Raw genomic sequence first — 144,179 nt, 5'->3', positions numbered from 1 at the left:
TTTGGAGTTTGTTGATAATGGGATGAAGATATGTCCCTGATGACACCCCATCAACACTGGCCACGGGTAAGCGGAGGTAGAGACAGGTTATGAAAGGCAGCCTGGGACCCAGAGGTCCCAGTCAATAGATGCTCCCTTCCCTGGTCCTTCCTGAACTCCTTGAAAACCCCTTTTTCTTCTTGCCCCTGGCCAACCTTCTTGCTACCGTGATTTCTGGTTCCCAAAGAAGGCAGTGGAGAATAATCAATGCTGTTGTGGGTTACAAAACACAGTCTTCTCAATTCTGGCTCCGGTGGCTCTCCCAGCCCCACGGAGATGCCAGCAGCTGGATTCTTTCTTCCAGCAGTAGTTCAGTGATAGGGTTACAGGCCACACCGCTGTCACTACCTTAAGGGCAGTATTTTCAATTAAAAACAAAAACAAACAAACAAATAGTTAAGCCTTTTACAAATAGCTTTGTTTCCATTTAATAAATGTATATAGTACTTTCCCAGGGCAAGGGAGATATGCTTCCACACAATTACATGATTTGAGGAGCAAATGTCAATAGATGAGAGAACACTGGGCTAGAGGCAGAGAGAGCAGATGAGTGTGGGAAGACAAAGACTGACACGTCACCAGAGGATGTTTCTGTGCCCGCTGACTTCTCCTGTTTCCCAGGCCTGTCCCTCTGTAAAGCACTGGCACAGTATCTCACCCAATCCTTTCCCAGTAACTCCCAGGAGTTTGCAATGATGTCCTTGGCTCTTGCCATGTAGGTCAGAGTATTGTGGGAAAATGTCCACTTAGCATTCCTCTGTAGGCAAAGAGGAATTGCCCCAGACAGTGCAATCAGCCCAGTCTTTAGGCAGAGGGAATTTAAGCATTCATATTTAAGAAGTTTTATCTCCACGGTAAATCAATTTGCTTGATATTATGACACTGTGACTAGTGCAGCCAGGTTTCTGCAAGGCTGGGTTACTGTCCCTGAGCCATCTTTATTACCTGGTCCTTCGCCTACTTTGCACCCCATCCCTACCTCTAGGTTCTTCACATCCACTATTGAATATCTGAATACCCACCTGTCTGGATCTTTGCCAGATATCTCTGCAGAGACGGGGTCTCTGTAAACCCCATAATAACTACCTGCTTCAAGTGACACACGAGATTCACTCTAACTTTGTTTGGTACATACGCTAACTTTCCTTGGTGTCATCTCCCAATTTCACATTCCCTTTCTATAGTCACATTCTGTCCTCCCAAGGCTAGATCAATAATGTGGTTACAATTCTATTTTAGAAGCCCTCAGGTTCTAACCTTCTTTGGGTCAGCTCCACACCCAAGTATAACAGGTGTCATATAAGTAATAAAAAAGCATTAAGGATAATAGTAATTTTTATTTGTTGAATACTTACAAAGTACTAGATCCTGTGTTTTCAAGCACTATTTTAATAGTTACAATCACCTTTTAATTTACACAAGGCTGATGGTCTTCTGAAAGGCCTACGGATATAGCCTTCCCAATTTTGAACACACTGTAACATTTTCTCAAGGGTTAGTACATAGCAACTGCCTGTCTTCCAAGCGCCCTTGCCTGACTCCGCAGCTACTCAGGCTCTCTGGCCACCACCTCCCCATGATCCGGCAATTAGAAGGTTGATGTCCAGCACAGAGCCCTGGCCAGTGGTGATACTGACTGGTTGCTGCCATCCCATTCTTGCTGTCAAATATTTTGAGTACCAGCCCCTGACTATGAGTATTATCCCTAAACTACAGATTAGACAAGTGAGGCTCAGAGATGTTTACTTGCCCAAGACCACATCATCAGTAAGTGACAAAACAGGGACTCAAGCCCAAGTCTGCGTGTCTTCTCAGACCATTCTCTTCCCCCTATACCAGTAGCTCATAGACACAGAGAGGTGTTTCCCAAACTTCTCTGATTACTAAGAGTGAGCTTCTGTCAAAAGTAAAGATTCCTGGGCCTCACCCCTTGCAGATTTTGATCTAAATTATTCTAATTTCAGACTAGAATCTGCACATGTATTTTCAAGAAAATGATGCTTATGGTTACTCAAATTTCAGCAACACCATACTAAGGCAGTTTTTCCAGAGCATAATTTGAGACTGACTAAAATTATTATGAGGTAGCGCCATGTTTTAAATGAGCAAGTAAAGACGTTAACGCAATTCCTGAATTGCAGAAAACATTTTTGAAGAGAACAGGATTGTGTTTCAGGCAGGGGCCTACTTGCTGGTTTTCTTAGGTGCGGTGGTGCAATTGAAAAGGAGAATCATTCTTTGATATCTCTGCAAATATCATTCGAGACAGCCAATAATTAGAATGAAGCAAAATTACAGTTTACGAATAGGTCAAATGAAAAGGACATAGAATGAGAGCTAAAACAAAAATGATTCCGTAAAACCTAGAAAGGGGGCACTGAGTTTACTCAGTTAAATGTTATGGTTCTAAAAACTATCAATTTACCCAAATAGCATTCCAGAATATGCTTTGCAGAAGCATAACCATGACTAAAGAACTTAAAGGAAATTAAATGTATGTTGTTATCTGCGGTGCTCCCCCCCAGTGCGCTGCCACCATTCTGCAGCCGTGTTTTTTCTGGTAATGTTTGACAATATGGTTTGTCACATAAAGCCGTTTCGATAGCTTCTCTCTCAACATTCTCTCTCCCATTTCTGCTGTTAGCAAAAGCTAATCATGCAACATAAAAAGGTGTCCAGAAAAAGGCAAGTATCACATATTAATTGCACACAGCAGGTTTATGATGCAATTCTCTTTCTCAGGAAAGTGCTTAGAAAGAAGCAGGAAGAAAAAGAGCAAAACAGATGAGCAATTGTCTCCAGCCTGGTCTTATAATGGGAATTGATTCATTAAATATTTCTGAGAATGGCAGAGTCATCTAAGTCAACAGGACTTCCTAGATGCCTTTCCTGACATGTAAATCATCGATGAGCAAAGAAACCTACAGTGGAGCTGAAATTTACCAGCATAGGACCTGGCCCAAACTGGGTTGGTTCTCTTCCAAGTGATAAACCCTGCCAAACGCTTAAACACCTGCTTCAGTTATCAGTACACATATTCCCTAAGACAACTGAGAAACCACTCCTCGGATAAACCAATAAGTAAAACCACATGCCAAATGTCCCCTCAGCAGAGACTGATAAAATAAAACATTTAAATAAATTTAACTGAATACTTCCAAATGGTACACCTGACAATGAAAGAATGCACAGCAGTCGAAGCCATATAGAGAAAAGCAATATTGAGCAATTTTTCTATAATTCTCAAAGCCAAACCTATATCTAACCTCGCCCTCATCATCTACAGATAATATGACTTCCTACATTGAAGTGAAGAAAAATAAAACAATAGCAACAACAACAAGAATAAACCTCACAATTATACGGTACAAGGAACTAGAAATAAGGAACACTGACTGTCCTCCCTTATTTATTTAGGTGCAAAATGCGGCTTGTTTCGTTTACTTGTTATTTTCTTTTTTTCCCTTCAGTACATATTTAACACCTGTATGAAAGTCCTGACTTAAGAGGTAGGGCTTAGCTAATGAGGTGTGTCAACACAATTGGAAACCCATTTCTAAATGAAAATTGCTCTGTGCTGTGAGCACAAACCCTCCAGGTTGAAGAGAGCATTTATAAAGCAGCAGGGGTGGTAGCTGGTGCTTTCTCTGTGAGAAGGGCCTGTAGGGTTACCACAGATGGGGGAGAGAAAGGCTGACCTAGAGTGATGGGCTAACATGGTAATTCTCCCCCAAATTAGTCATAGTTCTCCAGGTTACCTTGGTAGTGAGTAAAGGCAGATATAATCCCTCTCCTAATTGTAAACCAGCACCAGCCTAATTATATTCCCATTTACCCCAGATACTCTAAAATCATAGGGCTTTCTGTTTGCTAATTCCTCTTATTCATGGTTTTATGACTCCAGAGGAGGCTTCGGGGAGTATGAATTGAAAAACAGTGTGGTGAGTTAGTTCCACATAGACATTAACTATGAAAAAGTAATGGAATGGAGCAGAAAAGGGGATAGGAGGGAAAAAAGCCTCATATTTAGTTTAGACTGATTTTAATCAAGGCTGAAAAAGGATTTAAGGCCTTGCAACATAAGCCTGGGGGTCAAGGTCATAGATACAAGAGGTCAAAGCAGAGTTATAACCATCACACCTGTCATCCTTATCTACTAGAGACATTTGTGATAAATTCTGCTCCCTTTGCCTTAGAATGTGTTTTATCTTTATCCTACGTGATATTTAAGATCTGTGTAATTGTATTTTTGTGTCAACTTATTGACATTAGCCTTGGGAGGAACTCACGCACCCAAGCTCCTGGGGTGATGCTGAGAAGTCTAACATGTTAGGAGCCGACAAGTAGGACAAAGGGAGAAGGTCGCAGTGGTAAATAAATTCATTCAAATCTTTCAAGATAATGTTATCTCCGTGTTCTTTTCCGAAATCTTCAACCCACATGGTATGTGTGGTTCTAGCCTGCGTTAGGGGAATGATAAAAATCAGATTATGTAACTGTATGCTAGAAGAAGGCAGTGTATGTGTGTGTGCGCATGGGTGTGTGCGCACACATGAAGGAGAGAGAGAGATCAAGGCACATAATTCTTGATTGAAAATGAACACTTTTAAAACAGGCTTTATTCTTCCGTGGCTTTCTGATGCAGGTTAAAACAGCAAAAGGCTTTTCAAGCTCTTGCGAAGATCACACAATCTTTGTCTCTTAAGTTTTCAAAAAAGGAGCTAATGGCCCGAATATTATGGTGCCACAATCATGAAAGACCAGGTATTATCTTAGTCTTTAGTTGCGGAAATGTTCATTGCTGCTTCCCCAGGTCAGTACCAGTTCATAGGGTAGAGAAGGTGCAGGAATTAAGGTTGAACAGGACCAAGGGAGCAAATTCTCTAAAAGGGAAAATTTATGTATCTCCTGGAAAATGGGGGTGTTTAAGGTGGAGACATATTACTCCTAGGCAATATGGTTCCAGTAGTTGATCCTCCACTGGTACAGGTCAAGGAATTTAATGGTCAGCAACCGCAAATGATAAGGCTCATTTTGATACCAAAAACATAATCTGGCCCTCACAGCTTTGTCAGTATGCTGAGAACAGGGATGATGTTCCATCCCACAGCCTGGAAGAATTCCTTGTATAGAGTAAGGGCTCAACAGCATTTTTTGAATTGATAAAAGAGAAAATTCAATAGTTTTCCATGAAAATTCTGCTTTAAAGTAGACAGGTTGTTTGTGTTTTTGGTTTTTTGTTTCTTGGTGCTTTCTTAGCCGGGTCAGAAAACACTGAGAAATTGGATTTAAATTCTAAGGTTGCTTGGTAAATGTGGAGTCAGAGAAATGGAAATTGCATGGCCTCAAGAGATGATATTTTCATCAAGCTATGAAGACTAGTGAGTCATTGCTCTCCACTGAAGAGTTATGTTTGCCAATCTAATCATATATCTGTGTTCCCTAGTCATCTTACCCTCTCTTTTGAATGCCACGCTTTCCCTGCAGACACATTCATTTTTACCCTTTTTTTTTTCCAGATTTTATTAGAACGTTATTGTTTGTATTTATTCTCACATGTTCCCCAATTTTATTTAGTCATCATTTTTTTCCTGTCTCTGGGATGTTCTCCCAATTAACTTGTTGATTTTTAACATCTAGCTTAGTACCTTTCTTTCCTCACCTACCCCGCTGACATTTCCAGGGGCTTCAATATCTGATTCAATTTGATACAAGAGCACCACAGGTAAGGCAATGGATTAAGTGCCGAGTGAACATAAATATTGATAAGATATGGTTCTTGATTTCATCATCTAGTATCAAATTCACATTGATGAGCCTGTTAGGCTGCTGTGAGACCACAGAGTGGAGTGGCCATGTGCACGGGCCCTGGGAGTAGACTGCTTGGATTCACACTCTGCCTTGACGTTTCCTAACTGTGTGATCTTTAGTATCACATTGCTTCATCTACAAAAATAAGACAATTAAAAACAGCTTCTATTTTGTGGGGTCATAGTGCGAGTTAAATGAGTTAAGATAGTTAAATTTCTTGGAACAATCCCTGGCAAGCAAACAAACAAAAACAATGTGCTTGTTATTATCACACACTGCTTTCTCAGCTGTTAAAAGCTTCATACTTACTTCTTTTTATCTACTCATAGGCACAGAGACACTTTGCATATTATCATCATGTGGTGGCCTTTTTGTCAGCTCATTTTCTGACTCTGTTAGTCATGGAGACATGAATGGGCAATAATACCTCCTTATGTTCATTCACTAAACAAATATTTATTGAGGACCTACACTATGTAAGGCTCTTTTAACATTGGAGATGCAAAGAGAAACAAGATAGGAATAAGGTGTCTGGCCTCACGAAGCTCTTAGAAAAGAGGCTTATACAAATGAAATAAGAAAGAAACAAGATGATTACAAGAAATTGTGATATAAGAGCTATGAAGAAAATGAAAGGGGTGTTGTGACTGCAAATCACAGTAGGGAGGTCATTGGTGAACACAAATTTGTGACACATCATGAGCTGGGAGAGATATTTCAGGCCAATGAGACTAGTGAAAAGGCCCAAGAAAGAAAGCAACAAAGACAGAAGCAAAAAAAGATTTGATGTTTTGAGAAATAAAATGAAATTTTATTTGTGGCTGTTACAGACTGAGGTGGGAGATATGATAGGAATCTATGAACGGGAGGCCTTGGAGGCCACCGTTAGAAGTTTGAATTTTACTCTAATCAAAACAGGAATCAATGAAGGGTTCTAAATATGGTCTGTGTTTTGAAAGAAGAACATTGTAGGGGGACAAAAATGAAAGTTAGAGTCCTATCAGGAAGTCACTTGGCCTTTGCCAAGGCCATGTAGATGATGAAAGGTGGATAATTTAAGGTATATTTTATAAGTAAAGCAGACAGTACACCTTCCAAGTAAATGTTGGTGAGTAACATAAAATGAGAAGCTGTCTTCTCAGTGAGCCAAAAAGTGAGGCAGATTGATGAGATTTCCATGGGGATGGGGGAGTAGGGTGCTTGGAACCAATCTGTTTATTTAAATTATAAAGTAAATGACTTAAGAGAAAAAAAATTGGATCCCAAATCTAAATTTACTTAGAAATGATTATACATGATCTAAATGGCCTTTTCCAGACAAAATTATACAGTAGGTAATGTTTTTCTTTGGCATCACAATCCACACTTTAAAAAATATTATTAATAATTTTTGAGAGCTTACTATAAACTAACTACCCTTCATCCATTTTCTCATTTAATTCACACAACAACTCTACAAGCATTTACCATAATTATGCCCAATCTTACAGATGCGGTGAAATTGGATCTCAGTGAAGTAATTTTTCCAAGGTGATAGAGCCAGGGAACACAGATAGGATCGAACACAGGTGACAGACACAAGAGCCTGAGCTCTTAACCACTAAACAGAACCACTATTTTACACCACTGAGGGCATGGCATCCCCTAGTACTCTCTCCCTCCCTCCCACCTCAATCTCTCTTACACACACACACACACACACACACACACACACCTTTCTTTACAATAAAAAAATCTACCCTCAGGGAGAATCTATTACTCTCAGTCTCTCCAAACCCACTAATGACCTACTGAGTTTTGATGAATTACATCTTTCATTTCAATAGTAGAACCACTAATTCTGAAAATCAAGCTTGAGCAAGGCAGTACAAGAGATACCTCCTAAGACAGAGCCACCTTACTGATACCTCTGAATGCACATCAGAGCCAGCCCTGTGGATAAATGTGGCCTTAGCCAGAAAAGGATAAATGATAGATGATTTGGAAGAAATAAATGACAGGAGTGTTAAAATGTTTTAGGGCAAGGGACATTCAAATAAATGCTATTGGATGATTTATTTTCCAAAAGGTATTATATTCACTGCTGAAACACACCTACATGTCTGCCAGAAATGTGACCATAAAAAATCTATGTGTATAAAAATTTCACACTGTAGCAAGCTGACCTCAACCTTTTATTTATGAAAGCCACCATCTTAACTCCAACTCCCTCCTAGGCTTCAACACCTGGAGGTCCCACAGCATCTCAAGCAGAATGTATTAAAAATTCAGTTCATTACCTTCTATCCAAACATTTAATATTTGAAATCTCAGTTAATGCATCATTTCAGCAGTTGTCAATGCTATAATCTTCCAAGTTTTCATAATTGCCTTCCTTATCCTTACTCAGGTCTCCAATTCCAATCCAGTGCAATAGCAAATATGGAAATTCCGTCCCCCTAATTATTAACATCTTGCACATCTACCCCTCTTTACCATCTGCAATGTGACTCATGTAGTTCAGGTCTCCAACATGTCTCAAGTACAATATCTTAGCCCAGGCTTTCTAAAATCAGAGTATAAGGCAAAGCATAAGTGTTAACATTTGAGTGAGGGGAATGGAAAAGTAAGAAAAGAAGAAAAAGCAAATATAGATGATCTGTTATTGACTTACCACAGCTTCTCAAAGAAATCCACCCAATTCCTCAGTTCCACAAGGCACTACTAGGAAGAATCTAACCCTTGGAGTTTTAACTCCCCCACACTTCCACCTGGTTGCTGGGTCCCTCTGGATAGCCACTGGAGAAGGTGGATTTGGTACCTCCAGGTACCAAATCAATATCTGTATATCATGTACCAGAGGCTATGTTGATCTGCTGCAGGAAAGAATCTACATATGGCTTAGCTGTTGCATTGGGGTTCCAAGTTGATGGTGATCTTGTCATAATCTATCAAGTTATTGCACAGGCCAGGCAGGTGAACTGAGCAAGGATATAATGGAAACCAATATCCTTGCATTCTTCACCTATTTAATGAAAGTTCTCATCTCTGCAATCTTTCCTGAATCAAAATGCAATATTGCTTTTGATTCACTATGTTGTTCAAAGGGTGGAGGCAGTTACAGGGACTTCCACTTGGCCCTTCTATCATAATGGACCTTCTACAGGTCAGAGAACCAACGAGAGGATTCTGCTAGCAGCTAACCATATCTATCCCAATTACACCTTAAGGGAATAGGGAAATAACCACAGGTTGGATCCATGGACTCACAGGACCTACCCTGAAGCCAGCAATCCATTTATCATCTGCCTTCCATAAGCCCCTATTCTAACTAAAGGACTACAAGGCAACTTCACATCAGATCACAAACTTAATATCCTTGAAAAAGTTTTGTTCTCTGGTAAATGGGCACGTGACCTTTGCTGAAGGTTCAGAGAAATATTTATTGGATACCTGTGGTGGTGTTGTGGGGTCTTTCCTCACAGGGATTCTGCCTCCCTTTCAATCAGTGTGACCTATGTCTGCGAACTGACTTAGAGCTGGAAACTGAATGAGGGGCTCCAATTTTCCATTATAGCAACTACCTTTTACTTACCAGCTCTATTTTCATTTTTTTTAATTACATAAATTGAACAATACCATAGTTAGCTGTTCCTATATCTCACTCTCAGGAATACCACGATTTATTGGTCTTTGTCACAGATTCCCGCAGGTAAATAAACCCTAATTGTCATAGATGATTTGCTACTTTTACTTCCTATTCTGTAATTAAATCCATCTTATCTCTGATGGTTAAGTGCTGTCACCTGGTCCTGACATTCTGGAATCTCAACATCATGACAGAAAATAGGGAGTTTAATTCCCTGGCATATTTGACTGTCAACCCCAGCCTGCAGAAAACAGCCGCCAGGAAGTTTCTCTAAGATTTTGGTGTCCTCCTCTTCAGTGAATTCCTTATTGCCTCAGCGAAGAAAGATCCTCTTACTTGTAGCATAGGCCCTTCCAGGGTCCATAATCAAATAGTGAGTCATACTTAACAAAAGCAGTCCCACCTCCCTGAGCCTTCTCTCACTTTACTCACAATGCCAGGGGAGTTCTGGAACCTTTACCTAATCTATCCACTTACCCTAATCTTTTTTTTTTTTGTCCTAACCTACTGTCCTTCCCCTTTCCTATATTTAAGCGAAAGATATATTGTTCCTTCTACCTGGAATTCCTTCCCCTCACCAATCTGTCTATGTCTGATAGACTCTAACTCTTTGAGCAAGGCCCCTAACAAGTGATAGCTTCTCAATAAAAACTTCTAGGACACCCAGTCAGAAGTCATTTCTTCTTCCTTAGAACTTTGCATAAACAACACAGACTTTAGACCCAAGTTGAAATGACAGGTACTCCAAAAATGCAGCTGTGATGTGCAAAGAGCACAGACCTGAGTGCTCTTGTTGGCATCTGAATTCGTCAACTGGGTGCTTGAAAAACAGAAATTTATTGTCTCACAGTTCTGGAAACCAGAAGTTCCAAATCAAGATGTCGGCAAAGTTGGTTCCTTTTGAATACGGTAAGGAAGAACCTGTGCCGTGCCTCTCCCCTTGCTTCTGGTGGTTTGCTTCCAATCTTTGGAATCCTTTGGCCTGTAGAAGCATCATTCTGCATTCTGCCTTTATCCTCACATGTTCTCCTTGTGTGTGTGTGTCTGTCTCTACATTTCCAGTCATGTTGGATCAGGGGGCCATCCCACTCTAGTATCAACTTCTCTCATCTTAACTAATTACATCTGCAACAACCTTATTTCCAAATAAGGTGATCATCTGAAGTACTAAGAGTTAGAACTGCAGCATATTAATTTGGGGGTGTGGGTGGGGGAGGCACACACATTTCAACCTGTAATCTCAGAATCCCAGTAACTTTGGGGAAGTCTCATAAATTTTCTGGGCCTCATTCTTACCAGAAAAACGGGAATAATAATACAGATATAAGGCCAATGTTAACGGAAGATCAATAGCAATATTTTAAAGCTGCAAGATGGAATAGCAAAGAAAGAAAAGGGATCAAAACAAAAAGAAGTTTGTCTATTAAATGAGAGTGTCTGCATCTGAACAAATCACTATTTTAGAGTAGAATCTGAGTTTAAAGGTGGCCATAGAATAGATTAGAGCAAGAGTGTGAAATATATGAAGAGAACAGAGTAATGAGTTCTTCATTCATGAGGAGTTTTTCTTTAAATGGTGAGGAGAGAGAGAGAAAGCAAAAGCTAATGCCAGAAAGAAAATTAGAGCATTTTATATGATCATTCTAGACCTCCTTTTCCACATCAGAAAAAATGTTCACCTCTTACAGGTATGAGAACTCCCTGAGTGGTAAACCAGCTATATCTGGAAACATGTTAGCAAACGTAGATTAGCATCATTTATTTGAATGTATGTGCTGTTCTATTTCATATGCATGTTTCTTTTTATTTGTTCATACTTATGTTTCATTATACAAGTATCTAATTCAGATTTTCTACCTATATCCACAAATATTCTGCTCCACTCCTAAATAATGTTCTTTAAAAAAATATAGCATTTCTTTTAAAAACAATTTTATGCAAGTAGGGGACAAAAATCTTTATGGTCAAATTGTTATCAGAAATTGTTGGCATTGAGAATACTTTGTATTCATCCATTGAAACTGTTGGGAAAAAAATATGCATTGGAATCTCAACAGAGGCATTTTGCATTATTCAAAATGTTTAAATGAGGCTGTCAATCTCATTATAAAATAAATAAAGAGGATATAATGGTTTTGTATAGTCATAGTTATTAATACTTTTAGCAGAGACTTCCTAATCTTGATTTAAATATTTAGGACACACACACACACACACACACACACACACACAAAACAGAGAAAATAAGAGAGTGAGAGAGAGAGATTCTTCAATCAGTCCTCCAGAAGATCACAACTCAACATCTCTCCTACACTTTACTTCTGCCTTGGATTTTTCAAGTTTCTCACTATCAATTCCAAAAAGCATTCAATTTTCTTCTTTGTGGCTGTTGTTTATGACCTTACATTATGCTAGTTGCTGTACGAGTAGTGAAATGAAAGGCAAAAAATTGAATGTAATAGGAATCTCTTGTAATCAAGGAGGTTGAAAATATATATGTACATAAATAATTATGAGACAGAAGACACCATAGAGAGAAGTAAATTACAGTGTATATTGAGGTGAGAAAGAAATCCCGCTGTGGATTTCTTTCTGGGCGTTGGGCGGTGAAGGAGAACCAGGAAGACCTTCCTAAAAGACCAGTATTAGAAAAGGGCTTTTAGCAATGAGCAGCATTTTTGAAAAAGACAGAGAGACAATAAAGGAATCAGGTTTGACTAAAGCTGAATGTATTTGTGGAGCAGAGAGATGAAGTTATGTGTTTGAAACATACAAAAATGCCATTTTCGTAGGTTAAAATTGTATGTTGGGGCTAACTAGTGTAAGATCTCAAAAGTCACAATAAGGAGTCTAGGCTTATTTTCTTTAAAAATTGGAGACCTTTGAGAGGAGGGCATAAAAGGCTACATTTTGAAGAAGATTGACTTGATATTTATGAGTTCAAGCTGAAAACAGGAAGAGCCATTGGGAAGCTCTTGCAAAACTGGGTACCAACCAAATCCCCAAAGCTCTACCAGACTTTATACCATTCAACAGCTCTCCTCTGCCCTGCTCCCGTACGTTTCTATTTATTCACCCCCCTTGACCAATTCCTTTGGCCTCATCTGCTATCCCTGTCTAGTCATGGGATTCTTGCCTTTCCACCTGCATAGGCAAAGCCCAGCTCAGCAGGGAGATGGGGTCAGTCAGTCTAAACTTGTAATAACTGCTTTTGTGGTGCTTACTCCCTTTTACTGTAATGTTTGTTTGCATGTCTCCCTCTTTCCCGTCTGACCATGCTCTTTTAAAGGGCAGTAATAACACTTGATATGTGCCTTGGGCCTAGCAGGGCACCTGGCACATACCAGATGCTTGATAAGTATTAGTTCAGTGAGTAAAACTCCCACCATATCAACTCAGGAATAAAAATACAGTGTGATTGTTCTGTTAAAATTTTCCCTGACCTCCTCCTACTCAACATTCAGAATATCATGCAGTTAGGAAGCCTATGGCTCAGGATTTCTGGGAAACCAATCTAAGCTGGTTTATAATTATCTAAAATAAATTTAAAAATCTAATCCCTATGATATTGTTTCATAGAGTCATATACAGTGCATCTTTGGAATTTTCCTTTGGGCCTGTCATGCACAATTCTCGTCACATATAGGTGCTCACTAAATGTTTATTGATTGATTAGATAAGTATTTCAGAAATATTAATTACCAGTCACTCAGAAACATAATATTAATCTAACATGTAGTCATTGGACACCTACCATATGTGACACTGTACTAGGTGCCAAGGAAGCCTTGGATGGTCTGTAGAGTGTGCCAGAATCCTAAAAGAAATTCCTATTGCATCAGCCTATTCATACCACTAGCCAAATAAAACTTGAAAATTGACCTAATGAGGTGAGCTAAAAGTCTCTTACGGCTCATAATTTTCCAAGGCTCATTATACAATTTCACATTAGCGTTTTCAACTCTTCAGATCAAAAAGTGATAGACCCAAAACAAACTAAGAATATAAGCAATATTTAGACCACTGTAGGAAGACTCACCCACCTCAGCTAACTGAACCAGAAAGTCTAATTAGTGCTACAATCACTTCATACTGGAAAGCATTCACTGTACATTAGAATAATCTAAGTTAATCAACATTGTACATTAAACCTAGATTGTGTTCACTAGGAAGAAAATCATTTTTAATGGAAAGAATTCGGTTTTAATGTTTCATAATGGGTCATTTATTAGTATACAAGAGGGTAAGAACTAATTAGAGACTATTTGAGCAAGTGTAAGTAACATGGTTTTCCCAGGTTGCCAATTGGAACTGCAAATCCCAGAGCAGAATACTTAGATGCAGATAGAGTATCAGATTTTACATGCTTGTGGGATTATGTGAATGCCCCAAAGCTCAATTTAAATGCCAAGTTGCGAAAATTTGCTTCAGTAAAGCAAGTTTAAGTCACATTCATCCTTTTGATTTTTATGGGATCTGAGCAGCTAAAAGCCCGCTTAGTTTTTAAAAAATTAGCTCCATGGCATTCTTTTTTTTTTTTTTTTCCATTTTATGTACTTCAGTGTAAACATTAAAAAGCAAAATCTTTTCCCTTTTTCACAAGGTCCAGCATTCATGACAGTAATTACCTGAATTGCTTAATTCCCGCTATCTTCCTGTTTGCATGTAAGGCACTTTACCCAAATTCCTCAATGTGAGATTTCCTAACAGTTTCTTTTTTCAGCAGTTGTGAGGAAAGCTGTCTGAGGAGAGGGAGTAATTTTGGAATTTGATAGCAAGGCCCCTGAGGATATGAAAACTCCCTCAAAATGCATTGTACAACTGCCGTAGGCAAGTAAGGTATACCCAAGCTATGAACATCTGGCTTGCAACTGTTATTTACATAATGAACTCATTCTTTCCCACCCTCAGTATTTACCAGAGAGTCCTCTGCTCACTCCCTGGGGGAGTGCTCCAGAATTCAGCAGAGCCATCCTAAGACAATCTAGGCCAGGCAATAGCCACCATGGCCTTCACTTCCTTGTTTCCCTCTGTAAGATCAGGCACACACTTTGCTCCTCACACTTATCTTTTATGACTTGTACTTTCATTGTTTCCATCTAAGATTTTATTGTTCTTTTCTGAATGTATGAATTTATCCTGTAAGCAACAACAAAAGTCTCTTCTTCTTTTTTCTTTTTTTACAATTACTTACCAATTACCTCTTTACTTTCTCTGTTTAATTTTTGAACAGAAATTACAGCCCATATTGAAAAAAAAAGTATAAAGATCAGGCTTATGATAAACTTATACAGAAGAAATGTGTTTAAGTAAACTTCAAACACAAATAAAGAACTAAAGCCAGAAATTCTCCCCCAGATTAATCTATAAAAACAATGGAATCTGCAAATAACATGGTAGAACATGACAATCTGATTCTGCAGGTAAGATAAATGAGCAAATAACAGGACTATCCAAGGTAATCTTCCATAAGACGAATAGGAGATTTGCCCTATCTGACACCAACATTTTTATTAAAACTATAATAGGACAGTGTGGCATTCGCATGGGGTTAGATTAACAGACTAATGAAAAAGATAGAAACTTAAAAATGATCTCACACAAATAATATGGAGCAGGAATTAGAGATCACTGGGTGGTGGGAGGGGGGAGAGGGAAATAAGTTATTCAATCACTGGGACTGGGACAATTGGTTATCTATAAGGAAATTAATTAAATTTAATTCTTAAGCCATATCACATCCAAACATCAGTTACTACTTGTAGATTTAAGACAATATGAAAGGTAAAACTATAGGATTTCTTAAACAATAATAAAACCTGTACACCATAAAGTAAAAAATAGTATTATCACTACATTAAAACTAAAATCTTGCATTCATCAAAAGACATAAGGAGTTAAAAAGACAAATTACAGAGTGGCAGGTTTTTACTATACATATTTTTAACAAAAGATTTATATGTAGAATCCATAAGAAAAAGAAAACTCAACAGAAAAATGAGCAAGAACGTGAATGGGCATTTCAGAGCAAAGGCAACACAAATAGCCTTAAGCATATAAAAAGATGCCTATCCTCATTGGTAATCAGAAAAATGCAAACTAAAACCACAGTGAGATATGAATAATTAACTTTGTGACAATTAAAATGATGATAAACGAAAAATTAAAATTCAACCAAAAACAAGGTAAGAGTGTCTAACACATTGCTAGTGATAATTCAAATTGTTACAGCTACTTGGAAAAAAAGTATATCCTGACAATTCTGAGGAAAATTAAAAACTAAAATAAATTTTGAAAAACTATATATGGAGGTTTGATTAAGTTCTTGACCAAGGCCTTCTGTTTCTCCAGCCTGTATTTGTTGTTAATTGTGGAAGCTTTTTTTAGGGGCGAGGTGCAGATTTGAAAGGGAGTGGTCATGTTTCCAGTGGCAAACATGAGGGTATCTGTATGTGACATCCTCCTTTGTGTGTGTATGTCTGAAAACTTTCTCTGCATGTCTCCTCTAAGCATGAATCAGCACTGATTGGTTTAAATACCTTTGTGTGTTTCAGCCACTTGCATGCTTTGAACTTTGGGCTTGAATAGGGTTGACAGAGGTAGCACTAATTAATTAATGCTACTTTATTTGCATACCTGAAGTAGGGTTTCTTTGATATTAATGCAGATTTATGTAAAAATAACCAAATTAACACTGCTCTGATGCTTCTTTAATGGGACCACAGCTGAGTTCTAGAAAGAAACAAGTTACAGTAAACATCGCCTTTAGAAATTATTTTTCTTCAACCAGGGTTGATTTTGATGTCTCACAGAGTTATCTTTTTTAAAAATTAGAAACCTCTTAAAATAAAATGTGTGATTTAAATGCTAAGGCAACAAAATTAATTTGTTGTTGTTTTTTGGAACAAATCAGAGAGCAAAAAAAAGTTGAGGTCTTTTCACTGAATCATAACTTAGCTTGAAATACAACCTAGAAATCTTTGTTGCCATCAATTTTTTTATAGCTAATTTGCTGAAGACTACAATCCGCAAAGCAGTTCACCCTCCTCTAGGTTTCCTAAAGGACTTTGATCAAGCTGTCTTCTTGTAGGTAGCAAGAAATCTATCAGGTGGTGTGAGGCTGGGACCCTCCTCCTCAACCCCCATACCACACCCACATCCTAAATCCAAATATTTCACTGCTTTTTATTACTTAGGCAACAAAGTAGGATATACAGTAATACAAAACAAATATGAAAGCTTCAAGGACCTCAAAAACAAGCCTGGAGGATCATGAAAGCTTGGGAGGCTGGATCCTGTCGAATGGCATAATGTCTCTTTCAGTTTTTGGCTCAACACTCCTTCCTACCCCTAATACACACACACACACACACACACACACACACACACACACACGCATGCACACATACACACACACTTTGCTTACTCTGAGAACTTAACTAATATTATTGACCAATTAATTTTAAAAAAGAGGTGAAAAAAAGGCTTCCAGAACATATAACTTTTTGGTATGATACATTTACATACTATTGACATGAACAGGCAAGATTGAGGTGCCCCAAATAATACTGAGTATAGAGAGATGCATTGGAAAAAACATTTAAAGGGCTTTATAGGTCAAGAGGGAGCTATTAAAGGAATGTGACTGATCATGAGTGCATAATAATACCAGCAGTAGCAGTAGTATCTTGAATTTATGTGGAACATTCTATTTAATGTCATTTGTGGTAATTTATTAATAATTGAATATAAAGTGTACCTTGATTTCCTATCTCTATAAAATACATATTGAATTCATCCCTGATGTTCATCTACATTTTCCAACACAACTTCATTGATTTGTGTAGAATAGTCTTCTTAGCAAAAGGGACAGGATAAAGAAATCAAAATTTAATTGTCACCATTTTCCAAAACACATTATATATGTTATTTCATTTAATCCCCACTATAATCACATGAGTATTATATTACTAATCCCAATTTATAAATGGGAAATCAGAGATTTAGAAAGGCAAATCACCTGTTTAATGTTTCACAGCTAAAAGGTGGGAGAATCAGTATTTGAATGGATGTCCATCCAGTTTCAAATCCCAGCAAGCTTTCTTTGCCCTGTGTTAAAATCCTCCCTAATGAATGTCGTAGGTAACTGTGAAGAGGTAGAATGGGAAAAAGTTCCTCTATGTCCACAATCTAATTTCAAGGATTACCTTAATGAAGAAAGCTAACATCAAGCCTCATAGCAAAGCCTGCTAGTACCCTGTTTCCCCGAAAATAAGACCTAGCTAGACCATCAACTGTAATGCATCTTTTGGAGCAGAAATTAATATAAGACCCGGTATTATATTATTTATATTATATTATATTATACCTGGTCTTATAGTAAAATAAGACTGGGCCTTATATTAATTTTTGCTCCAAAAGATGCATTAGAGCTGATGGTCCGGCTAGGTCTTATTTTCGGGGAAACACAGTAGTGAAAGCCTTTTGGGAAACTTCTTGGAATACCAATCCCTTTAGGTAGTTAGGCAACATGGCCTTGCCTCCTACTACTAAATCATGCACAGGCTAAGCCTTTCACTAAAATGCTGCTGATTGCAAGTGACTTCCGAAGCCAAACAAGCATTTTAGGTCTATTTAATAGATCAATACGGTAATTCGCTGCTGGGCCCCTGAAATCATTTGTTTGGACCTGATGTCTTTATAGTCAGAACGAGGTGTACACATTAGCATGTGCAGTGAATTACACAAATAACTTGCATTGAAAGATGTTAAACCAATTTAGATTGTGTGAAGGAGGTAGTATTTAACTCATTTCCAAGTGACTGGGATTAAATGGGTCATTATAAAGGCAATGCCTTCAAGGACCATCACAAAGGAAAATAAACCAAAAGGCCAAAGGATATACTCTCTCATGTGTAGATGCTTCGAAATTCAACTGAGCAGAGGCTAGAAAGTAAACCTAATATAAGTTGTAGTGTTTTTCTTCTTCTTCTTCTTTTTAATCACTTCTATTTGACAGTGAAAGAATCTCCCAAAGGAAATAGTAGAGAACCTGTTGCTCAATTCACTCAAACTCAGTGGACAAAACACCAGAGGGGAACAATTTTGCCTTAACTCCCCAGAGGAACAGGGTCTATGTGGAACTAATAATAATTTTCCATCTCTAATTTTGATGACACGAAAACCAGAGTTATGTGCTTATTTGATCCAGTGTTGAATTGGTTTCTAGCAGCAACATTTCATACCAACTGAAGACTGTTAATTATGTGTGCTGGGACACCAGCCAAAAGACCATGACAATAGTCTGAAGGGAATAAAATAAAAAGTTTTAACACGGATCCTTCCATCAGAAACAGAGAATTGGCAGAAGGAAAATTTCATTACAGCTGAGGTGTGACTCATTTGTCAGGTGTGGAATAAAAGAAGATTCTCCATCAGAGAAACAAAAGAGAAAGTTTTAAAAAAAAGAGTTAATGGAAGTCCTTTGCTGACCAATGAATGACTTACATGTGCCCATCAGCGTGACGCTGATAACAGTGAAGTCATATAAACATTCATTCATGTATTCAATCATTCAACAAACAGTTGTTTTTGTAACCAAGTACTTTGCCAGATGCTGTCAATTTGAAGAGGAGTAAGACTCCATCCATGTCTGCAAGATGGAAGGGCAAACTGGGGAAAAGAGATATAAATGGTAATTATAATGTAATGCCTCGAAGCACAGTGTTATAGAAGCATGGACAAAGAACACATCAACTATCATGGACTACAGCATGGGGACATCTTCCGAGAGGACAGGAAACCTGAAATAAATCTTGAAATATGAATAAAAGCCGACGAGAAAGAATAGTATTCATGAAATAGACAGCACGGGCTAAGGAAAAGAAACTAAGGCCAGAGTTGTGCTGGGAACTACAAGTAGTGCAGTGCTGAAGCAGAGCAAGTGCTGAAGGATGAAAACCAGGGGGAGGCCAGTTTATGAGAGCAATGTTAGCCTTCTCAAGGAGCTAGAGCTTCCTTTCAGAGAGTAACATGGTACATAGAGGACAATGGCGGCTGAATGGAGAAAGGATTGTAATGTCAACAAAGTGAAGACAGGGTCATCAGTAGGAAGTCTATACAATTAATTATGGCAAGGGATGATGAGGGCCTGAACGAGGAACACCAGGGTAAAAAAGAGAAGACAATCTGAAAAAATATCTAAAGACAAAATGGGTCTAGCCTGATGAGTGTCTGGATGTGGAGGACAGTGAAAGAAAATAAGTAGCTGAAACCTCAGAAGTTTAAATGAGAAAGGAGGAGGGAGATAATAAAAGGTAACAACACTGATCCATGGGGCCAGGGCATAAGCTAAAAGAAAACATGATAAAGACATGTAGACAGAGAGACTGAGTAACCCTGGTAAATCATCTCATTTCCCTCGGTTAATGTCCTCATTTTTACTTGGAGTACTAGGTTTGAGGCCATCTAATAACATATCCAGGTCTATTATATTTGTCTTCTGGTTTATTGTTTTTTGTGTTTGTGTTTTTTTTACTAGAAAATATATATCTGTACGCTACATATAAAAGTGCTTAAGCACATTTTGGTTGATTGAACGTGACTCTAAATCTGCTAGTACTTACTGTGCCAGGCCTTCTTTAAAGTCCAATGCCAAGCTAGTTCTGTAATGCTCTCTTAGGCCCATCATTTCCTTCTCTTTTCTTTATTTTTCTATCAGTATCTCCAAAAGATGGAGACACAGCTGAAAGTTTCTATCAAATCTGATCATCCTGCAGCACAATTCTGATATGAATCAGCATTTTCATTACATAAATCTCAATTTTCAGTTCAAACTACCAGTGTATAAGGCATTACATTTCTTGCCATTTAGAATCTCTGATTCATCCAGAGCTGACCTGTATGTATGAATTAGGAAATGATAAAAATCAAAACATAATTTTGGTAGCTATTTGGACAGACGGAACATCAACATGGCCTTTCTATTCTAATTTTTACTAATCTGCCCTGACATATAATTTTTTTATTCATTTAACAAGTATTCATTGAACATTATTTTGAGGCCTCTGGATGTTCCTGTCAGAGGAAAAAACAGCAAAAATTCTTGCTGTTATGGAACTTAATTCAACAAAAGGGAAATGTTTAATTAAGAGTGTGTGTGTGTGTGTGTGTGTGTGTGTGTGTGTGTGTATGGATAGATGGATAGGTAGGTAGGTAGGTAGGTAGATAGATAGATAGATAGATAGATAGATAGATAGATAGATAGATAGATAGATAGATAGATATAGAATAAAAACAAAATAGAGTAAGGGTTATTGGACTGAGAAAGTTCCTGGGATGTGGGACTTGCAGTGTTAAAACCAGGGAAGTCCCAGGCAAGCCAGGATGAGTTGGTCACCCTAGAGTATGGACTGAGGACACAGTAAAACATTTTAAAGAAGTTCAGTGTAAGTCTAATTGAGAAGATCTGAGCAAAGTCTTGATGGAGGTGGAGAAGCTGGACATGAGGATGTCTGGGGGAAAAGCATTCTAGACAGAGGAAAGAGCGTAGGAAAAGTGCCTACAGTGGGGACATGTTTGGTATGTATGGACGAAGTGAAAATAAATATCACAGATAGACTACGCCTATAAGGCAACAAAATTGAAAGAGTGAGGTTTGAGTCAAAAGAGCAGTGTTCAAATCCAGGATCTTCTACTTCTTAATACTCTGATACTGGACCTCTCCAAACTCTCCAGGGGAATAACTGTACATTATGAGATACATAAAAACAGTAGGTTTAAATGGTTAGTGAATGGATAAAATTGTATTATTTGTGCTGAATCAGCAAACCAGAACTTGGACCCCAAATTCATTGTAGCTGTTCTTTAATATCCCTTGAGTCATTTACACTTTGTCGATATAAATAAACCCAACATAAATCCAACATGAAATCAGTCAATATAATTTTTCTTCTACATATTTCTGCTTTTTGCCATAACAATAAAATGAGTGAGGGAATCATAAAACATTTCATAAATATCTGGCATGACCAGATTAACCCCAGCTTTACATAATCTGTACCAAAACCAAGTCAGCACTTCACACAAACACACACACACACACACACACACACCCCAGAAACTTGCATTTTCTCATTATTTTAGTTCTTGTTGACAGCTTATCTGAATAATTCAGTGAAAAAAAAATCTTTAGCTGCAGAGGGCTTTATATGAATTAGTTAGAACTATTGTTTCAGCAAACCATGCAATTATATTAAATTTCATTCTCATTTTGCCTATTGTGAGCAGCATTTACCTGTTCAGTTAGAGTGAATACTTCTAATAAAACCTTATTTACAGAGCTCCAAATCTTTCCTCCCTGGTCATTTTCTACTCAAGGATATATTTTGGCCTAACATGGACCAAATCACAACAGAAGTCCCTTTCTTTTCATTTTTACCACATCCTAAGCAATTTCTCCAAGGACTTCCTCCAAGTTATCTGCAGATGGGAAAGGCAATTCACAATGCAATAAAATTTATAGCTCATAAAATTATGAATAAGCCAAACGTTAAAAAAGAAAAGTAAAATGATTTTTATAATATCAACCACATGAGTTGACACAGAAAATGAATTGCAAATGTAAGGGAATGCAACAACTAAATGCTCTGTGCTCTCTGGGTGTTAAATGGAGACTGTCAGCACAGCACAAAAAAGATTCAGGAAATAGTCATTGATTTCTCTCGGTAGAGGTGGCCAAAGTAAGGCCCGAAGTAGATTTTTTTTTTTTTAAAGCAGATTAACTGGGTATGACTATAAGTACACAAGCCAAAAAAAGGAGGTGTTTGGAAATTACATGATAAAATGAGTCAACCCAAATCTTCAGTGTTTTTGTTTGTTTGTTTTTTGTTAAAAAGAATAAATATACAAGCAAATAATGAATTAAATAATCCAAAGTTTACTTTCTCTCAGTAGCAGAAGTTTTTGTTTGTTTGTTTTTGTTTGTTTTTTAAGGAAAATATTAGAATCCTTAGCAATATTAGAATAACCTCAATTGTCCACTTCACTTACCTACTTACCATGGATACCCCTTGGAGACAATGACTTCAGAATCTAGAAAGGTGATTGGTGAAAACAGACATTATAAATATCTAATCCAGAATTCTCGAGTCCCCCGCAGAGTTGTGCTTTTGGTGATCTCCTTTTCTTACTATACACACTTTCCCTGAATGACCTCATCCATTTTATTGGCTCTAGTGATTATACATTGATGATTCCCAATCAACATCATTATGGCTCATATTCTTGTTCCCCAGGCCTATATTTCTATCAATATCTGAATGTTTCCCAGTCACTTCAGTCATATGCCTAAATTCAAGCTAAATATCTGACCCCAATCTGTTTTTTCTTCTGTAATCTCCATCCCAGTTAAACATCATTCATGAGAATGTGCGTGGGTACCTGGGGGAAGGGGAATGAAGTAACCTTTTATATATCCTTCTGGAGCCAATATCCTTGGCCCATTCCAACCAAATCAGCATATTACGGCATCAATACCTACGACATGTCTACTGAATTTATCTCCTTCTGTCCATTTCCAGTATTACTTTCTCTCAGGTCCATTCCCACCCTTCTGTTTACTTTGTTCTATATAACTGGAGACTGACTTCTGGAAACTCTGTTTCTGAAACTCCCTTACCAAATGGCTTTTACCTCAATTTGATTTATGGGGCAGTGGAGTGAGAGAACATGTTAAATTGGAGGCTTGGAGTGGGGAGGGGGTTGGTTCTTTCCAGCCACACAGGAACTCAAATATTCCATGTTTATCAGTCTGCAAGGTTTTTCTCATACTGTTTATCTAAATAGAATTCACTTTTTCAAATTTGCAAAAACAAGGCAAATTCCCACTTTCTTTAGGGCCTGCTCAAGTATCATCTGAATGTCCTCCTCACCTCAGGGGAAATAATCCCTCCCTCTCATACAGATATCAAGTAGCATGTTCTGAGTACTATCAAGACATCTTTAGTATAGCACTTAATGTGCTAATGAAATTGGTCCCTCATCAAAAATATCAATATCTTGTTTTTTATTAAAACACATGGACACATTTTATTTCATCACATAGATACATTTTATTTCTTATCTAACTTGACATTTGAATGTTCAGTTCTTCCTAAATCTACCAGGCAATTCCACCCCCACCGCCACTCCCATTTTCTTCCTACATTCTCAAATAAGCAACTCTTTCTCTATCTGAAATATTGAAATCCTACCAGATGTCTTGTTTTGCCTTTGTGTTACTCTCCCCACCCTCCTTGAATGGCTTCAATTACTCTTATGATTTCATATAGTATCAGTAAACCTATAACTCTTAATCTATAGCTCTGGTATAGGTTTATCTCGTCAACTTCAGATATGAATATTCTGGACATCTCTTTCTGTATGTCCCACAGCCTTCTCAAAAGCAATATATCAAAACTTAGTTCATTCTCTCTGTTACCCTCATCAAGTTCCTCACTACCAACACCCTCTACTAACATGGGTCCCAGGCAATAAATAGTGCTGTGAAATTTCTCCAGCCAGAAACCTGGGAGTCAAGATTGATTTGCCCTTCTCTATCACAGATATTTAAATCAGCCAGAAATTTTTGTAAACTTCCCTCTGTAATGACCCTCTAATCTGTACTGCTTTGTATCCTCATTAAGACACCCATAAACAGATTCTTATCACTTATCACCCAGATTACTTCTATACTAGCCAGTTTCTATGGCCTCCTGTCCATTTTCCCCATTGCTGCTAGAAAAATCCTCCTCATTGCTCTCTAAAATATAGTTCTGACTCCATCAGTCCACAGGTGGAAACTTTTGATGGCTTTCTACTGAGTTCAGAATAAAATCTAAACTATCATGACACAAGACTCTCCACAATTTTGCCCCATCTAACCCATCTCTCTCACCACTCCTTCTCTTTACACTGTGTTCTAGTACTAACAAAATATCTGCAGTTCTCAGCTCTGTATTTTGTTTCACAAATCATTGCCTGTGGCCTACTTCTCCCTTTTCCCAGAATGCACCTTCTTTCCTTCGTGGCCTGGATAATCCTTTGCTCCTCATCAAGATTTCACTCAGGCATTACCTCCTCCAGAAAGTCTTTTCTGTACAATCTCATTAAGGTGCACTGTTGTCTCATAGTGCCTGTGTGTGCTTCTATGGGTACAAACGTCACTGTTTTCTAATTGTATATTTATTTCAGTCTCTATTATCAGACCATGAATTCCTTGAAATCCAAAATCTGTGTCTTTTTTTCTGGGCCCTCCCTATTTATCACAGTTTTCTAGCACACAACAAACAAATACTTCTTGAATGAATGCAGTAATCTTACAGTTTAGGTGTATATATGGCATATCTAAAATACATAATATATTTAATGAATGAAAGTTAAAGATCAGACCTTATTCACCTTTGAATCTCTTGTATCAAGCAGAGCGCCTGTCATACAACAAGTGCTCAATAAGTGTTGAATTTTTATTGGTCTCAAATAGTCTAGATTGAGTTGATTTGGTGTCTGAGTTCTGGAAAACCATGTCAGCCCTCTGTTCTCTCGTTCTATGCCAAAATGTCGAGTACGCTCATCTGTCATTTGAGGACCTATATTGGGCAGAGCACTGTGAAAAGCTTAGAAAGATTGGTCTTTGTTCGCTTACAATTTTACCATCTAAATATATAACATACATAGAGACACACACATAAATGTAACATCAGATTCCATCACATGGACAAGAGAGACAGGATCTTACTAGCCCTATAAATACTCCCCCTGCCTTCCATGGATTCAGAGATAACATTGTCCCCATCTTATTATGCTGTTTTACAATACAAAAATGTTCTAAAATCCAAGTCAAGAACCAGGAAATGAGTCAGAAAAAGATAGCTCGCTCTCTGATAACTCACTCTAATTTCCTCATTAGTGAGAACGACATCATCATAAAGAATATCTGCCAACAATCTGATATAAAAATGTACATGCATCATGAAAAATAATTGCTGTTCAATTACTACTGAATCATAAAGCCTTCGTACAGGTGCAATAATGCAAGAAGAGCCTTGAAAGTATGAAAAACTGCTTAGCTTAGGTAATTACATGTGTTTGAATGAAGTCCCCAGAATAAAATTTGCAGAGTTTGAAGAAACAGTGAAATCAAAACCAAAGTGCTATTTATAACTATATATTTTTTAAATTTTGTGTTTCTCCTCCAATATAAATTTTGAAAGGCCAGGGATAATTTTTTAACTCTGGGGTCCAAAGAGAGAGAACACAGTATCTCTTCCTCTGCTTTCTACCTTCCCCACCTCTCAAATTGGATCCGCAGGGACAGTACTGCAAAGATAGAAATCTAGCCATAACCGTGGTAATTGCATCTTTTAAAATAGTTCAATCTTACTTACACTGTCTGCATAGTTTACATATATGAAAAGCAGAATTCATAGGAAGACAATTCTATTACTACTGTGAAAAGGATATAATTCTTGTAAATTTCCAGGGTCTTTAGCAAGGGAAATTAGAAGCAGAGAACCAGAAAGAGCCTTAAATGTCATCTAATGCAAAGCCCTTAGTTACTGTATAAGAAACCTGAGGTCCTAAATATTTATTAAGTTCATTGTACAAATTTGTGTAGATAATAGAAGAACCAGGTCTAAAAGCACTTCTACAATATTATGGATTTGACTAAGCATAATAAGCTCTGTTGGTCCAGGTGAACTTCTAATTTTCAAGACACTCAAACATAAAAGTTCTAAGACAGATTTTTACCCAGCTACAATGTTATAGAAATAAAACTGGGCTGGCAGCAAAGGGGCATAAATATTATTGCAGCACAAGCTATTAACTAGTTAAGTTAGCTTAGACCAGTCACTTCAACTCTCAGACCTTCAGTTGCAAAGCACTGTAAACCAAGGAGTATGGCCAAAATGCCTTCTTTCAGATCTAAAATTGTATCATTTTGAAATTAATAGATAGTTGGTCTAAAATTATGAATTTTTTAAATCAAGTGCCACCGTTCTACCTGTGTATCCACCATCTTCAATGCTCTCTCCCTTTATGGTAAGATGCCGTCCTTAAGGAAGCCATCATTCCTTCAAAACCTGTCTGTTAACTTATGGTCAAGCTCATATTCTAAGTAAATAATTGGTTTAAAAGTGGGGCCTCAATGTTCATCGATATTTTAAGTGTTTAAGGCTAGTGCTATACAGGTTAATTATTTCCACCTATGCATCTTCCCTAAAACTTGTGCAGGCAAAACCCAAATCTGAAATGAATGACAAGGAATTAGTTTTACCTTCACATTAGCATAGAACATGTTCCAACCGCTTGCATTTTCCCTTTATGAAAATATAATCCAGTGTTAAAATCACAGCCAAACTGTTTAGTCTACTCTACGAAATAAAAGTTCAAATTAAAATTGAAGTAGATTAGTATTTTGTAATTAATTTTAAAATAACTAAAATATCCATTTTGCTGTTTTAATAAAAACTCTAACTTTTTCTCAAAAAAAAAAAAAAAGTTTATTGTTCCACAGTTTATGTTTAGCATTCGCTATAGTCTCCTATAGCTGTGCATAGGAACAGCATGGAGTCCCCATAAATTCTCATGGAATCCGAATGGTATTCAGCAGAGGTGATTAAATGGTAATGTTCTAAGCTGCCTTTGCCTTGATAATCCTTCCCGTTATTACACACAGTGTCATTGGAGGTTATGCTTCACCTCCACTCAAAGAAAGAAGTCACTCTTCCCCCATACACACAAAAGGGATTCTGATTCCCCTCTTTCATCACCTGTTGGATATGCCATAGGTGTCTCAAACTCAGTATGTCAAATAGTCATCTTCCTTTATCCCAGATCTGTTCCTTTGTACTGAATAGCACAACTATCCACTGAGATGTCTATGCTAGAAACATGCACGTCATCCTTGAAGCCCTCCCTCACTTCCTCATGCCACACATCCAATTAGTCCTAAAAATTCTGTGTCCAATTTTCTACCAAATCCTGGTACTTTTTTCCACAAATTTTTGCATAGATTATTATACTAGTACTCTAGGTGATGGTGGCAGTAAAATAAGTGGCTAAGGATTATTGAGTCTTGTCAAAAGCTCTTAACTGGTGCTCATACTTCTGATCTTGACTATTAAAAAAAATAACTTGTTAGGAAATATTTTAGGCCTTTATACCCTGCTCTATTGTAGAAATTCATTCTATGTGGACAGGTCCAGCATATAAAGAGGAATGACTTCAAGAAGCAATCAAAATTCTGCCTTATGGAGTCATTTGTGATCTGGTTTATTTTTTTCTATTCAGCTTCATCACTCATTTCTCCCCACACCCATGAAGCTCCCTGATCTTGGCCTTCTAAATCTGCTCCTTGAACCAGTAAAAACAACTTGTTTAGGTGCTTCAAGAATAAAATGTTCTGTATTTTGGAGAGCATGCTCTCTGTTAAGTACAGCCTGTGTGTTCCAAAAACAACATGGGCTTTCCAATTAAAAAATAAAACTGTGTGAAGTTTGTATTCTAATTTGACATTATATATTAAGACACCTGAAATCTTTCCCACACTTTAACCCAGTGATGCATTTCTGAAAAACTAGCCTAAGAATATAGTGTGAGCATGGGGGAAACTTTATGCACAAATATTCATTCTTGCATTGTTAATAAAGGTGTTTATTTTTTCTTTTAAATGTGGGTTCATGGTCAAAAGCTAAAGAAAGATTGCTTATAAAGGATTTGAGACTAATGTAACCAAAAGTGGAGGAATAATTAAGTGAATGATGTGTCTATTAATGTAACCATAAAAATTTATGTTTACAAAGAGTTCATAATGGCATGTTAACGTACTTATAACATTACCTACCAAAGGGGTAAAAAATGTATTATACAGTAATTGTATACAACTATACTATTTAAATATTTAAAACCTACTAATAAAAAAGTAATGGACAGAAAACTATCAAAAGAAATGCTCCCCAAAATTTCACTATTTATTTTTCTCTTTTATATCTATTTTTAGATGTTCTAAATAGTTTCTAATGTACATACATCGCTTCTATAATGGAGGAGCATTATTCGACATTATTGAGGGGTGTAGAGCAGGAAGGGAGAGGGACAGAGAATAAGTCTAGGGGTGAGGAGAGTTGTACAAATCTAAAGTATGTGTAAGTTCCCACTCAAGTTCAAACTTGTTGATAAAGAGGATGATATTTAATGTTCCCTGCCAGTGTTATCTTCAAGTGGAGCTGGTATTTGTCCTTCAAGCTCACTCTGAGTTTGGTATTGAGAAACACCAGTAAGAAAAAGGTGTCTACCCTATTGTTTCAACTCTACTTAGCAAATCCTGTTATTCTCCCTAACTCAGCTACTCCCAAACCACAGGTTCCCACCCAGGTGGCCTGTTCTTGGGCAAAAGAGCCAAAGAATTCACAAGTGAGCCAAAGAGTTCAAACATAACCATCATCAGGCCCTAGGAGGGTTCACACTCCCTTTATTGTGAAATAACACTCTAGGAGTTCTTTGTTAGGCGCTGGAGAAAGACTGTCCCTTGCATCTGGGTCAAACACCTAGGATTTCTGTAAGCCACAGAAACCAAATGAGGTTAACTTAATCAAATCAAGGTTGACTGGAAATTGAGTCCTTTACTGAAGGAAAAACGAATCCTATCATGTCAGACAACAACCAAGGAGTCACTGAGTTTTCCATCAGTCTCAGGGGCAATCCCTTTTTGGGTACTGCCATCTGAATGACTCAGCTTCCACTGTGTCCATTCTTGAGTCTTGCACTCATGATTAAAATTCCTGGGCAGAAAAACTAAAAGGACTGTCTTTGACCATGTGCTGATCTCTGTGATCAGAAGAAAAGAGATACCCTGATTAACAGCCCCACCAGGGCCTCATGTAATAGATGGGAGTCTTTCCCCAAAGGCAGGACGACCACATGTTGGGGTTTGCCCTAGACAGTCCCAATTTATAATTGTTTTTCAGGAATAACTATAAATAGCATCACTTTCACTCACAAAAGTGTCCAAGTTTGGATAATAAATTGCATTATCACTCTACACAAAGGAAAAATAGGGCATTGTTACCAAAGAGGGGGGAAGTGATGCTGAGCAGATGAAAATAGCTACCAGGACAATGAGACTATTAGCAGGGGTCAAAACAAAGTGTTTTGCTCCCAATCTTTCAGGTCAAAAGATAAGAATCAGAGTCAAAAGCCCTTATCAAGTCTTTTGCTTCTGACTCCAACATGAAAACAACATTCCTATCCTCACTCTCTATGTGTTGAATTATGACTTTGACCCAATAGTTCCATTCCCTTGTCTTTGTATGTCCTTGCAGCTAAACCCCCAAATGTTAAAGTGTTCTCTTTTACTGCTGCTTTTTTAGCTTAATTGGTGCCCTCCTGCTTTCCAAAATAGAATGCTAACATCCATTCACCCAGCTGAAGGGTCAGGGTGAGACCAGATCCAATATTCCCCAAAGCATGTGTAGGATGGTTGCTATACCCCTGCTGCTGACGAGCAATACAGAGTCAAATGGCGCCTTTTGATTCTGATTTCCTCCGAGAGGCTGCTCTACAAGCTTGGGGTCAACTTAAAGGAAGAGGGTTTTTGTTTAATATGTTTGCCTTTCATTAGTGCACTTAAATTACTTTCTTGCAAACTCTGCTTCTTACCTAAATGTACTAGCACTTTTGTTACTTAATTAGCTTTCTTATCAGAATTCCAACCAAAAATAACAAGAAATGTAATAATGATAAGGTATCCTGCCCCCTGAAAACAGATTTCCTTTCACGCTTTATCTCTCGGTACTGTTCTGGCTTGTTTAATTAAAGTATCAGAAAATATTAGACTCAAATTATTTCTTGATCTAGTGCTCAAATTCTCCTGTAAAACTGCTTCTTGTGCCTCAGTATTTAAACCTTTATCAGTGTGAGGCAGATGAGTGTCTACACGCATGCAAGTGGATTCATGTAATTCAATATAATTTTGGAGGAAGAGCCTAATTTAGCCTCTAAGTAATTAGACAAATCAGATTTGGCTACTCTGGGCTACCATGAACATTTAAATACTCATGTCTTCTCTCCTGTGCTCCTCTATCATCAAAATGAACAACATTAATGTGCAAAAAACCTTATGAAACTTCAGCATGGAATTGTGAAATTTAAAGCAAAGATCTTTTTTTTTTTTTTTTCATTAGAGGGGTGGGGGTGAAAAAAGAATCACCAAGTTCAAACCACTAACATAAGTTGTATTCAAAGAGGGTAGTCATGTCTATTATAGATTTTAAAATAACTGAGGAGGAAGTATCCTTGCATCACAGCATCAAGAAGGAAAAAACTAAGACATACTGGTTACTTCAATTCATCATACTCTGTGAAAAAAATTCGGGTTGGAATCTGGTGGAGCTGTGTGAGAAGTTCACTTTCTTTGAAGTTGTCTGCAATATGATCCCCTTTTCCACTGTCAGGCTTGGCTACTGCAATTACCAGGCAGCCATTCTGAACTTGTGTTTTATCGGAACTTCAATACTTACCCCTGTGTTTGCGGGATGGTTTGCTGATGTCTGTCTAGGAAGAAACAAACTGGTATACATTTGCTTATTTCTACATTTACTAGGTGAGTGTCCTCCTCTGACTGGACTGTTTTGCAAAGATTTTTGTTAGAATTTTTAGTTTATTATTACTTCTACCTTATTCTTAGCATAAAATGCAATAAATGAAATAAGGATGTTTTTTCAATTTATTTCATCTTCTGTATTATTTGAGGGATGCTAGTAAATGTGTGTGTGTGTTAGACTATGCTTTGAAATCTAGATTTTTGCACTGATTATATTTTAGAATACTTTACATTTCTGTTTTCTGTACTCCTTAGAATGTCTTCCTTTCCCCCTTCCTACCCCAAGACCAAATTCATGACAAATGCTATGCGAAACATGAAATTCATTTGCTTCACAACTAAGATGAAATGTGCTAAAAAGGTTTTAGAAGTTCATGTAGAATAATTGAGGAATGTTTTCATCAAATAGTGGTCTTTTAATGTCATAATAATTAAAATTGCTTATGAAGACATTCTTTCTATATTGTGACCTATGACTATATGCTAAAAAAATCAGTGAATTCAAACACTACACTGTGCTCCTTTACATAGAGAATAATTAATATATCTAGAAAAGTTTGGGAATGAAGAGATTACAAGAAATGTTGGGGAAATACCAAGATTGATAAGGTAAGCAAGTCGATTAACAGTCCAGTATTTTAGACCAAAAAGTTCAAGTTGTTTTTCTAGACAACAAAGAGTCACTGAAGATATGAAAATATTTGGGAAATACTTTTCTTCAATAAACAGGATGGGCAATCACAGTGAGAGGTTAAATACAGAGCAGAAACTCTCAGGATGATGGTCTCGGCAATGGAGAAGTGTCAATCCAGGAGAGAACATATGAAAAACCATAAAAATTAGGCAACTAAATAAGGACACAAATATGACGGAGGAACAAAAATCAGCTCCAAGCTTCTGAGCTGAGGAACTCAGGAAAGTAGTGTGCTGTTCATCAATATGGAGAAGTACAAGAAAAATGCAGGTCTGGGGGAATAGACAGGGAGATACATGAGGAAGGGATGGGTATCAGGTATTCAACATATTCTGCAATTTCAGGCAGATGGTCAATTACCACTCACTGAATTGATTAGAGTGTAATACAAACTTGTAAGCTTCTTCACTCCTTCAATTCTTTGAAATAAAAACCAAGTCATTGCATGGCAAATATTCATTGAACATTCAACAAATATTTCTCATTGACTACTCTGTCCCAGGCATTGTTCTAGGATCTGGGAATGCAACAGAGAAGAAAGTCCAAAGTGGACTTTCTGGTGTTGAGAGAAAATAAGTAAATAGATACTATGTCAGGTGTTAATGAGCATCATGATGAAGAATATGCTGGGTAAGGGGACAGGACGGACTAGGGAGTGACATGGTTGCTGTTCTGTATCAGGGGATGTTTTCTCATAAGGAGACATTTAAGAAAGGGCCTGAGTGATTTACTCTTTTTAACTTGGTAACAAGGCATATCAGTAGCACTTGGTAACTTCTTAACATGGTAATTTCTATTAGTCTAAAATCCTGTGTGAATCATCAGACTAGGACTGAAGTACAAATTTTGTAATTTGGCAAGCAAAACACCTAAGTCAAACTCCATGTCCATTCTTTTTTTTTTCTTTTTTTTTTTTAAATAAAAGTTATTTCCTTGTGACTTCCACGCACAGCTGCCATCAATTTCCAACCAGTCACTACGTATCAGAGGTTCTATCAAAAAATGTGTCTCTGTCTGAATTGTTAAAACCTTAGCTCAAAAAGGCTTCTTAACCATCATATGGCCTATTTACTGAGCTCAGCCATCAGGGTGACTCTAGTCCATACACCTTTCTACCAACAACACTGACTTCCTGAAAGACTAAATCTATATATACTGGCTCTCTTATTTAAAAAATAGAATCCAATTTCGTACATAAGAACCTTTACAATCTGTCCCAAATTTACCTCTCCAGACTTCTGTCTCAATACACAACTTCAACCACAGAACACTTCTTGTCTATTTCCCTACTTTTCTAATCTCATATGTGCTCTTTTCTGTGCATGAAATTGTTCACCTGCCTTTATCCTTCCACCCCATACCCAAGATTTGAAAACTCCTGTTTTTCCTTCAAGCACCATGTAGTGTTTACTGCTCACTTCTCTGTGCTCAACAACACACTGATCATACCTCTATGACTGTATTCACATCAAAATATAACTGTCCACCGGCACATCTGCCCTCTTGGCCTCATTAGCTCCTGGAGAGAAGAGCCAGCAGACTCCCACCACCTAATAGGGGATATGGCACATCCTCGTGCTTTACACAGGGCTAGCAAGTCCGAGGGTGCTGATTATGCACTGCACAATAGCACATATCAAAAAGACACTTTTAAAATCAGAGATGTTCTTGATTTGTATTTTTATCACATCAATTTTATAGCAGATAGAAATAAAGTTTTGATCTAATGAAATCAGTATATTATGACATGTTCTCAAAAGATGGAAGTGAAGTGCCTTTGTAACTTACACATGGTACCACTAAAAGTGTTGTCTTTAAATAAACGGTTGCTGCAAGAACTAACTCCTCTGCCCATCCTCTTTGGATAACCTTAGCTTGCCGGGTGTCACCCTTCCAGAGATGAGCAGTGAGTAGCAGAGACAGTAGTGTGTTTTATGTCTGGCTAACCCCAATAGGGAACACTACAAACTCAATAATTTAAAGGGCCTATCCTCATGATAAATCAATCTGTTACCAAATAACTATTGCGTGTGAAAGCCACTGTAAGGGAGACAGACACATTAGATAAATATTTTGCCTTTAAGGAGCTTGTAGTCTAATTGAGAAAACTAATCATATAAAAATTTATAACAAAAATATGAATGTTAAATTAATAAAATGGAGGACAAAAACTAACATGGAGAAGCCATTTTCTCTAATTAAACTGACCAAAAAAATGGATGATTTGACCACTTGACAGGAATTCCAAGAAAAGGGAGATTATATCTGAATTACCCAGTAACACAGGGCAAATCACTTAACCTTACTGAACCTGTTTCTTTTTTTTCTATTTTGTTCTCTCTTTCTTTCCTTTTTGGCAAAATCAGAATAAGAAAATCTATCCTTTGACATCACAAGTTTTTCCAAAAGGAAACAATCTAATACAGACTATAAAGAGCTTAGCAAAAGTGTGGAATTGAATCATAATTTCTATTAGACAAGGGAAGTCTCCAGGTGTGGTCCCTGCAGGGAATGCTCAGTCCTCCATTATCACGACCTGTCCTCCCCTCCTTCAGCTGTGGATTCACCCAGCTCACACCCCTCTCTCCAGCTTTCTTACCTTGGTGTGAAGCAAAGAAGGCTCCACCCCACTGCTTGAGAAATGGAGAAATAAGAAGGGCATTAAAAGGAGAAGAGAAGTAGAAAAGGCTAAGAGAGGCTATGTTCTCCTCTAAGTACAATAATATTATTCTTAAAACATTTTATTGAACAGGCTTCTGAGATGTCTGAGATCATCACATTTTCTATCACTTGACTGATGAAAAAAAAATAACCCTTGTCAGCAGTGGTTTTCTCTGGGGGGGTGGGATTATAGGCATATTTAGTTTCTTACATGACATATTTCTGAATTGTTTTAATTTTCTTAAAATGGGCATGATTTTCTTATGCATTCCAAGAAAAAAGGACAGTTCAGGCTTGAAGGGGAGGGAACTAGAACTCTGGATTAGTTAAAATACATACTGAAGAAAATTTTCAGGTTTAGAAAAATTATGCTACCTCCAGAATGTCAGTGATTAACAAACATTTTAATAAGACAATCACAGAGTGATGCTACTTTCTGAGGGAAACCCTTTTGTGTGATGTAATTTGGTGATTCAATTGGATTATGCCATATTTATTCCCCTTTTTTCTTTGTCTACAGGCACTGCTTTGTTATCTATGGCTGCTTTTCCCTTGGAAGATTTCTATATAGGTACTCACCATATGGTTAATAGAATACCAAAGAAGGAGCAGAACAGGCTGTTTTACGTAGCACTGTTGGCCATCTGCCTTGGCACGGGAGGAATAAGAGCCATCGTTTGCCCACTGGGTGCTTACAGCCTTCAGGAGTATGGATCACGGAATTGAATGTGTTTTTTTAACTGCTAAGTAGCACTGGTTGGGAGAGAAACAAGGTTGATGACATTCCTCTCCCTTTTGGGATTTCTCATTGTTTGCTCTCTGGCCCCATTTTGATGGTAGTAGTTCAGTCTTCTTTATTGATTGGGATGGGTAATGGACAACACGACAATGCCTGTGACAATGATTCAGTCAGTAACCGTGGGAGCCTATGAGTCAGGTAAAGACCAACACAACTTATCAGCACCTTCTCGAAATACATTGATAAATTTATCCTCCAAGTAAATAAGTGTGAAATGGCTTGTCATATTGAATAGAATGTGGCTTTGGAGCCAAATGGGCCTGGGTGGAAATCTCAACTCTACTTAACACATTTTTTGTGGGAAAGGAGTAAACTCGTCATATCGCCTCTAGTTGGAACCGGCAAAAATTTTGCAAAGTAAATAAATAGAGACCTCTTTTTAAACTAAAACACTGAAAGTTTCATAGAAAAATATCAAATAGATCGAAAGATATGAATATTTTACGGAAAGTCTAATTTTGGCGAGAAAATGTCAAAAAAGCCCCGTGTTACAACACGATTTGGCGGGAAAATGCCCGCTTACAAAGTGTTAACATAAGCTACCTGACCTTGATCAAGTCATTTATTCTCTATAAGCCTCAGTGTGATTATTTCTGAAAGGTTATAATAATGCCTCTTCTTGGAATTTATTACAGACAATCAGATCTATATTGCTGGCAGAGAACCTGGCACATAGTAGGCGATCAGTAAGTGGTAACTAGTATTGGTAGTTATTATATTGGAGTAGATTAATTTGGCAGGGATTATACAATCACAGGGCAATGCAAAGAGAAGATGAAAAGAATAGAAGAAGTGTTTTACAGTTTGTTAAAAGATCAACCAGCACCTGTTTCACATCCACTTTGGCCCCACCATCTGAAAGTTTGTATTCCCTGAAAACCAAAGAACCTTTCTGTGAATCTTTGCCTCTCCCAATGAGTTCTTATACAGTTCTATGTGTTTTTAAGGAATCAATTTTTATTATCAAATACAAATTTTTAAAAAATTGAAATTTTGATCTTAAGGTAGAGTATTTCAGCATTTAATAGAGAATTTTGTTGTTTTTATTGTTATTCATCAGTGATGTCAAACAGATCTGCAACACATTGTCTTTTGTTCCCTTTCCTGTGAAGTGGGTTGCCAATATTTTTCTAAAATATTCTTTCCAACATTAGTAATGGATAATGGAGCAACAGATAACAGCAATGCACAGAGAGCATCAGAGAAAATGTTTAAAGAAAACTTATATTAAAATTATTAAATAAAAAAGTTTTAGAATAAATGTTATCTAGGTATATGCAGCTATCCAAGACAGTTCCTTTTTCTCTTTCCTTCCCTCTTTTTCTTCCTCCCACCCCCACCCCTTCTCTGATTATATTAATATTACAAAGCACTCAGGCCTATTTTGGATTAAGTCCAAATGTCAGAGAATAATGCAGTTTCACCAAAGGTGGAAAGGACTCTACTTCTTTATAGCAAATTCTGCCTCCTTGACCTGCCCAAAGGAGAAAGAAAAATCCTTCTTTTTTATTCTATTCGGAAGTTTTAATCCTTAATTAGCAACATCATTTTGATTAAATAAGACTCTGGAGGATTAAGACTGGAGAGCAATCAGTTGTTCTGAAAGATAGCTCTGGAGAATTTATTGTACTGTGGTCTTAGTCATTCAGAGTTGTGTTTAATCAAAGTGACATTTCTCAGTGTTGATTACAAAGGAGACATTATATGAATGAAATATTTCCTTTGGGCAATGCAGGGGACTCCCAATGGGTTTGTGCTTTAGGACTTTGTAGAGGGGGCAGAGGAGAGAAGTGAAAATGAATTTCTACAGCTGTGAGGAGCCAGACCAAATTTAGGATAAACACATTTCGATTTGGTTACCTATTATTTCCTAACTTCATTAAAATCTTCAATAATAAGAACCATGCAGTATTTTTCAAACCTAAAGTGAAAGCACCTAGAAATGTGTATGAAGAATCAGGGTGTTATTCTTTAATGTGGAAAAGGATTATTTGAATGGTAAGCTCCTTAAAGGCTGAATCTGATTGCTTCCTCTTTTCTTAGGAAAATATTCAGTATAAACTGTAAACTGCATGAAAACTTCTATGAACAGCTGCTTGTAGCAGTTTATAGAAATGAATGGTAACTCTATTCCTGTCCATACTGCACGGGTTGGTGGCAAGACTGTAAGAGACCCCACTGTGCAGCCAGACAGCTGGCAGGATCCTGGCTCTGTCACCTAGCAGTTTTATGGTCTTCAGCAAGTGCCTTAACCTCTCAGAGCCTCAGTTCTTTCATCTACAAAATGGGAAGATCTTGGAGGGCTGTTGTATGGCCTATACATAAAGTATCTTAGCACATTACAGATACTCAAATTAGGATAGCTATTACTACTATTATTAAATGACAAATAAGTCATCAGTTAAAATTATTGTCTAAATTCTGGAAAAGATGGTACCTATTTAACAGGAGGCTATCTTTAAAATAGGCAGCCCAATCACTTATAATCTATTTCTTCAAGTGAAAAATGCCTCTAGAAATTACAAACTTGGCTAATATAAGGAATTTCAGTAGGGTCTTTAAAAAACAACATACCTCTTGAAGGCCGCATCCAGTTCTATTTTCAGCACAGATGTCAGATGTTCAGTTACAGGACCTTTAATGAGATGTGTCATTGTATCTACTTAGATAATTAGATAAAGCTCCCCAATGATCATGTGAAATGCTGTAGACTGGAAGTTTCAGGCATTGAAAGCACCACTTCAAAGTAGAGCTGCCAAATGTCGGTGAGAAAACCACTCCCAGCCAACATTACCATCTGGTACTGGATCTTCCTCAACGATGTACCTCATTGAAAGACTAAAGCTAAACTCCCAGAAATCAAGAGGTATAATAATCTGCCAACATTCTCACTCCATTAGCCAGATCAGAACCTGGCTCTTTCAGCATTTTCCAAAATCTGAGGTATACAATTAAGATTCACCACACTAGAGATCATCTAGGTAAATACACCTGTGCAGAATCTTTTCTGGAAGCCAAAATAAGGTGGATACTTAAAGTCTGTTCATGACCATAATTTTAAACTCTACCACAATTAACCTCAAACCTTTCTTCCACATTTCTCTACTTAATTCACCTGATAATTTACATCATATCTGCATATCATAGTCTGTTACTAACTAGTTACCAGAGTTAATTGTATATGATTTAAGCGTTGAATAGAATATTGGTAAAGTACTTGAAAAAGTCTGGAGACTTATTCCATTCCAGAAATTTTGACTATCTAGTACTCAATTGACCTTACAAGATATCTGTTTTATATTAAAATGTTCTGATTTTAATATTTATTTACTCAAATTGAATGTCTTTTATCTTAGTGAAATAGTTGAGATAAAAATTTATTATCCCACAGCATTTTTCCAAAAGCTGTTTTAATATTCACCTGAGCATTGATTGACAGTCTCACTCCCAACCTTTTAGTTCAGAATTTCCTGGGAACATTGCTAGGGAATGTATATTTTTAGCAACTGCTTCGGAATTTAGAAAACAGTTCCAGAGACAGAAAGAAAGGGGATTCCAAAAGTAATCTAGAGATTACCTTTGAAACAAATGGAACTAAATGATCATTGAAAATCTTTGATGACTCAGCAACTTTCCACCACACTTCAAAATCTACTTGATTAAGAAATTCTACATAATCTTTGAGGAAAGAAACAAAATATGAATCTACATGCATTCTGCAACAGTGAAGTTATAATTTATAAGGTACATTTCAGCCAACAAAATCAATGCAGTTCATGGATTAATCTTATTAATACTCATTAATACTCAAAATATCCTCTGAGTTGCATAACGAGGAACAGCTTTTAAATAGCCTTTTTTTAAAAATCACTAGGCCTTCCAAAATTCTATTTGCATGGGTTTGAGCCAAATTTAATAAATGCTTCCCATTCACCCTAATTGCAAGAGGCACCTCCTACTTCACCGCTGCCAAAATTGTAAGCCCTCAGGAAATACACTCAGAATTTCTCTCCAACATCTAAGTAGAAAACAAAGAATAATTAGGGTTAAGAAAAGACAAATTCCTTTTATTTCTTACTGCTCTTGCTGCCTCCTCTTTTTTCTTAAGCTCTGCTTGGTAGCTTTTAAGTTTGGTAGGTGAATGAGTAGGGACTTATTTTCATCAGTAAACATGAGCTGGCTCAAAGCTCTTCAACTCAGAAAGGAGAGAATGATATACATAAACACCAGTTGAAACTGGTACGTTGGCAAAAGAATGGGGGACAGAGAGAAAGGGAATGAGAGCAAGTTAAAAGTATAAGAAAGGCAGGGAGACCAAGAGAAGGAGAGCGAAACATTCTCCCAAATTTCTTAATTGAAAATATACCTTTTACTTTAATCATGCTGTCTATTCACCAAAATCAATGATCTTCTTTTATTAAACTGCCTTTTATTTAACAACATTATTGAAAAAAAATTATAGATAAAAAGTAAGAACTGTAAAATTTTCATTTGCTCCTTCTTTCTCCAAATTCATGGCTGCCAGAGTATTTTTTGAGGTACTTCAATGGGCCAGTGCTTACACTAAAAGAAGCAATGATTGATAACAGCCATTCACCCAAGTGTTTCACTAACTCTTCTAAACAGCTCAATTTTATCCCACTGAAGAGCTGCAAATCCCCTGATGAATTATCTAAGTCCTGTTCAATGCAGAATAAAACATTCACTCTGAACTCTTCAAATTGCCCACTAGTGCTATGAAGACCTGAAAGTTTGCCTCCTTTCTCTGATACTTTTCAGGTTAGGAAAGACCATTTTAAACCATTTCTCCTAAAATAAGTCTAAAACATGTCAAAATTGTTTGGACTAGGGAATGACAAAATATTTGAGTGAGTTTAAAAATTATAACTAAATAAATTAAGGTAAATATTTAAAATAAATAACATCAAAAATATTGCTGAGTTTTGCAACAACAGGTTTTTTTTTCCTTATTTGTATTCAACACCATAGAATCATGAAGACAAAAAAAAAATTTCCACTTATATATACTCCTAGTTATTTGCAGTTCCCAGTCTGTATTTAAAAGTAGACTAAAGAAACATAGTTTTACTGCTGCTTTCAATTTTCCTTAATCACTGGTATTTGTTTTGCTTTAGTGCTTTGCTCCCTGACTTTCTGTGTGAAAGGTGCTTTATATATTCAATTTGCTAGTGAGCTATGAGATGAAAGGAGTCTTAATGGTGAGCTTGAAGACTGTAGATTTTTATTTCTTTTATTTTTTTTTTACAATTGCTATACATGTAATTTCACCCTTAATTATCTATGGCTCCTCCTGTCTATGGATCAACAAAGACATGTATAAAACATGCCTGTACTGGTTAATTCTTTCAGAAAATTGCACAATCAAATATGTTGGGTGGCATTTATTCAAATACATTTAGTGCTTTATGTGAAATCTCTTCCTATCACTTGTTCCTATCAGTTATATGTATTTAGCCTATAATTCTTTGGTTTCTAGCTACCTTTCATAAGATTTAAGTCTTGGACTAATTGTAATTTTCCTTGACCCTCTTTAGAGAATTCAGTTTATATCACCGTGGGTGTAGTAAAGAGTCACACAGTGTCCTCCTGGATTTTCTCAGCAATACTTGACATTAAAAAAATAATTTTCTAAAGATGGAAGGAAATATAACCTTGCTTTCAGCTCCAGCTTCTCTCAGTTGCTACAGCCACAACTCAGATGTGCACTTTGCAACAGCGGGAAAGGAAGCCCCAAGGCTGAGCATAGGGACTCTATTCTGTTGTCCTAGAAAATTCTCACTTTGTACCTCACCTATGTTGTGATAAGTTTCTATTGGTGGATAGAGGTCTGACAATTAAGTTCGCGAACTGGTTGCAATGATGTTGCTATCCTTTTTGGCTATCAGAGGGATTATTCATTATGAATTTGTACCAACTGGACAAACAGCTAACCAAGTTTACTATTTGGAAGTGCTGAAAAGGCTGTGTGAAAAAGTTAGATGACCTGAACTTTTCGCCAACAATTCATGGCTCTTGCATCACGACAATGCACCAGCTCACACGGCACTGTCTGTGAGGGAGTTTTTAGCCATTAAACAAATAACTATATTGGCACACCCTCCCTATTCACCTGTTCTGGCCCCCAATGACTTATTTCTCTATCCCAAGATAAAGGAAATATTGAAAGGAAAACATTTTGATGACATTCAGGACATCAAGGGTAATATGACAACAGCTCTGATGGCCATTCCAGAAAAAAAGTTCCAAAATTGCTTTGAAGGGTAGACTAGACACTGGCGTCAGTGCATAGCCTGCCAAGGGGAGTACTTCGAAGGTGACCATACTGATATTCAGCAATGAGGTATGTAGCATTTTTTCTAGGATGAGGTTGTGAACGTAATTGTCCGACCTCATAGTAAATCAGTTTCCTCAGCATGGCCATGTTTGATATTTGATTACTTTCCTAGGTCAATTATTGAAAATTTGGGTTTTTTAAAAATGTTGTTGTTTGTTTGACTGACTGAATTTTTAAAAGAGGCACTATGTTATTAATCAATTAGTTATTTACTATCCATTTATTGTGGACCTAGAACTGTGCTAGGTCCCATGGAGCAAAGAAGTAGAGATAAAGAATAAGATGTTGCTGTCAGGGAGCTTGACAATTTGTAAATGACAAAATAAAACCGATAAAAGTGAAAATTGAAGAATGAATATTTGCTTTAGGAGTTCAGAGAAGAGAAATAAAATATTCAAGAGAGTACTAAATGAAGAAAAAGAGATTTGATAAGGGACTTTGAAAGTGAGAGAGGGCAAGCCAAGGAACATGAAAAGTCCCAGGGCCAAAAATAAGGAGGAATGTTTATAAGACAGTGAGACTTGTCTAACTGGACATGTCTCCTTCCCAAGTACATATCACATATCTATCTACTTCTCTCCCTTTCCTTTACTGCCACACTCGTCCAGTTCACACTTAGCTCTCATCCAGACTATTACAATAGCTGTGATGGGTTCTTACCAGGCCCTATCTAGAAGTCATGGAGCTGACACAATAATCTTTTATTTCTGCATTTAAAATCAGATCATTTCAGCCCCCTGTTCAATTCCCTTCGAATGGTTTCCCAACGTGCTATGAATAAAACTCAAATTCCCTGCTATGGACTTCAAGGACCTAAACAATCTGGGCCACACTGCACTGCTTGGCCCTCTCCTCTAACACTATCCCTGGCTCACTATGCTCCAACTGCACTGCACATTTTGTACCTGAAATCAAGAAGGGAGAAAAATGAAGAACAGTAACATTTGTTTGGCACTATACAGCCACAGTCTGTGTTCTTCTTTCAATCTTTACCCAAATCCTGTCCAGATGGTATGATCCCTATTTTAAAGATAAAGACCCAGAATTCCAGAGAGCCTAAAAATCACAGATCATGTAATCGAGCTGTGATTCAAACGTGTATCTTCTGACCATCATTCTAAAGAGAAAGGACAATATTCATAATTAATGATATAGAAAACATGGTAAGAGACATGAGTGAAAGGTACTTTCAAATGTTAAAGCCTGGATTAATGAGGAAATGGTGGTGTCATGAAATCTATAACTGGAAAGACCTGGAAAGCAGTATAAAAAGGACGCCTCGCCCAGTTAATCTATCCTTAGAGGCTGTACCAGAATGGCAGCTACTACTCATGGCTGTGTAAAAACAGAGCTGTAAGATTTTGAATCAGTCAGTTCAGTTCTCCAATGCTTAGATTTTTTCTCTGAAAAAGAGGAGGAACACTTTGTGACTTGGGTTAGGCAAAGATTTCTGAGATTCAACACTAAAAACATGACCTGTAAAAGACAAAAATGATAATTGGATTCCATAAAATTTAAGAATTTCTGCTCTTCAAAAGACACTGTTAAGGGAATAAAAACACAAGCCACAGACTGGGAGAAAATATTTGCAAATTACATATTTGATAAAGGACTTGTATCTAGAATATATAAAGAACTTTTAAAACTCAACAGTAAGAAAATAAACAACTCCATTTTTTAAAATGGGCAAAAGATTCAAACAGAAATTTCACTAGAGAAGACATACAGATGGCCAAAAGCACATGAAAAGATGCTTCGTATCATTAGTAATTAGGGAAATGCAAAAATAAAACAACGTATCTACTAAAATAGCTAAAATTAAAGACTGATCATACCAAATGTTGCCCAAGATGTGGAGAGATTAGAATTCTCATATACAGGTGGTGGTAATGTAAAATGTCAAAACTGCTGGAAAATCATTTGGAAATTTCTTAAGATGTTAAATACACATCTACTATATCACCCTGCCATTTCACTCCTAAGTTTTTACCCAACACAAATGGAAGTTTATGTCTATACAGAGACTTGTACATGAATGTTCATAACAGCATTATTTGTATTAGCCACAAGCTGAGAAAAATGTCCATCAACAGATAAATGGATAAACAAATTGTGGTGTGTTTATATAAAGGAATACTCCTTGGCAATAAAAAAGAATCAACTTCTGATAAACACAACATGGATCTCAAAATAACTATGCTAAGTGAAAGAAGCCAAATAAAAAGAATACACACTTGAAAATTACATTTAAAAAAAAAGTCTATCAATTGAAGCTTAATCTAAGTGACCGAAAAAAGATCAGTGGCTGGAGATGGGAAGGGGGTGTCAGGAAGGCGGGATTACCAAGGGCATAAAAAAACATTTTGGAGTAATGCTATGTACATTATCCTGAATGGGGTGATCATTCATGGGTGCACACATACTCAAAACTTATCAAATTGCACACTTTAAATACATGCAGTTAATTGTATGCCAGTTACTTCTCAACAAAGCTGCTTTAAAAAAGAAAAAAAGCAATAGCAATAAAGACAGTATGATATTGGCATAAGAATAGATTAGTGGAACAGAATAAAGAATCAGAAAAAAGAATCACATTTATATGGTCAATTGATTTTCAACAAAAATGCCCAAAAAATTCAATGGGAAAAGATCATCTTTTTAATAAATTATGCTGAAATAACTATATATCACATAGAAAAAAATTACCCATAACATCCTACTGAAAAATTAATTCAAAGTGGATTATTGACCTTACATAAAATTTAAACCATAAAACTGCTAAATAAATAAATAAATAAATGAATAAATAAATAAATAACTTGTTGACAATACCTGCCCCACTTCAAACACTATTGAAAAACTGCCCCTGCCCCACATCGGCTCCATAGTTTCAGCAGCAAACAGGAAACTGATATTTTACACACACACCCCCCTACACACATACACACTCTTAAGCAGAAGCAGGCAGGGACACTGCTACCACATCCTGAACAGTGTTGGGAGGGCCACCTGTGGAGCTGGTCTTCCATCCCCTGCCCAGCAAAAATAGATAGTGCTCTAACCCATCCTCCTGGGCACTGTCAGCTGGGCACAGCAGGGACCCAAGCCTCCACACCCAGTCAGCAAGTGGAATGAGGTGGGGAAAGGAGGCGGGTCTTTAATTTATTAACCATCTAATTCCATATTCTCATTTGCTCTCTCCTTCAGTTAAAAGATGTACAGGAAATGCCATAGTATGACCTCCAATGGGTCATACTCTTGACAGACCCATCCCCCTGAGTGTGGGAATAACTTGTGATCAGACTCTGCCCAACAGAATGTGGCAAGATGACAGGGTATCACCCACTGATTATGTTATGTTATATGGCAAAGGTAAAGGTATTTTACAATGTAATCAAGGTTTAATCAGTTACTTTTGAGTTAATCAAAGGGGAGATTATCCTGGTATCCTGGGTGGGCCTGATCTAATCGCTTTAAATTTTAGTGACAATATAAGTGTTCTAAAACTTAGATTTATTAGTGTTTGCATAACTGAAACATTTACCAAAACTCATAAAACTATATATTTTAATGGGTACATTTTATTATATTTAATTTTACTTCAATACCTTTTCTAAGTTACTATGAAGACACCCTCCTCTGCAACGGGATTCTAGCAGCAGGATTTAGACCCAATGAAAGGCTGGGAGGTAGAGCTTATTTTCCCAGAACTTGCACATCAGACTACTGAGATAGGTACTTATTTGTAATACACAAGGAGAAGACATGGAAAATTTTATTCAAATGACACTTATTTCTTTGATTTAATGCATGGTCTAGGCATAACCTGAGTATTCCTGAGTTTTCCCCTACTTTGAAAAGTGGAATAAATAAGAAGATTCATTTCCTTAACCGTTTAAACTTTCCAGGTTCATTAGCTGTATTCAGTTGTCTGTGGCTTCTTTAGCTCCACAACACAGAGTGGAGTCCTTGTGTAGAGACCACGTAGCCTGCCAAGCCTAAACTATTTACTGCCAGGCCCTGCACAGAAAATATTTGTCACCGTCTGCTTTAGGTAAAAGAGAACACACTCTCTCTACATCTTCTCTAAATAAGAATGAAACAAAGATAATGAAACTGGTAAAACATAGCTGGTAAGTATAAACTTTAGAAATCTAATAAACAATATTTGCAAAGTGTAGTTCAGCTCACATGCCACTATTTTATAACTTACATTTATGTAAAAGCATTAAAATTAGCAATCGTTATCTGAAATAACTCAATGGTATTTTTATTTTTGTCTCTCTGTGTACCTCAGGTTTTGTTGGATCATGAACCTAAATGCAACTGTTGTCTTTTTGGGAATAGCATACGTTCAGCACTCGGGGCCGTGGGCCCTGGTTTTACTTGTTCCTTTTATGTCTACACTTATGGCTCTGATAACTCTTCATATGATGCATTATAACCTGATTTATCAGCCTGAAAAATGTAAGTAAATCACACATTATGTTAATTTTTGGGGTTTTTTCTGGCTTTTTTGACACAGCTCCCTTCTCCTTGATTCCTTATAACTTCTCTTTCAACTCATAGAATTTGTAGATGCTGCTGGTTATTACACTTGGGAGCAACAGAGTCTGCAAGAATATCAATAATCTCTATCTTCTTTTAGTTTTCCCTTGTTAGAAAAAGTTTTAATAATGGAATATTTCACACATAAACAACAAGAGAAAAAAATCATATATGAAACCCATCTATCTATAGCTCTCAGCTTCAGCAATTAAGAACTTATCTCTACTCACTTTTTTCCATCCCCTCATGGTAATTTTGAAGCAAAAACTAAATATTATAGCATTTCATTTGTGTGTGTGTGTGTGTATTATGTTCATGTTATATGTTATATATATGTTTATATATATATACATATATATATATACATATATATACACTTTAAAACACATAATCACAATGTCATTACCTCACACGCACACACAGAATTTCTTAACATCATCAAATACTTGGTCACTGTTAAAATCTAATTGTTTCCATTAAAAAAAATTGTGTTTTGTTTTGTTTTATGCTTTATTCAAATCAAATCCAATAAGGCCCATATATTCCAAATGGGAGATGTATCTCTTAAATCATATATATTCCCCCTTCGTTTCTGTCTCTCTCTTTTCAATTTTTCATAGAGCGTTTGCAATAGTCTGGATTTTGCTGATTACATCCACCTGGTGTGATCCAACAGATTTTTCTCTTTATTTCCTGTAAATCATCTAACAGACCTAGGTACTTAATCAAATTCAGATTTTTTTGGCAGGGGGAATTCCTTCATAGATGATGGTATGTGCTTCAATCAAGAGGCATAATGTCTGATTACTCTGTTTTTGCAGTGTCAGCACCCACTGATGATTTTTGCCTAAATCCATGACTTTATTGGGAGCTGCAGGATGGTGATGTTCTATACTTCTTTCTCTCTTATTAGCTGAAATAATTCCTCAACAACTACTTAATTACACAGAGGTACAGATTATGTAAGAAAAAGAAATAAATATCTAATTATTTCCCTGTTTTTAGATTTTGGATTTAATACGTTGAGCTTCATTATCTTCCAAAGATGACCTATTAGTTTTCTTTAACTATTATTATTAATTCATGGACATAAGAATTTCAACGTGTTTCTGTCCACTCCAATTACTGATGCTCACAGTGTTCTGTCTTTGGGCCGTGATGTCCGCTCCACTTTAGTGCCTGCGTTCTTCAGACAAGCCTCTATTGTCCTTTGTTGCTCCCTGGCTTTCGGCTATGATAAGATAGTGTACGGTCATCATTTCCCTCCCTGAACTTTGAACCATCTCTTTCTCCAAAAATTGTGTTTCCTTTTTGTATATAAAGGAATGTAGAGACTACAATCTTAGCACTAGGGATGCTCACTGCTCCTGAGTCTATCACGGTTGCTAGTCTTTCAGTGCACAAAGCTAGAAAATGTTCTTTTTCTTCTTTCTAAGATAACATACATTTTGGATTGTACTAATATCCTAATCAAAACCAGTGCTACAGGATTTTTACTTAACCTTATCAAACTCAGATCTTTTTCTACTTCTTCCCATGCCAAAAATCCCAGTTCTCAATGACAGCAGTAGATTTGCATATTTGTTTCATTTCAAAAGACACACTCAGTAATCTTAAACTAACACTACCACCAACAACATGACTGTTGGAAAGAGTGTTAAGATTCTTCTTGCATTTTTTTTTTTTTTTAATGTCATAAACCCTGGGAATGTTCACTAAAATTATTATGGTTTAAAGTCACTTGGTATAGTTTCTCTCTGATTATACCACTAAATTTATGTGTATAATTAAGTGTATTAGTTCCATTTTTCTTTATACTTCCAGGTATTTTAAAATTTACAATTTGTTTTAAATCATGTAAAATTTATGTCCAAAACAAGGTCTATATATTCCTATATCCCCTCCTATTCCATTAGCTGTCAATTTACCTATTTTTAAAAATTAACATTCATTTTTTAATTTACAAAAGTATTAAAATTTTATATGTGTGTATGTGTCCTTGTGTATGTATATGTATTTCCCCCTTCTTATATAAGCAGTAGCATATTATTCACAGTTTTCTCACTCGCTTTTTTCAATTTAATATAACCTAGTGCTTGCTTCATAACTGTTTACAAAAATATGCCCCATTCCTTTTTATAGCTGCATAGTACTCCACTGTATGGTGAACCATTGTTTATTTTACCAGTCCTATGTTGATGCACATTTGGGTTGTTTCTTTACTTTTGCTGTTAAGTAGGTTCTAATGAATAGCTTGGTGTAAACCTCTCTTTACACTGTCCCCCAGCATATCTTTAGGCTAGATCCTACAAGTTTGCTAAATCAAAAAGTAAATCCATAGATAATTTTGCTACATATTGCCAAATTCCCTTCTACAGTCATTGGAACATGTTGTATGTTTTTCCCCAAATTGTGTAAGAATGATTATTCTCACATAGTCTCTCCAACACAGTACATCGTCAAACTTTTGATTTTTGCCAATTTGAGGGTGGGAAATGATATCTCACTTAAGTATTAATTGACATTTCTCTTATTATGAGACAAGTTGAACATCTTTTCATTGCTGTAGAGTAATTTGAGTTTTGTTTTGTTGTTTTTTCAGTGAACTACCTGTTCATATATCTAGTCCATTTTTTTCTATGGGATTGTGGACATTTTCCTTCAATTTTTAGAGAACCTCTCTGTCATCCCTGAATAACAAAAAAGAAGAAAATGTAAAGTATAAACTTTTATTGAAAGATCACTAACATTTTTTGGAGTGTGTAATTATCAAATAATTCTGTTTTTTATGAATATATATATGTATCTATACACACATATATATAATTTTTTAGATTCATATTTTCTAAATAACTATTTAGCATCCATTCATCTGTTTCCCAATCTCCTATTTGAAAATATATTCATCTGAATAAATATGATTTTTAGGTTATATAGATCTATGTAATTAACTCTGTGTATTGTCAGCCCTATTATAGTAGTCCATATGTTACATTTTTTAACATATGATAAGGTAACCTTTCTTTGGACATTTACAAACAAAACAAGACAAGTTTACTAGCTGCAAGTAAAATTATAATAGAAAATGTTCTCTGGTGGTTTACTTTACATAATACTTCATAAAATGAATATTTTGGAGTTATTTTTGTTTTTGTTTTGTTCTGTTTCTATTTCCAAGTTATAAGATCACCCAACTTGATGAAGTAAAACTCTGTCTTCCCTCTAGCAAAGTATATAATCTTTATTTTGGCTCCTTCCTCTCTGATGACTAAATTGGAAATTCCTCCAAGCTGTAATTCAAAGCCATAGGTGACCTTAAAGAAATGATTTTTTATATGCTACCTTTTATTTTAAGGTAACTTTTCAAATGTGGACCATGCATTCCATTATGTTTAGCTGTCAAGCACGGCCTTCATTTGCATTTTTTCCCACTGCTATAATTTTGAGAACTGGCAGGTGACCAAAGAAGAAAAAAATGTGCATCTACCATCTAGAGTGCAATGTAGGCTTTTTTATTATAATTAAGTAGCATAGATATTCATGATTAGATCAAGGTCAGAGGAGCAGAGCATCAGAGCCAAGGACTTAAAGGTACAAAGAATGGAAAATTGCTTTCTAAAGTTTTTTTTTTAAAATAGTAATGGTGACAGTCTTTAAGTTTTGCAATAAAAAATTTTAAATAGCTCATCTGTTTTATTTAAAAATGTACACACCTGGTGTGCTTGCACATTTAAACTGGAGCTTGAAGTCTCAGTTGCATTTTCATTCCAGTTTTTTTTTTTTTTCCCAACTTCCCATTTATGCTCCTGGTGCAGAAAAAGCAATTTGAGAATTTTAATGACAATGGATTCTTTTAAAGGCTGAGTCAACATGACACCCCAAATTATTTGTATAGAAGGCACAAATTTTCTATTAAGTTTAAAGGACTAATCCGAGGAGGTGGCGTGATGTATAGGTGTAGATGTTTTCAACAAGATATCCCTCCTAACATTCAGTGATAACTCTGCGGTTTGATGGGACAGGGAGATCACTGTACTGTTCCTTTCCTGCCATCTCCTAGCTTCTTGGCTTCCTCTCAGCCCAGCTGATCAAGTTAGGTTTATTACTTCTCCTTCCCTCTGACTTACAACCCATCTAGCACACTGTCCACTCTTCTTCCATCACCTGGGCGAAGTTTTCTCCTCTTAATTGATGCAAAGCCCTAGGATTCATTCCAGAGACCCTGGCTCTTCTCTTCCCACCCTCTTTCCTTAAGTAACCTCTAGTTCTACAGTTTTTAATGCCAATTATACACCAAGCACTCGATTTCATACTGTGTTTCCCCGAAAATAAGACCTAGCTGGACAATCAGCTCTAATGCATCTTTTGGAGCAAAAATTAACATAAGGCCCAGTCTTATTTTACTATAAGACCGGATCTTATGTAATATAATATAATGTAATGTAATGTAATACAATATAATATAATACCGGGTCTTATATTAATTTTTGCTCCAAAAGACGCATTAGATTGTCTAGCTAGGTCTTATTTTCGGGGAAGCACAGTAGTGACCTTTCTTCTCACCTTTAAACTCAGATATCCAACTTACTATTCAACGTTTTGACTTGGTTATCTAATACTGGTCTCAAACTTAACCTGACCAAAACTCAACTCTTGATTCTTCTAGTTGCAAACTGACCCCTTTCTTGACTTTCCATATCAATGTAAGTCAACAATAACCAGTTATTTAAGGGAAACAAAAGTAGTCATCCCCAATCTTCTCATTTCTTCAACCCCTCCCTACATCAGAAAATCCTACTAATTGTTCAAAAACAAGTCCCATCCTATTCACTTCTCTTCATTGCTACTATGTACAAGTCACCACTACTTGCCTGTCCCCCAGCTTCCTCTCTTGTTTCCTAGAATCCATTATCTATACAGCTATCAGAGCTCAGAGAATATTTTTTAAATTATACAGCATATGATATCTCTACTCTGTACAAAACTTAATGGTCTCCCATAACACTGAGGACAAAACCCAAGTTCCTTCTTTTGGCCTGTGAAGTCTGACCCCTGAACAACTCTTGAACAGCATCGCCTTCCAATCTTCTTCTCACTAACTGAGTTACTGTCCCATTGGCCTTTACTATTCCCGAACGTCTCCTAGCTCATTTCTACCTCATGACATGCCTGGCATATGCTTCCTCTGGATCTCTTTGCCTATTCAATCCTCAGTTCAAATTTCAACTTTTTAAGTCTCCTCTACACCAAACCCTACCATGGGCCTCTATTTTATCAGTCCATTTTGTTTTCATCGTTGAATTTGCCTAACAGTTTCTTGCTTGTTTAGTGTGACCCCCACCAGAAAGAAAACTCAGGGATTTGTAGGTCACGTTTATTGCCATATTCTCAAGAACTAGAAACATTTGTTTGGCATAAATTATGTGCACTCACAGTGCTAGCTAAAACTTTAGACCTCCTTCATGCTTATCCATTTCTTGTTCTTAACCATTTTGTTTTTGTTGCTTCATATCACCACATCAGATACAATTTTACTTGCTTAAATAAATTCATTTTTCAAAGTGTTTATTGGTTTGAAGCCAGTGATACTCAAAGCCTAATCCATGGAGCAGCTTTGGTCAATAAGCTGTTTATTACTGGTATGCAGTAAAATAAATACAGATGCTAAAAGAAAACATGTAAAAGTTCTTATGGAAAGTTATATTTTATATCCGTTGAATCTAATAATAAAAAAATCAGGACTTATATTTTATATGTCCTTGTTTCTTATTTTATTCTTTTGGTATTTCATTTTTATTGTATTTCACAAATATATTGACCATGATAGTTGAGAAATTAAAAAAAAAAAAAAGACTTGTCTTTTAACCCTGCTAGTTTAAGAGCATTCATCTAACCTTCAGAAATAATACGATAGTGATATTTAACTGTTTAATAAAATTGCAGGTATCAATTTATCACGTATAAGGACAGATCCAAATTTATCCTGCAACAAACAGTGATTTGTTTATACAAAAAAAAAGAAAAAGAATAATGAGTTTAAAACATGTCATATTCAATAAAATCCCTGAATTTGAAACATAGACAGAAAATTGAGGGGAATATCTTTAGAAATAGTATTTCATCCTGGAAATAGCTATCAGTTAATAATAAAGCCTTTTTGAAAGCATAGAGTAAGCTGGATCAATGCCAGTAATAACCTATATAGCGATGTTTTGCAAGAGTTGAGCAGAGAACAGGTTGATGAGCAACAGAGACAAGATAATAAGGAAATGTCAGAAAGTTAAGCCTCCTAGCCCAGACCTGTTCAAATTTGGTCTCTAGGCTGTTCATCAAGACATTCTCAGTTCTCATCTTACTAAAACCTTAAGTAAACTAATTGAAATAGCTAGGAAAGTCTCATAATAGAGCTGTTCTTCCTGCAATAATAAGGAGATGTTCCTATTACTTCTTTCCTAAGAGACACAAACCTTGGTCACTCATAGGTGTTTCTGTCCCCTGGGCCTTCTCAGTCCCTGGGCCTTTTATTTGTGTCTGGAAATAGTGACTAAAAAGAGGCAATAGTTACTATAGATATGAGCCCATCTCCTGTCAGCAATTATCCCAACATACTTCCACTTGACCTCTACACACTTCACAGAGGCCAACAAAAAGCCACTGCTGTAATCATTCTTGGTCACTACCAATTTGGGCTGGATTTGATTCAGTGACTTAGAGGTGAAAGGCTCCATATCCAATTACTAGACCCCCAGCTTCCTCAATTAATCAAAGAATGACATAATAGGTCTCTTATAACACTTAAAGAAAAGACCAGATCAAATCAATATAATCACTCTGTAACCATAAAAAGAAACATTAATAAATATTCTTTATTTCAATATAAAATAAAAAATTCTGTGCCATTTAAATGAACTTGGTTAGAATGCATTTCATCTAGAATTTTACAGGAAACTTGAACATGATCAAATCATGACCAAACTATACTTTGAGTTTCTTTAGAGAAACTCAAAGATTTTCACATTTATTTTACCATTTATCCTGAAACTATGGTTTAGTGTCTACGTAATTTGCGGAAGGATTATCTGGTCAAAGGGGTTCTATAAAAAAATTGTAACAATCATGATGGCACAACTGAACTGTTAACAAAACAGGGGTCTCTTATCGTCACTGTATCAGGGAGTTCTAATGGAATCAAAGAAAAGCTGGAATCTGAAAGATCATAAAATAAGCAACAATGACGTTGCAAATCATTAGCAGTAAGCGACTGCAAACATCTAAAGCAATAAAATGCTTCTGATGCTAAAGTGACAGCCACATAAACCGAGAGGAAACTACTGGAAAAGTCAAAAGCCAACGATTCCAATCTGAACTTTTAGTGACACTATCAACATGTATGAAGTTATTTGGAGAGTTCAAAGTTTACGTCTGAAATTCATGGATAAAGTCAAAGCAGAGAACACATTTCCCTTCATCCGCATGTCAAAATAAGAAACCACCCTCTACATGACAAGTAAAGTGAAGATTATTTATATAACATTTTATATTAAAAAACAGTACCAGTTCTTTGTGTCAAGGCTGTAAAGGAAAGTTCAGGTTGTCATATTCATTAATGAGTAAAAGTTAGAGACTTCTGAGAGATTCTATAATTTTTACTTTGGTGTTTTGTCTCCTTTCTTCCCTTTTTAACAGTTCCCCTTGATCTTACCTTTTTCATTTTTTTCTATCAGCTGTCAGGCACCACCTTGGGCTGGTCACCAGGAGGCCAGAACTCTTGTCAGAGCTTGTTCCTTTGAATTTAACCCCTTGGGTGCTAAAACATTCTCAGTCACTTTACTGCCCTTCATTCTTATAATTGTCATCTTCCTGATTGACATCTTGGAAAACTGAAGAGCAATTCCTTTACTAATACATAATATTTCCAATTACTTGCAGGTTGCACCCTCCTCACAACTTTTGGAGTGTTTGTTAATGCACTGAAAACATGCTGTCTGCAATATTGCCATCTTCGTGGAGATGTAACAAGCTGGTTAGACCATGCCAGGGTAAAAAATGGTGGCAACTACAGTGAGCTCCAAGTGGAAGACACCAAATCTTCCTTGACCCTTCTCCCTCTTTTTGTTTTTCAGCTCCTTTACAGAATGTGCATTATGCAGGTAAGGAAGGGTAATTAATACTATCCCCCAACAAAAATAAAATAATTGCATCTTAACATTATAAGTAAATACTTATTTTCATCCCAACAAAAGCTCTTCCCAAACATTTCATCAGGCAGTTATTCTATAAATGCTTCTAATCATTACAGGCTCTAATTTCAAGAGCTAAGTTGGGTCAGGCAGAGGCAAACCTCAGGAGAATCTGGGTAGGCTGTTTCTCCTGTAGAACTATGAATGTCTGTCAGTAGGTGCAGATAATACTTTAGAATGCATAGTTATAAGGCATAAAAGCAGCCCATGAAAATATGAGATCGATGAGCAATTACCCAACCTCTCTATAGCCAAAGGTTTTGCCTTCCTTCTTCATTAAGCCTTTAAAAACTGGTACTAACATGTAGCTAAATTGATTGATTTGAGGATCACCTCCACGGTACTCTTGAGTATAAGTACTAATGAGCAAGTGACTCTCTCCCCACCCACTCTTAGTTCCTTGGTGAATCATTCCCTATGCTGTAGAGAAATCAGAGAAAAAACACCAAGTCCAAAGTATGCTTTATAAATATATATGACTTAAAAAAAATTTTTAATGTGATAATGCTCAAAGACTAACTTACTTATTAAGAAATATAATTTCTTCATATGTTCTTCATATATCAAATGATTATAAAAGTCTTTGAAGAAATTTGGTATTATCCTCGTTGCTACCCCCCAATTTAGAGTTTAGATGGCTAACGAGTAAGTTGTATTGATATATCATAGAACAAAAGAGCTGAAAAGAAACTTAGAGGTTAATTTACTCACTACTTAATTTGTTGAAGAGGAGATGAGGCTCAGAAAAATTAAGTGATTTTAGAGGGTATGGGTAGATCACACAGTTAACAGTAGTGAAAGGAAAAGCAGAATCTGCCTTCTGATTCTAGTAGAATGCTTGCTTCTCTAAACCCGGGGTCAGCAAATCACAGCCCACAGGCCAAACCTAGCCCACTGCCTTTTTTTGTATGTCCTGCAAAGTAAGAAGGTTTTTACATTTTTATACAGTTGAAAAAAATCAAAAGAAAAACTATTTTGTGGCTCATGAAAATTATACGAAGTTCAAAATTTGGTGTCCATAAAGTTTTATTGGCACACAGCCACTCTTACTTGTTTGTCATACTGTATCTACTTATACATGAAAACAGAAGAACTGAGTAGTTACAATAGCATCCATACATGGAAATATTTTCTATCTGGCCCTTTACAGAAAAGTTTGCTGACCTTTGCTCTAAATAATGCAGGAAAGCTAGGCTGATTTAGCAGATTCAACCTTCCTCCTGACTCCACAATAATAGCTGGCACAAAAACATAAAAATATTACCCACAGATATAATTAACATCATAAAAACATCTTAGAATGAACAAATTAATAATGAGTACAAAATTACTAAGTGGTCCATAGCTAGCCTTGAATCTTCTATGCAAATAGCACGAATTACTGAGTCTTTGTCTTTATAATGCAGTGACATCTTATATTTCTTTTGACTGAGCCTTCTCTGAAAAATGTCATATATTTTTTAATTTGACATAAATTACAATAATTTCTGATAAACTGATTTTTATTCGTCTTACCATATCTAGATGCCCAATTTATTCCAAAGAACAAAAATTAATCCTTATCGATCACTTCTATATGTCCTAGCTTCCAAAAAATGACTTCACAGTATCTAATTTAATCTCTACAGTAAGTCTACATGGCTGAGATTATCATCCTAAAACTTAGTCTCAGAGATATTAAATGACTTGTACTTGCTGGCGATCACCCTGCTAATAATAGTATATGGCAGAGCAGCCATCCCAACTCAGGGCTGGCATCAATGCCCATACTTTGCAATTACCCACAATGCCTCTCTTGCAGCTGGATTAAAAAATCCTGATACAGACTACATAGATTCCAAAATTATATACACCTATGTTTGCCAGAAACTTTAAAGGAAATGGTTATAATGTACTTCTCAAGGGAGGCAAAGAAAACTTCCATTGGGATAGGCTGGAATTAAATTTTTGCCTCCAGATGAAATAATCACTGGTATAAAGGCAATCAAAGTACCAAGAATGAAATATCATAGAATTCCATATTTTAAATTTAATAGCCATTACTGACCTTCAGTTCCAAGACATACATTTAAAATATGTTGATATTAAGGCCAATGATGTTGCCATTTGACATTACTGGTCATTCAAAGGTGAAAATGAATCTCTATTGACAGCAATTATTTCTGAATACTCAGAGGCTTGTGTGAAATAAAAGTATTTAAAATTTTAAAAGGGGATGATTTCAGAACTTGAGGCAGAAGCAGAAATGATTTCAAGCTTTCAAGACACTGGAGCCTTTTCTTAGATTAGGCAATATATTAATATTGCTTCACTAAAGATTAATAGTACATTTGCCACATTATTAAGTTAACAGGTTTCTGTGTCTGTGATTCATGCCGATAATAACTTTATTCCTATTAACAATAATTCTCATTTGAAATCAGTAACAGAAACTTCCAAGTTGTGCTGGGAGCCTTTCAGTCTTATAGTAGTTCTGCTGCCAGCACTTTTTTGAAAAAACATTATTCATTCTCCTTTGACTGGGTGATACATGCTTAATTTTATTGAACTAGGGCAGAACTAGCTAATGTTCCCTTCACTAGCTCCATCTGTACCCAACCAAAACAATCCTAGTTTACAATGCCAAGAGTCAAATTAAAGATTGAAGATCAATTATTACCAAGACGTATTTTTTAGAGATAGGAAAAAACACCTCAGTGCAAATGTGGCTCATTCCTGGGTTTAAGCGGTTAACACAGCACTAGGCTCGCTTTACAATTGGTGGGCTCATCAACAGCTGTACTGACTTATGACTGCTTCTCCTATACCCTCTCAGATTGCACAATTGATGATACAGAAGGGGTTAGTGAAGGTTTCAAACAAGAAGTTATCCTCTGGATGTTTGAGCAAGGCTGCTCTTCCGGCATGGTGGGAAGGCAGGAATCCTAATGTGGTTAGTGCATGTACTGAAAGAAAAACTGGAGAGTTCATTTCTCAAAGGCAAGGCTCGGGTTGACTTTCTCTCTAAGACACTTAGGAGCTTGTGTGCCACTGGGAATTAAAGAAAAACTCTGTGCTGCTAATGATTATGATAAAGATGTGATTGTTTCCACAAAGTTCATAAACTAGAAAAGTGAGGAGAGGTCCCCTTTCCGGTGATGATGTGCTTTAGTTCTGATGTTATAACCTAACAAGAGGTTTGGAATGCATGAAGAGGCTCTAAGTTAGGCTTAGAGTATTAGGGTTATTTTAAAAATGAAGAAATTCTAACATAACATTGAAGGTTTGGGGTGGGGCAGAGGATTTTTTTTTTCCATTTTTTATCTGCTACTTTATTACACAAACCTTTTTCATATAGTTCTCTTTTTGGTCCTCTAGTGCGACGCAATTAATTAAAAGGAGAGTTTAGACACAAATATGTCTTCTCTCTTTTTTTCTCATGTTGTTTGGCTCATGTTATAAATGAGGCCAATCCAGGAAGCCCATAAAGATGGTCTCTAACAAATAATGTGTTTCCACCATGGGCCCCTCTTCTTCAGAAAAAATCTCATCACTAAACCAGATGCTTTTTAAAGGATGTATTCTAGCCTTAAACTTATTTTCATCAGGGAAAAACTGACATCCTTAATACTTTCCACTGGTTTTTACATCATTGTTCAAAAATAAGTTAAATGCAAAGCTTAAGTCATTTGATATTTTATGTGTCATCCTAAGCACAAAATCAGGGCCACTTTTCACAGGAAAATTAAGAAGATAGACTAGATGACAAAAGATTTCTCCATAAAGAATCAATAGTGTTGTCAGTAGGCTAAATAGAGCTCCTACTGCCCTTCGTCAGCTCACAATTGGACACTTGAAGACCCAGGGAACATCCAGCTCGTCTGTCACAGAATACATGCAATGGACAAGGCATCAGCGGCAGGACTCTTACACCAAAGTTAAACCCTTGTCTTAATGCATGGTTCCTGTTCCCCTCAAATACAGATTCCTTCAGGATATTATCTGCAGACAATGAATTCCAACCTGAATTTGGATGGGTTTCTTCTGCCCATTGCAGTAATGAATGTCATCAGCATCCTACCACTGTTAATTCTAGCTCCTTGTATGGAATATTTCAGCACTTGCCTATTTCCCTCTAAGAGAGATAGACCATTTCTGTCAGCGTGCATTAGTAAGTACCAGTTACCATCTCAAGTGAATTGGTTGCAACTTTAAAAAAAGAAAAGGAAAAACCACTCTGCTAACATCTAAGCTAGCTATATGCTCTAAAAAAAAAGTCTGATTTTGACAAATTGGGAAGAAGGTGAATTTGAGAGTGATAACCTCCAGCTTCTCAAATCTCTATGCAGACATCAGTGTCCCATTTTCTTTCTATTCTTCAGAAGACACACCTGAGATAAAGACACGGTAAAACTTCCAGTATCATCAAATGGCCTATCCTCTTCAAGGAAGGTGGTCCTTACTCCTGAGTCAACACTGAGTATGTTCTTAAAAATTAACACAGGTAACAAACCTAAAACATAATGCCAGGCTATACTTGGGAGGCATTAACTTCTGAACCACTGGCAAAATTTATTTAAAATTATTACTGTGATTCACAGCTTCACTATAGTACTTCTTCAAATAGTAAGGTATATAGCAATAATTTTCAAACATGTTTTTCTAGCTTTGTTGAAATATAATTGACATTTAACATTATGTAATTTTAAGGTGTATAATGTGATGATTTGGTACACATATGTATTGTGAAATGTTTACTGCAATAAGGTTAACACATCCTTTACCTTACATAATTACCATTTTGTTGTTGTTGCTGCTGTTGTTGTTGTTAGGGTGAGGACAGTAAAGTTCTACTCTCACTTTTTAGAAAAAAAAATAGAACATCTTACTCAGAACACAAATAATAAACCATAAAATAACTTTTCTCTGATTGACATGGGAGAGAAGGAGCTGAAATCCATTCTGATCACACTGTCCTCTACCAAGCGTGGCCCCTTGGGCACTGATGTGAAACAAGAGGACAGTGCTGGTACAATAAAACCAGGCTCACTCTACCAATCAGAGGTCTGGATCTCAGCCTATGCTCTACCACTGAGATGCTATTGGGAGACTTCGAAAAGCCACCTAATATTTGTTTTCTTCTAGTTCACTTGTTATTTTCATTGAGGGGCATACCTTAAAACAACTTTGGGTTCCTCCATTTTGTAAGACCTTTGGAATCACTAAGGATGACATCAGTGCCTGGAGCATAGTCCTGACATAGAAGGAAAGCTCTATAAATGTTAGCGAGTATTGAGTGAACCATCATTTGCAAGGGAAGGGTCTAATTGTTTGGTGGGCATCAACAGAAAGCAAAGGGAGTTTGAAATTCTTGTGGAATATCATGTAATGGTAACCTGATGTCTTATCATCTAGATGAGAAATGATTCCATTGAAATAGTCAGGGGCAAGCATTTCGAAGAGTCTCTTTCCTTCGTTAACCTATTCTTGTTGTTAATTCCTCCTTTTTAGAGATCTGTGGAGACCATGTAGTCTTCTGGTAACCCATTATTATATGTTTTGCTATTTATCTGTTTATAGAAGTTACATTTTAGTGTGTGTGCTTCCTGTCATTTACCAAAGCCACAATCACTCCAGATCACATCACAGGGAAGATTTGTTTTGGGGAAGAACTCAAATAGACTAAACTCACCCTAGTTTATTTTGTTATCTTCAGTTATAGAGGCCTTTGGTACATAATCTTTTTTGATTTATTTCTAAAGCCAGTAATCCCAACATTATTTATTGTAATACGTTTAGGCAAATGATAAATATTAATAGGTTTTTGAAAATTCTTAAATCTTAAAAAGTGCTTTTTTGTCTGCCAATGTGAAAATCCCAAAACCAGTACTTAGTGAATGTCCAGCATTATTTGAAAACTCAAGAGAAAAGACATTGTACATACCCTCAGTAAGCATATTATTAAAACAGAATGAATGCAGGATAAAAGGGGAGTAAATTTATATTGCAAAATGCCAAAAACTTTGCCAGTCTTGTACAGTAAGTACCATGATAATCCAGTCTGAGCTTCCAAATTACTTAATTACAAAAAATTCCTTAAATTGTACTACTTTAGGAAAATATGCTATACAACATGGCTGAAAGAACACCATTAGAAATTCTTCCAGAGAATATGAAATCTTCAATTCACTTTACATATAAGACCCTTTCTTTGGACAATTCTCCAATCTTGCATATTTGAAATGATGTCTATTCTTAAAGAAAGGTATGATTTTTTTTCTGAATAGAGGAAAGTTAGACAGCATTATTTAATGTATTGTTTGATGTTAATGAACTAAATATTCCCCTTTAATATTGGTAACAGACTTGTTGGGCAGCAAAAGGGAAAAACTACACTTGTTTTAAAAAACTGAGCTACGTTCTCTGAGTACACAATACTGAATTTAATTGTTTCTAACCCAGATTTCGTTCATTTGTTCATTTACATACTTGTTCATTTTATTTGCATAATATTTTGCTATGGGAATATAAAAAAGTATGATGATATGCATCTTCTTAACTAGATTTTGTTTAAGTTTCCCATATTCTGCTTAGGATTTTGGAAGATTACATTTTACCAGGACCTGTTAGCACAAACTTAGAGTACTTTTTGGTAATAATATACATAACTGAATTAGTCTAATACTAAAATTTCCTTTCACTTTGAACTCAAGTGCCTTGAAAATGTGAGTGATATGTAACTATATAAATTATGAACAAATATTTATGAGTTCTTAATTTGAACCATAGGCACCTTCATATACATATCCCATTAAATCTCATGATAAACCAGCATTTAATAGGTCAAAGGTCTCAAACATAAGTGCCATTTAAATTCATGTTTCCTAATTCTAAGACCATTGCTTATTATTATTATTATTATTATTATTATTATTATTATTATTATTCCACTCACCAGTTATACACAGTGGTAGATTACCGAAGTTAAATTACCAGTATTAATTCAGAATCCTTACTTCCAATAAGGCTCTGAAGTTAATGAAAAGATTCTTTGTCACCACCATGAGCAGTTACTCCTTAGACTCCCCCACACCCTTCACATTCGGGCTTCCCTTTCCAAGGACCACCCTGTTTAAGGAGACAGATGGTGCTGACACTGCCGATGTGCAGTGTTTGACATGGATAATCACAGCACAGGCCACGAGGCAGATCTGCACAAGGAAATCTCACTCAGCTGGTCAAACTAAAAATTTAATAAAGGAAAAAAGAAACGTATTTTTCTTATCTAGCTCATAAACAGTGCAACACAAGAGGGGTTTCTGATTCAAGATATGACATTCTTGAGTTTATCACCTAAAGAAATCAAGAAATATCACAGTACCAGCTATAAAAAAATCTCCACGTCTTCCAGAACTGTGAAAGGCGAAGGCTTCGTGTACTCAGAGTGTTTTCTCAAAACTGTATTTCCCTCACGTTGCATAGGAGCGGATTTATCTATTTAAAAGTTAACCTTAATTACCAAAACTTTAGAATCAGTGATATCATTGTGATTTATCCATATGTCATAATTGGACATACTTCATTTTAGCCTTTTTCCGTTCAAAAATGTTTACATCATGGGTATTTCCTTTCTTTAGCATTAATTAAAATCTTGCAGTATGTGGCATTTAGTAGTTAGTGCTGACACACACAAGTATTAATCTGACTAAAATTAGCCTAATTAAGATTGTTATTAAGCCTTACACAAAGCAGAAGTGTACAACACAGTAGGTAGCAATTATCTTGGCTTTTAAATGACATTTAAATTGAAATGCAGATGAAGTACATTCAAATATATGCCAGACCTTCCTTTTTAAAATAAAAACGTGAAAATTTAAATTCTAACTCAAAGTTCTTTATGATATAGTTCCAGTCAAGGTATTGGTCCCTTTTTACATAACCAGTAATTTCTACTAGTTCTAATGATTGGCAGCGATACAAAGTTTCTTTTTTGGTTGGAACCAAAGTACTTCATAAATTAAAAACCGAGTCAGGGATCTAATTATTTCATTGAAAATAGGATTATTTTGGCAAAACTACTTTTTCTGCATTACAGTTTTAGAAGTGACAAATTTTTCCAAGAAATATCACAGTGTATATCCATTGCAAAATACCTGACAGGAGAAACTGTGTAAACACTAAAAGAAGTAACGTGTAAATATCTAGCCTGAATAACTCATTCATTCAGTTGTTCATTTGTTTAATAAAAGCAAATTAATATTCCCAGGTTCTATTTTTAAAGTTGACATCAACATTGGAATTAAATTTGAGGTGAAGTAGAACATCTATTGCACTATCTAAAGCAATAATTGAGGCTCCATTCTCAGAAATTAAAATACAAACTGAAGCTGAATCTCCTGAAATGAGTTACAGTAGTTTAAAGAGAAACAAAAGACAAAATATGGATAGCTCACTTCTAACAGAGGAACACACAACTAATCAGAGATACAATAAAAGTAAAACACAAAAGAAAACACTCCATTCTAATAGCACATGAGAAATATCTTCCGCAAAGTCAGCAGATACATGTGACAACAGTATCACAGCTGTCTGTAGGAGAGAGATTTATGGATACCAGTATGTTCTCACATGAGCAAATTTCCTGTTCTGGGAATTTGCCAAAATCATGGATCCCAGGGCTATTTCTCAAGTATGCAACAGAATTCCATACTTATGGTTGTGTTATGTATCAGAGACTCATACATCAGACCATCCATAAAAATCCATAGATTTCTCAATGAGTAAATTTTGCCAATAACTGAAGAATCATAACGTATCTATTTTTTAGAATGAGAGCTTGCTTCAGTATGAAATGGCAAGCGCAACCTTAATGTTTGAATAAATTCTGACTTTTATTTCATTGTGGTCTAATTTGGAAAATTATTACATAGTAAGATAAAAACTATAAAAGCTTCAAGAATTGTATGGACTTGTCTACAACCACACAGCCAATATTAAAACATATATTACTTATCTAAATATAATATCTCCTTTGGAATCACGTGCTTTATCTTGAAAATACAGGTCTGCTAGAGGTTTAAAATGTGTACATTCTGATAAACTGCACTCTGCTTTGGACAAGTTATGATCTCACAGAAGTTAAAAACAAAAATGGAGCAGATTAAATTTAGGTTGGAATCAAACTTTGTTTTGAATTTCAAAAAAGTCATTTTTCACTGGTACCAGAGTGCAGTAGCAAATAAAAAGCGAATGTAGTTACCTAGATTCTTCAGGTAAAATACGCATTGCCCTAAAATGTATGGATAAATGAGTTAAATATTTGGGCTTTGCTTGAAATTCTCCAGAGAACTGTCTTTCGTTGGATTTTTCCTAGATCAGTTCTCAGAGAGCTCTATGCTAGAGTAGTACTTCTCAAAGTTTAAAGTGCATAGGAATCTTCCAGGGATCTTATTTAAATGCAGATCGGATTCAGTCCTCCTAGGGTGGAGCCTGAGATTCTGCCAGGGCAGCAAGCTTCCATGTGGTAACCATGCTACGGGTCAGGGGCTACACTTCAAGAACAGAGGGAGAGGCCAACAGATTGTTTTCTCCCATTTCTTGCCTGTATACAAGCAGCTGTGGTCCAGGTAAAAGATGCCACAATTTCTCTTCAGATTACCCCCTTGTACCTCTCACTCAGCTCAAAATCAAATTAATTTTCTCCATGTCTACTGTGGGTCTTATTTATATTGTCACTACCATCTTCCCAATCACGGGACTCACGGTCAGCACTGACATCTGCTTCCTCAATCCTTGCTTCAGATGCTACGTTTTTATCAGTGGAATCCGTTGCAGCTTGTGCTTCCATCCACCCTTTATATTTTCTGGAAGTGGGTGCCCTGCTTGTAACTGAAGCCCCCATCATATTTTACCTGGATTAGGTTTTAACTTCCTAACTATCTTCCAACCTCCAACATCTCTCCCATTCTATCAACCAGCACATGGCCTTCAGAGTAATAATTTTAAATGACAATTCTAATCATTTCACTTGTGTCTAATATCTTCAATGATTCCATTATCTTCAGAGTAATTTCAAAATTCCTTAAAAATATATGAAATGCCTCTTATGATCTGACCCCAATCTATCTTCTCTCCTGATTCCTAATAACTTGAGTTTCTCACCATTCTGAAAATTTGTCTGACACTTTGTCAACTGTATGCCTTTGCTCATGTGATTTGTGCTGCCTTCAGCTCTTCGTATTGAAACCCTTTTCCTTTGAAGCATAAAATGATTTCTCTCACCTCTCCAACTAGAAATAAGTTCCTCTTATATTCCCCAACAGAATATGAGCCTGCAATGACTGAGAACAGATATTTTTCATCTTATATCAGACAACTGCACCTAGCATACTGCCTTGCTTATAGCAGGAATAGAATAAATATTAAATTGAATTGACATATTAGTTCTCTTTCTGATGAGTCTATAATGTGACAAGTAATCTAGATAAATGCAATTATGTGTTGAGACTGATCTTAAAGATAGATAATAATGAAATTCATGTTTTTCATATGAGCTGTTTACAAAACCAAAGTCTCTACTTCCCTGTGAATTGGCCTTAATGGAACTTTAAAATAGTAATAACTACAGAATCCCTCAAATTTTCTAACTGTTATTCAGATTTCCTCCTTTTTCACGCCTTCCATTTCTTGGGGACTTGGTAAAGACCAAGCTTTATGGATACATTTAAATGCTGAGATATAATCAAAAAATATACCTACCAGTTTCTCTATCAACCAAAACAAACACTAAGCTATTTAAACATTAGATTGATTTTTCTGAGTTGAAAGATTTGCCTTATCTGAAATTTTATGCAAGTTGGCAAAATGTGACTATCTCTAAATTTCAAGTAAATTCCATCAAGCTCAAGTTTGCCTCTGCTCTAACGATGGGATTAAGTCTGGTAATGTGAATGCTAAATTGAGAAATGGACTGGTTGTGGTAGATATAAACTGTAACAAAACTAACAAAATCCCCACACATTTTCAATAAAAACTTCCTAGAAAATCCCTTAAAAGTAAAAGAAAGAGAAGAACTGGACCAGTATCTGAACAATGGCTTCCATTTATATTCTTCACTTAGCTAATTCACCTTTAATATTTTTTTTCCTAAACAAAAGTTTCTCGTCTTTAATGCTCTAATAGCTGCTTTACTTTTTCTGTAAAGATTAGAGAAATCTCAGACAACTGAAGACTGATAATGCTTAAGGGTTATTTCAAAACCACTTTAAAAATAATGATTAAAACCTTATGAAGAGAGAATTTTATTTTAAATTTCTCCCATATCATTTTTGATTCCTATACATCTAAAAAAGTTATCAAGAATGACATATCTGAGGATAAAAGTTCAAACGTATTGCTTTATCTTTAATACTAATTGCTACTAATTGCTACCAGGAACTGTTATAATAATACCAGTACATTATTTTATTTAAATCTCATAGCCACCCTACAAAGAAAGCATCATTAACTTTATGTTAGAGTTGAAGAAAGTGGTAATGAGGTTAAATAACTTGCCCGAGGCCATGTAACCAGTAAGTCAGGAAACATGGAGTCAATGCAGCCACAGCCTACCAGGGCCTAAGCACAGTTAGGGGACACCTGGATATCCTCAGGGCAAAAAATGTTGAAGAAACATCCCCTAGAGCCAATTGTAAGAAATACTATGGCCAATTACACTGATTTGGGCTTTTTCTTTAATTTTTTTCGTTTTTGCATTCTTTTCCTTCAGTTGTTGGAAATCTTTCTGCGGCATTGTCTGTAATGGTTGCTGGCTTCTTTGAAATACACAGGAAGCACTTTCCTCGAGTGGAACAGCCTCTTTCAGGCAAAGTTCTCATTGTTTCCTCCATGCCCTGTTTCCACCTCATTCTTCAATACATTTCACTTGGAGTGGCTGAAACACTGGTCAACTCAGCCTGTGAGTAACAACTGTATCATTTCATGTTAGAACATACTGAGTTTCTACACAGAACACCTTAAATGGGTGATGTGTTCTGTATTCACTCCCTGGAAATTTCCCACATTTCAGAACAAGCCTATTTATCACCCTCATTAACAAAAAACAAAAAAAAAAGTTTAATTTTTCTTCATTTCTCTACCACATACAGAACAATTATTAATTTTGAATGTAGATGGAATGAAAGATTTACTAACCTTGTTAAAGGCAGTGACCATTTGATCAGATACAAAAGGAGAAAAAAATTCTGCTAAAATTTAGAAGAAAACTCCAATGTATTCAGATGAAAACTCACCGCTTCTCTTCTACCTTCCCTCTTTTCACTCATAGATGAACTTGCATACATACTCCCTCCAAAGATGACATTTGTAATGTACTTTGAGAGTCTATGAACATGCAAATGAAATGAAAACTTGGGGCAATTTTCCAGATGACTCAGTGTCTTTAAATTAAATTACAATAAATTAAGTGTGATTACTAGTGTTTCATAAGACACGTTCAAAATAACTTTATTAAATATCAAGGGTTTTCTGGCTTGTCTAGATTGCCGATATTAATTAAACTGGTCAATTTAAAATTCATCAAAATATTTCAGTGACTTATTGCAATATGTAAAATGTGAAAGGGTGCTTTGAATTGTAAAACCAAGAATTACTCTTCTGGGAGGCAGTACAGCACAGTGGTTCATATCTGGTGTTATCTTCATGACATAATAGTTTTAATGTCAGACAGATCTAAGTTCAAACTCAGCTCTGCCACTGACTAGCTGTGTGATCTTAGCAAAACAATTCTGCCTTTCTGAGCCTTTCTCATCATCTATAAAATGGGGAAGGTTGTTGTAAGGACTAAATCAAATATTTTATGTAAAGGAAAAAGCAGAATGTCTAGTATATAGACAGCACAGCCCTCAAGAATTAGCAGCTGTAATGTGTGCTGTTGTATCATCATCATCATCATCATCATCATCATCATCATCTTCATCTTTCACATAAATTAATAGTGCCAAACTCTGACTCAGGACTCAAGCATAGCTCATTGCTCTTTCTACCAAACTTACCACAACTCAAACGCCAGGAGACATGGTAGTGTGAGAAGAATCATGACTTTCTCACATGAGTTATCCCAGATTCCCTCGTTTCTCTTATTTCTCATCCCTAATACAACAGCAAGTCTTAGTCTTTCCTCTGAAATATCATCTAAATCTGGCTGTCTCACTGTCTCCCTCGCTATTTGCCTAGTCTCTAGCCCAAATTCTATCAGAGCCTCCTAACTTGTCTTCCTCTTCCTCTCCTGCTCCATGAATTTATTCTTTTCAAAACAGCTACCATGCTCTTCCTAATAAATGAGTCCTATCACTTCCCTGCTTAGAATTCCACAGTAGGATTTTGGAGATAAATTTCTTAAATGGTGAATAAGACTACACATGATTTGGACCCCCTCTGTTACATGTTACATGTTATGTTACATGTTACGTGTTGTTACATGTTCAGGGCATGAAACAGTAAAATGTTTCTGTTACATGTTATGTGTCCTGTTACATGTTACATGTTCTGTTACTGTTACATGTTCAGGGCATGAAACAGTAAAATGTAGTACTACTCCAGCTACATTTTATAACATTCTTCCCTTTGACCACTTCACTAGAAATTTGAAAAGGATAAATGAATTGAGACAGTAACCCAGGGAAGACAAACAAGTGTCTCAGACCAGGGAAGTAGTAAAATAGGTAGTGAGAAATGCTCAAAGTTTGTTTATATTTTGAAGATAAAACCAACAGAGGGAGAGACAGAGGCAGAGAAAAAGAGAGAGAGAGAGAGAGAGAGAGAGAGAGAGAGAGAGGAGTTAATGATGACAATAAAGTTTATCACTTGAGCAACTGGAAGGATGAAGTTGCCATCTACAGCATGACAAAAAGCTACAGGTGGAGCATTGGGAGAAGATTATAAGCTTAGTTTTGGAAATTTTGAGAATGAGATGTCAAATAGAGATATTAAGTAAGGAATGGATATCCAAGTCTGTAATTTGGTATTCAAGTAGGGGATAAATGCACTTTTGAGAGTCATAAGCATATCAATGGTATGTAAAGCAATGGTACTAGTTGAGATCACCAAGAGAGTTAGGGTAGGTAGAGAGGCAGTGTAGACAAAGAAGCGGATTTAAGAACTGAGTCCTGTGGTACTCCATCATTATGACATTCCAGAGAGAGAAATTTGTAAAGAAGACAGAAAAGAAGTGACCACTGAGAAAAGAAGAAAACCAAGAGAGCAATATCTTAAAAGTCAAATGAAGAAAAGCTATCAAGGAAGAGAGCAATTAACTGTGTCAAACACTGCTGATAGATCAAACAAGATGAGGACTAAGAATTGACCATTGGATTAAGCAATTTGAAGGTTATTGGTGATTTTGACAAGAGCTTTTCCACGTGGGGTTTGGGGATGCACAAAAGCCTGATTAGAATAGGTTGAAGGGATTACGGGAAAAGAATTGGAGTCCATTTGAAGAATTCTGCAGCAAAGTGGAACAAAGAAATGGAACAGTAGCTGACAAAGGAATGGGGTTAAAAGTGTTGGGGGTGGGGGACATTGGAGGGTTAAGGAAGGAAAAGTAATGCCACAGTATAGTGGGCAAATTCAATAAAGAGGGGAAATTAATAGGATCAGGGAGAGGGGAAATACTGGAGGAGGAGAAGCTGAGATATAACTTACAAGTTGAGGATTTGACTTTAGATAGTTGCATGATAGTTCATCAGCGCTAACAGTTTGGATGGCAGAGTATGTGGGTGCAGAAGATCATGGGTGTGGAAATTCTTTTCTAGCTCATTCAATTTTTTCAGTGAAGTAGGATGCCAGCCCATGAGCTGTGAGTGAGGACGGGGAGGACATCTTGGCAGTTTAAGAAGTCTGGAGAGGTTTGAAATTTGTCTAAGACATGGGGGAGTGAATGAACTAGGGGGATATAGAATGTTGTCAGGTAGCATTAGGAGGTCACTTGAGGTTGGTGGGCAGGAATTTAAAATGAGTTGGCCAACATGGTTATGGGTTTTTCTTCCACTACATTAGGCTGTATGCATATAGGAGCAGAGATGGCAGGCAGTGAATTGTTTCGCCAGTCAAGTTCCAGAAAGCAAGAGATAGGCAAAGGAATGAGAGTATGAACAAATATGATTATAACAACTGACCATGAAATTTAACTTGGGTAAAAAGAATAGTGAGGATGGGAAGAGCACGGAAGAGGTGAAATAATGAAAGGAGCAATGGAGTGGAGGTCCTGGAGGAGTACAAGCATTTGCGTGGTTGCGTATTAGAGAGCAAGCTGGGAAGATGGAAGGTAGTAGTCAAAGGGGGATGCACAAAGATGAGATGATGGAGTGATTACAATTATCAGTCTAAAGCATGGGTTGGTAAACTTTTTCTGAAAAGTGTCAGACAGTAAATAATTAGGTTTTGAACACCAGTCTGTTACAACTACTCAACTCCATCTTTGTGGTGTATAAACAGTCATAGACATATAATGAATGGGTGTGACTGTGTTCCAATAAAACTTTATTTATAAATAGGTGTCGGGCTGAAACTTACCTGACCATAGTTTGTCAACCCCTGGTCTAGGGTACAGGGTTCAGAGTGTGACCATGGGTACGAATGGCTAAGGTAGAGTAGAGGACAGGACATTGGAGAAGAGGTCAAGGAAGTGAGAAACCAAGACTAGGCAGGATGGAAGGATGATCGATATGCATGTTAAAATTATCAAGAATCACGGCAGGAGTAGTACTAGAGGGTGTGACGATAAAAGAGGAGCTGATGACTGAATAATAGAGGAAAATGGCCTAGAAACTGGCAGATGACAGCACAAAAGAGAAGTATTAGGGCATATAATCGGATAACAGATTTGAATCAGGTGCTTTTTAGACATGAGAAAGGAATAATGAACTGAAAGTGATAATCAGATAAAGTTCCATTTTCTGGGACTGTGGTACTTCTCCTCCACATGTTCAAAATAACTGCTCACCAAGCACAATAAACACATTTGTATTGCTTAAAAGCAACTGGAGTAATAGAAATTTCCAGCAGTGAGTCCCCAGTACCCGGTGCCTCAGGAAGGTAGTTATGGCCCCACAGTTTGTAGATTCTGAATATGCTGTGATGGGCATCTTTGCAAACACTAACCAGTCTCCACCTGGGGGCACATTTCAGCTCTCATTGGCAGGAAGAGCTGCTTTCACATACACTTTGAATATTTTTTTACTGTGTCTTCATAGTAAAATAAGAATTTTAGAGTAGTGGCAGACTTGTTGATAATATCTATACTATAATGTACTAAAAGGAGTATCATGAAGCCTAAAAAATCGAGTTGATGATTACTAAAGTCGAAAAAGATCAGAACATGCAAGAAGATGCATGAATATGGAGATCCGAAGACTTGAAAAGCTAAGTCCTATGAAAGGGAACTGGAGGCTTTCAAAACGACTAACATGACACCAAAGAGAGATTAACCAGCAGGCAGAGGCTGGCAAAATGTGTTCATGAATTATATACCGCACCAGAAGTTCTAGCAAGAGAAAAGCACAGGATTAATAATTAACTAGCTGAGTAATAATGGGCTCATACGTTCTGCCTTTTCTCTGTGAAAGAAATCGGTCTACTTAGTCTTTCTGCCCATTGTTTGTCTCCTCATATTTATAGAGAGGAAAGTTCATAAGCCAAATCCTTTTTATAACTGTGAATCATTTCTTCACAAAACCTCTTCAGTGTTTCCCTCATACTCTCCTTTGGATCTTCCTGAAAAAACTTGCAGCTTGACTCCAGGCTCCTGCTGGTAATTTGCACTGCACAAGAAAGCCGGGGTACCCAGAGCCCCTTGTCACCAATATTTAAAGCCTGTCTCCACAGTTTTCTATTTATCACTATCATCATCTGCATCTCCAATAAGTATTTGTGGTATTAAGTGCCTGTTTGCACTGCCCTTCGTATTGTGCATATCTTTGCTCTCTGCCTTCCCAGAGTTTAAATTCCAGGAAACATGTAACAACGCCTTTTCCCACCCTCATCCCCGGCACTCAGCACATTTCCTACGATACACATAAGAACACCTTTCAATGTTTATTGGAGGATAAATAAAAACATGTGAAGGACACACAGAAAGCAAAGCAGAAAGGTTAAACACAGGAAGGAACGTACATATATTTACATTAGTAAGTTGGTTGAAAAGTGCTCGGCAGATACATTTACTGGGGTAAAGTATGATAGGCAAACTGGGGTGAAATTTTCCTGAAAGGGAAGGGAGGAGATAACATCTCTTTCTTCTTATAGAGAAGGAAATTAAAGGTTTAGTGTTTACAGTATGTCAGTTTTCTATCACCACTTTTCTTTTTTAAATGAGCTTTAATGTATATTTATGATCTCTCATTGTAGAAAAATATGCAAAGTACAAAAGAGTAAGGAGCAGAAAAATTAAAACCCAATAATTCAACCACTCAAAGCTAAAACTGTTTCTGTTATTTAATGTTTTCTTGCAACTTTTTACCATGCATATACAAAATAGAGAAATTAGTATCATAAACTCCTGTGTACCCGTGTTCCAGCTTCAACAATTTTCAACTCACAGCCAAACTTGTTTCATCTCTATCCTCATTTGCATACCCCATTCCTCCTTGCTATATAATTTTGAAGCAAATCCCAGATATCATATTATAATAAATATCGTAAATATTTTAGCAAGTATGCCTAAGATGGTCATGCATATTTTAATATAGTTATGTTACTATTGTATGTACAAAATCATATATACTTATTTTCATCTATTTCTGATATCAAAAAAATGTTTTAATTGAATTTTTCTTTTTTATTGATGTATAATTGATATATAACATATTTGTTTCAGGTATACAAACTACTGATTCAATATTTGTATACCCTGCAAAATGATCACAGCAATAAGTCTATTTACCATCAGTCACTATACAAGGTTACAAATTTTGGTGGGGTTTTTTTTATGAGAACTTTTAAGATTTACTTTCTTGACAACTTTCAAATATGTACTACAAAATTACTGACTCTAGTCACCATGCTGTATATTACATACCCATTACTTATTTATTTTATAACTGGAAGTTTGTACCTCTTGATAGCCTTCACCTGTTCCACCCAGCTCTCCAACACCCCCATTCCCCCCCCCGCCCCCCCGCAAGCAACCAACATTCTGTTCTCTGTATCTATGAGCTTTGTTTTTTAGATTCCACATGTAGTGGAATCATACAGTATTTACCTTTCTCTGTTGCACTTATTTCACTTAGCTTAATACCCTCAAGGTTCATCTATGTTGAAACAAATGGCAACATTTCATTCTTTTTTATGGCATATACACACACACACACACACAAACACATCTTCTTTATGCATTCATCCACTGATGGACACTTAAGTTGTTTCCATGTATATCTTTTTGAGTTAGTGTTTTCATTTCCTTCAGATTAAATACCCAGAAGTCGAATTGCTGGGTTATAAGGTAGTTCTATTTTTAATTTTTTGAGGAACATCCATACTGTTTTCCATGGTGATTGCACCAATTTACATTCCCACCAACAGTACACTAGAGTTCCCTTTTCTCCACATCCTTCCCAACACTTGTTATTTCTTATCTTTTTGATAATAGCTAATCTAATAGGTGTGAGGTAATATCACATTGTGGTTTTGATTTGCATTTCTCTGATGATTAGTGATGTTGAGCATGTTTTCATGTACCTGTTGGTCATTCATGTCTTCTTTAAAATGTCTAATCAGATCCTCTGCCCATTTTTTAACTGGATTGTTTGGGGTTTTTTGTTTTGTTTTGTTTTGTTTTTTGCTATTGAGGTGTATGAGTTCTTTATATGTTTTGGTACTTAACCCTTTATCAGATATATGATTTGCAAATATTTTCTCCCATTCAGTAGTCTACTTTTTCATTTTGTTAGTTTTCTTTGCTGTGCAGAAGCTTTTTAGTTTGATAAAATGACACTTGTTTATTTTTGCTTTTGCCGCCCTTGCTTTTAGAGTTAGATCACAAAATGATTGGCAAGACCAATTTTAATTGAAATTAAAAAAAAAATTCTCCCATGATTTTCTTTCAACCTCTTTCCACCATCATTACTATTACCCCGACAATGACTTGGGATGAAAAATGTAACTATTTTAGAGACCCAGTGCTTAAGCTATTGCCTCTAGGAACCCTCTCCTTAAATGGGACGATTTAAATGCACATAAAGGGCTTTGCACAGTGTATTGCACAAGTTAGAGCTATTTACTTTAGTAAAATTAATATTGTTAAAATAGTTAACATTATTTAGTTCCTACAAGTCAGCATTGTAATAAGCACGTTACATATATTATAGCAAGTAAGAATCACAATGCCTCTGTAAATGTGTAATGATGATTCCCACTTTATAGAGAAGGACATTGAGGCTTGAAAAGTTTAAATAACTTACCTCAATTCAGAGAGGTAGTAAATGGTGGACCTGGGGTTTTAGCACAATCCTGTCTAACTTCAGAGCCCATGCTCTTAACTTCCATGCTAATTTTATGTGATAAATTCGAGTTTTCTGTAGAGAACCTAATGGTTGACATAGAATCATAGAACTACAGACTATATTGATAGATTGTCATGATATCATCTAGGACAAGCCTCACTTCAATCCAAAATTCATAAGAAATATTCAAGTGGGGATGAAATTTGGGTGAATATATTGGGAAACTCAACCACCAAGTGATCAAAATTTTATGGTAACTGTACAGGATATATTTTGCCATATTTTATTCCTGTAGATGTCTATAAATTTTAAGATCATAATATATCTTACGGTAGTAATTTTAGCAAAGTCCAACCCAAATTTTAACTGTATCAGTAAATTTTCTTTGAGGTATCATCAAGACTAACTTGAATATATCTGTGAAACTATGTTAGAGAGAATGTTCTAAATTCTGATTTTCTCTTTTTCTCTCAGTCTCTGTAATATCATACAGATTTGTTCCAAGTACCATGAGAGGAAACTTTATGAATCTTTTGACACTGTTCAACGGATTTGGCTGTTTCACTGGGACACTGCTGGTAGAGTTGGTATATCTCATCTCTGAAGGTAAAAATAGGTTTACAGTATGCTTATATATATTGATTTGATGACTAGAGAATTGGGAGACTAAACCTTAAAAAGAGGGGCTTTTCCAGTGTACTCTTTTTTTTTTAATTGATCCACTTTTGCAATTAAGATAGAATTAAGATAGGAAATAGACTCTGCTGTATTCATTAATTTCTGGGACTTGTTTTTCTTTTGATAGGAGGAGGTAATTACAGAATGTCACTACTAATGAGACCCTGCCTGCTGTCTTTCTTTAGTGTATTTTTAAACAAACTAGCCATTATATTCTTATTAGGTCTTTCAGTGAGGCCATATTCAATACCTCATGGCTGGCATAGATAATCCTTAGAAAAGTAAGTCCTGTATAAATATGGGAGAATGAGGTATCTGGATGATCTTTTTTCCTTATGATTTGCCAGAAATCTTGTCTATGCAACCAAAGAGAAACTGTGTGTCGAATAACAAATGATCTTGGAAAATTTTCCCCATAGATATTTTGGTCACGCGATGCAACCAAACTGAAAAATTCACATGCAAACATAAAAAGTGCTACTCTTACATGTGCTGGTAGAAAAATCAAACAAGATAACAATAATGATTAGCTGTCACAGTGAAATGTCTTTGGCTGTATTTTAAATCTAGAGGCTTTTTTCCCTTCTTTGTTCTAAGATGGTAATATCGTTTAAAACTTTTTAAAATTTACTTTTGCTTATTTTATGGAGAATACCACAAACTTATTCCTCTCTACTTTCAAAAATACTTATGGTTGTATACTTAAAATAATGTAAAGAAAGTGTTGGTTTATGTTCTCTTGAAACCAAAAAATTTAATTTATTTACTTACAAACTACAGTAATTCAAGTTTTATAAATGAGAGACACCTTTTAACAGTAGATCTCCATTCTAGAAATATATTAAGGACCCACTCTGTTCCAGGTACCATATGGGCACTGAGGGTACCATGGCAAGCAGAATAAACACTTCCAAACACCCATAAAATTTCCAGGGTCTTAGGGAAGCAATAAAGTTAAGAGTGATAAATGCAATGGTAAGTATACTAGAGTTTTAGGGAACAAATCTACAACCCATGATTGATTATTAACAAGATCGAGCCCTGCCTTTTTCTTAGTTAACTGAGCAAGTTAAGCAAAAACATGTAGTGGATACTTACTATATGCCAGGCCCTGAGCTACACTGAATTACGTGAGATATAGTGGCAATTCTCAAAGGGCTCAAATCTAAGCTGCCAGAACTAACTGTGTAAACTGTGACAAGTTGTTGACTTCTCTGGTTGATTAGATTCTTTATATGTAAACAAGGAACAAAGCATTGGTGTGAGGGTCTTATAAGATAGCCTGGAAAAGTTTTACCTATATCTCTACCTAAAATATCTTAGGTGTTGAACATGATTCTTTTCTTCTCATTACTCAGTGAAAATGTTTCTGAAGATTTGCTAAAAACCCAAAGTTCTACAATCAAACCCCATTTGACATAGTCTAGAGGAACTGCAGAGTCAAATATTACTACCAGTTTATCTTTCATATAAATCTAAATGTTAGGCCAAACCAGTGTCACTGGATAGGTCTCCACAAGGTTGTTCCTCACGTTAGACATCAGCCACAAGTTCGGATGTCCCCAGGACTGTCATCACTTTTGATAAGCTAACTATAAATTTGGAGGTCCCCTGCAGAGTTCTTCGGATTTTATAATTTGCTAGAATGCCCCACAGAACTCAGGAAAATAGAATACTTATGATTACAGCTTTCTGATAGCAAAAGAATACAAAACAAGTTGAAAGGAGAGGCACCTAGAACAAGCTCTCGGAAGGTTCCCAAAGTAAAACTTCCGTCATCCTCAAAGATGCAGTACCTAACTGGCACATGAGTGTGTGACAGTATGCGGAGTATGGCCACCAGGGAAACTCATCTGAGCATCAGGGTTTTTACTGAGGCTTTATTATGTAGGTAGCATTGACTAAATCATTGGCTATTTGGTTGAACTTAATCCCCAGCATCTCTTCCCTCTCCAGAAATTGAGCTGATATCAAGAGTCTCAAAGTCTCAATCCTCTAATCACACGGTTTGTCTTCCTGGCTGTCCAGCCCCTATTCTGAATCATTTCTTTGGCATAAACCATCAGGTGGGGCTTGAAGAAGGCTCACCATGAACAACAAAGATATTCCAATCAGGAAATTCAAAGGGTTTAGAGTTTTTACCTCCCAGGAACCAGGGACTTGGCCAAGCATTTCTTTATTACACACAACTGTTTCACTCAAAACCTAAATTTTTATTGTGAATTTGCATAGTATGGTAGCAGCTGTTACACACATGACTGCATTTACTACAACAACCTTATAAAGGTGATATTATGATCCTTGTTTTTTAAATGTAACAATTAAGGGGGAAGAAAAGAAAGTGAAGGGCTCCAGTCATCACAACTACTATCTGACCGCTCAGTGTTCTGAAACCCGTATCAACATTGATTTCAACACATCAAACAGCTATTAGGGGTCACCCTAAGTAATGGCTTTTTAATAATATTTGTTACTTCTGCAATACAACTTCCTTGGATGGGGTTCTGCATATAAGATGTTATTGATAATACCCTGGATAAACTAAAAGATGGATAAACAAATTTTATATAATTCTGGCAGAGTTTGTTGCCCATGAAAGAAGGTTTACTAAGGACATATGATGAAGGCATCTTAGTAAAATGAGATGGGCAGTGGGGCAGTCTCTAAACTTGTATTCAAGAGAGCATCATATAAATTAGCACTAATTAATTTAACATACTTCTTTTAAGGTTTGTTTTTCTTTTCATAATAATACTATGTTATATCAAATCATATCCCAATAAGCTAGAATCCTACCGTTGGATGTTACCTTAGAGGTTGTCTAGTCTAACACTGTACCAAAAATTAGTAGATGTACTAGCATCTTCTAGTACCTAGAAAAATTCTCTACTTTGAAATATAACCTGAGTCTGCCCATCTATTGAGAATGATGTTCCACAAAATAAGTCTAATGTTCTCTCCACATAGCAATTCTTCAAAAATTTGATAAATATTTGGAGAAATAATGTGGCAAAGTGTTAAGAGAGTAGGTTCTGGAGTTGAATCCAGGTAGTCTAGCTATGTGTCCTCAGTCTCCAATAAATAATAAATAATGCCAATAAATAATCCATCATCTTGTTCTAAGGGTTAACTAATTAATACACATGGTAAGCACTCAGTAAAGATTGCTATCATAATTCCCTTCTATCTCATAGACAAACCACTCTGACTTTTTCCACATTGCTTGATTACCAGACTTTTCACTCTAAAAGCCCCCTCCATCTATTAAACAAGCAACAATTTGTCAGTATCGTTCTTAAAATATGGTTTGCAGAATCAAACACAATACTCAAGATGGGCACAACCAGAATATATCACTTTTATCAACCTGGTCTCTCCGTCTCTTGGTCTCTCGATTTCTCTCTTAGACTCTCTGTCTCTCTGAATTCCAGCATGGATTATGTTGAGTTTTTCAGTAGTTGCATCATATTTATGGTCAATTAAAACCTGAAGCTTTTTCTATTTTTAACAGCTGCTCTTTATTCAGTTCCATTCATTTTATTATAGTTTTTTCCTAATTAAATGCAGGAATTTATCTTAACCTTAATAAATGTGAGCCTATCATCCTAAATAACACATTTTTACATCTTGATTCTGTCATCCATTGAAACTTCGCTGTTTTACTAGCTTTGTGTCATCTGCAAATTTAGTAAGCAAGTACCTAGACTTCTTCCAGGTAATTGATACATTGTTGAATTGGACAGGACCAAAAATAGAACCTACAGAAAATTCCCAAGGACCTCACTGCAAGTTAATGACAATCAACTAATCCTTCCCTTTTAGATTTAATCAGTTCCCACTTCACTTAATAACTATCATTCAGCCCACACACTTTTCCATCATTCCTTGAATGACATCACAGGACACGCTGTCATATGTTTTTCTTGAAAGAAGATATGGCGGTGTTTATGACAGTCCCTTAAGCTATCAGTGTAACATTCATCAAGACAGGAAATGATGTTCATTTAGATGATTTGCTTCTAGGGTGATTTGCTTCTAGTGACCCTATACTGACTTATAGGGACTAATTAGGGCCCTTAAAAGAAAGGGATCCTTTGACCTTACACCTGACTTTGGGTAAGTCACCATCATTGCTCTAAGATTGTTTCTTCTTATTTCAAAAAGGAAATGCTGCACTTCACTTTTCTCAGAGATGATAAGAAGATAAAATTAAATAAAGCACTTGAAAATTTTCATGTCAAAGATTATTTTAAATACAAATTAAGTCATATATGACAGTGGCCCATTTGGCTCAAAACAAGATCAGCCTATTTAGTCAAACAACCAGACCTTTTTCTTTTCTTTTTTTTTTTTTTTTTTTTTTTTGACAGAGCCGACCATAATGAAACCAACGCTATCACTGTGTGCTTAGGCACGCCACATGCCTCCTCATTCCATTTAGCATATAGGATATTTTAATCCTTTGAGGATTCGTGTATGTGAATGTGTGTGTGAGTGTTAGTGTATGATTGGAAAAGATAATCAGCTATCACAGTCTCCCAGTCTCCAAGCTTCATTAGTCATTTTTAGCACCATGATGGAGGATGGTGTGAATGCGGTAAATTCAAAAGATTTCTCAAAACTTGACTGTGCAGACAGATAACTGTTAGAGTGACATTTTCAGTACAAGTGAGAAAACCGATCCTTCTGGGATCTCTAACTCTGAGTGCTTTAAAGGAGAAGATACAAGACTAAACCCATCCTCCTACACTAATCATTTCAGGAATAGTTTATCTAAAAGTAGCAATGCTAATATAAGGGAGTGAAGAAGTCAGTCAAACTGCTTATTTCAACTATATCCCATTAGCAACCAGATCGTTTTCTCACACTCATGAGTTCGAAGTTAACTTTTGGTAAAAATAACAAAATAGCATTCAGTGAAAAATAACATCTTAGTTATGGACGTGCAGGTGATTGAAAGATCCAAAGCAAAATGAAAAAGGATAACTGGACAGAATCAAGAGGTCAAGGTATACATCTTCTTTCCCTGCTAGTCCTTCCTCCTCGATTCAGGAAAGGAACAAAGAATTTAATTGTTTAATTCCATCAAGATCATTTTAAATTAAAAATGGGATCTTTTAAAATTCTCATTTAAACATCTGTGGTTAGTGAGGCCACTGACAGCCATGTCAGCATGAATCATTTAGTCACTCTTAAAACAGGAATTTGCAGTTGCTATAAACTTGAAAGAAGAAAATATTTATGCATCTGGAAAGGTATTCATCTGAATTTCACAGACCCATGCTTTATTTTTCAAGAGATGTGTTACTTCAAATTCAGATCAAAGTCTCAAGTCCAACTTCACATGAGTTTTGAGATGACAGAATTTTAAACCCAGAAGAGAAAAAGGAGTGGCCTGCTACCCCGTAATCTATCGTTAGCCAGCCCAAACTCTACTGTCTGTCAACTGGTTTAGTGCAAGAGTTTCTGTGGCTAACTAGGCAGGCTCCCAACAGTTCCCACAGGCAAGCCCTGCTTATGGTCCTCAGTGAGAATTTGATGCAGTGCCCTCCTTATACAATGGAGTTATGTGTTTCGGAAACAATTTATTCCACACCCTCAACCTTTGGCTCCACAGAAACCCTTGTTGCTGCTCAAAGGCCTTCGGGTTCATAACAGTATCAGGGCAGAGCCCGAAGTACCCTTTAGACTGTGGAAAGCAACTGTCCATTACTGCTGGCTCACAAGAGACAGAAAGGGCAAAACTTTGTGTCACATAAACCTGAGTTTAAATTCGACTCAGCTCTTAATGAGCTGTGAGATCTTGAGAACATTACCTAACTTCTCTGAGCCTCATTTTCTCCTTCTCTAAAATGGTGTCACTAATAACTTAACTTCGGAGAATTCTCAGAGGACAAAAGAAATCAATGTAAAGCATCAGATAAAGAGAGGTGCACAAAAATGATTGTTGTTGTTGTTATTGTGATTTGTATGGGATCTCAACATTTTCCAGGTGGGTTAGCATTAGCATGGATATGATGGTCTGGTATGGCACTTTAATAATTCTTCAGAAAAAATGTAAGTTCCATAAATGCAGAATTCAGTCATCCTATTCAACTTCAAGTCCAGGTCTAGATTGGATTGAGATGAAATAAAGCAGTGCTCTGAGATTCTTCTTGCACTCACGGACCCATGTCGTTAGTGGAGCTTCCTTTGCATGGCAAACTTGTAAGTCTGGATAGAGTTAGATACACATCCATGTTCATACTAAGAGTGCCTGAAATTGGGACTGAAGTGGACACTAGGAGGGTGAGTGGTATTTGGCTTGGTGAATATAGGAGGAAGTATTTCTGACAGGGAGCACACACACCAAAGCCTGGAAGCAGAGAATCACTAGGTGCATCAGGGGAACTCAGAGAAGATCAATCAGTCACCTGAAAATATTCTGCAGACATTTTCTGAAGAGAGAATCTGAGGGAGACTCACATGCAGTCAGTTTGAGGAGTCAGAAGCAAAATCACATAGGATCACTGGCTTTCAGGGATTTATTTAACTTGAATGTAATGAGAAATCATAAAGGCATCAGGCAAGCGACATGATCTATTTGTGTTTTATGATCACTGTGGATGCAATATAATTTGGAAGGGAAGAGAATGGTTAGGGAGAAGCAGGAAAAGTACAGCTGAAGTAATCCAGGCAAGTCTAGATAGCGATGAACTAAAGAGGAAGAGGCCGATGGAGAGAAATTAATGGCTATAAGCTTGATTTTAAGGTAGAATCAATAGTGCTTAGTGATGGCTTTGATAGAGTCAGGAGGCAGCAGGATGCAAGAGAGAGGAATGGTATCAAGGAGGCGTCCCAGATTCTGCCAAGAGCAACCAGTGGGCAAAGATTCCATTTTCTAAATGGAGAATACTAGAAGTCAAATAAATTTAAAAACTTGTCACCCATTCATTTTTAACACATTAAGTATGACATACCTGTGAGACATCCAAATAGAAATATCTGGAGCTCAGAGAAAAGATCTGGGTTAGATGTATAAATAAGAGACTCTCTGGCACAAAAATAGCATTTGAACCCATAGATGTGAATGAAATTACCTAGTGTGAACATTAAAAATGAAGAGAAAAGGGAGCCCAGGACCTAGACCTAAAAAGTTTTAATATCAGAGGTTAGATGGAGGAAAAATGGCCTGCCAAATAAAGAAGAGGAGCAGTCAGAGATGGGGGCAGGGAGGGGGGGGAATTTACATCTACATACGTGTGTGCGTGCGCTGAAGAAAAGAAAGGGTTATTTCAAGCAAGAAACGGTAAACTGTGTTAAATGCTACTGCGAACTCAGTAGAATGAAAAACGGAAAGTATTCATAGACTTAGCAACATTATCATCACTGATAACTTTAGCAAGAGTCATTTCAGTGGTGAGAAGGGAATGAACACCAGATTGGAGTAGGGTGAAGAATACCTAATAAGTGAGGAAATAAAGGTATCACACTCAAACACTTCTTTTAAAGAACTTGGCACTAAAGATTTAAGAGATACAGTTGTGGCAGGATGGAGATGTGGAAGGATTTGCCAGGTTTAGCAAATAAAAATACAGGATGCCCAGTTAAATGTGAATTTCAGGGACACAGTGAATATTTTTTTTAGTGTTAAGTATGTCCCATGAAAGAGTCTGGGCATGTTACACACACACAAAAATTATTTGTATAGTATTTAGGGCATGCTTATCCTAAAAAATAATTCATTGTTGTTCTGAAATTCAAATTTAACTGTGAGCCCTGTATTTTATCCCGGAAGCATCAGATGTGGGCTTAAGATACTTTTTATTTTGAGAGATCTTGAGCATATTTAACTGATGATAGTATCTGGTATAGATGGAGAAGTTAAAAATGTAAGTGAAAGGGAAATTGACTTATCGAAGAATGTATACTTCCTTCCTGCACTGAAACAGAGAAAAAGGAGATGGTGCTGGTACAAGCGCATGTGTAGTCCTGGTTTTGGAAAGATGCTGGAGCCTCCTTTCAAGGTTCCCAATTTTCTTTATGAAGCAGCAGGTCATTCATGAGAGCAAAAGGGGATTAGGATGAGAATGAGGAACAGGAAGAGCAGGGGGATATGAACTCACTACAAGAGCAAGAAAAGCTGATTTAGAAAAGTGAAGACTGCTGGCAGTGTTGAAGACCCAGTTAATGTCAGGGCTCATGAAGTGATACAAAAGACCTGAAGTATGATTTTGTCCGGTGACATTCAGATGCTCGAGGTAGGCAGGAAGCTGCCTGGTAGATTTTTAAATGGTCTAAAGACGACAAGACACAGGAAGAAAGACACAAGCTCTACTCTTGAATTAAAGTAACCTGGGGTAAATCTTATAGGCTATTTCCTTCCAAATATACAGAGAGAGAGAGAGAGAGAGAGAGAGAGAGAGAGAGAGAGAGAGAGAGAGAGAGAGAGAAGCTTTCTTCTCAAATTCTGTAATTAACAAGTCTATACCATTAGCTAATTAGAGTTACAAATGAGAGAAAAGACTGTACAAACAAGTAGATATTGGGCAAAATCAGTTCCTGCTGTATCCATAATATGACTTCAATTCAATATTTTACTATTTTAAATAGCTCCACAAAGAGATTGATTTATTAATTCAGTCCACAAACACATACTGGGTTCCTACTATGTGCAAGTACTGGCTAGATACTGAATTAATAATACCAAGGCTGATATTTAATTAACAAGAAGAACCTTGTAGAAATAGTTGACACTCAAATATATATATCAGATATATTCCTTTGACTAATGCTATTACAATTACAGTTCATAGCTAATGGCATTATCGGGCTATTATCACAGAGCATTACCTCTCTTCTGAAACTCATTTCCATGATAATTCATTGAAATCATCATGAGAACACACTATCTTGATGGGTTTTTACCTCCCAATGCTCTTGAAGAGAATGAACTCACCCTTATAAGAAAGCTTGTTATCCCAAATATCACCCATGTCTGTTCTCTGCAGTTGAGGTGAAAAATGCATAGCTATTTCTCTACAGTTTTGAAAGACACAGTGTCCCTTCCTGAAACAGCAACTTGCCTTCATTTTAATCCACAATTCCCAAGAAGTGGGAATGCAAATTAAAATCTCCATGCAGACACTGTTACGAGAGTAAAGTATTGAGCATGTGTAGATTTGGGGCCCAATCTCAGTTCACCCATTCATTTAACACATATTTATTCTGTCTCCTTTACATGATGTTAGGAAAACAGCCTAGACTCTCTGTGCCTCTGTTTCCTCGTCTGTAAATTGAAGGTAATAATTTCAGTATGTATTAGATAAATACGAAAAAAATGTAGAGAAGTCAAAGTAGAATATAGTTGTTAGGTATTATTTCCTTCAGGTATCATGAAAATTAATGTGTTTTAAAAATTAACTCAGGTAGGAGAGCTATGAATCTCAAATGAAGCATTTAAATCAGGTTACTGAAAGGAGGAAGGAAAGAAATTAACATTTATTAAGTGTCAGCTACATGCAGACCTTGCTATATGCACTTCACAAAGATATTATTTCACTAAATCTTTACAAAAATTCTTTGGTGTTAGATATTTGTAGCCCCATCATATATAAGAGGAAAATAAGCTAAAAAATGTGTACAAGTTGCCTAAGTCATACAGCAATAGTGGATTTCTGATACCAAAGCTCTTTTCATCGCACGGGGTTTATTTCCCATCGCACAAAAGCACATCCACCCTGGAGAAAAACCGTTACATCTTTTTAATTGCAGACTTCATTCCCAAGCAAAGAGCACATAGTGAAGTGATAGCTGTGTCTAAAATAAAATAAGGTATAAAATCCATTTCAGTTTTGTCCCAACAATTTTGGATGTTTACTAGATCACCAGCATTACAAAAAAAAAAAAAAAAAAGATCTAACAAAGTCTGAAAAAAATAATTGTTTGCTGTGCCTATTTTTTGAAGAGATTCCAAAAGCCACATATTAAAAATTTCAAAGTTCCATTGCATTCAAAATAAAGCAATAATTAGTAAAAAGAGGAAATACTGGTTTTCTTCAAAAAGAGACAGCAGAAGTCTTCTTCGGATCAAAAGCAATATGCTTTCACTTAAAATAATGCTATGTATACTTGAGGTGAATATACTGAGTATACTGAAGTGAGTGAATCTTAGGGTTCAGAATCAGCTGGTTATTGTTAGTTGAGGTATTATGACTTCCAAATAATATCTTAGGATAGTTTCATAGTAACGTCCATGTTATAGTATTGAGGCTGCCATCCAGAAGAGTTGGTTGTGATGGAAAAACCACCCCTTTTGTGTTGTTTTATAATAAATCAGAAATGATTTTTGGAAATCAATTTTTCCAAAAGTATGTTTGATTAAATGATTTTAAAATACAATTTTTCTGCTGTAAAGGCAATATATGATGAAATAAGTCCAAACTACAAAGGAGGGGGGAAAAAGACTTTGAAAAGCAATTATTGAGTAAATTTTCTTTCAACATTTTCTATTTGTGTGCATATGTGTGTGTAAGTATTAAATTTTTACACATGTATACATTTTAAACAAAATTAGTATCTGAATAAAACTTGCTAAATGTTTAATAAACAAATTTGTATCAAGTACTCACTTTTTTCTTCCTTTAAATAGTATTATGAGCATATTTACATGTCATTTGAAATTCTTCAAAAAAAAAAGGATGTTCATTTTAAATAACTATATGGCTTATTTCATTGCATGAATATATATTAATTTGCTTTTCCATTCTTAAGAAATGTTTAGGTTGTTTCCAATTTTTCAATACTATAAATATTACTAATTACGAATGTTCTTTTGTATAATTTTATTGTCTCCTTAGAACAGAATCCTAGAAATGGGATTCTTCCTTCAATGAGGATAAATATTTTAAAGACTATTGAGAAGTATAGCAGATTGTTTTCTAAAAGGCTGCATCAATTATTCTATTAGGTTGGTGCAAAAGTAATTATGGTTTAAAAGGTTGAAAATAATTGCAAAAACCGCAATTACTTTTGCACCAACCTAATACTGTTGTGGTAGAATAATAGTTGTGTCAGCATATTAGTATCAGCCATGAGCATATTTTGATCTTTGTCAATCTGATTGGCAAAAATAATATTCCATTGTTACTTTAATATGTAGTTTTTAGAATGGGAAATTGACATTTTTAACATTATAAACATTTTAATTTTTTCCATTCATGGAATGCTTAATCATATTCTTTGCCTATTTTGCTCTTGTTCTATTTGTATGGGGGGGATTTTGGTTTTGATTTTTTTGTTTTTTTGTGTGTGTTTTTTGGTTTTTTTGGGTGTCTCTTTTTGGGGGTGTTGTTTTATTTTTAATGGCAATTGCTTATTTTTTTAAAATAATTTTTAAAAATGTTTCAATTACAGTTGACATACAGTATTATACAGGTATTAGTATCAGATATACAACATAGTGACTAGACATTTATGTAACTTATGGAGTGATCACCCAGATAAGTCTAGTACCCGTCTAACACCATACATACATAATTACTAACATTATTATTGACTATATTCCCTATGATACACTTTACCTCCCTGTGACTGTTTTTATAGCCGCTAATTTGTACTTCTTAATCCTTTCACCTTTTTAACCCATCCCCCTAACCCTGCTCCCATTTGGCAATCATCAATTTGTTTTCTGTATCTATGAGTTTATTTCTCTTTTGTTTGTTTATATTTTTTTAGACTCCACATATAAATGAAAATCATATGGTATTAGTCTTTCCCTGTCTGACTTATTTCACTTAGCATAATACCTTTTAGGTCCATTCATGTTGTTGCAAACGGCAAGATTTCATTTTTATGGCTTAGTAATATTCCATTGTATATACATACCACCTCTCCTTTATCCATTTTTCTATTGATGTACAGGCATTTAGGTTGCTTCCATATCTTGGCTATTGTAAATAATGCGGCAATGAACATAGGGGTGCATATATCTTTTTGAATTAGTGTTTAGATTTCTTCAGATAAATATCCAGAAGTGGAATTGCTGGGTCATATGGTAGTTCTATTTTTAACTTTTGGAGGAACCTCCATACCATTTTCCCTAGTGGCTATACCAATTTACAATCCCACCAAGAGTGCACGAGGGTTCCCTTTTTCCCACATCTTTGCCATGAGTTTTTTCTTATTGATTTACATGTTCCTTATTCTTTAGGGCTCTTATCATTTAGTCATATTCCTTGCTAATATTTTCCCAGTTTTAACTCAACATTTAATTTTATAGGTGAGTTTGTTTTAACTCACCTATATGCAGATATATGTAATCAAATCTACAACCTTTTTCATTGTGATTAATTTTATTACATTTATCTATGGTTGTGGAATTTTCATAATTTAATAATGCTTCAGATAACCAAGTATCACAGCATAATGATATATATTGATATACGTTTGATATATGCTGTGGAAACTTTGTTAAACCATAAATATTCCACAACCATGGGAAAACTGGAATGAAATTAATCAGTTAATGATGTATATTCTAATATATTCTTAGTTCTTAGGTGATCTTCAGATTGTTTCAGGTCTGTCTTTCTGTCTTGTTCCTTTCAGCTGTCTCTTGATTTTAAGATAGTATCACCCTCTTTTGAATTATTACAATTTGGTGATATATGTTACATATCAGGTATTAATAATCATACTTCTCCTTATGGTTATTCTTCATTTATAAAAATAACATTTCCTATGGTTTATATCTCGAGATGAATTTTAGAATCATTTTATCAGTATTCCCCAAATCTTATTTTTGTTTTAATGAAATAAGTGAAACTTGTTAGTTAATTTAGAAACTATCAAGCTTTTACAGTATTTAGTGCTCCATCTATGTATGTAACTTTTTTTTTTAATTTACCCAATGTTTAAAAATTTAGTTCAGTCACATATGTACCCTGAACATTTTCTTCATACGTACACTGAACATTTCTGAACTTTTCTTGTTGGAGTTATTGTAGACATTTTATACTCATTTTCTTTTTGCTGTTATGAATTGAATAATTTCCCCCTCATTATGTTACAGTAGGCAGAAAGAATAGGGCTGCAAGGAGAGGGGGGAGAAAGGAAAGGAGGAGGTGAGGGGAGACAAAGGAGGGAGGAGATAGGATCATCCTTAAGAAAAAGTGCAGCTACCATACTGGCTAGAACTAGGTTTCAGCAGCAGCGAGCGCACCCAGGACACCATCTTGTCATTTTAGGTGAACTTTAGCTAATTACAATGTATTATAATATAATTAGCATGGCATTGACGAAAAATCTCCACCCTCTATGTTGCCATGACAGTGCCAACAGAAGCCAAATAAGGACAAAAATCCCTCCTCCTTATGGGAAGGAGTGGTCAGGGAGGACCCGCCTACGAACACCTATACCACCCTTCACCCCCAAATCTTGAGTATTTCTCACCCTCATTTTAGAAGTAATAAATTCCTAAGCCTCTTTGTTCTTCGGGGCAGCTGGTTTTCTCTGGGCCTGCCCACTCACACCATCTTGTGAGTGTACTATCCTCTTAATAATCCTACCAATTGCTCAGCTTATTAGCACGTATTTATATTCTTGCCTTCCACGAACACCAAGAACCCCTTTTTCCAGCAACAATTACCACTTACTGAGATAATTATATCTATTATATAGGGATATTATTAATGTTTATGTCTTCATCTTGCATCCAACTTCTTAAACTTCCTTAGTACATTTATGAGTATTTTAGCTGATCTTTCAAAGTTTACAGTACCATTGTCTAATCTTAAATATAATTTTTTCATCCATATTTCCAACATTAACTCCTATGTTTTGTGTCTTTCTCAGGACACAGAACTTCTGGGACCATTTTAAGACCAGAAGACAGTCACATTTTATCTTGCTCATGATTTTAATGTACATCTCTTATTTTTCTATTTAGCATATTTGTAGGCTTATACAGATAATTTTAAAGGATATTCTTTATTATGAGAAACTTTCTATTTCTTGGTTTTTAAGATTTAAACAAATCAGGTTAAATTTTATTGACTGCTTCTTAAACAGCTCTTGAGATCACCTTGTGATTTTCTTACTGCTCCTGACATTATAATATATTTAATTAACAGGTTTTTCAATATTAAATCAGCTTTACCTACACAGAATAAATAATACTTGGTAGCATCAATACTTGATGATCCTTTTGCTATGCTCTGGAAAGATCTAGAGGAAAGATTCATTTCTTCCATTAAAATTAAAAGGTGCATTCAGGACCTAATGTCTCTTTTGAAGATAATATTTTGTAACTTCTCCTATTTCTTGCCATTAAGAATTTTCATTTCTTCTTGGTTCAATTTTGGCAATTAATGTTTTCCTAGGTAATTATCCTGTTCCTGTAAGATTTTGGACATTAATATAGCATACTTATCACTAAACATTGTTATTTCCTCTGATTCTTTTGTTACGTATCCTGACTAGATTTGTCAGGTGCTTTTGTTGTTACATTTTTTTCTGTAATGAATAAGCTCTTAGAACTATTAAATCTAATATACTTTAATATATTGATTTCCTGCTCTCATCTTTATTTTGTTTCAATTTAGTTTCCTTAGACTTGTTTTATGTTTTCTATTTTTTTGTGTGTGTTCCATGCTTAGTTTATTTATTTTCAATCCGTGACAAAACAAAATTCAACTGAGTAAATTTGAAGAGCTAATTGATTTTACTCAATGATTCATTAATCAGGCAGCATCCCATTTAGCTAGTAAAAACGAGCTTTGTATAATATGGAAAACAGAAATGGGTGGGTCAAGAAAAGTTATTAGCAAAAAAATAAAAAAGATTATTTTAGGCCTCCTTTGAGAGGAAGGGCAGAAGTCTGTCGTGCTGCTTATCTAGTGCTGATCAGGAAACAGGAAATTTCAGATTGACTGGTTAAAGGTAACATTCTTGGGAGAATTTGAAATTGCAATAAAGTCTTGGTTTGCTGTCCTGGGGACAAGTGACTCCATTTGGGGCCCCTTGGTTTTTGTTGTTGTTTTTAATATTAATAGTTTCTTAAAAATGAAAACATATGTGCCTTTAAATGTGCGTCAGGGTAGAATTTATATCTGTATCCCTAAATTTGTAAATTCAGTTTCCTCATTTTCTTTATTTCTAAATAATTTGTAATTGTGGATTTCATTTCCTCTTTGACCAACTGCAGTTGACCCTTGAATAACACAGATTTGAACTACATGGTCCACTATACACAACTTTTTTAAAATAGTTATAGTTGGTCCTTCATATTTGTGGGTTTTGCAGCCTTGGATTCAACAAACCAGGGATAGAAAACAATATTTCCTATCCATGATAGGAAATCTGAGGATGCAGAGAGCCGACTGTATGTATTATTTTATGCAATTTTATATAAGGGACTTGAATATCTGAGGATTTGGGTATGAACTTGGGTTCCTGGAACCAATACCCCTCAGATACCAAGGGTTACTGTAGCTAAGTTTTTGGAGAGCCAAAAGTTATACATGTATTTTCAACTGTGCAGGGGGTCCATGCCCCTAACCCCTACATTGTTCAAGGGTCAACTGTAGTTATTTAGGAACAGTATCTTCAATTTCCAGGAGATTTGATTTGTTATTTATGTTATGTTATACCTCTATAAAGAGAGTATATTCTCTTTTTGTACTAAACAAAGTAATCTTTATTAAACCACTATCAATCACATTATTCTAATTCCCTACATCATTTTATTTTTTGCCTATTCTATCAAAAACTAATCAAAGTGTGATATAATTATTCACAAGAATTGTTTATTTACATGTTTTTGTCCCTGCAATTCTAACAGATTTTGTTATCTTCACTATTTAAGAGATGTTCATTGACTTTTCTTTAATTTGGATTGTGCATTTTATCAATAGAAAATATAAAAAGATCCTCAATGTCCCTTCCTTCGACGTGGTTTTCCCTACAAATTCAACTTTGCTTAAAATTAGTATTTTCTGCTATCTTAATTTTGTCTTTGCCTTATCAATTCCTCATTCTGTTATTATTATTATTATTATTATTATTATTATTATTATGTCATTTTGTGTTAGAGCTGTTTTTTGTAAGCAATAGTTATAATATATACCATAGTCATTTTTCCTTTCTCACTTCGGCCTTTTTTCTATTTACTCATCCTCGAAAGGAGATTTACTGAGAGTCATTATTTACCAACAGGGAATGTGTATGGATTCCCTTAGCCCTGGTTACTTTCCATATTTTTGCTAAAATCTTCTGTGAAAGTGCCTTCATTAAAACCCAAGTTACTGCAAGAAGCAGACTGCTGAGCTAAAGTGAGAACTTTATGCCATTTTTTAGTTTTCCAACACTCCAATCAGATGATATGATTGTAAACTGTAATCTTAAGCACACGTGATTGTCAGGTGCTCCCCAGAATTCACCATCTTCTACAATGCTTTACTTCTGGGAGCTACACTTTTTGGATGCAGTGTCCTCTGACTATGGCATGCTCCCATTACTTCTTATCTCATGGTTTAGTTATCTCATGCACTCCCTGGTGTAGTTTAAAAGCAGAAGAACTTGTCACTGGGTATACTGGTTAGAAGGATACATGGAAGGGCTACTTCTCCTTCCCCAAACAGTAATTATGCATTAGGGCAACAGCAGCTACTAATATTCTGTCTAGAACTGACCTTGATTTCTACGGTTGGGGCAAGTTCTGGTCACCTTCTATTCATCCTGTCGGTGAGGGAGGGATCCTCAACCTGAATAGTATAAGATGGCTGAAAACATCACACCGGACACTAAACAGATGACACTGACATCAGTCTATTAGTCACATGTACTCACAGCCCAAAGGAGGAAAGCATGGGGCCATAGGGCAATTGCACTGGGGAATAGAGTGAACAAACAGGGTCTGTAGGGGAAGGCTTTGTGGTAACAAATGATGGGATGACCCCTTGGTTCCTGCAGGAGGATGTTATGCTTGTTTGAATAATGTTGAAGTCCGATAGGAAAGTGCAAGCTGTTAGGTAGAGTGCACCTAGTCTTGCTAATAGGGGAATTAGCCAGGTGGGGAGAACTTCCAGCTGGGTGGGAAGCATATCTGACCAGAGCAGGGAAACATGTGGTTAAGCCTTTAGGGCCCTGTGAGAATCAAAGACAGAAAGGCAGCACATGAAATTGTGAGCCTTACAATACAGGTCATAAATGGGACAGGAATAAAATATATTCCTCTTTCATATTAGCAACTTTGTGCTGTTTGTAGTATGCATGTGTAGGTCACCATATGTTTCTCAATTCAATTTCAAAAGCCTTAAATTTAGTGTAAATGACTCTAAGACTTTCACAATAGGTTAAATGTCAATCCTGGGATTTAGGTGGAAATGTCGGCTTAGGTATTTTAAAGGGTATTTGGGATACGCTATTTCAAAGGCTGCTATCTAGACATTTTTAAACTGTTAAGAAGATGTTAAGTCATAAAAGTGGTAGTTCTGTTAGCATTAGTGGGGGCGATAGCAGTAGTGCGGTTATTGTCACAGTAAGAAGATGAGTGTTGTACTCAGTGACGCTTCGCTTTACTTCTCTGTGCCTTCACTCTTTAATCTGTAAAACACAAGAACTAATCTAGATAATTTGATAGCCCTTTTGTTTCTAAAATGATCACTACAATTTAAGATAAATAGAAACATTTTATTTAGTATCTATAAAGTCTATAGATAATTACCTGTTTGCATGTCTCTCCTACTAAACTATGAGTTCCTTTAATTGAACAACGTGGAGTGTCCATTCCTGGTACATGGGAATTTCTTAAAGGATTTTCAAATGAACAAATAAATCTAGCTGAACAAGAAACATTTGGGGGAGTTTTGAACAAGTCCAAATACTTTGCGAGTTTACATTATCTCAGTGGTCTCACACTCATTACTAACTAGCTGGTTGTACTAGACTCTTTACGTGGCACATTTTTTTCTCATGTTAACCTTCTTATCCACCCAAGCTGAGAGCTAAAGAAGTTGAGTTCATTCTATTCTAGGGCTAATATGTTCTCTTTATCTCCTTTTGCAAGGATGCTCCTGATTTCAATCCGCTACTAGAAGTGTCAGATGAAAAATGGCACAAATGTGAATTATGACAATAAAAGTTTATAAGCTACTAAAATAAAGTTATAGTACCTAAGAGCTGAGTCAACTGACAATGTTAAATCGAACATTTTACAACCAGTCCTTGGATAATGATAAAAAAAAAAAAAAAATGGCACACAGAATATGAAGAAATATCTGAGGAAATGCGACCAAGATCTAGCTTAGGCTATGTGATTTTGTATGAGCTACTGCAAAAGTAGAGATGGGGAGGGATAATTGCATGTTTATGGAGTACCTCCTCTGTGTTCAACCGTTCACATTTGTATCTTTTACTTCCCATAACAGCTCAGTGACAGAGGTGCTGTTGTCATTTTAGAGCAGAGAAATTGAGGCTAAAGTGGTCCAGTTGGGCAAATGTCCAACAACGAAGCTCTTAGAAACAATGTTTGACTTCAAAAGTCTCTCTGACTCCAAAGCCCATGGTCTTTCTATCTCATTCTATATCCAATGCTATCTCTTTCCATAGACAGATAATCTCTACATAAATAAAGCAAATTTTAAGTTTCATAAAGAATCTCTCATTCCAACTTGATGCTAGTGTTTGTTCCATGCCATCAATACAGGTGATGATTTTACCATGAAGTTCACTATATAAATTAGCTATACAGAGAATATTAAATTATAGCTAAATAAGGCAAAACTACAGGGCTAGAAGGAAGACCAGTATTAGGAAAAAAGCTGAACTCTACAAATGATATTTAAGAGGGACTATAAGAGTGCTATCGGGAGTTTGAATAGGTGATCTTTCATTGTATTTTTTAAATAACTCCACTCACAAATGTTTTGTGTTAGTCATGAATTTCCATTGCCTTTCTCTAACCTTTCTAGTAAGACATCCTTCTGTCAGCCCACATGCCCATAATACCAAGTCACAGTGTGTCTCATCTGTGCCCGCCACACTACCCCCAGTGACAGACGCAAGCATACTGGCATGCCCCGGGGGTTCTGGTGCTATCTCCTGACAGACTGGTATTTGCTGTAATTGCACAATTCCTCAGAAATATTATGTTTTACCTTTACAGATCTTACACAATTTATATTCTTCTCTCTCATCTGACTTTGTTACAATATAAAGACAGTCTTTTCAATTACTTATTATGGACCAAAATTCATGCTCCAAGAAGAATTAATGTCATGTTAATTCTGAGGCTTCACATACTCTGTGCAAACTCCTTACTCTAGCCAGAGAAACATGGTGATAAAATGGTATAATCATATGACACGCAAAGTGCTGATGCGAAATGAAAAGGGCAGAAATATGATTGGGATATTAATTCAAGAGAAATAAGAAAATAGGACTGTTTGAATAGGTTTAGCAGGATGGTTTAGTTTTTCCTGAAAATATGTGTGATGTTATCTCACCTTACCTTGACTTTCACCCCAAATACTCTCATTCACATATAATCAAACGTTTCGTTTACACACACACACACACACACACACACACACACACACAAAGAGGGCTACAAAATATCCAATAGCCAGACACAGAGGGAAACATTCAGTGAAACTGCTCCTAAATATCAGATAAAGGCATCATGTCAATATAGCAATAAAACCATAAATTTCTATTGTAATGGAACACAAATTAATAAAATGGGGAAGTAGAAGTTACAAAATAGCTTTAAACTCAATACCACATATCATTTATAGGTCCAAGACTATAATGGACACAAGCTAATTTTCATGGTTGATCCATAATAATAGTCATTGAGAAGTTAAATGACAGAGGAGAAACAGCTTTAAATGGGAAGTGGCACAATTAATCACAGCTGTCATACTCATGCACTTGCTGACTATCAACCTTGAACAGAGCATTTAATTCAAATCCCATTTCAAAGTATGCACTGTCAAGAGAGAGGCCAAGAACCATTTTCTAGTTCAGGAGGCAACCCACAGCCCATGTGCCAAAAATGGCACTGAAAACCAAGCCTATTAGCACATAGACGGTGCTGATTCCACACCCCTCTTCATAACCCACTGTAGGAGCTGCTCCTATAAACAAGTAAGAAAATGCCAAAAAGCCTCAGCATCTGGCTATTAAAAGATGATCAATTTCTGTTCTCATAATGCATAACATTTTTTGGAAATATTCTGCCCATTCAGAACTGCAATTGAATTTAAGTTCTCTCTGTGAAGAGAGATTTTTGCCCTTTAAGCAATCTTTTAAACATTCTATAATACTATATATCTATAATATATTTGTTAAGACTATCCCATTGCTGTTTTAAAAGTTACATAAAAATAAATGTTGCATATATATTTCATATAATGTATTAAATAATATCTCAAAACTCACTGAAGAAAAATTGAGGGTGTGTAGAAATAGAGATAGATGTATACATACACATATACATATAATCATACATATACATAGATATATATTTGGGTATGGAAAGAGGAAAGAGTTGCAGCAAAAATCCAAAACACTAGTCAAATTTAGAAGCAAAATAAAACCAATTACCTTGAATCCTAAGTAGTTTTATATATACTCACGAGTAGTTTTACACATACCAGTTCCACTTCAGAAGAAAGTGGGGATAACTTATTTTTAGAAGAATTAAACTAAAGGTATTGTTCCTCAGTTGAGAAGACTATCTTCATGTCAACCAAAGATTGCAAGTAATTTGACCAGTAGGGTCTTTGGTATATAATAAGGCAACACTGGATTTATTTAAGTCGCCAAAATAATGCCTGGCATCTACACACAGTATCTCACTAACCTTACAATTAGCATATGCAACAGACTACTTGGTCATGGCAAGTATTTTTCATTCATTCGATGTATATTTATTAAACAGTCCCTACATGCCAGGCACTGTGCTAGATACTAGAAATAGAAAAATGAATAAGACAAACACATTTCCTGCAAATTAATAGGATAATCAGGGTTACTTTTACAGTCCACTTCTTCTGACACCTATATTGTGTTATGCAAATTGTTTTTCTGACCTTCAAAATATTTGGGGTGCTTTGCTTGTCATTTTACTGTTATTTACAGAATTAAATGAATTTTGACAATGAGTTTCAGATGAGCTTTTTGCTTTGTAGATATTATTGAAGCGAATAAAGCTCTATGAAATGTGGAATGATAAAATATTCACAGAAACTTACAACTCTGCAGTTGAATAACAATTACATTTGTTCCAAACAGGCAATTGGTTTCCAAACACATTAAACAAAGGCAATTTAGAAAGCTTCTTTTTCTTCTTGGCGTCATTAACATTGTTGAACGTCCTGGGATTCTGGAGTATTTCACAAAGGTCAGTATGTGTGTGGTGGGAGGAACAATTCCTGAGTTCAGGAAATACTGATCTCAGAACCATCACAGAGACAACGGGAATCCTGTACGCCATGACTGGACAAATTAGCATATGAGAGAAATTTAACAGATTATTCAGAGCAAGAAATTTCAATTTAGGCTTCACTTTTTTCATAGATCCTTATAATAAAACAGTGCTTTACTTGATTCTCAATCATGTTCTAAAGGAAGGTTTTTTTTTTCTCTCCACTTTTTAGTACCACTTTAGAATTAGAAATAACCATATTGGTAATAAGAATGAATGAATCATTATCACTAAAAGCAAATATCATTAAACAAATAGCTAGAAATCTAATGATGCTTCAGATTTGGATTCCATTCAGGACTTTAAATCAGCAGTGACCATTTCAAGGTCAATAACAAGCTGGGCAAAATGATTAGCCAGTCACCTGAGACCATTCAGTGACTTAGTATGTTTCATCTACCATTCATCCATTGCAGTCCACCTCTCTCTCTCACTGACATATACTGGATGGCTGTGTGCTTTTGAGCAAACTGTCTAACCTCTCTGAGCCTCTGTTTTCACACACATAAAAATAAAGACAATAATACTAACCTCTTGCGGGCTGTAGAGAGATGAATTTTGATAAAGGTACAAGCATAATATCGGCCACATAGTGGGAATGAAGCAGATCTTCATTTTCCTCACTTCCCTCCATTAATTTATCAATTAGTTGTATTTGTCACATCCATTGCCACTTCTCCCTTGCCTAAATCATTCTTTTATTCAGCTCATAAATTTCTTTTGGAACATCAGTCATGTGATAGTACTACAGTCAACCAGAAGGATATAAACAGTCAGACAATAATGTACTGCGACACCTACGCTCCTGCTCTCATGAAGCTTATGATCCAGTATGAGAGAGGCAGAATTAATGACAGAATCAAAAGTCTTAATGGTTATCTGAACTATAAAATTTCTTACCTTCTAAAATGTGCAAGTGATCGAATTGACCCTCTGCAATGTATAATTTCCCTGAAATGTTTATCTCATTCTTCGATTGAAAACCAAATTAGAAAATCAGACTCTTGCAAGAAGAATCCAACTAGAATGTCCTCAGCTTTGTAGCAAAACAGAGTCAACAACAGAAACTGAGGCTAAGGGCAGGGCCTCTCCCCACTCCGTCCATTGCCTTCAAACACATAAGTGGTGCCTTTTTGCCAATACTCACAAATTTGTACTGTTTCTCAAGTTTCACTTTTTCTCCCAGGGTAAGATTTGACCCTGTCTTTCATGCAGTAGTTTAAAAGGCCATCTCTAAAGTAAACCGAGTTGAATTCAGTTTCACAACGGAGCAGCACACACGTCAGTGCTGTCTAACCTTGCTCAGCCTCAGTTTCTTCATTTGTAAGATGGAAACAGTAAGAATAGTAATTGTGCCATAAAGTTGTTGTTAGGATGAGTAAATGCTCAAAAATGTTAGCAACAGTAATAATAATGGCCTCCGACCTTGCTTTATGCTCCCTCCTTCCACCTTTTTATTCTTCTTCTAGATTCAGCTGAGGTGTGGCCAAGATGACGACCATTATGAGCTAAGTTCAGGTAGAACTGGCACTGGAACCAGAATCTATTAGCTCAGAGATTTATTCACTCCTTTCTTCATTCATCCATTCATGCCATCAACACACTAAGCATTGTTCCAGGCACTAGAGAAATAGAATTGAAGAAAGCAAACTACTAGTCGACATGGAGCTAACATCTAGTGCTGGAATGAAAATATTTAAGGGTGATTCATTTTCGGTGATTGTCAGGCAAATACGTTACTAAAAAGAAATGGGAGATGGTAGAGTGGGGTGCAGAGAAGGAGGCAAGAATAAAATATACAAAGCACCAGAGATTGGAGAAACCAAAGATGAGAAGGGACTAAGTACTATTATAGGGTTTATTTAGAAATAAATCTGATTTTTAGTAAATCTCCATCTCCTGTAAACTCTTTTCTCTTTTTCTGCATACTTTTTGAGGTAAGAAAAAAAGAGGGAGAGAAAGAGGAAGAAACAAGCAGGAAGGGAAAAAATAAATTTTCCATGTGCTTAGCACTTCTGTGTCTTGGGCAGCATGGTGGACACATACAAATAACCTCATGTAATCTCTACCCCCTCCCTGTTACATAGATCCTATCACTGTACTTAAGAAAACTAAAGAATCTAGATAAGTACATAGCGTGAGTTCACACCGGATCCAAGTTTGTTTGTCTCTAAAGCCGATACACTTTCTCCTATATGCTGCTGCTTCTAATTGCCATAGAGGAGCCCGCTACCTGCTCTCTGACAACCCCTTAATTCTGGTGGGTAGGGAGAAACCAGTCTCTTCAGTTAAAGTCACTATACCCACCCTCACCTGTTAATCGGCCACTCCACAAGAAAAGAATGGATGCCACCTATCAGAAGAAAGGAGAGTCTGGAAAATTTCCCTGCAGAGATTAAGTAGCTAGAACCAACTACATTAGAGCAATGGCACACATTGCCCACTGGGACAGGACAGGCCAAGCCAGAAGAGTGAAACAAGAAGGTGTATACGATTTAAGGCAGGAAGATCCGTGTCTGCAGTGAGGAGTATATGATTCTGATTTATTTCTATTCTGATTATTATTGTCAAACACTAACGAACAATAAGTATGAGATGAAATAGGAGAAAATACAGGTGTCCCAGGGACAGTATTATTGAAATATATTACTAATGAGTCAGATAGTGTTTGATGACAATACACATCCAACCACAATCCAATTTTTACCAAATCCAAAGGTGTTTGGAGCCACATAACAGTGGCTAATCTATCAAGAACAGGGCAGTCCCAAGTTATTCTTGTCCCCAAGATTTTGAGAACAGTGGATTAATTATGAAACAGCACCCTCACCAATATACAGGTGGCATTAAATCTATGTTAGCACGGGAGGGTACCCCACCACCAAGTTATATTAAAGTGATGTAATCCTGGTGTAAGTCCTAGAACCGAACGGACCCTGTCAGGGTTACTGGGATATCATGTAACTGGGTACAGTTAGGGATGATCCATGAACGTCAGGCCAGATGTTTTACCTTTCATTTGCACAAACAAAACAAAACAAAAACAGTCCCCTGACTCTGTATTAGAGTCCTCCTCAATCAAAGCTGAAAAGGGCAATGGTGAAATGTCGTACCTGAGGTTCTACAGGTGGTAGGTGAAGGAAGTAGACAGAAGAAAGGCCTTTTTCTTGCTGAAAAGTATTAGATAAAACCTCTATAGTGCTTAATATAAACACATATACCATACTGGATGCTAAAATAAAAAGACACTGTGGATGTTTCTGGGGGAAGGTGGCAAATGGGTATCTGTTTTTATAACAACCCTACTGTCCTTCCCATGTTGTAAAACACGTCTTATAAATTTGGTATCTATCATTGTACTTATTTTGTCAATGATACCCGTAATCTTTTGGGCATAACCTGTAACAATTATTGAAAGTGACATAAGTCAGAGACCAATGACCAGTTATTCATGTATATTCTTCTCTTACAGTTATTTTTTAGCCATATATTGAGAAGGAAAAGAAGGGAAAATTAGATTTGGAAAGCTTCACAAGTCAACAATAGATGTCTGACCCCAGAGACTTATATGTATTTGATAAAACTGAACTTATAACCCATATTCATTTGTTCATTCAGCAAATCTATACTGGACATCAGCTATGTACCACACACGGGCCAAAGCACTAGGAATACAGCCGTGAATAAACCAGTCTGAAATTCCTACCCTCCTGGAGCTTACTCAAAAGTGTTTAAGAAAATATTTTGTCTTCAGAGGCAGCGTGCCGTAGAGGGAAAAGGCCAGGATTCCGAGTAGCAAGAGATTCTGATTCCAAACCCAGCCTCTGCCAACTACTTACTATTCATATGAACTCGAAGCAAGTCATCTAACCTCTCAGAACTTCAGTGAAATGGCATGATTTCATCCTTCCAGGATTGTAGTGATAATTCAGTATGTTACGGTAAATCTAGTGCCCTAGCGTGGTTGGTGCCTGCCACTTAGAAGACACTCAGGAAAGCCAGGAGGTTCTTGGGTCGGGGTGGAGCGTACACATTCTAGAAATATATTCCTGTATTTCTTCTTCGACAATGTTGTTTTCCACATAGTCTCAGCACCAAATTTACAAAATCCCTAGTGTGTCTGATAAACCTTTCATGAGTCTTAGCCGTCATGAAATCTGTAAAGTTGATGGGGTTTCAGACTTCAGTCTCTGGCTGTCAGACTCATTGCAGGTTGTAAAAGAGCGCCATCTAAAGGTCTTTATGAGACACCGTCATATGCACTAAAACTCCTTTTGTCGTGTTATAAAGACTGTTCTGGTGAGGGGTGCTCTTAAATAATCATCACTGCTGTGCCAGTATCTATGGGCCCATAATAAAAGGTAGACAAGCACAGGAGGAAAGCAAATGATTTATCAAGTCATCTACATCTGGTCCTGAAAAAAAAGCTTTCTTTCTTTCTTTTTTAGATATTGTAATCTAAATCATTTTAATGCCCAGAACATCAGTGGAAGTAATCTTGAAGAAACACTTCTCCTCCATGAAAAGTCTCTGAAATTTTATGGCAGTACGCAGGAATTTTCTTCGAGTATTGATTTTTGGGAGACAACCGTATGAAACTATATTTGATTCCACCTGTCTTATGAGCAAAGTATTCATTGTTTTCTCCAGCTGAATATTTGATGCATTTTTAGTTTGAGCTAATACGTATGGGAGTGGCTTTATGAATACTGTCTGTATACTTTATTTACAAAGAGTAATTCTGACTCCTCTAGTAAACTATTATGCTTTTGCATTAATATGTTATACATTAGAATTAATACATTAGCATTAATAATGTAATTTCAAAGTCTAGGTGATTACTCTGTGACAACGAGTGACAGTTTCCTATGCATCACAATAGTTTACAACTTTTTACAATGGTTCAGCCATTGAAAGCAACGTATATGATATTTTCTGAAGTTTTAATGTGCCATTAGAATCAAAATAACAGTATATTGTATTCTTCCTTTTAAGATTATTTATTGAACACTTATTATATGCCAGGCATTGTGATCATATACTATCTATTCTGAACAAATAATAAATCTACACATGATTTTACTATATTTGATCTCGACATTACATTATCAAGATACGAACTAAGGAAATTTTCTCAGAATTGAAAAGCAATGCTACTAAAATAGAGGACCTTACCAAGGAGAGAATACCCACATACTGAAGAAAGTGTATAAGAATTGTAAATTATGGAATTATGGAGATGAAAGGAATGAAGAAAATTAAGGAAGTTTAAATGAATGCTGAGAGGAGGGTGGGTAAGTGGTCAGATCAAATGGAGATGCTTAAAGGGATTCCCTAACCCAAAAGACATCTTTGGGTCACCACTGCTACCAATTCATACACACTGAGAAAACTGTCTTCCAAAAGAGATTCTTCCTGTATAAACAAAGAAATATGGAAACACACACACACACACGCACACACACACACACACACACACACACCAAATAAAACTAATGTTCTGTATCTTCGTAGCAGTGCATGTGAAAGTTTGGTTGCAGAGCCCCTGCTTGAGTGCTTCAGGTGAAGCACTGCCTTTACCCAAATCTTTTTCCAGGAATCAGTGGCCTTAACAAACACATCCAGATTATTCTTAAGTTCCCTAAAATTTGAGCACTACTGCTTTCCAGGACAGTTCATGCTGGATAGGATAGGTGGGTTTATCAGCTGATTGCAAATGATTCTGCAATTAAGCACCTCCCTTGTGTATACCTAAATTATTTCAGATCTGTAGAATAAAAGATGTAGTCACCTTGATTAGGTATGATATGCATTTTTAATTGCTAAAGAGCAGCTGTAAAGTACCAGGTGTTTCTCTTACTCAAACTAATTTTGTTGTTCTTGTTTGCTTGTTTTGAGGACAAGTGAAAAGTCTAGGTCTTACAGATATTATTTCTTGTCCTGTAACTTTTTCAAATCCTTTTTTTTAACATTTGTTCTCTGACAAAACAGTAAGGCCAACCCCTGATATACCTTAGACACGTTCTTTGCTGCAAAAGGTTAAATGCCAAGTTTGCAATTTGAGTTTAATGAACACCCAAAAGATCAAGGAACCTTTAAACACCTCATCTCAGTACACACGAGAAGTTCTAACAGTCTGTCTCACCATTGGAAAAAGGGTCTGTCTTATTTTGTTGCTGTTTTTTTCCCAAAACAGTGTGCGTTCCTCTCCTTATTTCTACAGCATAATAGAAAAAGCTTCTCATTGTGCTTTCACGTGTCCTTACAGATGAAGAGATCTACAGAATTATAAAGTTGACCCAAAGCAAACACCAAAAGAGCTTAGAATTCTCACACTGAGGTTGACACTCATGATTAGCTAAATTGCAGTCACTAAGTAACTACACAAGCTTCCACTCGGAACAGGATGCATTCACACAGCAGTTGCTTCTCTAGTGCCTAGCAACATTATCATTGAGCACCTGGAATAGTTTAGGCATTAAGTGTAATTGGTTTTGCTTTACATAAATCCGTAGCTTTGTAAATAAGCGGAGCATTTCAGCTTCTATATAACACCAATTAACTCAAAGGGATGCGTTGTTTGCAGAAGCCTGCTGGGTCTGTACTGCACTTCCCCAGTATTATGCTTAATGGCAGGCAAAGTTCTGCGTCCCTGCAGTGCGCCATTTACTCCCAGTCACTTGGTGCCAAGGGCCTATATCCAGCCACTCAGTTGCTCCATTTGTCAGTTGTGAAAGATGGGGAAAATGAAGTATTCCCTAACAAGCACCTTCTGTGCTCTATTTCTGTCCGTGATCGAGACCTGAAAGGCAAGGTGTGTGAGAATGTCCTCAGTGACGCGGCGAGCACAGGTCTGACCCCACCTGATTCTATCTACAACGGCCAGGGACATCTCTTGCCTCTTTTTTTCCTGTAACACTTCAATCCAATGCAGCCAAAAAATCACTACACTGAACCCGTGTACAAAATTAAGAAAACCATATTCTTATTATATGAATTTGCTAGTGAAAATGTTGCCATCAGAGTGATGTTTTTAACAGCGCTCGGAATCTGCTCCTGGAAGTTGGTTAAATTTGTCCAAGCTCTTAGATATTTCCCCTTATCTCTTTACTTGGCTTAATCCCTTATCTCTCATCTCCCCTTCAGGTAATCTTGATTTATAGCATTCTTTCCGCCCTGGCCAACCTCTAATTCTCTTGGTTTCTGAAAGTGTTTTATCGACTATCAGATTAACAGCATCACCAAAAAAACAGCTCATCGTTCCAAAAAGTTTCCTGTTAATATTGTGCAATTTACAAATTGAAGGAGGGAGAATCACCCCTTCTGAACATTATCAGGATTCCTTATTTTATGAGAACAGAGCTTCGGTGTCAGTACCCCAGCCAGTCCAGCAATGAGCATATGCCATTTCCACTGTGAGAGAAGCCAGAGATAACGACCGGTCACCAGCTTAGGAGTAAAGCCCTCCAATAAAACTAACAGCCAAGCGATGACAGCACACAGGCGCTGCTAAAAGTCAGGTCTGCGTGTAGAGAACAGGGAAATTAGAGGAACCACTAATAATAACCACTCATGTCTATGTCACCTTTCACCGTTTACAAGTCGCTGTCACACATATCATCACATTTGATTAGCGCCACCCCTCTGGGAGGTAGGCACAGTTTGGCATGCCCGTTTTGTAAATGAGAAAATTGCAGCTCCAGACATTACTGATTTATCAAGAGTCACAGAGACAGTAGATGTCACAGACAGGACTTGAACCTTGGTCTGTCGCTAAAGTGCCAGCTCCTTCTACAAACGTCACTCAAAATGTCACTAACTGGATCATCCCCAACCACTTAGGCAAAACGCTCTCTACATCATCCGATAGGGAACACGAATAAGAGGAAAGCCCATTTGGGGTCAGAGACCCTGACAAAATGGTTAACAAGAAACAAGCATTTTTCTAACATTTATTCCCCTCAGTCAGTTTCCTCTGTGAGGCTATGCACTGTCCTCCTGCAGACCTTAGGCCGTCAGAAACACCCCCCCCTGACAACAGCACCCAGACTGACCATAGCCGGGGCTGGACGAGGGCCATCTCGGGCTCAGAAACACCCTTTTCTTCTTGTTTTCATCAAATAATCTGAATGTGCTACGGTCGATTCCAAACTGTCTTTAACAAGAACAATCTGAGGTAAACAAATTTACCTTCCAAAATAGTATTAATAATTGTGAAGAATCCTGTAATACTTGCTAAGTGCAAGACACTGTGCTAAGTATTTGGGGGTATATTAGTGCATTTAATCATCACAATAACCCTATGAGCTAGGCATAACTCTTAACCCCATTTTAAAGACAAAAAACATGAAGCATAGAGTTAATAACTTTCCAAAGGTAATAAAGGCACTGTGGACAGAGTGAAAATTTGGACCCACATAGTCTGGCTACAAAATCTGGGCTAGCCCTCTCTACATAACTGTCTCTCAGTGTAGCTGTTGTCTACAATAGACTTTTGTATATTGTCAGGGGGCTTCCACAGAAGGCGATACCTTAGCCCAAGAGATTTCACTCTTTTTCTGTCCCAACACAGCAGAATATGACTCCTTCCATCAGTAGTTGCTGGATTGAAATAACAGCAATTCTTACCATCTCCAGGTTGTGCCCCCTGCCTCCCCTTTCGTGAATAATCACTGTTTCCTGCTTAAACCCAAAGGTATGATTTAAAAGGCAGAATTTCAGGTTCTGTGGGAGTGTATGTATCTAAGAATTGTTGTATGGGTACTTTTCCAGTGTTCTTTAAATTACGACGTAAGCCATCTTTTCCTCAAATAAAACAGTCATCATTATTAGATCAAGATGGGAACCAGAGGTAACTAGGTTCTCCACTTCCTTATCATCTGCACAGACATTCCCTAGAATTCCTCCAGGCTTCCTGTTCTCCAGGGGGTGTAAAATTGTCAAAGATAATTAAGGAGAGTGATGACATGACTCAGTTTCCCTCTCTTTCTCTTCCTCTTTCTGTCTCTCACTCTACCCCCGCCTCCTCCCCACCCCCCACTCTCTGGCTGTTGTCCCACTAAGGTTGTCTAGAATGGATGCTATTTGACAGCCAAGATCACATCCCAAGGTGATACACTGTCACTAGTCCACTCAGAGACCTTACTAACTATTAAATAATAACAGCACCCAAACCCTAATCTATCATCCATCTTAGACAGCTTTGAATCAATTTACTGGCTGGGAATCAGGTTGCTTCTTAAACCTGCTAAACCACAAGTGACCAAATCTCATATAAATACAGTAATGAGTCAATAGCCGATGACAAGTGTCTATTACCATGGTAGCAGCAAGTCAGGAGCACATTTAATGACATTTATGCAAAGAGCGAGGCAACAGTTCCACCAGGGAGAAAAGATGGAGAAAAATGGAATCTGTGAGAGGCAGAAATTTGGCAAAAATCAGGGGGAAGACACCATATCATCAAAGATACTACTGAAAAAGCATATATGTCATCATCCTGGACAGTTTTCATTTTCCCAATGCAATCTCTTGAAGCAAAATGATAAACAGAGTAGACAGAATATGCTAAATTTTAAAAATAAGAGAAAGAGCTATCAGAAATGCCAAAGAGAAAGTGTGAGCTTCAAAAAACGAGAGCAGTGAGAGGCCATCTGGAAACACTGACTTCCCATTTTGGCATAATACATTGCACACAGTAGGTGCCTCAATTCATATGAATTGATCATAATCCCTTTGAGCATGCCAGAATGCTTTCTACCATTTTCCCAAGCCTCTCTTACACAAGTTAAACCTTTCTGACCTGTTTCCATGGTGTCTCCAGAAATGCGGACTTTTGTTTTTCGTGCAGCTTGTGCAGTTGTGCGTTATTTCATTGCAGCCAACTGTGCCTGAAAGACAGAAACAAACAAGATGTACAAGTGTGACAGTGAATGAACCATTTTACTGCAATTAGAAGTTAACGGAGAATAAATTATCCTCTAGATCAAGCTGTCCAGAAGTAATTCTCATTATTAATAACACTTTAACAACAGTTTGCTTCCCACAACCACAGTGAGAGCTAGAAACTTTATCATAACTCTGGAAGCAGGAATCACATCCCAGACAGCTAGCTCAGATGGCCATATGCAGCACAGAGAAGGCTTACATTACAAAGAAGCTCCAATGCATAACCATCCATGAAGTCCACTGGCTTAATGAGCAGGTGGGAAAAAAAATCCAAGGCCTTCTCTCCTTCCATCTTTGTCTTCTAATTTATGCTAAATTGTAAATGATTTTTCACATTAATGAGTTACGTCTATCTAGAAAGATACTTTCCTTTCTTCTTGCCTCATTGAGGACATCTCTTTTACTATAGCATCCTTATTTCCTACACATGACCACAAGGTTATAGAAGATTTGTAGTCCATGAAGGCAGAGATTTTACACACACACACACACACACACACACACACACACACACAGCAAGAGAGAATTTCAGCCAGTAGTTGATGCTGGCTATTGGCTAGAAGCCTCTGTGTCTCTCCATATGGACTTCCTCATGTTGACTCTCTACACGGGATACTTTGGGCTTCTTTGGAGCTTGGTGGCTTTTATCGCAGGGCAAGTATCCCAAAAAAGAAAGCCAGGCAGAAACCTATTGCTTCTTATGACCTAGCCTCACAGCTACATAGAATCACTTGTACTGCATTCTATTTGCTGAGGAAATCAGAAAGTATTATCTAGATTTGAAGAGAGGGGAAATGGGCTCCATCTCTTTATGAGAAGTAGCAAGATGCTAGAAATTCAGCTGGGACCAGAAATGTTGCTATGGCGTTTTAAGTTTTAAGATGACCAGATATCTGTTAGATGAACAAAAGGCAGCGTCATGAGCATTTCAGGTACAATTAGGAAGTAACATAAGCAAAAGAGCAAAGTGTGACATAGCACCGCGTATTCTGAGAACTGCAAGTCATTTGGACTTCTGACTGGAACAGTTGTTTGACTGGAGCAAACACTTCAAGAGCAGAAAAATGTAACAGATTTGTGTTTCAAAAAGACCACTCAGTCAAAAAAGTAAAGGATAAATTGGTAAGGACTAGATAAGAGTTAGCCCAGGTTGGTGACTACCTGGAAGTGGATATTGGTAAAAGACAATGAGGTTTGAGCTTAGGGTGGCAGTACTGGGGATAGGGAAAACAGGAAGAACTTAAGAGATTCAAAGAATAATAGGAAGAAACCATTTATTGAATTTCCATTGTGCATTTAATCATCTTGTTCAATTTTCACAATAACTCTATGATCTTGGAATTATTATCTTTATTTTTTTACACAAGGAAACTGAGACATAGAGAAATCAAGCTACTTGCCCACTTTCCCACAATTAGAACTAGGATTCACAGAGTCCAACAATGAAGCCCACACATTTAATTACTAAGCTATGTTGATTGGATGTGGTGGTAACAAAGAAAAAGAGGTCAGGATTATCACCAGGATTTTGACTTAAGCAATTAAGTGACTATTAATGCAACTTAACTAAATAAAGAGTTTTCTAAATTGATGTGGCCACACGATCTTTTACTCAGAGAACACTTCTCAGCACTGGTCTTTGCTGTAAATTGGAAATGTTAGTAGGGTGGGAAATATATAGGCTTTGAAACCAGACAGGACTGGATTTGAATTAAATTTCCACTGGGTAGTAGCTGGGCAGCCATTGATGTGTTATTTAATCTCTCTGAGCCTTAGTTTCTACATCTGAAAAATAGGGTAAGAACATAGTCTTCACAGTACTTTATACATCAGCATACATAGTGCATGTAGCAAAGACCCTCAGACACAAAGATGGTCAGTACAAATTAGTCACATTCTATTGTTTCCTCCTCTTCAATCAGCCAATATTTATTGAATATCATTTATACTCCCAAACCATTCACAGATATATATTAATTAATATTATGTTCCTCCCTTTTATTTCAGAAAAACTAAAATCATTCAATCGTTCCTATTTTACTCCAAATAAAATTTCTATCCATTAACATCAAATCATCTTGATACTAGACCCTAAATTCTTTCAATTTGGGGGCTGGAAGAGTTAGAGAAACAGAAACATCATTTATCAAAATAAGAAGTTCCTATTGATTCATTATAACAAGTCTTTACTTCATGTAATTTGGAATTTTTCCAGATATACAATTAATAAATATCCTCTTCCTTGATACTCATAACTGAATTATAAATGGCGTTATAGAGCCTCAGACAGATAATCATTATATAAAATGGAAAGAAACTGTGGTAGTTAATTTTATGTGTCAACTTGACTGGACAACAGAGTGTCCAGATTAAATACCATTTCTATGTGTGTCTATGAGAATGTTTCAGATGAGATTAACATTTGAATCAGTGGACTCAGTAAAATAGACTGTCTAATGTGGGAGAACATCATCCAATCCACTGAGGGCCTGAACAGAACAAAAAGTGGAGGGAGGATTCATTCCCTCTCTATTGCCTACTGAGCCGGGACATTGGCCTCCTACCCTCAGACTGAGATTTATACCATTGCTCCCTGGGTTCTCAGGCCTTTGAACTTGGACTAGAATTACACCACTGGCATTCCTGAGTCTCCAACTTGTAAACAACAGGTCATTGGACTTCTCAGCCTCCATAGTTATGTGAGCCAATTCTTCATAATAAATCTCCCTCTATGCATCTCTTATTGGTTCTATTTCTCAAGTAATACTAATTTTGGTACTCGGTGATTCTGGAGAACAGAATGTTAAGGATACGTTTTCTGAATTTGTTCTGGAGTTTATGGAATAGGCTGTCTAATCTGATTAGATTTAAAGATGCTAATGTGTTTGTTTCCAGTAGTAAAGAGAGGACTGATAGTCCATGATCTGGCAATAGAGATACACAAAACATCTGCACTAGATATGCCTAATCAACCACACATAAGAACGAAGAAGCTAAGAAACTCTGTATATGATACTTTTGGATACTTTAGAAAAGGTAATAAATATAATGACATTAACTCGTTGTTCCTAACGTTGCTGGACACAGTGGTGCAAAAAAAGGGCAAGCTCAGACATTTGATTTCCCAGTTTAATCACCACATAAATGACTTCAGAGTTTCGATGTGTGCCCTGCAGGAGACCCTTATATTCTGGAGATACAGGGCTGAAATTGTTGAAAATCAAATGAAACATCCTGTGACTGGTTGTTGTACAATGCAAGTTGAACTCTTAGCCTCATGTGTCTACTACCGTGTTTCCTCGAAAATAAGACCTAACCAGAAACTAAGCCCTAGCATGATTTTTCAGGATGACATCCCCTGAACATAAGCCCTAATACATCTTTTGGAGCAAAAATTAATATAAGACCTGGTCTTATTTTCAGGGAAACATGGTATTAAAGTGAGGGCATTGATTGGGAAAGAATGGAATCCTATAAGTTGGGATGGCAATGTGTGGGAAGCTGGGGACATTGAACCTCTAAATTCTGAGTCTTTGCCAGAAGGACAGATTCCCCTAATAACCCCCCACCCAGTGGAATCAGCCTCTCCACCCATAATAGTATCTACCTTTCCACCTAGGTTTGGGGAGTAGCCCTGCACTGCCTGAGGAAACTGTTGTGGCCTCCCCTTAGGCAGGTGCCATACAGGACAATGCTGAGTATCATCGGGACCCACACCAACAACCCTCTTTGCTCCTAGACCGTTGCCTCTAAACTCAAATGCCACCAGACCTCCAAAGGTGAGGTACAACATGTGACCCATGAGGAGATACATTACACTCCAGAAGAACTACCTGAGTTTTATAATTTATACAGGCAGAAAATTAGGAAACATGTATGGGTATGTAGACTAAAGATAAAGAATAATGATAAAAAGAATATAAAGTTGGATCAGGCAGAATTTAATCATATGGGTTCACTAAGCCAATATTCTGCATTCACTGTTGCAGCTCAGAGTTAGAAAAAGCTCTCTAACAGTTTGTTCAGGTGGTTGGCTAAAAGATGGACCAAAGGGTGGCCGCCAGTGAGCAAACTGGAAAAGCCCAGCCTGCCTTGGTTTAATGGATAGGAAGGGATTCAAAGTCTTAGAGATTGGAATGCTAGTCTGGATTTATCATTTAAGATCTACTCACCCACACTGGGAGGGTCTAGAAGACATACCTTTCACCAATACCACCCGTGTTTCCCTGAAAATAGACCTAGCCGGACAATCAGGTCTAGTGCGTCTTTTGAAGCAAAAATTAATATAAGACCCGGTCTTATTTGACTATAATATAAGACTGGGTCTTATATAATATAATATAATATAATATAATATAATATAATATAATATAATATAATATAATATAATATAATACAATACAATATAATGTAATACCTGGTCTTATATAACATAAGACCGAGTCTTATATTAATTTTTGCTCCAAAAGACGCATTAGAGCTGATTGTCCGGCTAGGTCTTATTTTGAGGGAAACACAGTATGAGAAGTAAGTTTGTAAGGGAGACCCAGCATCCTTGAAGAACTCTGTAATTACTATTCTCTGGAGGCCAAAATTTACAGTGAGACTGCAGTTACCGAATTGGGAAACCTAAATGCAATGGGAGTGATCAGATCCCAGGGTGGCAGGGGCCAAGTGGCAGCATTCAAACACCAAAGGCAGGGTGAGAATGGTTACCATAATGGACAGCAGAGTCAAAGCAGCAATCAGAATACCCTGACTCATGCAGCCCTATGGCATTGGCTAGCTGATCATGGTGTTCCTAAATGTAAAATGCTAGAATCTTACTTGAACTGTATAAGCAGAAAAGTTCTAGGTCAAGAAATAAAAGTCTAACCTGAATCATAAAAACAGAGTCACAGGTCTTCAATCAATTCCCAGGCTTGAGCCAGTTTATAAACCCAGAACCATTTGGAAGAAGGGGAGTCCCCTGAAGAACGGACCTCAGTGCACTATAGAAATGTTATACTGTTAATTTTCCCCCCAGCCTTCTCCAAAAAGGACTTACGGCCTTTACCAGAGTACCTGTACATTGAGGAAGTGAAAATAATCAGACCATCTGGGGACTATAAGATACTAGCTCTGAACTGACTCGGATTCCAGGAGACCAAAAACATGACTGTGGCCCACAAATAAGAGTAGGGATTTATGGAGGTGAGATGATCAATGGAGTATTAGTTCAGATCTATCTGAATCCAGTGGATCCAGTGAGTCCCCAAACCCATCGTCTGGTTATTTTCTGAGTTCCAGAGTGCATAATTAGAGTAGACATACTTAGCAACTCCCTGACCTATATAATAAGCATTATTATAGGGAGATAGACAAAGTGGGGATAGAAAATAGTAAATCAAAAGCAATATTACATTCCTGGAGGTATTGCAGAAATTAGTGTCACCATTAAGGACTTGAAAGATGCAGGTGTGGTTATTCCCACCACATCCCCATTAAATTCTCCTACTTGGCCTGTGCAAAAGACAGAGATATTGATACAATAGAAAAACAACAAAGCACAAAGGAAGATGGCAAAAGAAGAAAACAGAGACAAAAGAATACAAGACTAACAAAAAAACAAAAAACAAAATTACAATAAATCCTTCTCAATCAAAAATTACTTTAAATGTAATTTAATTAAATTTCCCCAATCAAAAGACAGAGTGGCTGAATGGATAAAATAAATCAACTATATGCTGTCTATAAGAAACTCACTTTAGGTTTAAGGACACACATAGAGTGAAAGTGAAGGGATGAGAAAACGTATTCTATCCAAATGGTAACCAAAACAGAGCAGGGCTGTCAAATCAGACAAAATAGACTTTACAACAAAAACTGTCACAAGAGACAAACAAAGTATGATTACATAATGATAAAATGGTAGATTCAACAGGAAGATATAACAATTATATATGCACTCAACATCAAACCATATATATAGAGAAAGTAAACATTGACAAAACTGAAGGGAGAAACAGACAGCAATACAATAATAGTAGAATACTTTAATACTCTACTTCCAATAATGGATAGAACATCCAAACAGAAGATCAATTAAAAAACAAAGAACTTGAATAACACTATAGAACAAATAGACCTATACAGAACATTATACCCAACAGCATCAAAATACACATTTTTCTTAAGCCCACATGGAACTTTTTTGAGGATAGTTCACAAGATAGATCACAAAACAAGTCTTAACAAATTTAAGATTGAAATTATGCCACATATCTTTTCTGACCACAGTAGAATTAAATTAGATATTAATTGCTGAAGGAAAATTCACAAAATGTAAAATTTAAACAATGGAACAACCATTAGGTCAAAGTAAAAACAACAACAAAAAAATTAGAAAATACCTTGAGACAAATAAAAGTGAAAACAAAACATACTGAAATGTTTGGGATGCAGCAAAAGCAGTATTAAGAGGGAATTTGTAGCAATAAATGCCTACATGAAAAAAGAAGAAAGATCTCAAATAAATGATCTAACTTTACTTCTCCAAAAAGAAGAAGAAACTAAGCTCAAAATTAGCAGAAGAAAGGAAGTGAAGATAAGAGCAGAAGCAAATGAAATGAAAGATGGAAAACAATAGAAAAAAATCAACAAAAGTAAGACTTGGTTTCTTGAAAAGATAAACAAAAATGACAAACCCTTAGCTAGACTATGTAAGCTAAAAAGAGAGAAGATTCAAATAAACAAATTAAGACATGAAAAGAGAAATTACAACTGATACCACAGAAATAAAAAGGAGCAGAAGAGACTGCTACATACAACTGTAAGCCAACAAACTGGATAACCTATAAGAAATACACAACCTACGAAGACTAAGTCATGCAGATAATAGAAAATCTAAAGAAACCAATAACTAGCCTGGAGGTTGAATCAGTTATCAAAAATATCCCAATGAAGAGAAGCTCAGGACAAGAAGCCTTTACTGGAGAATTCCACCAAACGTTTAAGGAAAAATTAGCACCAGTGCTTCTCAAACGCTTTCAAATACTTGAAGAGGAGAAGATATCAAACTCATTTCATGAGGCTGACATTACTTTGCCAACAAAGCCAGACAAAGATATTACAAAAAAAGAAAATTACAGGCCAATATTCCTGATAAATATCATGCAAAAATCGTTAACAAAATAATAGCAAACTAAATCCAACAGCACATTAAAAGGATCACCAAAACCAAGTGGGAGTTATCCCTGGGAGGCAAGTATAGTTCAACATATGAAAATGAATTAATTTGACACACCACATTAAGAGAACAAAGGACAAAAATCACATGATTATCTCAATAGATGCAGAAAAGGCATTTGACAAAATTTAACAATCTTTCATGATAAAAATTCTCAACGAACTAGTAATAGAAAGAAATTACCTCAACACAATAAAGGCCACATATGAAAGGCCCACAGCTAACAATCAGTTCAATGGTAAAAAACTGAAAGCGTTTCCCCTAAGATTAGGAAAAGGCAAAGATAGAGATCCAAGATGGCAGAGCAGATAAACACTGTGCATGCTTCCTTTCATGCACAATTTATAATAATTTTAATGTGTTAAAATTACAACTAAATAATAGAACAATCAACCTGGAGAATCATCTGAAGTCTACCTAAACAGAAGTTGTTATAACTAAGGCTATAAAGGAGAAGCCACGTTGAGACTGGTAGGAGAGGTGGAGACGCAAAAAGGGCTGGCTCAAACCTCCGTGTGGTGGTGGAGAATGAGGAGGGGTTTCTGGGCCATGGAAGTTCCTCCCAGAGGAGCAAGTGACCCCAGCCCACACCACACTCCCCTGCCGTAGTACTGGTGCCAGGAAGAGGAGTCCCCACAACATCTGGCTGTGAACAACAGTGGGGATCCTGACCCTCTGAGTTGGACAGAAGGCTGCAGGAAACCCAGATGATCTCTTAAGGGACACACTCACAGACTCACTCACTTGCAGGCACTCACCCTGGGCTCCAGCAATGGGACACGTCAGAGTCATATGGGGGGCAGACTGAAGCATGTGGCTCCAGGGTGAGGGCTGGACAGTTGCCATTTTTGCTGTGAGGGAGCCTCCTTCTGTGCAGCCAGCAGGAGGTCACCATCTTTTCTGTGTTGAGCCCACCCCCACATGGCCAAATCTGAATCTGATTGGCCTGGTGAGCTCTGCTCCTCCATGGTACTGACTCACTAGAAACCTGCCCTACCCTCCCCCAACACCAGAGGCATTTTCTCCTTGTCCAGCCAGCACTGGCCACATTGTACTTTTTCTTGGAAAATTATTGGAGTCCGCGGGCCCTGGGTAGGTAGCGACTGGCCTCCGTCTGCTCTGAGACTTGCTGAATAGCTCCAGGCTCAGCACCGGCACCAAAACAGAATCTACACTAACCTGGTGACCATAAAAGTCTAGTGACTTCCCAAGACCCTGCCTCACCCAACTTGTGTACTGCACGAGACTTTATCAGAGGCTGAAACTTAAGGAAGCAGGCAGGTGGCAGCAGCCCTCAGTGTATCCTGGCTTTTTGTGGAGCTACCCCAGACCCAGTACTGCTACAACATGGATGAAACTTGAGGACATTATTCTAAGTGAAATAAGCCAGAGACGGAAAGACAAATACTGCGTGATTCCACTTAGATGAGGTATCTGAAATAATCAAACTCTTAGAATCAAAGAATGGAATGGTGATTACAGGGGCTCAGGAAAAGGGAAATGGAGAGTTACTAATCAGCATAAAGTTTCAGTTAAACAAAATGAATAAGCTCTAGAGATCTGCTGCACAACATTGCACCTATAGTTAACAATACTGTACTGTACACTTAAAAATGTGTTGAGGGTAGATCTCATGTTAAATTTTCTTACCACAGAAAAATAATTTTTTTTTAAAACAAAGTTAAAAATCATATCAATCAATTGCAACACTTGGACTCATTTAGATCCTGATTCAAACAAAAGTAAAAAAAATACAGAGTAAATTTGCACATTGACAATATTTGATGATATTAAGAAATTATTGTTAATTTTTAGGTATAATAATGACATGGTGGTTTTCTAAAAGAATTCTTATCTTTTGGATATCCACATAGAAATGCTGATGCAAGATGTCTAGTATTTGCTTCAAGATAATTTAGGATGATGAAAAGTGGTGGGAGTTTAGATCAATCAAATTTTGCTATGAGTTCATAACTGTTGATTAAGGATTGGGTGCACAGGAGTTCATTAATCCATCCTCACTACTTTTGTGTATATGTGTTTAAAGTGTTCCATACTAAAAACTTTTGTTTAAAGTGTGCTTGTTATAAATGCTATTGGTATGTCAGTGACATATGCAAGTAGGTGCTTAATAGATGATTCTTAATAATCCAGGTTTTTTATCTAATGTTTGGAAGATCCACTGCAAAACAAAGAAAAAGGAAATAAGAATAAAACCATATTGAACGTGTATGTTTGCTCCAGGGAAAGTTTCAGATTTCAAAATTATAGTTAAATAATATACCCCAAATCTAATATTAAAGACTAACATCTTCTAACTCCCACCCTTCCTATTGGCTGACTGCCTCATTGTGATGATTCAAGTTAATAAAGAGCAAATATTGCATGCACATGATAAATTTTTGTCTTAACTCTGAGGATATATAACAACCCTCCATCATTTGTATCTGATAAAAGGAAGGCTTATGCCCAGAGGAAATTTCAGACTACTGGTATCTTCCTTGGATATTATTCTTCACCCCTAAAAATATTTAGCTCTCATGTACAGCTGAATTGGATATGGATGAGGTGGAACAAGTGGAAATAAGCCCTCTTTCTTATCCCCACATGCCAATCATAAGTAGAATTACTTCTGTGCAAATCTAGTTAACTAGGTTAAAGACATGGGGGCTAGAAATGTAATGGGAAAATAAAAAGGAAAGAAGGGAGGGAGGACAAGGGGAAGGGAAGAGGGAAAGAAAGAAGAGAAAAACTGACCCTTCTCAGCAGAATGCAAAATGTTTCAATTTAGTAAGTTTGGTGCAGCTGTTCTCATAAACCCATGAAGAGTGGAGCCAACTGTCCATTAAAGATTTACCAGCCATTCCTAATCCTCACTGTGCAAAGTGTCCATTGGAGAGTTCCCTGTACACTAGTTGGTGACGATTACGTTTCTTTTCAAAGTCATTTATGGTCACTGAGGAATCTGAACTGTAAGAAATGGATTATCAGTTATATAACCAGAAATTTACATATGGGTACAGACTTTGTCACATCTCAAGTTGAGCCAAAGCACTCTAATAGGACCTTAAATGTGTGCAAAAAAATTTTTTTGACCAACTATCTGAAAAGTTAGATAAATTACATCCTAAAACCAGATCATCTCTCTAAGTTTGGGCTGTACAAGGAATGTTTACTTGGGAATAGTAACCTTTCCCTCTTAAGTCACTATCTCCAGATTTGTAAAGATGCAGCCAGAGCTAGATTAGTACTCCCTCCCAGTCTTCTGAGATGACTGAACTAGCAAAATCATGGCTTTATTCACCAGTAACCCTCTGAAATGTCAATATAGCTTGATTCAAATAGTTCAATTATCCATGTTCACATTGTTTCAAAGATACGTATTGACTGCTGATATGCCAGGCATAATACCTACTAATACAAAGGTGATGAAGACAGAAAAGACTCCTCATGGGCCACACAATCCAAAGAAGAATCAAGAGGTAGGTCTTGGCTAAAGTCTAAAAGATGAGTATAATTTAACCAAACAACATGGGACACTTGGCAGCCTCCTCAAGTGAATACATTGGTATAGGAAGTCCTTAGAGATCTAGAATTACTCTTTTGAGGCCTTTTAGAAAGGGCCTCATCCTCTTCTCTCCACTTCCATTTGAGGATTAGTTTCAAAGAGAGTGGAGAAGAGAATCAAATCCTTAGGTAATTTGGGGAATCCAAAAGAAGGGAAAACAGACTCCCTACTTCCTTTCTGGAACTCTGGGATATAGCATGTACATTCAGTTTAGCCAATCAACAAATATTCATAGAGATCCTTTTGTCCCAGGCATATCTTTATAGGGCTTTTCTTTTATGCCACTAAAGCAAGGCAGCAGTAGAGCCGAATAACTTTAAGAAATGTCTGGGGCAGAGGTCCCAAGATTTCTCCAAGTCCCCAGCACTTCAAAAGGTGTGGGAGATACACTGACCCTTCCGTTGTTCCCACCTTTTTTGGTTTACAGAAGTTATTCTCTAAAAGAGAGAGGAGAATGAAAAGTAAGAGAGAGAACACAAGAGCCCAGTGGGCCCTGCAGGCATGATGAGGGGCACACAGCAGGAAGCACCATGGAGGACCAAATGGGTAAATTGCACACATCAGGGGAGACCAGTGCAGGATGAGCAAAGACCAAGGAGTAAGTACTATCTCTTCACTATTGCTGTGAGACTGTGAAAACCTTATAGCTTAGATTAGTTCCAGGAAAAAGGGGAAATTATGACTTGGTAGAATTTAAACCAGAGCTAGAGGAAACTCAGAATTGACTTAGATTTGTTGTTTATAAGAAAAGAGTAATAGTGCTTTTGAATGTATATAAAATAAAGTTACATTTTTTACACAACCATGATATTTGAAAATACTACAATACAAGCTGTGTGTGTGTGTGTGTGTGTGTGTGTGTGTGTGTGTGTGTTTACAAACATAACCAAATGTACTTGAATATTGGAACTTTCAGAATATCTACCTTGGGAGGTTCTATTTACGGTGTTGTCATTGTTCAAACTCTTTCTTAAGCCTTCAGCATCATTGTACAAACCATACAAGAAAATCAATTCCATTAGTTTATATTGATTCTTCATGTTTGATTACCAATCGTAAAAGAAAGAGAGTGGGGAAAAAAGAAGAAAAAATGATTCACTTAAATCATGGCTTTATTCACCAAACTTGGCACCTGCAGGCTTCTAGCAGTTTCCCAAATTCAACAAATACATGTTTATTAGCTCTGAATATATTCAAAGAATAAAGGCAATTCCAAAGATGTTTGAAGCAATGGCTATTGTTTTGTAATACATGTGTTGTCAAGGTGACTATTTTGAATGAAAATATTCATTTGGATGTAGTAGTATATATGTGAAAAACAAAAACCAATCCAAAAAACAGCCACCTTGTAGTTATGGGTACTTAGGGCAGTGACAAACATCTCAACTTTGACTGAACTATCATTTTTTTCCTTGAAATCGTATGCTCTCTGTCACTGTCTCAATCTCCAGAATGCCTTCTATTTCTCCACATCTTGGAAAGAGCTTTTTCAAGGAAGCTGCAGCGTAAGTGCTATCAGGTAAGAAGAGAGGAGAGCGTGAGGGAGTCTGGGTCATGCAGCCTGTACTGTCTCTCTACAAGGATCTTTGCATTTTTACAAGCATTACTCTTAATCTCATTTTTCATTCCCATCTTGCAACTTTATGTCTTCATATTGATCTTAGTTCCGCTGCTTAGAGACACCAATGAGAAATGCTGAGAACATTCAATAAATAAAAAATATCCATCCACCCTGTACGTGATTCCTCTTTAGAAAATTGTGCAAGTAAAATAGTGTTTTTTCTGCTCCCTGTTTGTTCTTGAGACCAAAGTCTATGCTGTGCATGTGGAATTGACTCCAGGGATGGGTGGAGGGTGTTCTAAATTTTAAATCTCAATCCTGGTTCTGAAGCCCAATACTGCCTTAGAGAAGTTGCCTTCTATTATTATTGATTACCTCGCACATACTGCAATTGAAGTCACATCTACAAAGATCTCAGTTTAGATTGTAGCATTAGTGATTTTTCCTGAATAAGAAATGCATTTATTTGCATTACTTCTATAAAATAAGTTGTTAAAAAATGAGAAAACACTCTTTTGTGGCATATATTTTGCTGGTTTGAATTTAGCCAGGCATCTTGGTATATCGGTACATATCTCATTCAAATGATCTTTTGCTTTAAAAAAAATTGCAAACACCACCTGAGAGGTGAGTTTTTTATCACAAAGATGAGCAAATTCAGGGATAAAAATTATTCCCTTCATCTCTGTATTATGGACAACTGAGGTAAATACCATTCAATAGGATGAAAAGAATCCTAACATAGGCATCAGGAGAGGTGGGTTCAATATAGTACTTGCTTCCCAAGCTATCTGGATTTGACTTCTCCAAACTCTCTTTTATTATCTGTGCCAATGAAGGGGCTGACTGATATCTGATCTCCATTACCATTGATATTTTCAGAGCTTCATGCACAAAGTGTGAAACTATACTTTCCTAAGCACCTGGCTGCACTTCGCGGCAACTTTATCTGTCTCTCTTCCCTCATTTCCAGGTCTCTTGAGAACATTAAAAATATTTTGTCATGTGGAGTATTACTTCGCCATAAAGAAGAATGAAATCTTACCACTTGCAATGATATGGGTGGACCTAGAGAACATTATGCTAAGTGAAATAAGACAGAGAATGAAAAATACCATATGATCTCACTTATCTGTGGACTCTAAAGCATAGAATAAATTAATAAACTAATCAGAAACAGTCTCAGAGATATAGAGAAAAACTGAGGGTTGCCAGATGGGTTGGGGGTGGATATGAGGGAGAACATGAAGGGATTAGAAAGCACAAATCGGTAACCACAAGATTGCCACGGGGATACGAAAGACAATTTGGGGAATATAATCAATAATGTTGTAAAGATTTTGAAGAGCATCAGACGGGCACTTGTCTTATTAGGGAGATCACTTCATAGACAGTATAGATGCTTGACCACTGACCTGTACACCTGAGGCTGAAGCTGAATAACAATGAATGTCAATCATAATTTAATATATATATATGGTCACAGGATGTGGAGTACAGCATAGGGAATAGAGTCAGTGGAACTGTAACAGCTATATACGATGTCAGAGGGGTAGTAGATTCGGTGAGGGGAGTTATCAGTTTGTGAGGGGTACAAATGTCTAACCAGTACATGGTTTTGTACACCTGAAACTAATAAAAAGAAATATTTTGTCACGGAGATCAGAATACCGAGGAGTAGGTGCTGAGAGGCTGCACTGGGAAGCAGTCTCAATTAGACTCAAGTTCTAGTGATGAAAACAGAAAACCAAAACAAACAAAAACAAATGACCTAATTTGACATGAGGAGAAAACAGCTATTTTTAATTGCTGCCTAGGCATTTTACAGTATGACAACTCTGCTCACACCCAGAATCTGGATATATATATATGTTGAGTATATACTCATATATATATAAATATATATTCAGATACTCAACATATATATATATACTCATATATACTCAACATATATATATATATATATATGAGTATATACAGCATAGGGAATAGAATCAGTGGAACTGTAACAGCTATATACAATGTCAGAGGGGTAGAAGATTGGGGGAGGAGGGTTATCATTTTTTTAGAGGTGTAAATGTCTAACTATTACATTGTTTTGTACACCTGAATCTAATAATTATATATATATATATATATATATATATATATATATATATATATATATATATAATTACAGTTGACATTCAGTATTAACCAACTTCAGCGTCAAGTGTACACTGCAGTGGTCAGGCATCTACACTGTCCATAAAGATTTGGTAGGGTATCCTAGGATACTTTTTAAAATAATACTTAGAGTTGAGCTCAAGAAAAGTTAGTGACCTCCGCCCTAACCACCTATAAGTAATAGGTTCTTGCTACCCTGCTCTCTATCTCCTGCTCAGTCATGACCTGGGATGAAGGACTGCCCTTCCCCAGGTTCATTGCAGTCGCCAACCTCACCCAGATGCCACCCTGTTTCTGTGATCTTTAATAAATCTTATGATTTTACTCCCTTTGAGTGAGTGTATTGAAACTACGCCTTCAATGAAAATGACCCAGGGGTGTTCACTTCCCCAGAGTGGGAGCTCAGATGCTGAGGGAGCTACTGACCAAGTCCGCGTGGGCAGCTTGTGTCTCCTCGTTCAAGCAGCTCATCATCTGCACATTCTCAGTTGTTTAATGCACCATCTACAGGCCGCCCAAGACACCTCATGTAAAGACAAAGGCAATGTACTGGCTCATGCTATTGCAAAGTCTAGTCATGGACTGAATTGTATCACATCAAAATTCATATGTGTAAGCCCTAACCCCCAGTATCTCAGAATGTGAGTCTGTGTGGAGATGGGGCCTTTCAGGAGATGATTAAGGTTAAATGAGGTCCTATGGTCGGCCCTAATCCAGTCTAGCTGGTGTCCTTGTAAGAAGAGGAAATGTGGACACACAGGAGAGACACCGGGGATGAGTGTGCACGGAGGCACGGCCAGTGAAGAGGCAGCAACAGGGCAGCTATCTGCAAGCCAAGGAGAGGCCTCAGAGGAAATCAATCTTAACAGCACTTTGATCTCGGACTTTTAGCCTCCATAACTGTGAGAAAATAAATTTCTGTTGTTTAAGTCACCCAGTCTGGTGTTTTGTTATAGCAGCCCCAGGAAACTAACACAAGTCCCTTGCAGGACTGAATAAATGATTTGCAGAATCCAGTGAAAAATGCAAATATCATGCTTCTGCTTCAAAATGCAGGTAAAAACTGCCACTTAAGATACTAAAACATTAGGCTTCTTTCCTTCTTCTCGAGCCTTCCTCTGACTTGTCATGGTGGTTTTGTTGCTTGGATTTTTGGAGTGGTTTTTCTGTTTGGTTGGTTGGTGTGTTTTTTTTTATTTGTTTTGCTATTTAAATGATTCTAAGAAAAGAAAACATTTAAATGTTAAATTATTACCATGAATTTTACCATTCACCTCTATATTATGCAATGCTAGTTTTAAATGCAAATGTGAGCGCATTTAACTCACATGCAGGATCACCAAGATCGCACAATTCGTATTTTGTAGCCTGTACTTGCATATGTATGTCATTCTTACCAGAACAATGGAAACACTGCAGAAACTCACTCAACTATTTTTATTTCACTTCTTGATGCATCCATATTCTCCCTGCACTTGCTACCCCAGATTTATTGATGAGTATGGAAGGACTGAACGGAAACAGCACCGAAGGTTGTCCTCTCTTTCCCCTTTCACCTACGTCATAATTTTCAGTATAAATGGTTGACTAATACAGGGAAGTTACACACAAGTAAGAGAAGCTCTGACAGGGTGCTCTGGTCATTTGTGTTTCTTAGAATGTCACTGACTTCTTTCTGCATTCAAAGCAAGTTCTGATTCAAAGGGAAAGCATGGCCTCTCAGGACTGCTAGCACCCATGCTTACTCAGTCATAAACATGACGGGCTTACCCTGTACTCTCTTTGAGTCTCACTGAACCTCTACATATTCTGGGGTACACTGGAATTCTGTGCTTTTGGTTCATCATGAATGTTATATGCAAGTGAGGTAACAAGGAATGGCAGACACATATTACATGTACTCCTCTGTTCACAAGCATGCTTTATCGTCCCACTGAACTTCACTTACAAAACACAAGTTCAAACATAAAATGTAGTAAGAGTTTCAAGACAGCAACAGCTGAACATTAAACCAAGTACAATGTCCTTCTGAGCACAGGTCCTGTGCAACTGCGCAGGACATAAAGCCATGAAACCAGTCTGATATGATGCTATAGAAAGGTCATAATAGCATCAGAACTCAATGTACCTTTAACCATTATCTGTCTCTACTCACCTCCGTGTCCCAGGATATTCCATTTGGATGCTTCTTTTAGCATTTTCCTTTAGCATTACCATTATCAACACAAATTTACCATCAAATTATCCTGGACCCCAAAATGTCATTTCTATTTCTAACTTGTATGTAAGAACTGCTTTCAAACACTGCAGTACCCACTACTGTAACTGTTTTCGCTCTGTTCTGTTCAGACTTCCCGTGAGATTTCACTTCTAAGTAGTTTTCATTTGGGGGACAGAGAGAGGCAGTGGTGAGAGGAGCTTGGGGTGGAGGGCTATTAGAGGTAAAAGAGGGAGAGTGAAAACAGGGAGTCATATTTCCAGTTATACACCAAGTCTATCCAACTCACCCCTGGACCTGGAATTGTTGGAGCATCTGCCCTACTCAAAGTCTCACCCTTGGGGGCCTCACAAGTTCTCATGGAAGAGTCTTCTCCACCCCATGTGGTGTACACGTCATCGTGTCCCACCCCCCCACACACACATACATACTCACTAAAAAAAAAACACTCAAGAGGCTCTTGCTGGCACAGCTACAGCATGTATCCACAGTGAAGCCACTTACTGTAAGAGTCCTGCTTTCCAGTATACCCGAGACCACCCCACCCAGGTAACACCATTACCAGATACCCTTGTTGGAGCCTCTAGGTGTCTTGACAGCTCCTGACATTATTACTTTGTTAAAGCTTCTTAGATTCTGTATTCTGAAGCCTTCAACTCGCTGAAGTCACACTTTTTCCCTGCCAAACAGTTTGCCCGTTTTGTGCTCTGTCCCGCCCCCCATTACCAAAAACAGAGGACACACACTTTTAGGTCTTGTGGAGATGTCAGTGGAAACAGGCAAATAGAAATAATAGGCACCATTATGTTTTCAAAACCCTTTCAACTACCAAGGCCAGTAGTTAGAGCAAGCTTGGGTGCCTAGAACTCTCTTCTCTAAGAATTTCTTCCTTGGACAGAGAATACACAGAGTTGGCAGGGCTATTGTACAAATAGGCTCCTGGTGAGTGATCTCACTGGCTTTATTTTGCCAAAAGGAGACATGTCCAACTGTCTCCAGTGACAGCAGCTTAGACTCAAGGTTGGAACTCACTAGCAGTAATTTAATTCTGATGATGAATTTGGCCAGGAGAAAGTCTGAGCTTGAGATCTTGTTCAGAACTGGGAGTTACAGGGATATAAATTACAGAAATGTTACTCTATTTCTCATAGAAATTTCTGTCATAAAAAGTTTTGGGGATTGAATTTGTGTTCTTGAAACATCATGGAGTCTAGTTTTACAGAAACTTAGCTCCGCATGGGAACTCAAATGTCATCTAGCACAATCCCTTCTTCTTGACATATGAAGAAAGTTTTTTTTTCTTTTTTCAGCTAGTGACTGACAAAGCTGGAACTAGAATCCAGACAATTCTTTCTTTTTACTCCTCATGAAAAAATCACAAGAACAACAGGGCAGAGATTACTGATATTCTCATAGCTTTGGCATCTGCCACATTTGTCCTGGAGTATGGAAAACTTGCCCTCATACAATCCACACCACTTCTTATTCTGTACTCTCATGAGAAATATAAGAGAGAAACTCAAAATCCTGCAAACTTCGATTGGCATCTATTCCCTAGGTCTATATGACAAAGCCAAAGTCTTATACCTCATTTTCTATAGCAAGTAACCTAGCTCTTCCAGTTTTTTTTTCATTGATTTTTTTTTTTCTCATCTGTGATTCATCAAAAAGGAATGTTCTCATCTAAATGACTTTCTCATACTCATTCTATTTCCTGATAACTAAGATATAACTCTAGAAAGCTAATGAACTCACATCTCTCTAAATTTCACAGTTCTTTCTGATGTTGACCTCACTTTCAAATGTAGTTCTCCAGAGGGAAGGAAGAGTTTTCACAGAACAGAAAACAATAAAAGTTTAGGTCATTTTAATAATGGAGAAACTGAAGAAAAGTTAAGTAGGAGTCACACAAAGACACTCTAGGGACATGACTGGGACACATGTGATCCTATCCCCAGGCTACTAAACAGAACCTATATATTATTCAAAGAATAATCTTGCTGACCCTCTGATCTCTATCTATAATTAAGTAGAGATCAGATTCTCTTTGAGAGAAGTGTATGTGTGTGTGTGTGTGTGTTTGGTTCACGGCATTTGGCCCAAATACATATTTTCCTGATTGTTTACAACAAATGTAATGCTTCTTGAAAAACAATTTAATAATCTCATTCACTTCTGCCTCCTTCTTCTTCATCCATGTGACAAAATGAGGACTGCAAGACTAGTCCCCTAGGTCACCACAATGAGTGAATTAGTTGTCAGCCTTTCTACCAAAACTGCCTCCTTGATTCTCAATTAGTGCTACTTATTATAAGGATTCCATTACCCAAGTGAGGAAATGTCTCCCCTGATAAAGTCTATGCTATAGACAAAGAAATTTAAATCTGTCTGCCTATGAATCAAACATTCAATTTTTAAGTGAGCTTAACTAATATTTGACCTATGAGTGGGGTAAGTGGTAAAATTCAACTCGACAGAAGTGTACCCCATAGTACCAAGCCATGAAGACCCAAAAAGAGTGTTGGTAGGAATATCTCTATACATAAACAAAGATTAGTTGCCACTGGCATCTGGCACAGCACTGACAGCAAGCCCCTGCTATTGTTAAAGGAAGGAAAGGAGTGGTGTGTCCCTTGCCCCCAGCTCTGCCCCTCCTCACTTAGTGCCCACCTTCCCCAGATCTGCCTCTAGTCTCCAGCTGAGCTTCTACTGACATTACCGCCAGGGCAGGGTTTCTCACCCTCAACACTACTGGCATTTTAGACTGGCTAATTCTTTGTTGGAAGTGGCTATCCTCTTCCTCTGCATTGTAGGTTATTTTGCAGCACCCTGGCCTCTACCCACTAGATTCCAGTGGTACCCACTAGTGACAACCAAAAATATTTCAAGATATTGCCAAATGCCCCCAGAGAAGGAGGGGGCAAAGCTGCCCTGGGCTAAAAACCCACACCTGGGTCATAGAAAGCGGGGTCAGGAAGCGGCCATAGGTACACTGGCTCTCAGAGGATGACTGGGAACCTTTTAAGTGGCTCAGTACTGTCACAGAATTCAGTTGGGAAAAATTTTTCACCTGGTTTCCACAAGTGCACCTAAGTATCTATAGGCAAAATTTTACTTCCAAGACTCCCTCAAGCCCCGGAATTAATGTTCTAGGGCATTAATTCTTTTACATCAACATGGGAATTTTTCTTCTTGGGACTTTCCCAAAAAGCAAAGCAAAATCAAAACAAGAAGTTCAAATACACACATTTTCAAATACCAATTTACAAGATAGAGCTATCTTAAAATGGTGAAGTCCAGTCACAAAAATGGCATGGCACAATTTAAGGGCTCACAAGCTCTACATTTTTTTTTTTTTTTTAATTCTGAATAACCTTATTCCATTGCTTCATTTTCTGTCTCTACCTGCATCCCCTTTCTTTCCAGAAAAGCACTGACTTGGAAGAGTAATGATAGCTAACTTGTATCTATCACTAAGGGCCAGGCACTGTTCTGAGCATTTTTCCTTTTTCTTTTTTATAAATTTTATTGGGGAATATTGGGGAACAGTATGTTTCTCCAGGGCCCATCAGCTCCAAGTCGTTGTCCTTCAATCTAGCTGTGGAGGGTGCAGCTCAACTCAAAGTCTAGTCGCTGTTTTCAATCTTTAGTTACAGGGGGCGTAGCCCACCATCTCATGTGGGAATTGAACCGGCAACCTTGTTCTTAAGAGCTTGCGCTCTAACCAACTGAGCCATTTGGCCGCCCCTCTGGAAGCTCAGCGGCAGCTCGTTGTCTTCAGTCTAGTTGTGGAGGGTGCAGCCCACTGACCCATGTGGGAATTGAAATGGCAACCCTGTTGTTCAGAGCTCATGCTCTACCCAATTGAGCCATCCGACTGCCCCTGAGCACTTTTTTATATATTCAGTCATGTCACCCTTACAATAACTCTATGGGATAAGTACTATTATAATTCCCATTTTACAGACGAGGCTACACAGGCATTTAGAGATTAAGTAACTTTCCCAAAGTCACACAGCTAATAAGTGGCAGAACCAAGAGTCAGACCTAGACAAATTGATCCCAGCGTCCATGTTCTTGGCTCCTCTGCCCTCCAAACTACGTGTAGCCCACAGTCCTAACTAGACAATGGTGATATTTATCTAACTGTGAGAGAAAGCCTCCATACATTTCCCAGGGTGTATGATAGCAGTAAATACTACAGACATCTAACCAACTTCATTTCCTCCCTGTCTCCTTTTCTCCCTCAGTTTCCTGGGCTCTACTGCTTCTTTTCCCTTGGGAGGAAGGTAAAGCTTTGTTTCCTCATAGCATCCCAGCTAGTCTCCAATGAATCCAAATGATTCAGGCATCATTTAACCATTGTTTCTCAAAGTTTGGCCCAGGAACCATCTGAGGATGAATCACCAGTAATGCTTATTAAAAATGCAGATTCTTGACCTACCATAAATCCCCTGAATTAAAATTGCCAAGGAAGATGCCCAAGACTGTTTTCTACACAAGCACCTTAGATGATTCTGATCCCATACAAAACTTTGCGCTCAATTTAGACTTCTGTGATTGGTTACCTCAGCTAGTTAGAGCTAATTAGGTTACAGTTTAATTCTCCTACCTTTTCCTCATTTACTCAGTGGTCTTTCAAACAACAAACAGCTAGATGACAGCAGGATGTTGGGAAACAGTCTGCATAGATAAAGTCAAGCTTATTACCCAAACTGGAAAACTAATATAAAGGGCACATTTTTTATTCACAATGGGCAATTATTTTTTTCCATTGGCATTTCTCGAATGAGTAAACATGCAATAACATAATCAAGACATAGTATTAGTTTCCAAAAAAGGGAAACCATCAGTGAGACATACCCCAGTTCTTGGTTAACTCATGATTATGTTATTGCATGTTTACTCATTCTGTCCAAAGATCTTAAAGGCAGCAGAGCCCGTAATTTGCCGCACAAGCATCTTGCATGGTTACATTGTGGGTGGATTCTTTTTACGAAATATGATGAATGAAAGCTCTCAATGGGCAAGCCAATGCCAATTTACAAGAATTGTGTCTCAGCCATGGACCCTGATTAGTATGATTTCTTCATTCACTCAATTCCTGAACTACCAAACCTCTCATCAGTTTAGAATCACTCTCAATCAAGCCAAAGCGAAGGAAAGCCTTTGAATCTTACCCTCATTTAGATCACACAGTATTTCTGAATCTGAATTAACTTTCATTTAAGCTGCCGATGTCAGAAGTACTATCTGATCTTTTTTTTCCCTAAACCATATAGAAACATTGATGAGATTGTAGAGAACGCATAACCCAAAAAAGGAGTTGGCTTCCTCCTCTAAGAAGTACTGATTAGTAGCCTGGTAGTCAATGCTTGGAAGTGAGCACAGGCGCTCTCCCAGAAGATGGGCTCCAACACTGTTTTCCCAGCAGGAACTGTGTGCGGAGACTGCTCCTCAGTTGCAAGCAAGCTCTATGGTTTTTCCCTAAATGAAAACAAGTCTGGTGGTAGAATGGAATTAGAGAAACAAGACTTCATTTGGGAGCCTGATTGAAATTACCCAGAAAGGAAAATTTCTCAGTTTTCCATATTCTCTGTTTCAGATGATGGCTCCAGAACAAATGACCTAAATTCTACTACACTTTGCCCTCTGAATTTGACTTCTACATAGCCATGTGATTGATGATACAAAATCAGTTTTCCTCAACTTTCTACAGCATTCTGTGCTTCAGCTTTTCATCAGTAAAGCAACTCATTTAATTTGCACTCTCCTTCCCTCTTTATAAAATCCTAAGAATTAACTGTCTGTAGCACTTTATTTTTAAGAGGGTTCCATCTTCCAAGAGTTCTTTTGTTTGTTTGTTTTTTGTTTGTTTGTTTTGTTTTCCATGAAGCATTCAGTAGCTGTGCATAATTCTCCCCTCTGGACCATCTCCCTCCCTCCACACAAAAGGAAGAGCTGATGTAGTTAAACATATTTTCATTAACTCTGAGTATATCATAAAATATATTGTAAGTAAAACTAAATCTTTCTATTTCCCATTTTAACCAGACCAAAGATTTTTTAAGATATAAAATCCTTTTTTAATTGCCTTCCAAATTCCTAATATATTTGACATTTATTCTGTAACCACTATGTTCTAGGCTCTTTGATATATATAAAATATTACTTCAGTTTCTCGACAAATCTGAGGACAGTACTATTATCCCTATTTTACAAGCAAGGGCCCGAGGTTCAGAAAAACAAAGTATGCTTGTCCAATGTCACAGAGCAAGTACATAATAGAAATAAGATTCAAATCCTGGCCTCCTAACTCTAAGTCCAATATTCACTCAATTGTACTATCACTATTACCTGGGTAGGGACAACTGCTCAGAATAAATGAGTGATAAAAATTCAGAGCTTTTACCATGCTAAAGAATCCCATATACCTTCTATCCCATGAAGGAGTTTTTCATGTGTTTTGCCAGGTTGGCATGCTTCCATGTTCTTATTCTTCCCAACTCATACTTGTTTCGCCTGCAGAAATTATAACAGCCGTATCCTCCGACTAACTTCTTTTTTAGAGCTTTTTAGAAAAACTAGAATTGGAGAGGATTATGGAACTAAAGATGCAATGACACAGTGTGACATGACCCAAAGAATTCCTTCCACAGAACTCAGTCTCTGAGTCACCCATTTCTATCCCATCCTGCAGTTGCCAGGGGCAGGCAATGCTACTAAGCACACTAGGACTTACACAGAATCTTTCTAAAGGTTCCCAGCAAAATGCATTGTTTTTATCACTGCCAGTTAAGTGATGCCTCAGCTGCATCTGAGGAAGAGTGGGGACATCCAGTGGCCACATAGGTTGATAACAACTTGAAATATCACTATAACGATATGTTATGATTTCATATAAACTCTTGTGTTGCAAAGAGTCTTAAGACATTTTTGGTTTTGATAATTTTTAAATTATTAGAAGTGGGATGCTTTGGTAGCCAGCATACTTGTATTTAGAGTTCAATTGGCAAGTGTATCTTCCCCAAAAATCATATTTTTGGATAACTGGGTCATACATAGTCCACTGCTCAAAATTATCCACCACATTAAACCAAAGTACATGACGATATTAACTTATTTTTAAAAAACCCTCAATATAATAAACTGTTTGACTCAATCCATTTATATGGATGACCTTCTGGCCCCAGGGTGTGCATAGTACATCAATGTTGAAGGAGTCGTCCGTTTGACAGCATGAAAAAAATGAAAAAGTTTGAGAGGTCAAGAGGTCTCATTGACCAGCTAGGCAATTTGGAAATTGAAATCTTTCAGTGAGGAAAAACCACATTCGCCTTCAATACCAAGCTCATGCTGACAGTTCATCACCTAATGATTCCTCTAAAATATATTTCCTCTTTGAGGTCAGCCATCTCTGTTTTGTAGTAACACAATGTTATATGTTAGAATTGCTTTGGAAAGACTGAGGATCAAGAGACCAGTGTTCCAGCTCTGACTCAACCACTCGTTAACCATCTGACCCCACATTACTCAGCGCACACTTGAAACTTGGCTTTCTCATCTGTAAAATGAGTAGATTAGATGACCTCCAAGGGTCTGACATTATACAACATTCTCTCATCCCATTTCCTTGTTTGTAATTAATCTATTTGTCCAGTATTATGAATGTACAAAACCATCTGACACCTTGATGTCTTTGTAGAAGATTCTCTCTTTCTACATGAAAGAACCACAGAAGTTTCATTACCAGAAAGATCCTCTGTACTTAGGAAATTATACTCCAACAATTAGGCTATATGATGCATGGCACAGAAATGGTTTGTGGTGTATCCTCCTCTAAACTCCCGAAGGACTTTATTATACCTCCTATCTTCTGTGAAATGCAGAAAAATGGAAGAGGATGAAATGAGAACCCAGGAATGCCGCGTCCTCACTCTTTGCTCTGAACAATTATTACAATAATTTCTGGGACAAGGGAGAGAGAAAAAAATGAGCAGTGCTGCTGCTCACGCCATGGTTCTCAACCGTTTGCCATAAAATGCATTTGAAGATCTTTCTTCTTTCTTTCCTGCCAACCCAGGGATAGGAGGCAGATCAGCAATGAGGGATATCACAGGAATTTGCTTTCTCTGTCTTAAGAAGAATCATTCCAGTTCATGCCTGAAGTTTAACTTGATTATGCATTCATTAAAGACGAGTGATGGTGATGATTAAACAAAAACATCTTTAAAATGCAGAGTTCATTTCAGCCCATTTGGTTTTGTTACACACAAATTGGATTTGCATTGCATCCTGCACAGCAGGTACTCCACTTGAAATCAAAGACAGATGCTTTTATGGGATTAAAAAGAAAACCTAGAGGGAGGGGGAGAGGGCTAGAGATTGAGGTATTTTGCATTTCAGTAATAATGGCTCCAAAATGAAATAGTGATCATATTGCCACTTTATCCATATAAGTGTTTGGGCTATAATTAAAAGGAAACAAGAATCCCCATCATAACTTGAATCACTGTCAAAGAAGAACATTTAATTTGCAGGGGGAAAAATGATTTTTCCCATAAATGTCTAATAATACCTCAGCATATTTGAAATTTAATCATAAGTGGCTTAGAATTAAACCATTTGAATTATTGTTGAAACATTTCAAGTGGTGACATTATATGCTTTGTTTGAAATTAGTCATTAATTCAAAAGTCTTCTCTGGAGCTGCTGTGAGTTTAACTCCTTGTCTGTAAACAGACGTCCCTGGTCTCACACTATGTAATTAATCTTAGAACACTCACATCGTTGGCTATTTACTCTGACACTCTTGGTTAAATTACTCTGGACACTATAATTTCATAATTGATATCATCTGCTGTTTTAAAATTTTTATATCTTTGTCAGCTTATTGAACATCTGTTGGGAACATTAAGTAAAAATAAAGACAGACAGAACCCCAGTATGGTTCACCTTTGCATCACTTCCAAGAAACTTTGTACAGTGACTACAATCTCACAACGTCTTGCAGAGTGTCTGACTCTATAAGAGGGTTATATTAGCATTTCTCATCTACTTAATGATTGCATTTTATGGCAGACTGATTGCACTGATGGCCCCAATTATTGGCCTCTCTGTAGCTACGCTCGTGGCAATGTAAATTTGCAGATGTTGCCATGAAGAGGTAGAATCTATTTTCCCACCTTGTGAATCTGGGCAAGGCTTGTCATTTGCTTTGGTCAACAGGGTTTGGTGAAATGGATGATGTGCCAGTTCTAAGCCTAGTCTCTGGAGGCCTTGCACATCCTGCTCTTTCTCTTGAACCCATTTCTGCAATGAGAACAAGCCCAAGCTAGCCAGATGAAAAATAACAGATCTGTGCCCCAGTCACCCAATAAGCACTGCCAACATCCAACCCACTCTCTGACACAGAGCTGCCTAACCGAAAATGGAGCTGACTACAACCAAGACCAGAAGAACTGCTTGGCTGTCCAAGACAAAAATTCATCAATTTGGGGGAGTAGGAAAGGGGGTGCTTGGTTATACAGCAATGGGTAAGGATATACATCAGGATCAGATTTTTAAGTCATATTTAATTTGGATTTTAAATGAAGAGTATGATTTCCAATGCTTAGCACAATGCTGATGTCATAGCATGTGTTTTATAGATATTTTTTTCATTTATAGTTGATTAGCAATCTATCTATTTTAGACTTTTAGTCAATATGTTCTAATAAACTCATAGCATATAACTATGCCCTCCATACTTTTGTAAATGCTTGAGGAAAAAATGGAAAAAAGCATTGTGTCCCACTCTGTTTTTCACTGAGATTTTCACACATGAAAACTGACCCAGGAGTGTAGATAAAGGACTTGTTGGAGAGAAAAGCGAGCCTCATCTGCAAGTGTTTTAAGTGGTCTGAAAATTCATGTGATGTCATACTTAAATGACATGTCAAAATCTTTATGGAAGCGAATTCCACATTCAAGTCTGGATGTCACTTTCCAATGATCTTCAAACCTCTAAAAATAAGTCTGTTTCCCAATATACTGAATCTATTGAAACATAGAATTAGAAGAAATTTTAGAGATTATCTTGCCAGCCTCCCACTTCACACAGAAATCAACACCTCAATTTCCCAGAAAGGTAATAATTGTAATTAGTAGTTAACATTTAATGTACACTTACTAAGTGCTAGATCCTGTTCTAAGTACCATCTATGTATTAGTTCTTCATAAAAATGTTATAAGTACAGTTCTAATGTTGGGAAAAATGAACTCAGAAAGGTTAAGCAGCATGTCCAATGCCATGTAGCTAGTACATGACAGAGATGGACTTCAGACTCTAGAGTCTACTCTCTTCGCTATGAAATGGTTTCCCACTGTTAACTACAGCCGTTCATTGACGACTGAGCTACGCTGTGGTGAAGTGAGTTCTCCCTGTCCCCTGAAATACGCCAACAGAGGCAAAACATCTGAAAACCCATTATGACACAATGGTTTAAGCCCAAATCTTCCACTTTGTAATTTCTACCCATTGGCTTTGTTGGCAGCCTTGAGAGATGCTAAGAAAAATTCTGTTTTCTTTTCTATGTAACAGACTTTCAAATATCTGAACTTTCTCTTTTCATTAATTCTTCATTCAACATAGTTTTCATATTCTTCACTAACCTACCTGATCTGCCTCCTAATGAAATCTCTACAACCTCCCCATGCTGATCTTACCATTTCAGGGCAGTTTAGCCATCTCTGCTGCTTTAGACAGCACTTGCTTTTTATGTTATGGTTGGTTGGTTGGTTGGTTGAATGGTTAGATGATTTTAAGTAGAAAATCAACTCTGAAGACATGTTAAACATTGAACTGCTAAAACTACAAATATTTTTGAAGCCATCGTATAAACATGTTGCGTATTTTTGTTCTTTCCCTAAGTATAATATTGTAGGTAGTGCTCAGGAAGGCACATGAGTCAAGTCCATTACCAGATTCAAAACAATCTCATTATTAGCCTATCATAAGTATACAGACCCCAGAAGATGGTACAAATCCATACTCTATTTTTCTGGATGGGTGGCCTCAGAAAGGTGTCTAGCATCCCTTCTCACTGCTGGCCAACTCCCAAGTTTCTACCTCCATTTTGGTGGTACATGAGTGTACCTGAAGTCATTATACCCATGTTCTTAGTATGGATATGACATCAATGCATAGTAAAGAGTGTCTTCCAGATGCTTCAAAATGAAGCACTTAAAAGACGAACAAACCTTTCTCTCACTAATATTGACCAGCTGTCATTGAAGAACTTAAAAGATTGTTATACTAACAAAGTATCTTGTTTGTTTTACCAAAGTCTTTGTCTATAAGCTTCCGGCACTCAATAATGATCATAGCTTACATTTCTGTATTTCTTTCAAATTCTCCTGATGACAACAGTATATTCTTACTGTTGTGAGTTGATTAAATATATTTGACCCATGGACAACACTGGTTTGAACTGTACAGGTACTCCTATACGCAGATTTTTTTCAATAAATATACAGTCAGCCCTTCATATACCTGGGTTGCACATCTGTAGATTCAACCAACTGCAGATGGAAAATATGTTTTCCATCTGCAGTTGGTAGTCCACAGATGCATAGGGTTGACTGCATGCATTGTTCTATGCCATTTTACATAAGGGGTTTGAACATCTGTGGATTTGGTTATATGCAGGGATCTTGGAAACAACATCTCACAGACACCGAGCAATAACTGTAGTTAAGTTCTTGGGGAGTCAAAACTTTTATGTGGATTTTTGACTGTGTGGGGGTTGGCATCCCTAACCTTTGCATTGTTCAAGTGTGAACTATATTTATGTATGTATGTATGTATGTATGTATGTATGTATGTATGCATTTTTATTTTGTTACTATACACAAGACACTTGCCAAGTATTACACACACACACACACACACACACACACACACATTTATATAAGATCACATAGTTGTCTATAATTTTTTTTCTCACAGCAATTACAGGAGGCAGGATTTTTTAAAATCAACTATATTGAGGTATAATTTTAAACAATAATATGCATTCATTTTAAGTGTAGAGTTTGATGAGTTTTGATTAGTGAATATATCATGTAACCACCATTGAAATCAAAATAACAAAACATTTCAAAATATTCCTTTGGATTGCTTTTAAGTCAACACTACCCCCTTTTCCCATTCAGGCAACCACTGATCTGATTTCCGTCACATGGATTACTTTTCCCTGTTCTAGAATTTCACTTAAATAGAATTATATAGTATATACTCTTTTGTGCCTGGTTTCTTTTTCTCAGTATTATAATTTGAGATTAACAAATATTGCTGTGTCAATATTTCATTCCTTCTTATTTCTGAGTACTATCCCATTGTGTGGCTATAACACAATTTGTTTATCTATTCACCTGTGAATAGATATTTGAATTGTTTCCAGTTTGGGGCTGTCACAAAGGGGAAAAAAAGCCACTGATTTGTATACACGTCTTTTTCCGGACATGTTTTTATTTTTGTTGGATATATATCTAAAAGAAGAACTGTTGGGCATATGATAAGGGTATATTTAACTTTGTAAGAAACTGTCGAACTGTTTTACCAAGTGATTTTACTATTTTACATTTCCACCCGCACAATAAGAGTCTTTTTATTTCTGTTGCTCCACATCTTCACCAACACTAGGTATTGTCAATCTTTTTCATTTTAACCATTCTAGTGTGTGTGAAGTAGTATTTTAATTTTAATTTTTAATTTGAATTTCTCTAATAACTAATGATGTTAAGTGTCTTTTCATGTGTTTGCTGACCATTATACATCTTCTTTATAAAAGTATCTGTTCAAATCTTTTGTTCATTTTGGAGAGTGGTTTGTCTTTTAGTAAGTTGTAAGAGTATTTGATCTAATCTGAATTTTAGTTCTTTGTTAGACTTTGCAAATATTTTTCCTCAGTTTGTTGCTTTTCTTTTCATTTACTCAATGGTGTCTTTTGAAGAGCAGAAAGAAGCTTTTAATTTTGATGCAGTCCAATTTATCAACTATTTTTTGTATGCTTTTTTCTTAAGAATTTTTATCCATTCCAATATTAAAATTTTTTTCTATGTTTTTTTCTAGGTGTTTTATAGTTTTATCACTTTTTACATCTATGATCCATCCCCAGTTTATTTTAGTATATGTTGCAAAGTATGGGTAGAGATTCTTTTCTTTTTTCCCCCATATAGAGTACCAGTGTAAAAAGAAGTTCATTAAAAAGACTATCCTTTCCCCATTGAATTACCCTGGCACCTGTGTTGAAAATAAACTGACAACGTATGTCTATACTCTATTCTGTCCCATTGATATACATATTTACCACTATGACAATATCACATTTCATTGATTACTATAGTTTTATAGTAAGTCTTGACATCAGGTGGTATACATTTCACATCTTCAATTTTCCTTTTCAAAATTGTTTCCAGATCCTTTGTATTTCCTTATAAATTTTAGAATCAACTATAAACATCGCACGCATATTAAAGTTTTATTGGCATTGGACTGATTCTATGTATCACTTTGTAAAGAATTCCTCTTAACTATATTAAATCTTCCAATTTATGAATATAATATACTTCTCCCCATATTTAGGTCTTCTTTAATTTCCCTTAATGTTCTTCTGTTTCTCACTGTACAGGTCTTGCACATATTTCCATAAATTTTGTCTAAGTATTTCAGGAATTATTAACTACATTTTTCAAATGAAAGAACAAGATGATCAGAGCGGTTATGGAGTTCATCCAAAGTCACAGAGATAGCAAGTGGCTGGGCTATGATATGAATCAGAAGTGACTGAATCCAAAGACCATATTCTTAACCACGAGGACAGCAATTCTTAGAGCAAAGACAGGCAGAGGGAGATGAATCAACTAGAAAGCTTTTTCAACTCAAACATGCCACCCATCTAAACGTTCTAATATCTCATTAGAGAGAGGATGAGTGGTGTTTTTCTGTTATAACTTGCTGGTTGAGAATTACTGAGTAAGGCTTTCTTGTGCAGGCATCAGTTTCAGCATGGTCAATTTTAGCTGGCTACCATGTGAAGCCCTTGCTACCCAGTTTCTTGAAACATCAGGCAAGGAGAGACAGAGCCTCACATGATGAGAGCCAGACAGATCTTACCTTACCAGAGAAAGCTTCATAAACAACAAAAATATGTGTCGATCCCACATTCTGGTCACACCTAAGCTTCCATTCCATGAATAAGCTTATAGTCTAGTCAGTAAAGATGAGACACACAAATTAATTTTGAATGCAAGTAATATTTTAAAGTCCAATATTTATTTAATTTGTTTTTCTTCACCTATTCAACTTATGATGCTTTCCCTTCTGTCTCTCCTTCCTTTAATAAGCTGAATATTTAATTTTGAAATATTAAGTTTGAATAATGGAGAAGAAAACAAATGGGATAATGTATTGTAGATTAGATATGCCACGTGCTATGTTTATAGAAAAGAGGATCACCGTCATGGGCAACATGCTGACAAGAGGTCATGCTCAGGAACTTCCCAACTTGCCATGGGACTTATTGTGATGTGCTAGCTAGGGAATGCACTAGACGGATCTAGCCATATGGAAAATAAATGGTTCAGTAGTGAAATCTGTGTATATCTGTCACAGAGGGGAGGAATGGCTAATGAGCTATTTGAATGGGAAGCAAACTTTTAATAGATAGTATTTATTATAATATTAATAATCGCTAAAATTTATTTATCCAGTCTAGTAGATACAAATACTGCCCTTGGAGCTGCATGGAATGAAAAGGGAGAAGATCATGTTTATTTCTCTCAAGTTTTCACTTCATAAGGGAGAAAATACACAAGTGAAAAAAATATTAGGTTGGTACAAAAGTAATTGAGGTCTAAAAGGATAAAAATTGCAAAAACCACAATTACTTTTGCACCAACCTAATAATTCAAGGTATCCTATAGCAACGTCTGTTCCCCAAATCCACTCTGCATGGCACCCTGACATCCTGGCACCCTGACATAAAGAGGTAGGCATCTTATTTGAAATAGCAGGGGACCTGGATTCACAGGAGCTGAGTCAACCTGGCCCAGACAAGTCATTTGATGTATCTGGATGTATGGTTTTTTTCTATAAAATAGAATGAGAATACATGCTTTACAAGTTTCTCATGAGTATTAACAGAGATGATGGAGAATGCATGGTAAACTGTCAAAATAGAGTTGTTGATGGTGGTGGTGGTGGTGGCAGCACTAATAGTAATAGTACCATAATTATCATCTGTCACCTCGCCAACTGCCTCTTAGCCCCACCTCAGCTCAGTTACTTCTGTCTTTGCATATCTTAAGCAACAAACATGATAGCCCTTTATCAATAAACTCATCCAGTTCCTTACATCTCTTTCAGTGGAGTTCCAAATATCGTCAAAATAGCAGAAACAGATTGAGTTGCCTGAGAGGTGACTGCTGGGATGATTCATTGACCTTGGAGCAAGCTTACCTTGCTGTTAGTCAGACTTTGCACCCTGTTCTTTCACCTACAACTGCTTGGGGTCTGTGCTACCACCAAGTCACAACATTTCCAGTCCTCTTTTGTCTGCCTGTCTATACAGTGACTTCCGTCTTGACCTCAGATTCTAATCATTGGTATAGCTCCCCCCAGGGTATCTGGCATCCTGCCATGACTAGCACTCGATTTACCCATTCTGGAAAAGCCATGTTCCTTTCTCCTGATAGAGCCACTTCCCTTTAAATGTTTCACTATAATGTAGAATATTTGAATCTTATTGTAATAATCACTAACATCTAAACAACATGTTAGATTAGAAAGCACTTTCACATTCATCCACTTAATAACCTTATAAGAGACATATTTCATCTACACAGTGAGGAAATTGAGACTGGAAAAGGTTAAGTGAATTTCCCAGTATCATACTAGTGTATCAACCTAAAACTTAAAGCCAGGTTTTCTGACTCCATCACCTATGGGTTTATTGTCCCCAAACTTCTATTTGGTCAAATAATCCCTTATTTGCCAACTTGATCAAAACGTGTATTCATTTACTTACTCAACAAACATTTAGAGAGTAACTTTTAATTACAGGTATCTTTGCCCTCAAAAATGTTTACAGTCTAGCAAGAATACAACTCTATAAACACAGCAACAGCATCTTATTCAGCTTGAGATTATCAACTCCTGACACAGTATATGACACAAAGCATACTGATTGAATGAATTAATGAATGGTATATGAATGGATACATTAAAAATTAAATTACTTTTTAAGGCAAATGCTAATATAATGAGAAATTACTCTAAAGAGCACAAAGTGCCATATAAATTTTAAGCAATATAACTGTATTCAATTTTAGGTGGAATTTTAATTTCAATTAGAATGCCAGAGTGAATTCTTAGATAATCTTAATAATGTCTTTTTTTATCCTATTTAACATTATTTCCTTCATATTCAACATACCATCAATAGGAAGACTGTTTAAAGTCCCTGCTTCAAGAGTTCTTTAATCCTCTGACCTGATTGCAATCACTTCAGCAAATTCACCCACACCCTGATTCTGTCATTGCCAAAATTCCCATATGGAAGGGGAGGAGCCCTCTCAGAGGACTCGGCACAAATCCTTATTATAGCACTTATCACATTTTATTGTAATTATCTGTTGACATGTCTTTTTCTCCTCAAATCAATACCACTTGATAATTCACCTACTAAAAGTTTTCAAGATCTCAAAACACAACACAATTTTTTAAAGTACAATTTTCTCTTTCAAAAGTTTACCCAAAATAAAGGTCCTTTATAATTAGAAAATACTTAACAACGCTTCCACTGCTGAGTTCAGTTTATGTAATACATGCCTTTCACTAAAGTGCTAAATCAACATGTAAAATCCTAAAATGAATATTCAATTTTTGAAATACAAACAAGCTGAGAGTAGTTTTGAACTAGAAGGTCCTCTGCTTCCACGTGATGACAATGACCCTCAGGATAATACATTTCATTTTAAACAGTTAGTCTACGCAGTTATTACCAAGTTACTGGCTGAAAGAAGTGTTGTGTGGCTAAGAATTTCATGAGGCAGAAGTCACAGACCTATGCTGCTTTTTTTATACAAGATAAATTTAAAGTAGCTTCTTTTAGTTTAAGAAAGATATTTAAAGATTAGGTAAAATCACTGTTTGAATAACAGAGGATCAATGCTTCAAATTCATTTTCTTAGGTGGTAAATTTGCTTATCATTTTATGTGTTATTTGTGTACACACGCTCAGAGACTCCGAATTTTGTTAAAATCTGATCACTACCAATTCCTCAAAGAAAGAGAAGTACTAGCAGAATTTTGGAAGCTCAACATCTGAAATAACTGGAATAGTTTCTGGAGTGATCTGTTACTTGGCCATGGGAGGCCAAGGTTTTTCTCCTTTACATAAAAGGGCCACAGCAGATGTTTAGAGTTTAGAGTTTATGCTGGGTACCAGCACCACCAGACATTTGGATTTGCTTCTGACTTATGAGAGGGACAAGACCAGAACGATATTTGACTCTCATTTTGAAGCTAATAAGAACGGGCAATTAATTTTAAGTAAAACTTAGAACAAAATATATAATAGGATCATATGTAGCTTTCATTGTTTAATTGTCTGCTACGTATGTTCTATTCTTTATACAAATACTAAAATCTATCCTTTCAATTCATTACTCCCCAAAATTATTTTCAAAAAAGAATTCCAGATCCCGATGTTCAGAAGGTTAATTTTAGTGGTAAATGAACATTCATAGAAGGAAAAGGCTCACAAACAAGTTAAAGAAAAAAATTGGAGAAGAAATATTCTGTCAAAAGAATTCCAGCCATATTGGCAATAACTCAGTGACAGCGGTTCCTCCGATAGTCTACTGTCGAAGACAGAGTTGCTGGAAAATGACTGACACATTTCATCAAAGCTTCCACTCAACCGCCTTAGCCAACTGTCGCTGGTAAATGACTTAATCTTTGCTAAACTTTTATGCAGGAAAAGCGGAGTAGCTGAAATGCACCCACATATAGACCTGAAACTCTAATGAGATCATTTGACATTCTGATTGATATGAAATCTACATTGTGTTTTGACTTGCCTGCCACCATTGATATGGTGTATTTCCAGTGTGAAAGGTTCAAAAGTGATAGTTATTTTACAATACAGTAGCAGAGAACGAAGAAACGTGGAAATGAATGAGTTAATTGCCAGTTATTTGTTACAAGGTAAATTTTTAATCACATTTCATATGTGTTTTTTTTCTTAGTGAAAATAATTGGTTAGAAGGACAGAAGAACATAAATATTTTATGTAATCTCCTAAAAATAGTCATGTGGGTTCTTTCATGAATGTGTGTTTATATACTTTAGGTTGAGGGAATTTGTTCATGAATGTTGAAATGCAAGATAATACCAGTTGCAACATCTGCCGAAGTCAATTGTGGATCAGCCATGGCCACCCTAAGAAACCCATAACTTTCTTACTGGGATATTGGATGCTTTGTATTCTATGGTAAACCCACAGTTCCCAAAAATGTTAGTGTGTCTCTGAATTTTTCTGCATAATGCTGATCTTTTCTACAAACCTATATAGCCTTTGTGAACAGTGGTAAGAACCAAAATACATTCTGGGTGCCTCCACTATACTGTATAGCTAAGTCAGGTAAATCCTATTATAACATTTACATATGAGACGGCAGAGAGGTCCAGCATCTGCATTCCTGTGCGTTCCTCCATTTCCACCACTGCTTGAAAAAGATAAATTGCTATTACCAGGAGAATTAAGAGGAAAAATGTTTGACTTATGTTATCCAAAGCTTCTTTACCAGGGGAAATCGGCCTAAGCTTGTTAGTCACCCAACATACTAAGGCTCTGTGATCTAAGGCAACAACCTCCAAATTGCATTCTGTCAATCATTGTTTTCCCTTCCACCTCCAAAGAAGATGTCAGTCCATCTGTTTCTGATTCTTTACAATTAACTCTGCACACTGGGGTCTCTCTCTCTCTCTCTCTCTCTCTCTCTCTCTCTCTCTCTCTCTCTCTCTCTCTCTTCATTCCTCCCTCTCTCAGAATATTAAAAACTGATTTTCTTTTAACTAGGAAACTTCACCTTGCCGGCAATCAGAGCTCAAATACAGACATATACAAGTTTCAGTCAAAACTCTTAATACGTAAAATTTGAATTGCTTCTAAATTTGGCAAAATGCCTTGCTTTCTCCAAATTCATAAGACATATGAGACACAAAAGTGAGATAAATGATGCCTTCCTGCTATTTTAAATGCCATATTGATATAGTCATTACTCGTGCCAATAAACCTCACTGTCATCTAATTTTAACCTGTTTCTGTGTTAATTATGCTTAATTTTTGTCATTTCTCTCTTTTGATATCTTATGTTCTTCATTTAATAGAATCTAAGTTTGTGAAAAACTAAATCTTTCAAACTACTTACTAAGTACCAATGAGGTGCAAAACATTACACTTTTTATCTTGGGTGGAGGTTGGAGAGTTTAAAAATATAAACTAGATATGCTTGGCACATAATATGGGCTCAATAAAATGTGTGAAGAATGGAAAGGAGGAAGAAACAGACAGGAAGAGAGAGGGAAGGAGAAAAGATAAAAGCATCTAATAATTCATTCCACATATGAAAATGCATACTGTATCCCACAATTCGGCTATAATTTTTTCACAGCAGATGTTATTACCTGATACTGTCTTGATTAATTGTGTTTATTGTTTTTCTCCTTAACAAAAAAGTAAGGACCATAAAGCAACAAACTTGTTAGTCTGACACATAATTGTAATAAAGTGTTTTTGCCTAGAACCCGGGAAATGCCAAAAAAAGGGTGGGGGGTGAATCAAAGTACAACGAATGAATCCCCTGACCTCAGAAGGACAAGAACACTTTTCCACTGTCTACATTCACCCCCACTGAACAGCCTTCCTTCTGGAATCTTTACTCCCACCACAGTAAGGAAGCCTGCTCTGAGTGTGCCTTGCTCATCCAGGAATCAACTGCTATGTTGTAAAAAAATTAGAAGCTGAATTCGCCCCCATTGAATGAAGAGTTTTCTAATGAAGTACAGATTGAAAATTGCTTTCTTCCTTTTTTTTTTTTTACTGCCTACATGGTTTTTATTTGTCTTTTTCTTAACTGAGGTCACATCAGTTTATAACATTATATAAGTTTCAGATGTACAACATTATAATTTGACGTCTGTGTATACTAACTACAGTGTGCACACCACCATAGCAGCATTATTCACAATAGCCAAGATATGGAAACAGCCTAAGTGCCTATCAATGGATGAATAGGTAAAGAAGATGTGATAAACACACACACACACACACACACACACACACACACACACACACACACACACACAGAGGAATATTACTCGACCATAAAAAAGATGAAATCTTGACATTTGGGACAACACAGATAGATTTTGAGGGTATAATGTGAAGTGAAATAAGTAAGACAAAGACAAATTACCATATAATTTCACTCATATGTGGAATTTAAAAAATGAACAAATAAAACCAAACAAAAACTCACTGATGCAGACAGCAGATTAGTGGTTTATCAGAAGGGTAGGATGGAGGGAGGGTGAAATGGGAAAAGGGGCTCAATTGTAGAGATGGATGGAAACCAGACCTTTGGTGGTGAGCACTGTGCAGTGGATACAAACGTCGAGTTATAAAGTTGATTGCTTTCCATTGGACTTCCCCTAACAGGTTAGAGCTATGACCCCTATCTATAGCTCCTTTTTGGTCCTGCTTCCCCGACATACCCCTTCCTTCCATTTCACACTTATTGGGCTTTTCTTTCATGTAATTCTTCTCCACTTAACCTACAAAAACTCTCACCTGCTCCCATCTCAGGAATTCTTGCAGCTACTTTCCTAGAATCCTATCTCCCTTATTTCCCACTATGCTGTATGCTCTTTTTTTTTCATACATATTTGATTTACCACAAACAGTAATCTATTTCCTCCTGGGAAAAGTGTGGTTCCCTCAGCGAACACACTGTTAAAATAATGGAAAGTTCATAGTTGATTATTGTACTTAATGACAGTTCAGATACTCATGAAAAATTCTTTACTCCTCTTTGCAATTAGGTGTAGCAATTAGGAAACCTTGTATATCACTCTCCAGTTATCCTTTAAACGCCCTCCCATCTTTGATAGTGCTGTAATTGGCTCTTAATTTTATATTGCTTAGGTAGATTAAAAAGAGACACCTTACCCTTAAGAGGTCTGGATGAGCAGGTTAAAAAAAAAAAGCTGATAAAGAAATTAAGAGCACACTGCCTGTCACCCCAAATGAATCTGGGGTCTCCTAAGGACTAGTAAATAAATAGCTCCCAACCAATCTTGAGCTTGTGCCATCAGCAATGTTCCTGACTTGGCAAAGTCATTAA

The 144,179-nt window shown here is 36.7% G+C and overlaps 1 protein-coding gene across 1 annotated transcript; it reads left to right on the top strand.

The window, feature by feature from the left end:
- Positions 1–30,769: 30,769 nt before the first annotated feature.
- Positions 30,770–100,633, top strand: SLC15A5 (solute carrier family 15 member 5). The gene is given in 11 exon segments (XM_019744690.3): positions 30,770–30,840; positions 30,842–30,894; positions 30,897–31,118; positions 34,994–35,215; positions 45,924–46,094; positions 54,105–54,325; positions 58,379–58,565; positions 66,162–66,350; positions 74,365–74,496; positions 95,845–95,953; positions 100,486–100,633. Coding segments are annotated over 11 exon segments (1,725 nt in total).
- Positions 100,634–144,179: the final 43,546 nt, after the last annotated feature.

Source organism: Rhinolophus sinicus, chromosome 1 (genome assembly GCF_057876585.1).
Source record: "Rhinolophus sinicus isolate RSI-liver-muscle chromosome 1, RSI-T2T, whole genome shotgun sequence".
NCBI classification, from domain to species: Eukaryota; Metazoa; Chordata; class Mammalia; order Chiroptera; family Rhinolophidae; genus Rhinolophus; species Rhinolophus sinicus.
This window is presented reverse-complemented; position numbering and strand designations above follow the sequence as displayed.